Source organism: Moschus berezovskii, chromosome 8 (assembly GCF_049115385.1).
Source record: "Moschus berezovskii isolate FMDL1 chromosome 8, NW_MosBer_1.0, whole genome shotgun sequence".
In the NCBI taxonomy this organism is placed as follows: domain Eukaryota; kingdom Metazoa; phylum Chordata; class Mammalia; order Artiodactyla; family Moschidae; genus Moschus; species Moschus berezovskii.
The window spans coordinates 64,557,086-64,691,123 of record NC_142467.1 but is presented as its reverse complement, the minus strand read 5'-3'; the positions used below and the strand labels follow the sequence as shown (position 1 = coordinate 64,691,123).

The following is a 134,038-nucleotide window of genomic DNA, read 5'->3' as shown; positions in this document are numbered from 1 at the left end:
TCAGTCGTGTCTGACTCTTTGTGACCCAGGCCAAATAATTCTCTAGGCCAGAATACTGGAGTGGGTAGCCATTCCCTTCTCCAGGGAATCTTCATAATGCAGGGATCGAACCCAGGTCTCCCACATTACAGGCAGATTCTTTACCAGCTGAACCACAAGAGAAGGCCATAAGATACACAGTAGGCCATCAAGAAATATAGACTGAGTAGGCCATCAAAGCACAACCCAGTTTCTGAGGCTGCAACATGGCCCCGTGGCTGTCCCTCCGTGGAGCAACGGCAGCCTGACAGCAGGAGAGGAGAGAGAACTCATAACCGTAACCGCTGTGAGGTGGAAAGGCCTTCAGAGAGATCTCACAGTGCAGCCCACCTCGGCCAATGTGCAAATGCGCAAACGTGTCCCAAGTGAGGCACCTTGCGAGTGCGGGAGTGTGGGAAGACCTCGACTCAAAACACACACAGCTTTCAACATGGGAGAATTCACAGTGGTGGGAACCCCTGGGAACCTGAGTAATGTGGAAACACCTTTGAAAAAGTGAAAGTGTTAGTCACTTAGTTGTGTCTGACTCTTCCTGACCCCGTGCACAGTAGCCTGTCAGGATCCTCTGTCCATGGGATTCTCCAGGCAAGAATACTGGAGTGGGTATCCATTCCCTTCTTCAGGGGATCGAACCCAGGTCTCTTGCATTGCAGGAAGATTCTTTATCATCTGAGCCACCAGAGAAGCCCAGAAACACCTTTATTTATGGTTTATAGTATACATTCTTGAGACATTGAACCAGGAGAAATACCCATTATACCCTTTTTAGGAGATTATGGAAATCACACCAGTGGATGATTAAAAACAAAAGCCCTTTGTTATCTTCCTAACAATGTTTAGCTTTAGATCATAGTTTTATATTTAGTTTGTTTTCTAATGTGTCTATTATTGTCTTGTTCACTTTTCAATCTAATTTTAATTTGATTTTCTCTAAGATGGGAATTTCACCTCCAAATTTTTATCTCATTCCCAGGAAGTCAGCAGTTCCTTCCTTCCCTATTATTTTGTTTTGTCTTCTTGGAGACACATCTGATTATTCATATCAGGCTGTGTCTCAACCACGTTTTCTGGTCTTTGATCCACATTAACTTTGTTTGAACCTGGATCTCACCACTTAAATTGGTGTTAATTTAGTCTATTTTAACATCTAATAGAGTCAGGTTTCCTGGCTTTTGAAGTTAACTTTTCCCTTTTGTAAAATTAACACTTTGTTTTTGCCAAAAAGTTCAGAAAATTTAGAGAAGCAGAAAGGATAATTAGAGATGACCTGTAATGCTAACAAAGCTAGTGGAGGTGGTGGAATTCCAGTTGAGCTATTTCAAATCCTGAAAGATGATGCTGTGAAAGTGCTGCACTCAATATGCCAGAAAATTTGGAAAACTCAGCAGTGGCCACAGGACTGGAAAAGGTCAGTCTTCATTCCAATCCCAAAGAAAGGGAATGCCAAAGAATGCTCAAACGACCGCACAACTGCACTCATCTCACATGCTAGTAAAGTCATGCTCAACATTCTCCAAGACAGGCTTCAGCAATATGTGAACCATGAACTTCCAGATGTTCAAGCAGGTTTTAGAAAAGGCAGAGGCACCAGAGATCAAATTGCCAACATCCGCTGGATCATGGAGAAAGCAAGAGAGTTCCAGAAAAACATCTATTTCTGCTTCGTTGACTATGCCAAAGCCTTTGACTGTGTGGATCACAATAAACTGTGGAACATTCTGAAAGAGATAGGAATACCAGACCACCTGACCTGCCTCTTGAGATACCTGTATGCAGGTCAGGAAGCTATAGTTAGAACTGGACATGGAACAACAGACTGGTTCCAAATAGGAAAAGGAGTACGTCAAGGTTGTATATTGTCACCCTGCTTATTTAACTTCTATGCAGAGTACATCATGAGGAACGCTGGGCTGGAAGAAGCATGAGCTGGAATCAAGATTGCCGGGAGAAATATCAATAACCTCAGATATGAAGATGACACCACCCTTATGGCAGAAAGTGAAGAGGAACTCAAAAGCCTCTTGAGGAAAGTGAAAGAGGAGAGTGAAAAAGTTGGCTTGAAGCTCAACATTCAGAAAACTAAGATCATGGCATCTGGCCCCATCACTTCATGGGAAATAGATGGGGAAACAATGGAAACAGTGTCAGACTTTATTTTCTTGGGCTCCAAAATCACTGCGGATGCTGATTGCAACTGCTGCTGCTGCTAAGTCACTTCAGTCGTGTGCGACTCTGTGCAACCCCATAGACAGAAGCCCACCAGGCTCCCCCATCCCTGGGATTCTCCAGGCAAGAACACTGGGTGTGGGTAAAAGACGCTTACTCCTTGGAAGGAAAGTTATGACCAACCTAGATAGTATATTAAAAAGCAGAGACATTACTTTGTCAACCAAGGTCCACCTAGTCAAAGCTATGGTTTTTCCAGTGGTCATGTATGGATGTGAGAGTTGGACTGTGAAGAAAGCTGATCGCCGAAGAATTGATGCTTTTGAAATGTGGTGCTGGAGAAGACTCTTGAGAGTCTCTTGGCCTGCAAGGACGTCCAACCAGTCCATTCTAAAGGAGATCAATCCTGGGTGTTCATTGGAAGGACTGATGGTAAAGCTGAAACTCCAATACTTTGGCCACCTCATGCAACAAGTTGACTCACTGGAAAAGACTCTGATGCTGGTAAGGATTGGGGGCGGGAGGAGAAGGGGACGACAGAGAATGAGATGGCTGGATGGTATCACTGACCCGATGGACATGAGTTTGAGTGAACTCCGGGAGTTGGTGATGGACAGGGAGGCCTGGCGTGCTGTGGTTCATGGGGTCGAAAGAGTTGGTCACAACTGAGTGACTGAACTGACTGTAATGCTAACAACTAGTAACAGTCTCTGTCACATTATTAGAACAGATTCTTCCAGATTTTGTTTTTGAGGAAAATGCAAGCATATGTCACACACTGCAATCCTCCTTTATTATGCCCAAATACATTACTAAAGTAAGTTTCAAAATAAAACAGGCCTTGCGGTAAGCCAAATTGTAAGACAGCCTTCGTGACCTCCTTACTGCCTCCATGGTGAAAAGGAGGCTGGACCCAGGTGGGCCCAATGTCATCACAAGCCCTTCATTGAAAAGCACATGCACACCCAGGGTGGATTCATGTCAATGTATGGCAAAACCAACCAATATAATATTGTAAAGTAATTAGCCTCCAATAAAAAAAATTAAAAAAAGAAAAACAGAGTTTCTCCAGCTGGTGGCAGAAGAGGCAGCCAGAGGTTAGCCATGTGAGGAGCACTCCATGCAGAGATGCCGGTTTGAGGATGGAGGGGGCCGAGTGAGAAGTCACACAGGTGGCTCCTGGAGCAGGGAAGCGCCCCCGCTGCCAGCCAACAGGGAGACGGGCCCTCAGACCTTCAACAGCCCCCACCGAAATGCGCATGACAGCCAGTTCTTCTCCAGAGCCTCCGGGCAAGAGCCTGCCAACACCGCTGTCATTTCAGCACTGAGCCGAGAACTCAGGCAAGTCCACCCCGAAGTCTCATAGAATTGTGAAATATCAATAGCTGGTGCTGTTTTAAGCTGCTAAGTTTGTAATAACTTCTTAGATGGCAATAGAAATTAACATAGGCATTTAAACCAGTGAACCATTGAAAATAAAAACCCTTTGATCAACTTTCTAACTGTATTTTCAATATTAGAAAAATCATATCTGGGGACAAGCCTGTGAGGTTAGTTTCATTTTCTTTACTCACTGTCTGTGGGGACCTCTGAATTGCCCTCGCTCCATGAAAAGCCCGTGTCCTGGCTCCAGATGGGGTCCCTGGGGCTGGGCTTCAGGAGGCCTCACAGGCTCTAGGAGGCCCCACTGGGCAGGTCAAGGCCCTTCCTCTGAAGGAGGTGATCCTCTGCCTCTAAAACTATTCCAGGGCCACACGAGACCTGCTGAGAGCTTGGGGTACAGAACTGCCTTGGGTTGGACACATCCCCTCCTCACATGTGCTTGGGCGTGCCCCCTGGTGGGCTAGCTGGCACCCCAAGGGCACCCAGACACACAGTGGAACTACACTTGACAATCAAATGATGATGCCCATCAGTGGGTTTTCGCAGAGGCTTCTGGGAATACGTATCCACTTTTGCATTAAAAAAAAAAATGGGTGTAGAGAGCTTAGAATTAAAAGGCTGACTTTAAATTGTTTATTTTTGGCTGTGCTGGGTCTTTGTTTCGCACACAAGCTTTCTCTAGCTGTGGCAGCAAGGAGGGGCTACTCTCTAGTTGCGGTGTGCAGGCTTCTCATTTCAGTGGCTGCTGTTGTGTCAGAGCACCGGCTCCAGGCATTTGGGCTTCAGCAGTTGTGGCTCTCGGACTCTAGAGCATGGGTTCAGTAGTTGTGGTTCATGGACTTAGTTGCCCTGGAGCATGTGTAATCTTCCTGGACCAGGGACTGAACCGTTGTCCCCTGCATTGGTAGGCAGATTCTTAACCGCTGAACCATCGGGAAGTTCCCAACTTTGCATTTTAACACTCTTAACAGCCTGCAAGTTTCTATCCTATAGCAGCCCAGGGGAGCTGCAGAGCTGGCTGGTAAAAGGAAAATTGGATCATAAAGGGCCCTGGAGCTCCTCCAATACCATCCTCTGGTGCCAACCACAATAATCTGAATGCTAGGACACATTCTCTTTTATCATCTTATCTTTGCTTTAGTTTACAAAATGAGAAACAGGCTTAGAGAGGTTCTGTAATTTACTCAAGGAGGCGCCGTTAATGGTTGTCAGAATTCTGCCCCATGTCTGACTCTTGGCTCTTCTAACCACTACTTTGGGTAGCCAAGGGGGAGCCCCTACATTCAACAGAGACCCAGGAGCAGTGGGCTCTTGCTGCCTGTTAGAATCCTGAGGGACTTTTGTTTTTTTGAATATCGATTTAGTTAGTTGCACCTGGTCTTTGTTGTGGCATTTGGGATCTTTGTTGCATAATGCGGATCTTTTGGTAGCAGCATATGGGATCTAGCTCCCTGACCAGGGACTGAACCCAAGCCCCTGCAATGGGAACGTGGAATCTTACCCACTGGACCACCAGGAAATTCCCCTCGTGTTGTTGTCGTTCAGTCACTCAGTCATGTCTGACTTTTTGCGACCCCATGGACTGCAGCATGCCAGGTTTCCCTGTCCTTCACTGTCTCCTGAAGTTTGTTCAAATTCTTGTCCATTGAATCAGTGATGCCATCCAGCCATCTCGTCCTCTGTCATCCTCTCTCCTCCTGCTGTCTATCTTTTCTAATGAATGGGCTCTTCGCATTGGGTGCCCAAAGTATTGGAGTTTCAGCATCGGTCCTTCCAATGAATATTCAGGGTTGATTGTCTTTAGGATTGACTGGTTGGATCTCCTTGCAGCCCAAAGGACTCTCAAGAGTCTTCTCCAACACCACAATTTGAAAGCATCAATTCTTTGGCACTCAGCATTTTTCATGGTCCACTCTCACATCTGCGCATGACTGCTGGAAAAACCATAGCTTTGACTATCCAGACTTTTGTTGGCAAAGTGATGTCTCTGCGTTTTAATGACCTATCTAGATTTGTCATAGATTTTCTTCCAAGGAGCAAGAGTTTTTTTAATTTCAAGGCTGCAGTCACTGTCCACAGTAATTTTGGAGCTCAAGAACATAAAGTCTGTCACTGTTTCCATTATTTCCCCATCTATTTGCCCTGAAGTGATGCCATGGACTTGAGGGATAGAGCCAGCAGTTTGAACAAGCCTCCCAGGTGATTCTGATGCATGGGAGAGTTTGAGAACCGCTGTTAAAGAAATAGCCACATTTGCTGGGACAGCAGCTCAGGGCTGGCAGAGAAGTGGTGTCTGGTTCTCTCAGTCTCTGCTTTGGGCTCCCAGGGGGCCAGGTTAGGATGAGCAAGAAGCAGACTAAGATTCTGCTGGCCACATCTGGAACCCAACATGAATCCCCAGTTTCCAGCCCTGTTGGTATCATTATGCAAAATGCAAAAAGCAACATTCTTAATGGGAAGCCATTGACTTTATGATTTTAATGAGATCTGGCTCAGGCTGTTCTCAAGATGTCTATTTATTGGTTCACCAACAGCTGCCAGGGAGATGCAACATAGAGTTTGTTTGTTTTCTCAATTTAATGCATCAGTTTCTGGAGCCTAAGCATCCCCTTCTGGAAAGCAGTGGGATTTCCCTGGCCTGAGGACATTGGGGAAGTTAGTCCCTCCCTGAGAGGAGGGGGTGGGATTATCCTTCTGAACATTCATTCTTTCAATAAATACATACTGGATGCCTGTTGTATGCCAAGCACTATGCTAGGAAACCAGGAGAAATAGCTCTGGTAGGAAGGTGAGGAAATTCTCCTGGATGTACATGAATTTCCCATCAGTTGGGAAGGAGATAGGGAATAATTCTCCTGTCTTTAGTTGCTCAGTTGTGTCTGACTCTTTGCAACACCATGGACTGTAGCCCACCAGGTTCCTCTGCCCATGGGGATTCTCCAGGCAAGAATACTGGAGTAGGTTCCTTTCCCTTCTCCAGGATAATTCTCCTAGAGTTCTTTAAAAAATGCAAATTCCAGGGCAGCACCCAAATGATCCTGACTCAGCTGTCTGAAGCACAGCCCAGGAACCTGAAGCTTTAACCAGATCCTCTTCTGATGACTCTTGGTGGGAAGTCCTCTAAAACAGAGCAGTAAGGGTTTGTCGTCTGTTTTGCTTTAAGTAATTTCTGTTCTTTACATAAAATCAGACAGGAAGGACTGAACAGCCTCCAGTTTAGCACTCCTGGCCCCACAACTTCACCCACCCTCATCCCTGTTGACAGATCAGCTTCCACGTTGGACTTTAGGCAAGTTTCCTTCTCACTCATTTTCTCTCCCTTGCAGGTTCAAAGTCCTCTGGTTGGTTTGGGGAGGCGGATCCTCTTTCTGGGCCAGGACTATTTTCCCTAATAAGGATGTTTGCCTTCAGGCTGTCTGTTGCTCTCAGTCCCCTTTCAGGATCCTGCTGCCTATTAGGTAAGGAGCAGAAGGTGTTTGCGACCCTCCAAAGGCTTTCTCCATTGGCCAGCTTGAGGCACATCAGGGGACCACACAAGGCTTTGTCACCCACCATGCACAGCCCCAGAGGCTCCCTCCTCCTGAGTCAAGGGCTGAAAGGAGGTGCTCTGAACTCCAGGCCTGATCCGGGGCTGCAGGCTGAGCTGTGTGCAGTGAGGAGGGGAGGCAGCGTCCCTGCAAAGACTTGAAAGCAGGATACATCATGGTGTGATCAAAGGTGCATGTGGCTTTTCAGAGCCAAGGCGGGTCAGAGGAAGGCAAGGTCAGCTGGTCGTTGGTCCCCACCACTCAGAGTTGAGAGGAGAGTCAGAAACATAGCCTGAGAGTGCCTCCAGGGGACCCTCTTTGTGGCCCTGAACCCCTCCTCCCTGGGGCCCACTGGGATTTCCTCCCCTGAGAACTAAAGCCCCTCCCCAAACCAACCCCAGCTTTCTGGAAGGAATGTCAGTAGCACTTATCTAAAGCCCTGAAGATAGCAACTCCATCCCGAAGCATTTATTCTGAAGACTACATATGTGTGATGTGTGTGTTTGTGTGCTCACTCTGGCCTACAAAGTGCTAGGTACACTAGTGCTATCCACTAGTAGGGTGGAAGTTCCTACCAACGTGGGCTTATCCCCACATTAAACCAAGCTGCATAAAATGTCTGGAGACCCTAAGAGTGCTAGACAGAAATCAGGTGGAGAGAAGGTAAGCACAGAGACCTTTGGATTGGGAGGCAGGCGACCACTCTACAGGAGTACCACCACGGTTGCTGCAAGGGAGCGTGGCTGAGGCATAAAGAACTGGAGGTCTCAAGGCCTTATTCTGTGGTCCGCAGACCAAAGTGCACACACATAAAAAAGGCGGGAAGGATAAAATAAGTGGCAGTGATTGTATTAAAGTTGCAGTACTTTAATTGTACTTTAATTGCGGTACTCATTGTACTTGAATAAGTATGATATCATAATTTACACCATGACCTGAAGGTCCTGGGGCTCTGACCTTGACTGTGAATCTCTAGTCATGCACTATATATATATATATATATATTTTTTTTTTTTTTTTTACTGGCACCATCCAGCCTTGCAAGAGATGTTGGTCAGTCAGTCATCTAGGACCAGGCTGACTCGAAACCCAGCAATGAGCTGTTCCATACACTCCATCCAGCCATCAAATCTACCCCGATTTGTGTTACCAAAATTAAGTTACAATTAATTCAATTATTGGGCAAAATGAGCAGTGATCGGGGACATATTTGATTTTTTTAAAAATTTATTTATTTTTTTATTGGAGGCTGATTATTTTACAATATTATATTGGTTGGTTTTGCCCTACATTGACATGAATCCGCCCCAGGTGTACATGAGTTCCCCTTTCTGAACCCCCCTCCCACCTCCCTCCTCCCTTTATCCTCCCTCTGGGTCATCCCCGCACACCAGCCCCGAGCATCCTGTAACATGCATCGACCCTGAACTGGCGATTCGTTTCACATATGACAACATACATGTTTCAATGCCATTCTCCCAAATCATCCCACCCTCACCCTCTCCCACATAGTCCCAAAGACTGTTCTATACATCTGTGTCTCTTTTGCTGTCTCGTATACAGGGTTATCATTTGCATCTTTCTAAATTCCATATATATGTGTTAGTATACTGTATTGGTGTTTTTCTTTCTGGCTTACTTCACTCTGTATAATAGGCTCTAGTTTCATCCACCTCATTAGAACTGATTCAAATGAATTCTTTTTAATGGCTGAATAATACTCCATTGGTTCGGAGAGTCGGACACGACTGAGCGACTGAACTGAACTGAACTGAACTGTGTATATGTACCAAAGCTTTCTTATCCATTCGTCTGCAGATGGACATCTAGGTTGCTTCCATGTCCTGGCTATTATAAACAGTGCTGCAGTGAACATTGGAGTCCATGTGTCTTTTTCAATTCTGGTTTCTTCGGTGTGTATGCCCAGGAGTGTGATTGCTGGATCATATGGCAGTTCTATTTCCAGTTTTTTGAGGAATCTCCACACTGTTCTCCATAGTGGCTGTACTAGTTTGCATTTCCACCAACAGTGTAAGAGGGTTCCCTTCTCTCTACACCCTCTCCAGCATTTATTGCATGTAGACTTTTGGATAGCAGCCATTCTGACTGGTGTGAAATGGTATCTCATTGTGGTTTTGATTTGCATTTCTCTGATTATGAGGGATGTTGAGCATTTTTTCATGTGTTTGTTAGCCATCTTTATGTCTTCTTTGGAGAAATGTCTGTTTAGTTCTTTTGCCCGTTTTTTGATTAGGTCCTTTATTTTTCTGGAATTGAGCTGCAGGAGCTGCTTGTATATTTTGGAGATTAATCCTTTATCATTGCTTCATTTGCTATTATTTTCTCCCATTCTGAAGGCTGTCTTTTCACCTTGCTTAAAAGATGGAATTCATTTTCAATTCAGTAGACAAAAGGGTAAGAAAGCACCCACAGGTCTCAAACCTCAATATAGGTATCTGAAGTCCGATGGGTCAGAGTAACCGCTTGCACTAAATCTGACCAGGGTAGTTGGTAGTGATCCTAGCTTCTAAAGGATTAAGGAGTGACATGGAGAGGCGGGGCTACATCTGCTCCACGCCCCCAAGCCATCTGCACCACCTTGTCCTTCCCTGCTCCCAGTTCTATGCCCCAGAACTTATCCGAGTTGTCAGAAGGCCTTTCAGCCCGACCTGTGTCCTGCTGGCAGAACCGCTGAAAGGGATGGGGATTCATGACTGTGGATGGAGGGTGTGGATGAGCATCTGATTTAGGACCGTGGGCCTAAATCAGAGCAGGCAGCGGATAAGTCCTTTCCTTCTAGAAACCCCTCAGTATGTCCCTGAGCAGATAGGGGGAGCTGAAGGCCCTCCATAAAATAGCTCATGAGCAGTTGTGAAGCCTGCCAAGGGCTGAGGCCCAGTCATTCATCTCTGTGTCAGGCCTTGAGCTGGGTCCTGTGTTTAGTCGCTCAGTTGTCCAACTCTTTGTGACCCCAAGGACTAAAGCCTGACAGGCTCCCCTGTCCATGGGAGTTTTCAGGCAACAATACTGGAGTGGGTTGCCATTTCCAGTCCTGGGAACACAGAATTAGTGGTCAGCAAATGTTATTTGCATGGCAAGTTGAATGAATTAATTAGGGTTTTCAAGTCCAGGAGAAGGCTGAGATGGAGCCCACAGGCCCAAGAGTTTAAAGCCCCACAGCTCAGGAGAATATCCCTGCCTAGGATAAAGTAGCGTGAATGGCTCCTGCCTCCCCCACCCCATCCCTTGTCTACCGTTCTTTCCCTCTGGAGAATTCAGAAGCTAGGCGGAGACCTTACACACAAATTGCTAATATAGAGACTGAGACCTCAAGGATCGTACTGTCTCCGTTTATTGAGCACACAGCAGGCACCAAGCTCTGGCTTAAGCATTTTCCTCATTTAATGGCCAGAAACACTCTGTGGGGTTGTTAATGTTAACCCATTTTGCACATGAATAAACTGAGACTCAGAGTTAAAAAACTGACATGTTAGAAAATCTAAAAACAGTACAAAATTATTCAGAGACAGAACCCATATTTGAACTGTCAGGAAAGGGGAAACGTTATCTGTAGAATCTGTCTTTTAAAATATTTCAAATAGTAAGGTCCACTAGACAGAGATCTTCTATTGTGCTCTTCACTGTTTCCATATACCTAGCACAGGGTCTGGTCCACAGTAGAAACTCAGGACACATGTGGTGAGTGAATGAGAACAGAACCCCGTTATGTTGGGTTGGCCAAAAAGTTTGGGTTTTCAGTAAGATGTTACACAAAAACCCGAACAAACTTTTTGGTCAACCCAATATAAACTGTGGTACTGCCAACCTGGGTTGAACCCCAGCTCCCCCTACTTCCTAGCTATGAGACTTCAAGCTCACACTTTGCACTGTTTTTTTATTTTCATGCTGTGTGATACAAAGGGGCTTCCCAGGTGGTGGAGTGGTAAAGAATCTGCCTGCAATGCAGGAGACACAAGACACTCAGGTTTGATCCCTGGGTCAGGAAGATCCCCTGGAGTAGGAAAGGGCAACTTCCTCCAGTATTCTGGCTTGGAAAATTCCACAGACAGAGGATACGTGGGTTACAGGCTACGGGGTTGCAAAGAATCAGACATGACTGAGCACATGTACACGAAACAAAAACCACATGAAAAATTAAAACCGATACAGTCAATGAAAGCCATACTTGACGTAATCCCAGTTTTTAATCCAAACCCCTTCCCAGAGGTAATAGCTATTTTTGAATAGTTAGCTGTGCCTCCTTCTAGTTCTCTTTCTCTAAATTGACATATCGTACTAAATACAAACACATAGCTTTGTTTGGGTTATGGCTCTGTTTTGCTTGATGTGATAGGACTGTACCGCACCAGCTTTGTGGGAACCTCCACTGTATGTCTGAGACATGTTCCCACAACAGCATCTGGAGATCTCTCATTATTTATAATAGCTCCCCAAGAGGACATGAACCATGATTTATTTTGCCATTCTCCTCATAGGACTGAACATTGACGTTGTTTCTGTTTTCTTCACCAGTTTATAGATAGTGTTCCAGTGAACATCTTTGCATAAGCCTCTTCACGAACAGAGACAAATACTTCTTGAGGATAAATTCCCAGAAATGGAATTGCTGGGCTGAGTAACACACAATTTAACATTGTAATTGCCATCCAAAAACGGGCCTCTTAATAGTATGTACCTGATGGAGGCCTGGGAAGTTCTGCTGTAAAGATGTGCTTCATTCAGGCCAGGCACACAGTAGGCTCGGTAAGCACTTACCAAAGCAATTGCCAGCGGATCACTTCTCTCTTCTGCATTCCCAGCCCCTGATCTGAGCACGCCCGGCTTTGGCGCCTAGAGCCAGATTGAGGAATGAGAACTGGCCAGCAGACAGGGGAGGACTCAGCGGCTGTGCTCCAGGTGCTCCCCCTGGCGGGCAAATGTCCCCGGACAGTAAGCCATCCCCCATCTTTGTAAGCCCTAAAGCAGATCACAACCCTTCCTGCCCAGAGCCCTGGAAGCCCTCCTCTTCCTCTGAGACTCCGCCCCAGACTTCATCTGGAGCCTGCCTTTCTTAGAGAACCTCATGCCCCTTCCCTCTTCACTTGTTTTGTTGCCACCACATTCCTTTCTCTGGCTTTCTCAAGCTCGTCCTTTCTAGCTCCTTCATTCTTTCTCAGTGATCTTCCCACCCTCCAAGCTTGTCTTTAATACTAACTCATTCGCTGCCTCTTCAGAAGGCCCTATATTCTGTCTCAAGGGCCACCTCTCTCCTCTCCACTACCTCCCCCCACCCCTTACTCTTTGTCGAATCAGCCTGTGTTTTTCCTCCATAAGCAAGTTCCCACCGAAATAAACCCAGACGTTTCCAAGTGTGGCAGAGTACAGTGTCATGAGAACGGGGACCGTTTCTGTCTTACATGTGATCCCCGTCTCCAGCGCCTGCCAGTAGCACCTGGCAGTGGCAAGCACTCAACATTTGTTGAATGAATGGATGAATGAGGAGCTGAATAATACTAACAGACAGGAACAGAAATGACATTGAGAGCTCATAGGGTCCAAGGCAGAACGTATTTCCCAAGGTTTTGGCTCTGTTTCTCTGCTAGGTGCCCTCCTATGATCGGTAAAAAACAATTTCCTTGGGGTAAGCTTTAGCCAGAAGTATCATCTTGAGTATAACCGGGTAGGGTGAAGGTGACAGAAGGCAGGGGTGGTTTCGACACCTTTTCCTCGCTAACCTCACCTTAGACTGCGAGGTAGGTCATATTTTCTGGATGAGCAAACTGAGACTCAGAGAGGAGAGTAGGGTGTACAGCTGGCATCAGTTCAAAGAATGAGTGTCTGGTAAGAGAAGGGACAGGAAGCCATCGTTTCCTCTATTTCAGAAGGACACATGGTCTACAGGAAGTGTAGCCCACACTTAGGGCATGGAGGCCCTTCTCAGTGGAGAGATCTACACCGGGATTAGGTCGTGGGTTTGTCCATTCAGCACACCCTTAAAATCATCGACTGTGTGCCAGGCAGCTCAACCATGATTAAGAGGTTAATTCAGCTTTCCAAAGCTTCACAGTCAAGAGATAAAACAGACTTTTGTCTGTAGGATATCAAGTGGTATGTTTGGAGCATGGACAAGCAGGGCAGCCATATGGTCAGCTTGTGCATACCTCAGACGCAGGCATTGCCCTTCACAGTGACCACCAGTGAATGATGCTCTCAGAGTTGAATAGCAAACAACCTGAGCAATTGTATGTAGCTCCTCAAGGGGATGAGATGAGTCATCTGGAATGAGATGATTGGTCTCAGAAGAGAGAGCACCAATATGTAGGAGTCTGTGGAAGAAGCAAAAGCCGGAGAGGCAGGAGGAAGAGCAGGCTATGAGAGAAATCAATAGGAGACGAATCGCGATGGAGAGGCAGCTGAGAGCACCGAAGGCTCTGAATAGTCAGACAGAGAAGGGCTCCCAAGTGACTGGCAGCAGGACTTGGTGACCTTGACAGGAGTGCTGACGATGGGAGTCATGTTTGTGAGAGGTGAATGGGAGATGGGGAGAGGGTGAGAGTGTTCAGCTCTTTCTGGAAGTTGGGCTGTGAAAGGAGAGAGGGAGCAAGGGTGGTGAGGGCCTTTGGGAACGAAGGAGAGCTTTGTTTTATGGTTAGTCCTTGAGATGAGAGCCTTGTGCTTGTCTCAAAGCTGTTGGGAAGTTCAGTTCAGTTCAGTTCAGTCGCTCAGTCATGTCCGACTCTCCGCGACCCCATGAATCACAGCACGCCAGGCCTCCCTGTCCATCACCAACTCCCGGAGTTCACTCAGACTCAAGTCCACAGAGTCGGTGATGCTATCCAGCCATCTCATTCTCTGTCGTCCCCTTCTCCTCCCGCCCCCAATCCCTCCCAGTATCAGACTCTTTTCCAATGAGTCAACTCGTCGCATGAGGTGGCCAAAGTATTGGAGTTTCAGCTTTAGCATCAGTCCTTCCAATGAACACCCAGGATTGATCTCCTTTAGAATGGACTGATTGGATCTCCTTGCAGTCCAAGGGACTCTCAAGAGTCTTCTCCAGCACCACAGTTCAAAAGCATCAATTCTTCGGCGATCAGCTTTCTTCACAGTCCAACTCTCATCCATACATGACCACGGGAAAAACCATGGCCTTGACTAGATGGACCTTTGTTGGCAAAGTAATGTCTCTGCTTTTTAATATACCATCTAGGCTGGTCATAACTTTCCTTCCAAGGAGCAAGCATCTTTTAATTTCATGGCTGCAATCAGCATCCGCAGTGATTTTGGAGCCCAAGAAAATAAAGTCTGACACAGTTTCCACTGTTTCCCCATCTATTTCCCATGAAATGATGGGGCCAGATGCCATGATCTTAGTTTTCTGAATGTTGAGCTTCAAGTCAACTTTTTCATTCTCCTCTTTCACTTTCCTCAAGAGGCCTTTGAGTTCCTCTTCACTTTCTGCCATAAGGGTGGTGTCATTTGCATATCTGAGGTTATTGATATTTCTCCCGGCAATCTTGATTCCAGCTTGTGCTTCTTCCAGCCCAGCATTCCTCATAATGTACTCTGCATAGAAGTTAAATAAGCAGGGTGACAATATACAACCTTGACGTACTCCTTTTCCTATTTGGAACCAGTCTGTTGTTCCATGTCCAGTTCTAACTGTTGCTTCCTGACCTGCATACAGACATCTCAAGAGGCAGGTCAGGTGGTCTGGTATTCCCATCTCTTTCAGAATTTTCCACAGTTGATCGTGATCCACACAGTCAAAGGCTTTGGCATAGTCAATGAAGCAGAAATAGATGTTTTTCTGGAACTCTCTTGCTTTCTCCATGATCCAGCGGATGTTGGCAATTTGATCTCTGGTGCCTCTGCCTTTTCTAAAACCTGCTTGAACATCTGGGAGTTCACGATTCACATATTGCTGAAGCCTGGCTTGGAGAATTTTGAGCATGACTTTACTAGCGTGTGAGATGAGTGCAGTTGTGCAGTAGTTTGAGCATTCTTTGGCATTGCCTTTCTTTGGGATTGGGATGAAGACTGACCTTTTCCAGTCCTGTGGCCACTGCTGAGTTTTCCAAATTTTCTGGCATATTGAGTGCAGCACTTTCACAGCATCATCTTTCAGGGTTTGAAATAACTCAACTGGAATTCCATCACCTCCACTAGCTTTGTTTGTAGTGATACTTTCTAAGGCCCACTTGACTTCACATTCTAAGATGTCTGGCTCTAGGTCAGTGATCACACCATCATGAGTATCTTGGTCTTGAAGATCTTTTTTGTACAGTTCTTCTGTGTATTCTTATCACCTCTTCTTAATATCTTCTGCCTCTGTTAGGTCCACCATTTCTGCCCTTTATCAAGCCCATCTTTGCATGAAATATTCCCTTGGTATCTCTAATTTTCTTGAAGAGATCTCTTGTTTTTCCTATTCTGTTTTTTTCTTTGCATTGACCACTGAGGAAGGCTTTCTTATCTCTCCTTGCTATTCTTTGGAACTCTGCATTCAGATGCTTATATCTTTCCTTTTCTGTTGGGAAGGAGGCAGTCAAAAACTTATGAGAGAGTTTCTTTACCAGCATGATTGACAGAGGAAAATGGGAGAGGGGTTAGATTCAAAGTGGGTAAAGCTTCCAGATGATGGCTAGACAGGATTTCAGAAGGCTTCATGGAAGTGGTGGGCCCTGTGTGTGTGTTAGTTGCTCAGTTGTGTCTGATTCTTTGCGACCTGCCATGGACTATAGCCGGTCAGGCTCCTCTGTCCATGGAATTCTCCAGGCAAGAACACTGGCATTCCCTTCTCTAGAGGATCTTCCTTACCTAGATCTCCAGGTCTTCAGCATTGCAGGCAGATTCTTTACTATCTGAGCCACCAGGGAAGCTGCTGCTGCTGCTAAGTTACTTCAGTCGTGTCCGACTCTGTGTGACTCCATAGACGGAAGCCCACCAGGCTCCCCCTTCTCTGGGATTCTCCAGTCAAGAACACTGGAGTGGGTTGCCATTTCCTTCTCCAGTGTGTGAAAGTGAAAAGTGAAAGTGAAGTTGCTCAGTCATGTCCGACCCTTAGCTACCCCATGGACTGCAGCCTACCAGGCTCCTCCATCCATGGGATTTTCCAGGCAAGAGTACTGGAGTGGCTTGCCATTGCCTTCTCTGAGGTAACCCAAATATCCAAATCACCTGCCAGAAAGGCCCTGATAATCTTCCAGGGTCTTTTGGGGCCTTTTTCTCAGGATATCCTCTCAAGAATAGACCACACCTAAGGGGAAGCCGATTTATTTTTATGTTGCTAGCTTCCCTCTAATACCACACCAGAAAAACTCATTATAAGAAAGCAACAGATTAACATAGATGTAAAATGAACATATATGTAAAAATTCTAAACAAAATCTTAGCAAATTGAATCTAACAATCTACAAAAGGAGTAATATATTATGACTAAATAGTGTTTATCCAAGAAATGAAAATTTTGTTTAGCCTTCCTGTATTTGGTTAACTAACATAGTTCACTATATTAAGAAACTAATACACACACACACACAACCCACATACATGGACACATACACATACATATGAAATCATAGCAGGTGATACAGAAAAGGCATTTAAAAATCCGATGTCCATTCCTGCTTTTTTAAAAAGCATACAGCAACCTAGGAAGAGCAGGAAACTTCTTCAGCCTGATAGTGGGCATCTATAAAAGGCCTACCTCCAATATCAAACCCCGATGTCAAAGACTGAATGGATTTCCCCCTCTAAGATGAAGAGCCAAGTTAGGGATGTCCACTCTTATCACTTTTATTGACCATTATACTGAAGGTTATAGTCAATGTAATAAGTAAAAAAAAAAGTTATCTAATTCAGAAAGAAATTAGCCTCTTCTCACTGACTGATGACACAATTGTCTATGTAGAAAATTAATGGAATCTACAAAATCTACTAGACTTAATAAGTGACTTTGACAAGATTACAGGATACAAGATCAGCATACAAAAAGCAATTGTATTTTCATTTATAGCAATAAACAGCTGACATTTTCAAAAATACTATTTACAATAGCCACAAAATTTATGAAATACTTCAGGGTTAATATAATAAAGTATGTGCAAGTTCCATAGACTTAAAACTGTAAAACAATGCTGAGACAAATAAAAGAAAACCTAAATAAATGGGAAAACCTACCTTGTCTATGTGTCAGAGGATCCACTGTTGTCATTCCTCTCCAAACTTTTCTATAGATCCAGTATTCCCCCAGTCAAAATCCCAGCTAGCTTTTTTAGGTTAAAAATTGATAATCTGATTTTAAAATTCATGTAAAAATGAAAGGAACTAGATTAGCCAAAACAACTTGATGAAGAAGAAAACCCAAGCACTCACACTACCTGATTTTAAGAATGCAATTGTCAAACCAGCATGAGATTGGCATGAAGATGGACGAATAGGTCAAGGAGACAGAATAGAGACTCCAAAAGTTAACCCGTGCATATATAGACAACTGATTCTTGATGAAGTTGCAAATGCAATTCAGCGAAGAAGTCTTTCCATAGGATGAGGCTGAAATAACTGATTATTCATATACAAAAAAATTTGAGCCACTCTTCCCACCACATATAAAGCTGAATTTTTTTTTAAATTAACTGATGATGAAGCATAGATCTAAATGTAAAATCTGAAAACCATAAAACTTTTTGGAGAAACTATTTTTGACCTTGAGTTGGGCAAAGGTTTTTTAAATGTGAGATCAAAAAGCATAATTCATAAAAGAAAAAACTGATCAATTGAATTTCATCATGATTTAAAGCTCTGCTCTTTGAAAGATGCTGTTAAAAGATTAAGAAAATAAGCCATGGACTGAAAGAAAAATCTTTGTAAATCATACCCCTGATAAATGGCTTGTATGCAGATTATAAAAGAACCCTTAAAACTCAATGGTAAGAAAATAAGCAGCTCATTTTATTTTAAATGGGCCAAAGATTTGGACAGTTCACCAAAGAAGATATGTGGATGGAAAATAATTGTATGGTAAAATAGTCTTCATATATACTTTTTTTTTTGTATTTACTTATTTTTGGCTGTACTACATCTTTGTTGCTGCTTGAGTTTTCTCTGCAGCTGGCAGGGCCTACTCTCTAGCTGTGGTGTGCAGGTTTCTCATTGCAGTGGCTCCTCTTATTATGGAGCAGGGGCTCTATGGCACATGGGCTTCAGCAGTTGTAGAATATGGGCTCAGTCATTTCAGGTCTCAGACTCTAGAGAGCAGGTTCAGTAATGTGGTGCATGGACTTAATTGTTCCGTGGTCTTCCCATTGTCTATTGTATTGGCAGGTAGATTCTTCACCACTGAATCACTAGGGAAGCCCAAGCATATGGTAAAATATTTTTCACATTATTAATCTTTAGGAAAATGCAAATTAAAACTATGATAGAGTCCCTTGGACAGCAAGACGATCAAGTCAGTCAATCTCAAAGGAAATCAACCCTGAATACTCAATGGAAGGACTGATGCTGAAGATAAAGCTCCAGTACTTTGGCCACTTGATGTACAGAGCCGATTCATTGGCAAAAGCCCTAATGCTGGGGAAGACTGAAGGCAGAAGAAGAGGGTGACAGTGGATGAAATAGTTGGATGGCATCACCGATTCAATGGACATGAGTTTGAGCAAGCACTGGGAGATGGAGAAGACAGGGAAGTCTGGCATGCTGCAGTCCATGGAGTTGCAAAGAGTCAAACATGACTGAGAAACTGAACGACAACTACACGTTTACAGGAATGGCCAGAATGAAAAAGACTGACCATTCCAAGTGCTGGCAAGGAGGAAGGAACTGACACACTCATGTACTGCTGGTAGGAATGTGGAAAGGTGCAACCACTCTGGCTGGAAAAGAGATGGTTTCTTAAAAAAGGGAAACATACACACATCATATGATCCAGGCATTCCGTTACTAGGTATTTATTCAAGAGAAAAGAAAGCATGTTCAGAAACAAAATCTTGTACATGAATATTCCTGAAACTTTCATTTGAAATAGCCCCAAGTAGGAAACAACTCAAATATTCACAAACATGTTAATGAACAGTCTGTCACATCCATACAGTAGAGCGTTGCTCAGCAATAAAAGGAAATGGAATGTTGGTACCCGCATCGACATGGATGAATCTCAAAAATAATTATGCTTAGCTCAGGAAGCCAAACAAAAGAAATACATGCTATATGGTTCTGTTTATGTAAAACTCTTTAAAAAAAAAAAAAAGCAAGTTAGTCTCTTTCAATAGAAAGCAGAACTGTAGTAGCCTGAAGGTGGTGGAAGTAGAGTGGGAGGTATAGGCAGCTGGAACTATAAAGGGGGAGGTCTTTGGGGGAGTATTAGATGTTTTCACGATATAATTATGGTTTCATGGTGCATGCATGTGTCAGAACCTGTCCTGTGGAGTTTGTTGTGCTCACTGTATTTCAGTAAATCTGTTTACTATATAGGCCCACAGTATACAGACCTCCCTTAATACTCTGCATTTTGGCCCATGAATGTTAGGAACGAGGTTAATGATGGCCATCAATAGATAAGAGTGGGACATTTAGAAAGATGAGAAGCACATAGACTTTTCTAGGTGTGTGTGTGTGAGTGTGCTGCGTTTGTGAGTGAGAGAAAGCATAAAGACATTTTTCTCAACTCCTCAAACAGCCAGAGGTTTCAAAAAGTCACCAAATGTAACCTACAGCAAGTACGTTTTTTTCTTATTGAAGTATTGCTGATTTACAATGTTGCGTTAATTTCTGCTGTATAGCAAAGTGACTCAGTTACAGACACACATATATATTCTTTTTCCTATTATTTTCCATTACGGTTTATCACAGGATATTGATGTTAGTTCCCTGTGCTATACAGTAGGACCTTATTGTTTATCCATTCTCTCTGTAATAGCTTGCATCTGCTAATCCCAAACTTCCACTCCATCTTTCCTGTTCCCTTTGGCAACTACCAATCTGACAGCAAGTATTTATTTAGCAACCACCATAATGCCAGCCTTGAGCTGTTCTTGACAAATATATATAGTAATCCTTTTGACCCTCCAAGCATTTACTTTGATGGTTTCGAAAACTGAGGTTCAGATACCTCAAGTCAGCTCTCCAAAATTGCACAGCAAGGAAGCAACACGGCCAGGACCCATGGGGCGCCACATGGCTGGACTGGCTCCCTCGCTGTCTTTCGGGACCCCTCCCAGTTCCCAGTTAGGCGGCTGTGGCTTCTGACTGCACGTGGGCGGGTGTTAAGACAATAGACCAAGCCTGTCCAAGTGCTCAGCCCTCTTCCAAGGTTAGCTATTGTCCGTGGAACTATGTATAGCCAACTGTGGGAAAGAAAGAGAAAACAAGATTTACTTTTTGGAGGCTGAGAGGAGTTAGACAGTTTGAAAGGTCCTGACAGCCTTTGCAGAGCAGGGCTGAAAGGTCACTGGCTAAGCACATTTGGAGTGCGGTTTTTTGGCAAAGGAGGAGATGTCCTGGCCCAGGGAGGTGTGACATGTCTTTCTGCTCAAAATAGAGACCAGCCATTTCCTGAATGAGAGTCAGCTGGGGGTGGGAAGGCAGGCCCAGCCCTAAGACCTCTTATCACTGGAGGGGTTCACAGCCCTGCTGGAGAGTGGGAAATGGGGTGAACATTCAGGGCCCTCGAGGGCCTCGGGCTGGGGTTGTTGTGCTGTGCTTCAGTGGTGTCTGACTCTGTACGACCCCATGGACTGTAGCCTACCAGGCTCTTCTGTCCTTGGGATTCTCCAGGCAAGAATACTGGAGTGGGTTGCAATGCCCTTCTTCAGGGGATCTTCTTGACCCAGCGATGGAACCCATGTTTCTTATGTCTCCTGCACTGGCAGGCTTAGGGGATGGCAGACAAGGGCAGTGAGAAGGCCGCTGTGTTGCGGATGGGCAGCGCAGGGTGGGGTGGGATGGGATGGTAGCCTGGCTCCACCTGGGCCTGGTATGTGGGCCAGTCCCTGCCAAAATGTGATGGTGGAGGTGTTGCTGAGGCTACAGTTCACTGGGCATGGAGGGAGATGACGTTTCCTGTGCAGGTAGTGATCAAAGAGGGTCCAGAGGAGCCAGAGGCTGGCTGATGACCCTAGCAGTGCCACTGAGTATTCAGAGGGGATTTTCTAATGGGCTGAGAATCAGCAGTACCCTTGGGTTAAGATCTTCTGCAAGATCTAACTCAGTACTGGCTCCAGGGCTGACAGCGAGCTGATTTGGCAACCTAGAGGCTAAACGTAGAAATACTTCTGTACTGTTTGGTAACTAACCAGATCCCTAAGATGACCCCCACCCCCAGCATCACAACAGTCCCTCCCCGCCTCCGACCCATGTTAGCCTACTTCTCATCTCCCACGAATCCAACCACCAAAAGGTAAATGCTTAGCCTCCCTCTGTTTGGCTGCTGAATATCATCTTTGCTGGACCTCAAAGAATAACAGTAGTCAATTGCTATTTGCTATGTGCCAGACACCCACCATTCTAGAGGCTTTACCTGCTTTTACAAGAACAGCAATACCAATGGGGTAGCAATAGCTAACTACTATTGGATGCTCCTTAGGTGCCAGGATTATGCTAGGTGCTTTGCTTTGATCATGAAGTTTTAATGCCCACTCATGCCCTGTAACCCTATGTGGCAGGTTCTGATGCTATTCCTGATATTCCTTCCTCCATTTTGGAAGGAAAAAAAAAAACCCAAGGACCACCCAGAGAGGTTAAAGAACATGCTTTGGGTCTCATAGCTATACTGGCGGGGCCTGATTCAAATCTAGGTCTCACTGACTCTAAAGCCCTTGCTCTGGCATTATTCTGTATTTGAGAAATAATTTATAAAAATACTCATAATACGGAAAACCTTGGTTATAATATTAAAAATGCTCCCTTCCTTTCTGATCTGAGAGTCTAATGCCTTCCTTGGGCAGTTCCTCCAACTTTGCTGCTTAAATGTTTCTAATATATCCTCGAAATTTGATGGGTATCTTCTGCTGTTGTGAAAACAAGTTTGTGCAAGGAATTTCCTAGTTAATTTGGCTGAACAGTGGCTCTAAAACACTCTGTAGAGAGGATGTGAGTGAGTCCTGGCCAGTGTCTACAGGACAAATGGGAACACAGAGCCTTCCCCAGGTCCGTGCCGTCCATTTGCTGTCCAGACTCCAGGCTGTTCCTGGAAACCCTCCTTCCTGATTCCTTTTTTATTGTTGGGCTGAAGTCAGTACAAAGGCCATTAATCTATGCAGTGTCTCATTGGCAAGCCTTATAAGAGATGCCCTGTTCCTGAAAATGGGCCTTCTTCTGACTGTGTTCCTGGAACTGTCCAGTGTTTTGATGGCTGGTCATTAGGCTGCAATCATCCATTCACCAACCATCTAGGGAGGGCCAGTCATGGGTCAGGCATTGTTCTAAATTTGGGGAATAGAACCTTGAATGTAATAGACCCTGCCACTGCCCTCATGGGGCTTGTCATCTGAGGAAAGGTAGAGGTATTTGACACAGATGACAGAAATACAGCTAACTGTGTATTTATGCTCTGTGATAAATGCTATGAAAGAAGAGTATAAAAAAGTTGATGTAAGATCTTAGATTGTCTTGGAAGTAGGAAGAAGGAATATTATGAGTAATATTCAAGTTGACACAAGAAGAGTCAACCAAGTGAATGAAGGTGAGGACCTCTGAAGAAAGTAATTTCCAGGCAGGGGGAACAGCACAGATGAAGGCCCTGGGGCCGGGTAAAAGCCTGGCACTTTTGAGATTATGATAGGAAAGAGGACAAAAACACTGTGTTTAGAGTTTAATGAGCAAGGGAAAAAGTGAGTTAGTGAGCAGGGGCTAAAGTGAGAGGGGATGAGGCTGAACAGTGGTCATGGGGACAGATTTTCTATGAACAAGTTTCTTTATTTAGAAAATGCAGATGAGGACTTAGGGCCTAAGGAGGGCAGTGGAACCATCTCAAAACAACACACTTTGGCAGAGCAAAGATAATAGTAAGAGGAGGAGTACCTTCAGATTTTTTTTCAGCTGCTCCATGTGGCATGCAAGATCTCAGTTCCCTGACCAGGGATTGAACCCCTGCATACTACAAGTGGAAGCATGGAATCTTAACCACTGGAGCACTTGGGTTTTTATTCATAAGGAGAATGAGGATGGCAGTTACTTTCATAAAAAAAAAATTATCTTGGGCTAAAATCATATCATACTGGCAAGGGAAAGCATTCTTGATTAAAACAAACCCAGAGAGCTCTTGTTAGTAAAAGTATCCTGAAATTTTAGGGGCTAGGACATTGCCTTAGTCAGGATTCTTTTAGGTAACAGTGACAGAAATCAACTCTAATTAGATGAAGTTTAAAAAAGAAATGGGGCTTCCCTGGTAGTCCAATGGTTGAGAATCCACTCGCCTGTGCAGAGGACACAAGTGGTCCTGGAAGATATCACATGCTGCGGAGCAACTGAGCCCATGCACCACAGCTACTGAGCCTGTTCTCTAGAACTCACGCTCCACAACAAGAGAAGTCACTGCAATGAGAAGCCCACAGACTTCGGTAAAGAGTATCCCCTGCTCGCTGCCACTAGAGAAAGCCCACGTGCAGCAACGAAGACCTAAGCACAGCCAAAAGATAAATTTATAAAAAGAAGTGCATGGATTCAAACCACTGGGAAGTTTAAGTAGTAAACTGGCAGGGTTGAGAGATTCAAACTGGTCACTTCTGTCCCTTGTGGTCTTTGCTCCACCGTTCTCTCTTTCTCTCTCTCTGCCTGCTCTGAAGTGGTTTCATTCTAAAACAAGCAATGGGGACTTCTCTGGAGGTCCAGTGGTTAAGACCTAGTCTTCCAAGGCAGGGGGCGCAGGTTGGATCCCTGGTTGGGGAGCTAAGATTCCTACATGCCTCATGGCCAAAAAAAAAAAAAAGCATAAAGCAGAAACTCTATTGTAACAAATTCAATAAAAACTTTTAAAATGGTCCACATCAAAAAATCTTCAAACAAACAAGCAATGATGATGTCATGCTATATACTTCAGATAAAAAGGCTAGACTGTTACGTACAATCTGGAGTTATAAAACCATATACTCTTAGATTGTATACCCATCCCTGAACCAACTGCCAGGAGGACAGAGCTGTCCAAATTGTCCAGGATCACTTGTGTCTAACACATGGCTCAGGGAGTAGGTATATGGAACTGGAGGAGTTTGTCCCTAAAGGGACCCTGGCAAACCAAAACAGATCCCTAGTACTTAACAGGGTATAAAACTTGTCCTGCCTCCACAGGAAGAATTTAATTGTTCCATTATTTTTAGAAATTAAAAAAAATAAATACTACACATAAACCTACCATTGTTGATAATTTGCTATATATTCTATCATTCATGCACATAGACATATACACATTTCATTGGCTTCATTTTCCTCTTTTTTTTTTTTTGTAGTCGTCCTTGACATAAACTTCAATCAAAAAGTTTACTCCTTTCCATCTTTCCTAACATGTAACGCTGATATCAGAAGCTCCAGTCACATTCTCATCATTTGATTTTAGATGCAACCATAAGGGCTACAATGGTCTCGTTCCCAAATATTTTTGTACCTTTTGTCTCACCATAGCTTGCTTGCTTTATTTTCTGATTCAAATTTGACCTGTTAGAATACTTTCCTTGATCCTTTCTCCCAGAAAACACTAGTGTACTTTCTGAGTCCCTGTGTATGTGAAAAAAAAAATAGTCTTTACACACGAATGATAAGTTGTAGGACTCTTGGAATGCAGTCCTTTACTTCCAAAAGGGTCACTTTTTCACTGTCTTTTAGCTCCCAGTGTTGTAGCTGAGATGAGACGTTTAATACGAGTCTGGTTCATTTTCCTTTGTAAATAAGCTTTCTCTCTGCCTGGAAACATGTTGGGTTTTCTCTTTAACCTCAAATCTGAGAAACTTCAACAGGATATGATTAGTATGGAGTTTTTTTGTTTTTTTTTTGTGCAACCTGAAAGTTGTTAAGCCCTTTAGTCCTGAAACTGCAAGTTTTTCTATATCTGAGAGCTTTGCTTCATTATTTCTTTAATTATAATTTTTCGCATCTATACCTTTTGCCTTAAGGATCTCCTGTTGTTTGCGTACTAGGTCTCCCAGAGCTACCCTTTCTGAACTTTATCTTGTACCCATGATTTGCATGTATGTGGGGGAATTTTGTTCTGTTTTGATCTCTGGGTGTGTGTGCTGCTTCCCTCATCTGGTTTTCCAGAACACAAATTCCATTCTCAGCAGTAAGTCCTTTTCCAGTTCTTTCATTAATTAAAATATATATATATATATTTTGCAATTTTCAGGTTATATTGTCTTTAAAGATTTCAGCGTTAGAGATTTCTTGTCATTCTTCTATTATAACTGCTCCCATACGTGCATCAGTATCTACTGGGGACTTGACTTCTCTCCTTTAAATGGCTGTGAGCTTTCTTTCCTTGAAGCATGGACAGTTTCATTCCACTGTCTGCTGCCATATTGTATTGTTGAGGAATATTCTGATACAAGCCTGATTTTCATTACTTTGTAAGACACCAATTTTCTTTCACTTGAGTGCCTAGAAAGCTGCACTTATGCTGAGGCTGGTGATGGGGTGGCTCCTGTCTTTAGGGAAGGTGATATCTAACAAGCCGTAGACCACACTAAGAGCAGTTAGAAATCCCCCACTATCTTTGTTCTTTCCTACCCATGATTCCATCAATCAACTGTTGGGCTTTAGCCAGGCTTTCACTGATGGGGGTGTCCTCCTGATGTCTAGAACCATTGCCCAGTAGTCTGGTGTCTAATATTCAAGATAATTATTTGTTTTCACGAGATAATTGAATGAGAAGAATAATTATTTCTTCTCATCTTTGTGAGAAGATGGTGGGGAAGGGGTAGAAATGATTCTGGATAGTAGTTAAACTAAACTCTCTCTCAGTTGTATTATTTGAAAATTATTGGCAAGCTCCAAGAATTGAAGGATGCATTAGAGAAGCAGGCTTAGAAATTGGGTAGAAGCCAAAGGATGTAGGGTGATGGGAAGGAGACTGGGAACAGTCTGGCTACCTTCTTTCCCATCTTGCTGCTAGATTCTTAATTAAGCTACTGCCACTGTGAATCATTCCTGACTGCCCCTGGAATCTTCGCACCACTCATGCATTTCAAACACAGCAGGCAGGGTACAAACATTTCCCATCTGGGCTTTTGTGGTGGAAAGGGGGTTCAGCCTCCCTCCAGGAACTGTAGAATAAAGGAATCTCTCCCAAAACGAAGGGGTTTTAGATGTTGCCAACGAAACACGGGTCACATGTCCATCTTAGCGAGCATCAGTAGGTTTCTTATTTCTTCCATTAAGTAGGAGTCTTTAGCTCTGTTTGGGAATTATAATACTTTCTCCGAAATTATAAAGTAGATGCTGTCTTTGCCCTGCCCGTACCCTCTTGGCACTCATCTATCCCCAGCCCCTGATTACTCCGAACATCTGCAACTCTGGGACAGCTACAGGAATGCATTTGACCTCTACCCAGGGCAGGTTGGAAGAGTCACATACTTAATGCCCCTTGATTCACCTCTCAAACAACAACAGGTCATGGCCATAATGGATAAGTACACCAGCTTCCAGTTCCATGGTTGGGGTATCTCTGGGGTGTATTCTATACTCTTTCCTCCTGTTTTCCAGCAGGATTCAACACCAGCTGCCCACAGTGGGACATGGTTTGATAACACACCCTTTACTTCCTGTCTCACTTACCCATTCTTCTACTTGCATTTCCTGATATCCCCTCCCAAATAAACTACTTGCACTTGAATACTTATCTTAGGGTCTACTCTCAGGATTACCCAAACCCAGACAGGTGGTGAAGCCCTGTTTGGAATGGGGTCAAGAGTAAATGGAATGAAGGGACAGGGCTGAGGAGTCCTGATCCCTTTTCCACTTCTCACTTAGAGCTGCTGAGGAAGAATTAAGGCTTTATCCTGAAATCCTACCCTCTATATGCCCTTTGACCCAATGATTTCACTCCTAGCATTTTATCTTATAGAAGGACTCCTACTTGTGTGCAAAGACAACATAAAATGATTGTAGCTCTGACTGTGACATCCTTTCCATGTTTCCATTTTGTTGTCTATCAATTAGGTCAAACAAATTACATTGCCTCCCTACAATGTAACACAAGGCAGCAACAAATAACAATGCTACCAATTTCCAGGAACCAATATGGAAGGAGGCCCAAAATATACCGTGGGGACAAAAAAAATCAGATGCAAAACAGCACTATAGTTTTATTTTGCAAAGAGATAGCTCAATAAATATTTATGAAGTGTCTATGTGACAGGCTTTTATTGTCCTGTTATTTTAAAATTTCAACTGTTTTCTTACTCAATTGTGTTTTTACTTTTAAAAATGGCTTCTCTTCCAAACATGTTCAAAGAAGATAAGAAAAGGGGGATTTGGGGTAACTTTTGGAAGCTGTATAGAGTTAATAGCTTGAACACATATATAATAGAGCATTTTCTGCCATTTATTTAATGAAAGACCTGATTTGAAGATCAACATTATGTATGAATATTTGTACATATATCTGAGTTTCACACAATTGTGAAACCTAAAATTATATGCATATACATATATCCCTTCTGGACTATTTTAAATTTTTACCCCTTCGCACACAAACTCCAGTACTTTGGCCACCTGATGCGAAGAACTGACTCATTGGAAAAGACCATGATGCTGGGAAAGATTGAAGGCAGGAGGAGAAGGGGCTGACAGGGGATGAGATGGCTGGATGGCATCACCGACTCAACGAACATGAGTTTGAGCAAACTCCGGGGGTTGGTGATGGACAGGGAAGCCTGGCGTGCTGCAGTCCATGGGGTCGCAAAGAGTTGGACACGACTGAGTGACTGAACTGAACACACACACACACACACACAGGGTTTTCTAAGTCTCCCTTCCTGGTTAGTGGCTCCCTACTCTTTGGAATTCTTGTCCCTTTTTCACTACCAGACACCTCTTGATCTCCTCTGAACTATCTAACCAATGAGGGCAAAGAGCCATATGTTTTTATTCTTTTTCTTTTGTATTGGAATGTAGCCGATTAACAAATATTGTGATAGTTTCAGGTGGACGGCAAAGGGACTCAGCCATACATATACATGTATCTGTTCTCCCCCAAACTCCCCTCCCCTTCAGGCTGCTGCATAACATGGAGCAGCATTCCCTGTGGCAAAAAGCCATAGCTGACCATCCCGATGGGGCTGCGTTCTTTGTTCTAGCGCCCTAACACTTGCATCTCTTCCAAAGATATTCAAAGGAGATGAGGCAGAATGCAGGGGAGAGCGTTTTAGAAACTGAAGTTCAGAGTTCACAACTTGAATACCTTAAAGCTTTAAGACTATTTTTCTCCATCAAAGACTTAAGTTGAAGAAAAATATACTGTGTCATATTTTCCCTGCGCCCCACCCTGTGCATGACTGGCATAAAGCTTTGCTCATTGTAAAGCAATTGGTTATTATGACTCCTTCCGCAAATTAATTTACCGCAGGAAGCCACGTTCCTCCATAAAGTGGGAGAAACAATGGGGTCTTTTACATTCTCAATAATATGGTGCTCATTAGCTAAATGCTGACTTTGTTGAGCTCTGGAACAGAACAAAATATCCTAAAGCAAGGTCATGGATGTAGCAAACGGGAAAGAAAGGAGACCCTCACACCTGTGTCTGAGTCCTGGGTGGGGAAGGAGTGGGGCTGGGAATCTGGGGGGCAACTTGCTGCCCGGGTGGCCTCTTTCCCAGTTTTTTCCCTGTTTTTTTTCCCCCCTCCGTACTGTTTTGATCACAGCTACCTCTCTTGGTAAAAATGTCTGAGCATATTCTCCCAATATAAATTATGATACACTACTGAGTATCTTACAAATGAAAAGAAGTCAACATTTTATAGGATGAAATGTTCAAATAAATAGAAATTAAGTGTAAATATAAGACTACTTGAGAGAGAGGCCAGGAGCACTCAGCCCTGTGGCCCCCAAATGAATCACGAAATGATCCTTGGAACTTGCAGCTTTAAATATAAGCAGGCGGCCTCCTACAAACCCCTACCCCCAATATACCACCAAAATGTTTGTGAAAGTACAGAAAAGTCAGGGCTGACACTGCTCAAAAGATAGACTTCAATTGAATTCATTAAGAATTTTCACCAAATATAGAGTAGGACAGAGGGGGAAAAAATGGTGACAATTCTTGCCTCATCCATTATATAGAATATCCCATTTCCATAGAAGGAAGGCAGGAAGAATCTTCAGCAACCTTCGTTTTCTACACTTTAAGAGTTCTGTAACAGCCACGTTATCAGATAGGCATTTCAGAACACCAGGAGGCTGTCTCCTGCAGAGCCCTGAGGACCACTCCCCACAACACAATAGGTTCTACATCCATCCAAAGACCACACATCACAGAAAGGAGAGCAGAGAGTTTGGGGGTGGGCGAGAGAGAGAGGAGGGGGTGATACGGGGAATTTTAAAGGGTTAATGTCCCAAGGTCAATGCGTTGACAACAGAAAAGAGCAAAGAAATCTTCACAGCAGCACCTGATGAAGGTGTGTGATTCTCATTTATTCCATCAGTTCAACCCATCAGAGATCAAGGGACTGAGAAGTAAGAGGAAAATCTGCCTTAGGACAAGAAGCATATGATATTGAGATCTCTTATCCCTCACTTAAACCAAGCTTTTATGATATTATAGATTTTTATGTCAGAGTTCCTAGTAAGGCCTTTTCTGGAAAAAAAAAATCTGCTGAAAATCATGACAGATATTCCTCCTGGACACTGGAAATTGGGTCATGAGCTACTGTAGCAATCTACTCTTCTGCTGAATTGATGAGAAGAGGAGCTGGGCAACCACCCACTCACCTGCCCCTATAGTCAGTTCTCTCTTTGTCCAGAACCAAGTAGGGGAGGGGGAGCCTGACAAGGGACAACTGAGACCCTCATGAAGAATCACAGGAACAGAAATAACATCTTAAAAATTCAGAGGAAGAATGTAACAATAAAAATGGCATACAGCAAAACCCAGAAGAAAATTTTGGAAACCTGTTTGGCACCTTCCACAAGCAAAGCTTTTATGACACAGAAGTAGAAATCCATAAGAAGAAAACAATGTGAGGGATAGAAGGGGGGCAAGGAAACTGTGGCATTGATGGTAAGATTAAAATCATCTGAATTAGAGGCAATAAACTAAATGCCCAGAAAATTAAATCATTGACATGAAGGACATGACATGAATTCTAGCAGTCTACAAAATACAGAGGAAATGGGGAAAGGCAATAAAGATTATGAGAAAGGAAACAATCTACTTGGAAATAAATAATAGAGACTAATTCCAAGAACTGTAGGCTATCCTAAGTAAGAATCAAAATAAGTGGGTGGAGAACCAATAAAACATAACTGAAACATTACAGAGATTTTTTAAACTGTAAGGATGTGAATCAAAAGCAAACCATAAAAGAAGAAAATGCAGGTGAAGATCCATTTGAAGCTAGGAGGGTTAACAACTCTCTAAATGGACAAATAGCATTAATAATAGCATATACATTTATCAAGATCAATGAATTTAGATATATAATTTTTTAAGTTTAAAGAGCATCACAAAATTGAGGTGAATTATAAACTTTGAAAAAAATGTGATAACTATGATAGAGGATTACTATATTTAATATATAAAGAACTTTTAAATATAAATAAAAATATAGATACCCTGAAAATCTTGGGCAAAGATCATAAATAAAATAAAGACAAATATCTGATAAATATCTGATGACATATTTAACTTATTTATTGAACATATTCAAATATAAAATAATACTGACATATAAATGTTTGCTTTTTATGCTTGTAGTTTTTATTTAAAGCTGCAATACTTAAGTGCTCAAGGCAATTCTAGTATAGTTGGTTTTTGAAGAGTACAATCGGATTAGTAGTGACCCTCATTTGAAGAATTCTTATCCTTTAGGCTTCAGTTTTATAGTCACTTCCTCCAAATTTTGTCTGACCACCCAGGCCTGGTTATGCTATCCTTTTATAATTTTTCATTGCACTTTACACTTTGTGGCATTTATCTCAACCATATTGTGTGATTTATTTATTCAATATCTAGCACCTCACAGAGATAGTAAAGTCTATACTGAGAATTCGCTTTGTCCTAGGCAATATTTAAGTGCTTTTTATGTGTTTTGTCTCATTTACTCATCCCAATAACCTTATACATTTATATATATGTGTATATATATATAGTCACCTTATTTATTTAATTTATATGCAGAGTACATCATGCAAAATGCCAGACTGGATGAAGTACAAGCTGGAATCAAGATTGCAGGGAGAAATATCATTAACCTCAGATACACAAATGATATCACCCTTATGGCAGAAAGCAAAGATGAAAGTGAAAGAGGAAAGTCAAAAAACTGGCTTAAGACTCAACATACAAAAAATGAAGATCATGGCATCCAGTCCCATTACTTCATGGCAAATAGATGGGAAAAAAAATGGAAACAGTGACAGATTTTATTTTCTTGGGCTCCAAAATCACTGCAGGTGGTGACTGAAGCCATGAAATTAAAAGATACTTGCTCCTTGGAAGAAAAGCTATGACAAACCTAGACAGCATATTAAAAAGCAGAGACATTACTTTACCAAGAAAGGTCCATCTAGTTAAAGTTATGGTTTTTCCAGTAGTCATGTATGGATATGAGAGTTGGACCGTAAGGAAAACTGAGCACTGAAGAATTGATGCTTTTGAACTGTGGTGTTGGAGAAGACTCTTGAGAGTCCCTTGAACTGCAAGGAGGTCAAACCAGTCAGTTGTAAAGGAAATCAGTCCTTAATTGGAAGGACAGATGGTGGAGCTGAAGTTCCTATACTTTGGCCACCTGATTCAAAGAACTGACTCATTGGGAAAGACCCTGATGCTGGAAAGGATTGAAGACAGGAGGAGAAGGGGATGACAGAGGATGAGATGGCATCACTGACTTGATGGACATGAGTTTGAGCAAGCTATGGGAGTTGGTGATAGACAGGGAAGCCTAGCACACTGCAGTCCATGGGGTCACCAAGAGTCAGACATGAGTGAGGGATTGAAGTGAACTGAACCTTGTGATGCAGAGGTTTTAATTGTGCTTGTTTCATAGAGGATGAAACTGATTAAACTTAGAAAGGTTCATTATCAGGTCCCGGGTAATGGGCTTGGTGCCTGTCTCCACAGGCTACAATCCACAGCTCCTTGTGTGAGAACTGCAGGCATCTTTTCTAAACCTTTTTCCATTGAGACACACTGAACAGAAGCAAAGCTCCCTCCCTCCAGGGAGTGACTGGATCTTTCATCTTCTGAACCTCAGGCGGCACTAAAACACTGTCTGGGGGCTCCACCAGTCAATCAAAGTTGCATCTCAAAGATATAAAGCAAGTTAGCTTGATTAGACAAGACTCAAAATTTGCCCTCGTGTTCTCATTTTAGTGAGCAAACCTTTTCCCCATAACAACCACCTCCATATTTTAAGACACCACATTCTACCATAAAGATAGAAAATAAAGCTGGGGCCACGGAAGAATTCACAACTCAAATGGGATCTGAAGGAAAATATCTTGCAGCTCTCACATGGTGAGATAAGCAACATGTTTTGAGGATACAGGACACAATGGAATTATTGAAAGTTTAATCAAGTAAAGTTAAGTTATCACCTCTTATTCATCAGCAATAGCCAAGAGTTTCCGAGAGGGGTGAGCTGGTCCAAGAGACTTCCAGTTTAGGAGAGGGAGGGGAGGAGGCACCTGGTAGAGAAAGAGGGCTTTCTAATTAGAAACTGGCAGAGCGCGGGGAAAGAATTGTTGAAGGTGTGCTGTTTTGTACAACCAGTATGAACTTCTAATCTGTCACAATCCCCTTAATATAGGATTCACATACCAAAAAAAAAAAAAAACCAATGCAGCTCAGGGCACTGAGAACCTGAGCTTTGACATTAGGCAGACCTGGGTTTGAATCTGAACTCTATGGGTGCCTGTGTGCCAGTTTCTTAACCTATAGGGCCCAACTGTCCCATACATTTGTGATAATAAAAGGGACTGTTTCATAGTGTTGTCATGAGTGGTACATGAGATAAATAAGCAAAATACTTAGCACTGAACCTGGTGTGTCACAGGCTTTCTGTACATGTTAATCATTATTTCATAATGGCAACTTGATCTCCCAGTGAAAATAATCCATTCCTTTTAACATTCATTATGTTTTTATACCTTAATTATATTTTATGGAAACATGCTAAACCAAAGTGCATTATTTTCCAGGCCTTTTCAGCAGAATGTATGAAATATAGTGAAGGTTTTTTTATTCTATTGGGCTTTTGTTGGGCATAATATACTTCATTGTTCAAACATCAGCAATATAGGAGTCTATAAGTCGAAACAGGATGTCTGCTGGGTCTGCTCCTGTTCTCTAGGTAAAGACTCAGAGTTTGTGGCATGCCCTTTCTGATTTCGAACTTTCTTGAAAGTTCCATCAAATGCTGTCACGTAGAGCTGTTCTAATCTATAGCTGTGACAGTGTGTAGCACAGTGTGCCCTTACATGGTGCCAGCCTGCCAAGCTCTCTAAGCTCCAGACTTAATGATTCTCCATCTTTCTGGTTCTCCTGTGAGCTTATGGCCTCCTGTTCCTTTCCATACTAGGTATACTTTCTAACCCCATTTGTTTAGAAAACAAAAAGTCAAACCCATTATAAGAGTAGGCAATCAGGATAGTCATTTCAGCTATTTCAGATGTATAATATGTTTCATATTATTTCTGAGTTTGTGGTTATACCATAAAAATAAGGGTAGCATCCCAGGAAAAATCCTAAATGAGACTTCTGAAGGTCTGATTTTTAGTCCTGGCCCTGCTCTTTAACTCTTGCATGAACTTGGAAAAGTCACTGAACCTTACCAAGCCTCTGTTGCCCCATCTATAAAATGGGATTCATTCATTAATTCATCAAAACTGTAGTTAATTATTGCTTTCTATGTGCTTAGGCACATTTCTAGGTATTGTACATGCAGCAGTGAAAAAAAAAACAGAATTATTAGGCCTTCTAATAAGTTTCATCAAGGATTTTTCTTAACAGACTATAGTCCATGATATAAAATATAATTTAACTCTTAGAAAACAAGAAAGTACTCATATATTGGTAATACCAACCACCCAAGATTCTGTGATTCTGTAAAGTGTGAGAGAGGGGAGGGGTATCCAGAAGGCACACAGTTGAGAAACGCTGCTTTACAGTTGATAAAATGCTCTGTCCCTTGCTTGTTCCATCCCTTATGTTTTCAAAATGTCTCCCAAATATGGTGGCAGGGAGTGATATGAGGAAAGGAAGAACTTTTTCCCTACATACAAAAATCAACCTTGTTTATTATGTGAGCTGGACTGCTGCCATTAGCACCAGGATGCTCAACAACAAATTGGAAAGCGAACCTAGACTGAAGCTCTGCAGTTTCCTTTAGCAGTCCCACTTCTCAAGTGTTTGTTTCAGTTCAGTTCAGTCGCTCAGTCGTGTCCGACTCTCCGTGACCCCATGAATCACAGCACGCCAGGCCTCCCTGTCCATCACCAACTCCCAGAGCACACTCAAACTCATGTCCACAGAGTCAGTGATGCCATCCAGCCATCTCATTCTCGGTCGTCCCCTTCTTCTCCCGCCCCCAACCTTTCCCAGCATCAGAGTCTTTTCCAGTGAGTCAACTCGTCGCATGAGGTGGCCAAAGTATTGCAGTTTCAGCTTCAGCATCAGTCCCTCCAATGAATACCCAGGATCAAGTGTTTGTTTACAGATGGTTTAATACATCAGCGACAGGAGGAACCCAAAGCAAATGGCTCCAGCCACCACTGATGGAGACCAGCAAGACATTACAATGGAACACATCTGGTAACATGATAGAGGCAGATTTGCACACCTTGGGTTAGGATTTCCATTCATTAGGCTGGAACCGGATCATTCTCTCAAATATCCAGTGATGTTGGTTTGTAGTTGTTTATTTTCTAAGTCCTGTCATACCCTTTTGCGACCCCGTGGACTGTAGCCCTCCAGGCTCCTCTGTTCATGGGATGTCCCAGACAAGAGTACTGGAATGGGTTGCCATTTCCTTCTCCAGGGGATCTTCCCAACCCAGGGATCAAACCCAGGTTTCCTGCACTGGCAGGCGGATTCTTCACCATGGAGCCACCAGGGAAGCTTAGTGATGTTGGTATCACTCTCCAGCTTCATAGATGACAAAGCTGATGTTCGCAGTGGAAGCCTCTTCCAGACTGTTTGCTGAGTATGCTTCTTGGTTTTGCAGCCCCCTTAGGAGTCTCCCAGGAGCTCAGGCCTCTCTGTTTGTCTCTGGGTCCTAGGCTCCCGACAGTATTGCCTGTCTCCAAATCTTTGTTCCTCATACCTTCTCTTCCTGGCCCTCTTCCCCATCTTGACTACAAATCCTCCTATTAATTTTTCTCTACCATAGCACTTTTCTTCTAGGCACTTACAAAGAGATATCATTACATTTTCAAATGTGTTAATTTGTGCACTTTCAGTCTTCATCATGATGTCAGAGTTCATGCCCGTTGGGTTCACTACTGTATTTCCAGCACCAGGTACATTGCTCAATAAATATATGTTGAATGATGAGTGGAAGAAGGGAAGAAAGTCAGGCCAGGCCAACTCATCACTTTTATTTGAAAATTCAAACATAAAATAAAAATGAGATTTCCCCTGATATCATATTATGAAAATACTCAAATGCATAGAAAGTTGAAAAAATTGTGTAGCAGTGATTCATCCATTGTTAGCATAAAGGAACCACTATCAACTGCAGTTCTTTCAGGGAAAATGGAATTTCAAGTTGGGTGAGTTGGTTGTGACACAAATAGGCACCAGACCAGCATCACTAGCAAATGCTTTGGGGGCTTTCATTTTCTAAGAATTGGTTCCACACCTTGTGGCCCAGAAACAGCACCTTGGGCAGAAAGCTCCATGTGCCCACACGTGGGACTCAGGCCTCTCTACAGTTCCTTTACTCGCCTGGTGTCTTACAAGGTCAGGCGTTGGGGGAACAAGGACAAGTCTGGGCCTGGAAGCCTAATTAAGGCTGAATTACTTTTCTGAGTCTCTTTCTTCTTCTGTGAACTGGGGATTCATATCCCAGGCCTGACCACTTCATCTTCCCCCACCAAGATGGGATGATGGGAATTAGATGTAGGACATTGTCCTTTGTAAGCAAAGTGCTGTTGTGATTAAGGGATTATTACAGTTGGGGGTATACATAAAGCATCTGGGTATCTGTTTATTTTCCTTCTTGCTAATTTGCACTGTTAATGAAGAATTCCGGGTTGACTCCCAGCATCTGTTATCGGGCAGGACTTTGGATCGGAGCTGTATGGCTCCTCCTGCAAACATGAAATTGAGCCAAGGGCAGGCAGACCTGTGAGGGCCTCTCAGATACCGCTCACTCCCCGAAAGCCAGATTCCTTTGAATGTTTTGCCAAGTCTCTATCCCACTCTTGGAAGAAGATTTGAGCTCAAAGAATACAGGAACAGTTGTTTTTGTCCACCCTTTCCCCCCGCCCTTGGCTGTGGGATTTCTGTCTCACATCTCCGCTCCTACTCTCTTCTCCTGTCTCCCAGACTCAAGCTTGTAGGGGACCTTTTGCCCTGAATTTCAGCAGGAAACACAACTAGCAACCAGATGTCTGACTTTTTCACCCCATTGGCAAGGATTGGCCATCTTCCCTGTGAACTTCCGGCCTTTCCCCCCCTCCCCGTTAGATCTTTTAGCTTCTTCACGCCCCATCTCCTTTGGCTTATAAACACGAACACCCTCCAGAGGAGAAACAGAAGGTAGCCTGCAAAGTCGTGCAAATGTGCTGAGTATTTATATACCCAATTCAGGAAGTGAGTCTTGCTGGATGTCAGAGGAGGTGGGTGTAGGAAGGGTAGCTGGTCAGTTCCTGGATTCATTTGGTCCATCATTAAATTCAGATCCAATGAGGAATAGGTGGACTTGATCAAAGGTGGAAGTAATTAAGTGAATTTACAACTTAAAATATCACACAAGTGAAGATCAATGCAAATTCTGTTACCATCAAAGTTTGGGTGTGAAAAAATAATAGGTAAGGCAGCTTTCTCAGCTTCCAGAATAATGAGAGCCCTGGAACTTCTTTGACACAAACCAGAGGACTTTGGTGGAGAAGGAAATGGCAACCCACTCCAGTGCTCCTGCCTGGAAAATTCCATGGATTGAGGAGCCTGGTAGGCTACAGTCCATGGGGGCTCAAAAAGTTGGACACGACTGAGCGACTTCATTTTCTTTCTTTCTATAGTTCCTTTTGGAGAAGGAAATGGCAACCCACTCCAGTGTTTTTGCCTGGAGAATCCCATGGACAGAGGGGCCTGGTGGGCTATAGCCTATGGGGTTGTAAAGAGTCGGACACAACTAAGCAACTAACACACATACACAGAGGAGTTTGGAACTAGGAAAGACCTTAGGGAACAGCCCAGCCTGTTCCTTCTGTTTGCAGGTAGATAATCTGCCTGGTTAGAAAGGATTTGCCCCAGGTGCCTGGGTTGTTGGCGGCTCTAGGCTCTACTTATACCTTCCCTTGAGATGTTTCTGGGTTTCCCTGGTGGCTCAGATGGTAAAGAATCTGCCTGCAATGCAGGAGACCCGGGTTTGATCCTTGGGTGGGGAATGAGATGTTTCTGGTAAAGCAGAGTGGCAGTCAAAGGGCTGTGCTTTGCCTGCCTGTTGCCTGCTGCCTCCTGTCCTCCTGCCCTTGCGTCTCCTTCTCAGGGGTCACCCTGAGCTACAACCTCTGCCACATAGCAGCAACACCTGTGAGGGAGCCACCAGTCACCCAATAAACACCTTAAGGGGGAGGAGAAGCACAAGCCTTTATTTGTTTAAACATAAGAGAAAATAAGCCCAGAAAATACTCAGGTTTTCAAGTCAGAACGCTTGGAGTACCGACAGGCCACAAGGATCAAGTGTTTCCCAAAGACACCAAGGGAAAGCAAGTGGGTTATCACAGGAAGCCTTTCAAATGGGATTTTGAGGAATTTCACTCGGTTGTACACAGTGCTGTGCCCTGACTCCTTCCCCATGGACATCTGTGTTTCCCGGTGCCATCCTCATTCCTCCCGCCCCAAGTGTGGACTCTGGTCAGGCCTGGACTCTGTGTACCTTAGTTTCCTCTCCTAGAAAAATGGAATGAAAGCAATTAAAAAAATTTTTTTATTGGGATATAGTTGCTTTAAAACATTGTGTTACTTTCTGCTGTTCAGCAAAGTGAATCAACTCAACATACACACATATCCCCTCTTGTCTGGATTTCCTTCCTATTTAGGTCACCACAAAGCGCTGAGTAGAGTTCCCTGTGCAATACAACAGGTTCTCATTCGTTTTCCGTTTTATGCATGGGGGTGTATATATGTCAGTTCCAATCCCCCAGTTCATCTCACCTCCCCCTTGGTATCCATACAGCGTTCTCCACGTCTGTGTCTCTACTTCTGCTTTGCAAATAAGATCATACACACCATTTTTTCAGACCCCACATATATGTGTTAATATTCAACACTTGTTTTCCTCTCTCTGACTTATTTCACTCTGTACAACAGTCTCCAGGTCCATCCACATCAGAATGATAGTTCTCATTCGATACAGTTGCATGGAGATTATGTGAAATGAGGGTGATCACACTTAGCATGTGGCAAGCCACTCCAGTACTCTTGCCTAGAAAATCCCATGGACGGAGGAGCCTGGTGGGCTGCAGTCCATGGGGTCGCTACGAGTCAGACATGACTGAGTGACTTCACTTTCACTTTTCACTTTCACACATTGGAGAAGGAAATGGCAACCCACTCCAGTGTTCTTGCCTGGAGAATCCCAGGGATGGGGGAGCCTGGTGGGCTTCCATCTATGGGGTCACACAGAGTCGGACACGACTGAAGTGCCTTAGCAGCAGCAGTAGCAGTAGCAGCAGATATTTAATACACGTTAGTTCTCTTCCAGGCCTCTTCCTTCCATAAGGGAGGACTGTAAACATGGCCCTGAGGCTGTGTTCCCCCAGGACAGCAGATGCTTCTTCAGCAAGCACCATAGCATTCTGTCTCCTCACTCACCTGCATCTTTGTCCTGCAGCCCTGGCTGCCTTCAACACAGACTGATCTGGGCCCTGAATGATGTGTTTACCTTGTTTAGGTGACTAAGGCACCTCATCCTGACAGCATCACTGTGAGAAACCTGTATCCCTTCTCTCTTGGGCCCATAACCAGGGACTCTATCCTGGTGTTTCTAATTGTTCACTTCATAAAACCTGAAATTTTCTTCTAAAAAAAGAAACCAAGGCCTCAACATTAATGAAAATGAATCCCACGGGGTGCCTGTTAGCTTTGGGCCCAGAACAATGAGCTAATTGGAAGTGGTGAAGAGAAAAAGCAGCTGACACTCATAAACCTATGCAGCAATAGGCAGTTCAGTTCCTGGGCAGTGGGTGACAGCCAGCCTTTCTAGCCAACCAAGATGTCAATGGCTTCTGAAAATGATTGCCCAAGGAATACCAGGCTGCCAGCAAGGACAAGGCTTATCTATAGATCCTATCACTGGGCTGGGAGCCACCTGTGATGGCTGAGTGCCCAGGGATTCAAGTTCTGAGAATACCCTGTGCATTGAGGAAATATGTGAGACCTAAAGACAGTCAACTGGAGTGTCATATGAGAAGCCCCAAAGTCAGGGGACTTGCTTCATGGATTTCTTTGGGTGCATCTTCAGGCTTCAGCCTTCCAGCTATCAAATAAGCACATTAATACCTGTCCTCCCAGACTCCCAGCACTGCTTTTCTGGACATCGAATGAGATGATATATCATCTCATTTGCAACTCAACTTAGAACACTATAAAGTGAGAGATGTGATGTGCGAACAGAAGAGTTTGGCAGGGTGAGCTGAAGTATCAGACTGCCTATTTTACTCAGTTTAGGCTCAAAAACTAATTCATAACACCTAATAGATAGCATATTAAAAAGCAGAGACATTACTTTGCCAACCAAGGTCTGTCTAGTCAAGGCTATGGTGTTTCCAGTGGTCATGTATGGATGTGAGAGTTGGACTGTGAAGAAAGCTGATCGCCGAAGCATTGATGCTTTTGAACTGTGGTGTTGCAGAAGACTCTTGAGAGTCCCTTGGACTGCAAGGGGTCCAACCAGTCCATTCTAAAGGAGATCAGTCCTGGGTGTTCATTGGAAGAACTGATGCTAAAGCTGAAACTCCAATACTTTGGCTACCTCATGCGAAGAGTTGACTCACTGGAAAAGACTCTGATTCTGGGAGGGATTGGGGGCAGGAGGAGAGGGGACGACAGAGAATGAGATGGCTGGATGGCATCACTGACTCGATGGACTTGAGTTTGAGTGAACTCCGGGAGTTGGTGATGGACAGGGAGGCCTGGAGTGCTGTGATTCATGGGGTCGCAAAGAGTTGGACACGACTGAGTGACTGAACTGAATTGAACTGAACTGAAGACTGATGAGAGAATTGAGGTGTATATATATAATATAAATACAATATAAAACATATTAAATGTATTTGGAATGGTACTGAATTAAATAGCTTTTATATATGATGGGTTACTGTTTTCAGGGCTACTTTGTCTTGTAGTGACTGATCTGAGCTCATTGCCAGAGATCCAGTTTGGGCTTGTACTTTGCTTCTTTTTCTAATCATTTCTGGTCATGTGGATTAAATGCCCATTCTTCCCATAGCAGTCCTGCATTACACAAAGAGGGGTGGTAGGCTGAGTAGACAAAGCAGTGGAGGATTCTAAAGATACAGTAGTTCACAATGTGTGAGAGATCTAACCAGTCAAGGTGCCATTTCTTTCCAGAACGTGGCAATCACACTGCATTGCAGACTCAGTACACACTTGTCCACCTGCAGGGCCAAGCAGGGATGTAACATCATCTTCAGTGACCCTTGGACTGTTTAGCTAGATAACTGATGGAGTCCAAGACACAGAAAATTGGGAAGTGTGTGTGTGTGTGTGTGTGTGTTTCCTGCACAGGGAATGCAAAACATCCAACATGAAAAAATGGTAAGTTCCTTGGATTAAAGAGAGGGTACAGAAGGTCTCCCCAACTGTCTCTCTGTACACCTCCATCCTGCCTGTGTCTCTCTCAGGGTTTCCTTGGACCTTCTCATTACTCATGTGCAGTCTCAAGTGGGAATTTCTGGCAGGTGCTGAGTGATGTCTCCCACACTGTGCTGAGCATAAATCCCATGGTAAGTCCAGGAACAGGGTCCATGTGGCTGCGTCTGAGCACATCCCTCAGTAAAGCACAACTGAGTAATTCACACACTGCCAGTAGGAGTGAAAACTGGCACAGCCTTCTGAGAACACGATTTGGCAGTCTTTCAAAACTAAAGAGGCACCTACCATTTAACCCAGCTTTTACTTTGAGAAATCGGTCTTCCTGAGAAACAAGTACATACATGCATAGAGGAAGAGGCATAAACCTGCTGATTGCTGCAGATCAGTAAAAGTAAGGAAGCAGAAACAGCCCAAGTGCCCATCCCAATGCACAAAAATGGGAGCACACTCACTATGATATGTTTGGAATTGCAGAAAAGGGAGATCATGCAAAATCCATTTATAGAAGCTGTTTAAGATATTGAGGTAATTTAGTATACAGACCAGAGTGGCACAGAAAGCTTCCAATTACACATTGAGTAGAAAACGTAGACTGCCAAATATTAAATGTAGTGAAGTCCCTTTCATTAGCATATGCATGGAGATAAGGTCTTGATGAATAGATGTGGAACCATTAATGACTCTTACCTTGATGGGAGAAGGGGGTGGAGAATACAGGTGATCTATGCTTTCTATTTATTTCTATAGTGCTTGACTTCTTCACGATGAAGAAATATTAATTTTGAATGTTAAAAAACCCAGTCAATATGATTAAGAAAATGCACATCAACTATCCTGAGGGTAAATAAATCTGAGGGGTTGAGGCTGCCTGTCCACCCTTGGGGCATTCAGAAGGGTTGGAGTTGCAGTGTCAAGGATCCAGTGAGGTGGTTCAATTCAGGCACTTCTGTGGGATCTTTGGTAGGAAGTGATCATGTTTTGCTGGACTTGGATGGAGCACAGGCAGCTCAAGGAGAGTGTTGCCATTGCCTTCTCCAGGGGATCTTCCCAACCCAGGGATTGAATGAGTCTCCCTCATTGCAGGCAGATTCTTTACTGTCTGAGACACCAGGGAAGCCCCTTCTCATTGAGGGCACCAAACGCCAATCAGTTTCAGAGCAGAGGAGCAGTTGGCCCGGTAAGGATGCAGGGACAGCCCCTACCATTCTCCTCCCGCAGAGCTGGCATGAAGCGAGGCTACGTCAGAGCTGGCTCTTCCTCAGGAGCAGTTCTGGGTCTGAGCCAGCTGGGAAGGAAGGGTTTCCTTAGGACCAACCCATCTCACAGGCTGGGGACTCAGCACATCCCCTCTTTCCCTCTTCCTTTCCTCCCAGAGGCCTCAGAAAAACTTTTTTGATCCCCTTTATGAGTCTCTAACTCTTAAAAATGTGGTTGCGGGTGAGCTGGACTAGAAAACTCTGACGGTACACTGGGGAGCATCGGTTCTGGGAAATGACCTTCAGTCAGCATCCTGAGTGTACAGTAATCACCATCCTGAGTATATAATGCTCTGAAAGATAAAACTGGCTCTATGGGAACTTAGAAGGAAGGAATCCCTCTAGTCTGGGGTTGAGAAAGGCTCTCTTAAGGAAGTGGGGCTGAGCTCTCAGAGGTAAGTAGGAATGGACAAGGGTGGGAGGCTTGGGAGGGAACACTGTGGTAGACACTCCAGGCAGAGCAGATGGTGTTGTGAGCTAGGGGGACAGCAGTGAAGGTGGAGAGAGGTGAAGCAAGGGGAGAAGGGGGGCAGTGAGAGAGAAAAGAAATGATTTGTATGGAGATACATGTGACTACCAGCATCACTAGCCCCTTCACACACATACCACCTCTGAATGTCTTATTGGAAACAGATGGAGGGTGAACTGGTCAACCCCAAAGGATTTCTCACAGGGTTAGATCCCTCTTTTTACTAATTATTTAATCCTTTACTGAAGAGAAACTAAGAGTTGAATTAACTCAGGTGCCTGCTAATTAAGAAACAATGAGAAATTAAGATAAGAGGATCTGAACTGAGTATGGTAGAAATACACACTTGACAGTTTAGGTTTTATCTCTGTCCTTTGTACTGGACAGGAATCCGAAATGCCAGACGGTCTGGTTCAAGGCCATGCACTCCTTGTCCGGACTCCTGGGCCTTCTTCCTTCCTCAGGAAACGCAGGCCGTTGCCTGTGGACTCAGACGCCCAGAACTTTTCCCTCTTAAACCCAAAGAGTTCCCCACTGCAAGCCTCAGGGATTTCACTCTGCCAGCCTTCCTCTCACCCTCGTAGACCCAGGCTCCTTTCTCTGGGTGACTCTGCACAGCCCCTTCCTGATACTGCAGCACCGGACCTCCACCCACCTCCGAGCCACACAGAGTCCTCACACGCACCTCCTGAGCCCCAAACCTCCCCTCCCCTCACATGCTGCTCCTTCCTGGCCTTCACTTTTCTCTACCATTTTATTTCCTTTGTCCCAGGCCGAACTCACAGGCACCTCTGACCAGATCCCTCCAGACTACCAGTAATGGGAGGGGGACAGCAGTAATGAAGGGGGAATAGGCAGGACTCCCTCTGGACCCCTGGACCTCCCCAGCCACCCGCGCCCTGCCCCTTTCTCACCACCTCTTCCTCAACTGCCAGCCTCCCATTAGATACAGAGCACCACCTTGGCATGCCAGGGTGCTGGGGATATCTGAAGACCCCTTCTTAGAACTGGAACCTTGGAGCTGTCTGGTCTGAGGAGTGGCGTAGGTGGGAGGCCTGGCCAGCGGGTGGAGAGCACCTCTCTGTGAGTTCTGCCTCACAGGAGCAGGTATTCCCCAGAGAAAACACCTTCTAGTCCCACAGGACTTCATGTGGGGCTCGTTGCCTTCATTCACAGATTCGGTGGGCCACCGTGGGCCTGTTCTCCTTATGGAGAGACGGTCTGAGACTGTTAGACTGAAATGAGGCCACGATCAGGTGGGTTTCTGGAAAATGAACTAAGATGCAAAGAACCTCGTTTATAAAGATAAGAGGTTCTTAGGCTCTTAGTGACCACAAACACTTAGAATGGGGGTAAAGGGCCCAGAAAGATGTCCATGTGCAAAAGTGCCCCAAACTCTGCACACAGCACGGGCTCCATCCTGCAGAGGGCCAGGGAGAGTGAGGCTGGCCCCCGGAGTTCCCACCCCCAGGCCAGAGTGGGCGAGGGCAGCCGAGCTTCTCCTGGGTCCAGTCCCCAGGTCCTGGCTGCAGAGAGAGAATGAATGAGCAAGCACCTTTCTTGTTTCTTTAGGGATAGCAGCATCTCACAGAGGCTCTGCCTCTCTGCTGTCACTGCAGCTGCAGCAGAAATTGTCCTCCAGGTCCAGAGGCGAGCAAAGTGCTATTCCCAATGCTTTCATTAGTGAAAAGTCTACAGAATTTGCCCTGCAGCCTTGAACCAATCTGTTGAATCCTGACCAGCCAGCTGAACCTAGGGCCTTCCTAGGTCTCTAGAGAGGAGAGACGCTCCTAAACACAAACACACACACACTCGCACACACATGCACACACGTGCACACACACGCGCGCACATACACGCGCACACACATGGGTCAAGAGACCAGTCTCTATGGTAGGAATTTATCTGGGCTCCAAACTTTGCTGGAATGTTGACCAGGGCAAAATAAATGAGGTTTCTACAATTCCAATAAATAAGCAAGCAAACAAACAAAAATCAATATCTCATAAAGGAATGAGAGCAAAGTCTGAAGGAAACCTGGCTTAGTCTAAGACTTCTCTATCCCTTAAAAAATTTTTAAAAAATGTATTGATTTACAATGTTGTGTTAACTTCTGTTCAGCAAAGTGACTCACGTATAAATGTATATACATATATATATTCTTTTTCATGATCTTTTTCATTATGGTTTATCAAAGGATATTGAATATAGTTCCCTGTGTTGTGAAGTTTATGCATCCTATATATGATAGTTTGCATCTGCTAATCCCAAGCTCCCAGTTCTTCACTCCCTTACCCCTTTCCCCCTTGGCAACATGAATCTGTTCTTTATATCTGTGATTCTGCTTCTGTTTCATAGATATGCTGATTTGTGTTGTATTTTCAATTCCATATATAATTGACATCATATGGTATTGTCTTTGTCTTTCTGATTTACTTCTCTTGCTATGATAATCTCTTAGGTTCATCCATGTTGTTGCATACCCATTTAAATTTGTAATGAACTCACCTTGCCCCAATCCAGAGGACAAGAAATGAAATTGTTTTCCTTGTCAATTTGGGGTGTTCCTCCTAGATTTTCCTTCAAGATAATAAGAGAAAAATTGCCTTTTGTTTATTTTGCTTTAGGATTCAATCAACAAACATTTACTATGAGTCTTCAATGCACCACTATACATAGAACCACAACAAAGAATTGGACAGGTGCACCCCTCCCTCTTCCCTACACCACAGAAATAAGTCCGGGTGCAGTAAGTCTTCCTGCAGTCTCCCTGGATGTCTTGTCATCTGGGAGTCATGCAGGAGTCCCTGCACTTCAGGGGATGTGACATTAAATGCCTCCTAGAAGGATGAAAGCAGCACACGGGGCTGGGTCTTCCATGGGGCCTGTTTGCCCCAGACATACTTTCCCAGCTCTTCAGTGTCCATCTCACTCCCACCCTTCCCAGCAGCAGGCGTGCCGGCGGGTGAGACACGGTCTGCACAGTTACAGGGCCACCACAGGAAAGCGGTCCAACGCCCCAGGAGTGCTGGCTGTGGTGGGCCTGGGCTGGCCCCGCATAGAAGCCACAGGTGAGAGAGAAGTCACCATCCTGAAACATTGGTGGAGAGCTTGTCCTCTGAGCAGCCCCATCTTCCTCCTTCCCCTTGGTAGCCCTGTCTCGTCTCTGAGGCCCCCAGCCTTCCACTTCCCTGGGAAGGCAGCCTCCTGGGGCCCAGTTGTGATGAGTGGTGCCTGTGAGGATAACACCAAACTCCAGCCATGGCCTACCAAGCCCTGGGGTGTCTTGCTCATCTCTCCAGGTGCAGCCCCACTGCTTTCTCTGTCCAGTGTTGGTCTTCCCTCAGTTTCTCATTGTTACCTCCTGTCCCTGGGGTCCTCACACACACTGTTCCCTCCTCTGCCTGAGGGTTTTCCCCTGACTCCCTCTCCTTACCGGCCTTCACCCTCACTAAATTGCCTCTTGTTCATCCTTCAGATCTCAGCTCAAGCATCTCTGTGTCAGAGCAGCCTTCCCTGCCCCCTGGTTCTGTCTGCTCATCGGTCCTAGTTCCTTTCTATGCAGCGTGGTTATTTGATCAATACCTATCTTCCCTACTAGGTCATACAATCTGTGTGGGCAGGGACTGGCCTGTTTTTGCTCACTGTGTCTGACATCTGTCACAAAGCTTGTGATTGCCTACAGAGTAGGCAATCAGTAAAAGCCTGATGAACACTTGGATGGATAAATGGATCAATGAATGCCTTGTATGAAGAAAGCTGTCCATACCAAGCAGATCCCCTGGCATTCACTTTGTGTGCCGGACTGGCAGCAGTGGAGTCTAAGGAGCTCAGGGTGTCTGCCAGGCCCACAGCAAAATTGCCAGGAAAGTGGCCCAAGCTAATCCATTTCTAGAGAGGTCACTGTGACTTGTGCCCTGTGGTTTGAATGGAAGCAACCTTATAGCTCTGGCCATCGTTTCCCAGATGAGGTCTGACGCCCCTGCCAAACTGCAAATGAGCTGGATGTGGAGAAGCCAATACTTCTCTGAGGAGGACTGGCATGAAATTCTATCCAGGATAATTCATTTTGGGTGATCGCAGATATAGTAGTTTCTCTTAAGAAGCCTAACTACCAGGAATTCTGGAAAAGGGAGAAAAGAAAAGGAGGGTCAGTCACTCTGGGGCTGGCTCGGTCTGCAGGCACGCCCTGAGCTATTGTTCTAGGAGACTGCTGGACAACCCAGCCTCGGTAGCTCGGAGACCACAGTGACTTTATGGTTGAGGAAACCACATCCCTGTCATACCACATGCCACATAGCCTTGTAGTATGCCTCTTTTTTATCACTGGTGACTCATGTCCATCCCTTCCTTTCAGTTTGAAGGAGAAGGAACAGATCTAGAGACCATGAGGATGAGGAATACTTTTCTCTGTATGTGTTCATCCTCATAGTGCGGTGAGTAGAAGAAAAAAATCTCTGGTTCCTTGTTAAGCTTGTTAGGAGTCTCCAGAGGCAGAAGCTAGGAACCACTCAGCACAGAAACCTGTGTCTAGTGTCTTTTTCTCATGATACGCTCAGAAAGCTGTGGCACATTAGCCTGCTGCTTGAGTTGTGCATGGCATCCTAGTAGCTCCAGAACTGCCAGGGTCCTTAAGGTGACAGAGCATAGACCCTGAAGACATGGCCTGTTTGTGAGTCAATACTAATCACCAGCACCCCAGGTGCTGAACCTCTCAGGAGTCAATGCAGATACAGATTCCTGGGGATCTGGGTGCCTCTTGTTACTCCAGTTTGTTTGTGGTTATTTCAGTGTTTCGCTTTGGCTCCATCCCTTCATTCTTTCTGGAGTTATTTCTCCACTAAATCAAATCCCTTATGATTATACAGTGGAAGTAAGAAATAGATTTAAGGGTCTAGATCTGATAGATAGAGTGCCTGATGAACTCTGGACGGAGGTTCGTGACATTGTACAGGAGACAGGGACCAAGACCATCCCCATGGAAAAGAAATGAAAAAAAGCAAAATGGCTGTCTGAGGAGGTCTTACAAATAGCTGTGAAAAGAAGAGAAGCGAAAAGCAAAGGAGAAAAGGAAAGATATAAGCATCTGAATGCAGAGTTTCGAAGAATAGCAAGGAGAGATAAGAAAGCCTTCCTCAGCAATCAATGCAGAGGAAAACAACAGAATAGGAAAAACAAGAGATCTTTTCAAGAAAATCAGAGATATCAAGGGAACATTTCATGCAATGATGGGCTCAATAAAGGACAGAAATGGTATGGACCTAACAGAGGCAGAAGATATTAAGAAGAGGTGGCAAGAATACACAGAAGAACTGTACAAAAAAGAGTTCACGACGAAGATAATCACAATGGCATGATCACTCACCTGGAATGTGAAGTCAAGTGGGCCTTAGAGAGCATCACTGTGAACAAAGCTAGTGGAGGTGATGGAATTCCAATTGAGCTATTTCAAATCCTGAAAGATGATGCTGTGAAAGTGCTGCATTCAATATGCCAGCAAATTTGGAAAACTCAGCAATGGCCACAGGACTGGAAAAGGTCAGTCTTCATTCCAATCCCAAAGAAAGGCAATGCCAAAGAATGCTCAAACTACCGCACAATTGCACTCATCTCACACGCTAGTAAAGTCATGCTCAAAATTCTCCAAGCCAGGCTTCAGCAATATGTGAATCGTGAACTCCCAGATGTTCAAGCAGGTTTTAGAAAAGGCAGAGGCACCAGAGATCAAATTGCCAACATCCGCTGGATCATGGAGAAAGCAAGAGAGTGCCAGAAAAACATCTATTTCTGCTTCATTGACTATGCCAAAGCCTTTGACTGTGTGGATCACAATAAACTGTGGAAAATTCTGAGAGATGGGAATCCCAGACCACCTGACCTGCCTCTTGAGAAACCTGTATGCAGGTCAGGAAGCAACAGTTAGAACTGGACATGGAACAACAGACTGGTTCCAAATAGGAAAAGGAGAACATCAAGGTTGTATATTGTCACCCTGCTTATTTAACTTCTATGCAGAGTACATCATGAGGAACACTGGGCTGGAAGAAGCACAAGCTGGAATCAAGATTGCTGGGAGAAAGATCAATAACCTCAGATATGCAGATGACACCACCTTATGGCAGAAAGTGAAGAGGAACTCAAAGGCCTCTTGATGAAAGTGAAAGAGGAGAGTGAAAAGGTTGGCTTGAAACTCAACATTCAGAAAACGAAGATCATGGCATCTGGTCCCATCACTTCATGGGAAATAGATGGAAAAACAGTGGAAACAGTGTCAGACTTTATTTTCTTGGGCTCCAAAATCACTGCGAATGCTGATTGCAGCCATGAAATTAAAAGACGCTTACTCCTTGGAAGGAAAGTTATGACCAGCCTGGATAGCATATTAAAAAGCAGAGACATTACTTTGCCAACCAAGGTCCGTCTAGTTAAGGCTATGGTTTTTCCAGTGGTCATGTATGGATGTGAGAGTTGGACTGTGAAGAAAGCTGATCGCCGAAGAATTGATGCTTTTGAACTGTGGTGCTGGAGAAGACTCTTGAGAGTCCCTTGGACTGCAAGGAGATCCAACCAGTCCATTCTAAAGGAGATCAATCCTGGGTGTTCATTGGAAGGACTGATGCTAAAACTGAAACTCCAATACTTTGGCCACCTCATGCAACGAGTTGACTCACTGGAAAAGAGTCTGATGCTGGAAGGGATTGGGGGTGGGAGGAGACGGGGACAACAGAGAATGAGATGGCTGGATGGCATCACCGACTCGATGGACATGAGTCTGAGTGAACTCCGGGAGTTGGTGATGAACAGGGAGGCCTGGCGTGCTGTGGTTCATGGGGTCGCGGAGAGGCGGACACGACTGAGTGACTGAACTGAACTGAACTGATGTCAGTGTTGCAAAAACAAAAAAAGCAAGCAAAGTGAGAGTGTATCTACGTCCATGAGATTGCTCATAGACCTCTACAATGAATTCCAGCTGTGTGATGGGATATGTAAAGGGAGAGAAAGAAAAAAAAAAGTTTAAAAGTTTAGTTCAGGCAATGCTGATCAGAATAAAAGGGTGCTTTGGGTCCACCTTATGTAAGTGGATTGGAGAGGGAGCCATGTAAGCCTGTCTCCCTGGCTTGACTGCAGTCCATGTGAGCAGGGGCCCTGCCTGGTTTTGCACTGTAAGTCATTCTCCATGTCTGGCCCAAGGCCTGGCACATAACAAGCCCTTCACAAATGTTTGTTGAGTGAATAAATGAATGAGAAAGAAGGTTTCAGTCATGAAGTCAGAGATCAAAATAGACAACTGACTGAAGGAAGAAATATGGAGGGAAGGTCAAGGAGAGAGGCGAATATTCTTTTCCACTGATATCTTTATCTCCGAACATCCTTATTTTTCATGAAAAAAATAGAGGAACATTTAGGACCATTCCCTTACCATTATAGTGCCTGGCATATACTATTCATAGAGACTCATCCAGTAATCATAAGAAAATAAGATAAATATTTTTACCCATATGATAAATAGACTTCTTTCCCATGGTCCTGGAAACCAGAAGCGTTCCCAGATGGCTTTTGCTCAGACCCCAGAGACATCAGAGCCAGGACCACATGGGAGCTCAGACATCTCATTTTTGGCAGAATGATCTGGCAGGGGGGCTCCCACTACCCCATCCATGATACGTTGAGTGCAGGCGAACTGGTTGACTTCTTCCCTCATTTTTTAAATCGTTTGAACTCTGATTTTAACACACAGTGCGATAGCATTCTTACCAAAACAGGTTTGTGGGAGCAACACAGATGAGATCAACCCCCTTGGACTGCTTAGCACAGCTCCTCTCTGCAATGGAAACATTACACGCCGTGATTCGGGTGGCCAGAGTTGACTTAAAGGAGCTTAACTGATTTGATTCATCAGTTCAAATCACCTTTAATGTGGCACATTAGTAATGCCACCATATTGTAAATGATACATCCACAGAGGCATTAGTCACTACACAAATAGAATTAATAGGTTTCACTACACTTCAAGATAAACATGTTGGAACAGTAACTCCATTCACTTCGGACCTTTTGAGCTTGTTCAGGGCCCTTACCTGACTGTTAGAATAAACACAGAGTTTTATGGCCTACTTGCTCTGTGTGACTTCACCATCACCAAGTGACACACATCCAGTTTAGAAATTACAACTGTGTCTGTCCACACATTTATTCATTTATGTGTTTGTTAATTCATTCATCATTCATTCACTCTTTTATTTAGTCACTGAGATTGTTTTCCAGCTCAGGTCAGAAAGTATTGTGATTCCTTGACTGTTATCGTAAGATTCACAAAAACCATTTTGGGGTGAGTCAAGAGAGCAGGCAGCGTGCATAATGGTTAGAGCAGGAGTTTGGGTGTTGGATGCACCTGGATTTGAATTCTAGTTTCATTACGAACAATCTGTATGAACCCAGACATTGACTTCACTTCTCTGAGATTCCGTTTCTTTATTGTAAAGTGGCTGTGAAATCCCTCACCTCCCACCTTCTCTACGTTGCTTATCTTCCTTCCTATGCAACTCTCACTGGGCCAAGAATCACATAAAGATTTGTGAGGGCCAAGCAGACCTCCTGAAGAAGGCATTTAACTTGGCCTGGGGAGCAAGGACAGGACAGGTTGTGGGAAGGACCATTCCTTACAGAGGTTACTGTGAAAGCAGAGTTAAGTTGATGGGAATGTTATGGCGGGTTAGGAGTAGTGGGTCAGCTGACACCAGCTTAGTGATGGGAAAGGTGGTGGTACAGGGGCGTGGAGGGAGGAGTTAGAAGGGCCAGGGTTGTGGAAAGCAGAGAATGCAAGATATTCAAGAGATTACAAAACTCGAGGAGTAACAAATGGGGCCTAGGTACAAAATATTTCAGCCAAATTCTATTATACTTTTCAGTGATCCACAAAGCATTTTGCAAACATCAGTGCTTAAAACACACCCTCCAAGGTGGAGTCAGAAACATATCTGGGAGTTGCAACCCCAAGCGGGCTGTAGAAATATGTCTATTCACAATGACTAATTCGTTAATGGCTTGTGCCTTAGTTTCTTCATTTAGAAAAAGGAATTTGATGACATTAGTAATAGGAATTACATTGTCAGTTTTCTATGACATTTAGTAAAATATAGAAAGCACACTGCCCTGTACTTAGTATAAAGTCTGTATTTGATCAATATTAGCTATTCTTATTGGGCTTCCCTGGTGGTTTGGTGGTAGAGAATTAGCCTACCAATGCAGGAGATGCAGGTTTGATCCCTGGGTCAGGAAGATCCCCTGGAGAAGGAAATGGCAACCCACTCCAGTAGTCTTGCCTGGAAAATCCTACGGACAGAGGAGCCTGGCAGGCTATAGTCCATGGGGTTGCAAAAGAGTCAGATATGACTTAGTGACTAAACAGCAACAACGTTATTATTATTATTGCATGAAGTGATGTCTGGAAAGATGTTCCATCAACTTATTGACCATGGTTATTTCTACACATGTGGTTTCAAGTAACTTATACTCTTTTATTCCTTTTCTGTATAATTTGAAATTTTCTAGTAAACATGCAATATTTAAAAAAATATAAAGCTCTTTTTCAAAAAAATTCATATGAAATACTTCAGGATATGTAGTCTAGAGGGATGCAACTCTGCCTGTAACAACTTTTCAAATGATCAAAATGCATAGTTTAACCCTTAGCACTAAAAACTCCATTTCAGAAAAGGTCTTTGTTTTTCATTTTCACACGTGAATGGTCTATAACATGCAGCAGTTTGCTTTTTTTAATGAAGCAAGAGATCCTCAAAGGTATGAAAAATCTCTTCCATTGTAAATGCTTGGGCTTATAGCTTTGAAATGACAGATTTTATTTTCTGGCTTCCGATTTTCCAACAAATGTTCAAGGAAATTAAAGACAGAAGACCAACAGACATTCCCCCTGGCGACTGAGCTTCACCAGGACAGAGAAAATACCACTCCACCTTTGCATTCTGAGTTCTTGGCCCAGTGCCGGAGGCACAGTAGGTACTACAGCAATATTTAAGCTGAATGAATAAGTGAATGAGTGAATCCTAAATCCTGGGGCTGAGTTTTCGCTTGGGAAGTGGGGGAGTGACACCTGTTACATATTAAAATTGGATTAGGAAATTTTAAAAAATTAAGTGCAAACAAAGTGATTTGACTAGGATCAAACCTAAAGCTGAACTTGAAGCAGAAAATCCAGTGACTATTTATTGAGGGTTTAGGGCACTCCGGGCCTGATGTAAGTGTTGTGAAGAGGAGCTTAATTCCAGTGGAGAACATAAACTTTGATCAAGTCATGACATGTGAGAAGAGAGACCCATGAGGGAAAGAGCTGGATGCTCTGGAAGTGTATGTACACTGGGATGGAGGGGCAGGTGGCGTGGAGTGGCAGAGAAAGTTTTTGAAAGGAAGGGACCTTTAAGCTGAGACTCAGATTGGTGAGAAGGAGTGAGACAGATGAGGAGTGGTGGGCAGGGCATTTCAGAAGCCACCAAGGTGGAAGGTGAGCACAGGTAGAAGACGGCACAGCCATGAAGCTCTAAGTTGGAGAGTAGCTTGTGGCATGTCAAGAACAGAAAGAAGGTTCTGTGTGGGCAAGGTCTGTGTGAGTGTGTTGGCGATGGCAGGGACCTTATCACCTGGGGCGGGGCCATGGTAGAGGGTCTGCAGTTTATCCTAAAAGCAATGGGATGGCCTTGGAGAGCTTTACTTTGAGAGTTGCCATAACCTCAACATTTACATTTTCAGCATGTAGTATCTGTTGGATACTACTACATCAAGGGATTGGAGCAAGGCTGAGTAGAAGCAGCCAATAGTCCAAGTGAATAATGATAGTGACCTGGACTGGGATTAAACCTGACGATCAGTGGCTGGAAGATGTGGAGAGAAGTGGATAGATTTAAAGTACGGTTTGAAGGTAGAACTGATGAGTCTTGATGCTAGCTTGTGGAAGGATGACTTGATTTAACTCCGACTACTCCATCCAAACAGGGGGCTTCCTTGGTAGCTCAGTGCTAAAGAATCTACCTGCCAATTCAGAAAGACATGAGTTTTATCCTCGGGTTGGAAGATCCCCTGGAGAGGGAAATGGCAACCCACTCCAGCATTCTTGCCGGGGAAATCCCATGGACAGAGGAACCTGGTGGGCTGCAGTCCATGAGGTTGCAAAAGGGTCAGACACGACTCACTGACTAAACAATAAAAACAACATGTGCCAGGCACTACCCTAAGAGCCTGACAAATATCTATTCATTTAATCCAAATAATAATAACTCTATAAGTTGATATTACTGTTATCTGCATTTTACAGATGCTGAGACTCAGGTACAGACTGGCTAAGAAACTTGTGCAAGGTCACACTCATAGTAAGTAAGACAGTCTATGTTCAAACCAGGAACATAGGGTTCGCTTCAGAATTGTCACCTCTATGATTTTGCCCAGTTCAAGGGCATTTGGGAGAAGGAGAAGTTTCTGTCTCCTTCCCCTCTCCCCAGTTCCATAACACTTCCAGATTTTCACCTGCTGCTCTGGATTTGTGGCCGGGTGCACATGTGGTTTGGCTCATCTGAGACTGTGTCTCAGGACGAAAACTGAGACTGTAGAACCAGGGAGGTCAGTTGAGTTAACTCAGAGGGCCTTTGCCGTCAAGAGGAACAGATGCTGTTTAAGTCAGGAAGAAATGAGCGTTCACTCCAAGCCTCACTTTAGAAAGCCTCTTTGTTTTATGACTCTGAGTGCAGGCAACCCTTTTAATTTTGTGTTTTGGATTCCAGCCATAGGAGGCCTTCTTTAATGTAGCAGATGGCTGGAGACAGGCAAGCCTGGTTTCTACTCTCTGCATGAAGCAGCCTTCCCTAGAGAGGAATCTCCCAATTATGTTGCTCTGAAAAAAGAGAAGAAGAAAAGATAACTTAAAATGGACACATTAAATTTACACCACACATAAAAATAACCACTGCTTTAGGCATCTGCAAACATTTGGAGATCAGGAAACCTTCTGAGAATCTGATGAAAGCTACAGACCTTTTTGCTGCAGAAGATTTGGATATAGCTATCTACACAGAAACATGCATTTTCATTCCACGGGCTCATGGAGTCTCTGATATCCATTCCTGAAGCTTAAACGTCTCTGGCAGCAAGATTCCTGTGCTTCCAGCAGAGGCAGCTATTATTCTTTAACTTTCCTTTTCCTTTCTTCAATACATTTTGTATTGATTTTCAGTTTTGTGTTGTGCTAATAAAGGGTCTGTGGAATATTAAGGGCTCATTTCACACAAGAACACTCAAATTTTCCTGGAAAAAAATCCTTTCAAATATTGGGTAAAGTCACTTTAGTGTATTCTCTGGTTGGCACAGAACCTTGGCTTGCTCTGTTGAACACTAATGTGAAGTTTCTTTTGAAAACTGTAACATGATGTTTTTTTCTCTGTGGGATCTTGGGGTATGTCTTTGCACAACATTTCTTTAGAACTTCACTCTTCTCAGCACTTTCCTTAGTTTAGCTCTGCCTTCTGCATTGTTTCCAATATTAAGGATGGAGGGTAGGGCTAATTTGTCCATTGAAGAGCATACAATTTTCAGAACTTGGAAAGACAGGTTTATTGTTTCCCAGACACTGTCAAGAGGGGTCACATAAACTTAGACATTTCTTCCTTTGATGTCCACTTGCCATGGCTGTGTGAGGAAGTGAGATGTCTCTGAGGTGGCTACCAGATCCCTGTATGGATTTCTGTGATGTCATTCATTGATCCCTCTACACTGGGCAACTCCTTGGAACGTCACCACATTCTTCCAATTCTACTGGAGGTCCACTGGTCATTTAGGGAGACTCTTCTGAGCTATAGCAAAGGGTCAAATTGAGATATATATTAAATGAATTGAAACCAAACCCAATTTGCCTCAATTACCGTATATTTAAAAATAAAAGTTTAAAAATATGGAAAGACTGACTTAAGTATTCCAGTTCTTCTTGTTCCATATATGCTCTCACATTTCCTAAAAATTACCTCTTTATAAAATTCAGGGTGTGAGTATGTCACTGACCAAATATTTAAGATGGTTCTTGACATCAAATGAATAATTAACAAGTTATTGGAAAAGTTCAAAGAAAGGGCTCATTTTCTCCCTAAGCATCACAGAGCTAGAAGGAAACTGTTTGGGGCTTAAATAAGGGTTGTGAACTTCAGCATGATTGATATTTGGGGCTAGATGATTCTTTCTTTCTTCCTTTCTTTCCTCCTGGCTGCTCTGAGTCTTGTGTTGCTGTGTGTGTTTCTTTGTCTGATTGTGGTGGGCTGAGGCTACTCTCTGCTGCGGTGCTCGGGCTTCTCACTGCTGTGGCTTCTCTCGTTGTGGAGCACAAGATTCAGTAGTTGTGGTACGTGGGTCAGTAGTTGGGGCCCGGGGACTCCAGCGCGCTGGCTCTGTCGCCGTGTCCCATGGGCTTAGTTGCTCTGCGGCATGTGGGATCTTAGTTTGGGCACCAGGGATTGAACCCGTGGCCCCTGCATTGGCAGGTGGATTTTAACCACTGGACCATCAGGGAAGTCCTGGGCCAGATAAGTCTTGGTAGAAGAAAACTGTCCCGTGTATCATAGAATGTTTAGATCCCTGGCCACTACAGAGTAGATGTCACCAGCACCACCTTCCTAGATGTGACAATCAAGATGATTTTCAAATATTGTCAAATGTTCCCTTGGGGCCTTCAGCACCCCTGCTTGAGAAGCACTGGTGTGAGTTTTCCAGTATTAAGCTTCTCTATAAGTAATGCAAAATTGAATATTGAAGCTGCTTCAGTTTGACCTTTCTGGTCAGGTGAACGCTAAACTGAAAAGGCAGTTTGTCTCTTTTGATGCCCCACCAACTATTCTGTCTGTTCAGGTTGTCCTGTTCTACATTTGCTTTTAGTCCCTGTCCCCAAAACAGGGACTTCCTTATTCCTTTCCTATGGCTCTGACAGGCCTGTTCATTTGCCATCTGATAGTCTTTTTGACTATATAGATCTTTAATGGTCTGATTTTTTTATACCCTTTGAATGCTGGGTACTGTCTTGTCCTTTAGGAGGAGTTTCTCTTCCTGTATTCTATGTTATCATCTCTTTCTATTTAAGACCTAAGCTGAGCCTACACAGCAATTTGGAGAAGTTTGAGTCTCTGGTTGATTTGATCAGTATTTGGACACACAGATCAGGAAGCAAAACTGTTGGCTTTGAGATTAACCTGAGATTGTGAAAGGAATCCTGTAATCACAAATTGTTCTTTACATACGTGCAGTGACTACAAGACAGCAAACAGTTTGTTTTGGGAAGGATTTTACTGCCTGTTTGAAGGGAGGAGTGGTTGAAGTGTACAAAATATTTAAACCACATTTTTATGTCTTATAATGTTCAACAAACCTCTCTGCAAACATCAGTTCTGGGGAAATTAAAAAAAAAAGGGATCCTCCAAGGCAGAGTTATGGGCACTTTTGGGAGTTGTAAAGCCATGCAGGCCCCAGAAATATGTGCTTTCCAAAGGCTGGAAACTTCTGAATTAACAGCAAATAATCAGTGAGTGTGACAAAGAGTTAAAGTACACAGACTTTACTTTCACAAACTTTATGATGTAGTAAAGAGTTTTAAGACATAGACCTGAGATTGCAAGCTGATGGCCAGCAGGCTAAATCAGGACCATGGATTTGTTTTACTTGGCTTGTACAGGGTTGGCCTCCTGAATGTCTAAGAAAGAAAAAAGAAAGAATGAAAAAAAAGTTGCTACATACATAAAACTGAGACTTTGCATTGAAGTCCAGATTTCCAGCTGTTTTTCAAAAATCAGAAGATCTCCCAAAACTGGGTCCTTATTTCCACATTTCCCCAACGTGACAGTTGGCTAGAGTGAAATAGCAGCTGCCCTCTTTGAACAGAGGAGGCTCTCCCTGGTTCTGTACCCAGGCCCACTGCATTCCCTCACCAGGCCTCTGTCAACATTTGAGATGACTATCCTTAAAGCAGAGACTTGGACAACATTCACCATGCCTCTTCCCTGTGGAAAAGATGACTGAAGCCTGGAGCAAAACAGCTGCTTCCCATTTAAATTCAGGTGAGATGACTCTGGCTCAGGACACCACTGCTGGCCATAGAGGCAGTGAGCAGTGGTCAGATTTGGGATGTGTTTTGAAGGTAGTGTTAGTAAGATTTCATGATGGTTTGGTTTAGAGAATGAGAGAGAGGATTTGAAAATGACTCCAATTTTGATTTTCATTTAGGTTGATTTATTTTTAAAAGTAAACCTATAGCAGAATATTGGAAAGTCAGCATTGAACTTTTAAAATAAAAACAAAATTATGTAAAAGTTTTTCTTCACTGCTGCTGCTGCTAAGTCGCTTCAGTCGTGTCCGACTCTGTGCGACCCCATAGACGGCAGCCCGCCAGGCTCCCCTGTCCCTGGGATTCTCCAGGCAAAAACACTGGAGAATTTGGTAGGTTGCTATTTCGATTGCATGCCCTAGATGGTTCTACTATCATTTTCTGGGAAATGCCAACACTCTGGGGAATTGGGAAGCAGGCGAACATTGAGAAGAGCCCCAGTAACTAAGAAAAGAATTTTAGGCTCCTGCCCCCTAGATGGAACATAGGGACCTCAGTCTATGGATTGCCACTGTGCACCTCCATGTCCCCATGAGTCCAGGATGGTGTATCTTAAACTACAGGGGTGTCAGTCCATGGGCAGCCCTACTTCAGGAGCTACAAGGTCTGTCACTGCCAGACATAGTAGTCTCCAGGAGCTCCACATGGGAGGGGTTTTAGGGCTGCATCCGATAAGAAGATATTCAGAAGCTTGCTTTGAGGCTACTTTTTCACAGAAAGAGGACTCTCTTCTCTCAGATTTGTATTACAAATCAGTAAGAGTAGCAAAGTTATATCCGACGATGTTTTTATTTACACTTTATACAGGACTGGGAAAATCGCCAACTGTCCATGTCGAAAACAATTGTTTTATTTTATTATAATGTGGGTTGATTTGGTTAGTGGAGACTACCAGAGGCTATCGTGGCGGTGGGAACTAGTCGACTTTGTCAGTCCTGGGCCTTGCCATGGACGCGAGATGCCTCTGGCAGATCGGAAGCTGGAGTTTGCGGGCGCCAAGCCAAGCGCGGAGGCTTCCTCCCGCCGCGGGAGCCGGCCGGCCCTTCCCTCGGTCTGTCCGGCAGCGGTCACTCGGCCGCTTGCGCGCATGCGCCGACCCCGCGGCGTCCTCCCCGGCTCCTTCCCTCCTTCATCCGGGTCCTGGGCGAGCGGGCGCCGTGCGCGTGTCCCGCTGCCGAGCTGCTAATAAAGTTGCGTGAGGAGAAGCGCAGCGACGGCGCCGGGAGAGCGCGCGCCGCCGGCCCGTGAGTGAATGTGGGGCCCGGGGCGGGCGGGCCGGCCAGTGAGTGGGACCGTGGGCTGCAGGCTTTGCCCGGACGCGGCTCTGCCCCAGCGGCCGGACTCGGGCCGAGGCGGGGGCGGGCGGAGCGGAAATCACCCGGGCCTGCGGGGCGGGAGGTAGGCCGAGACCCGGCCTGCCGGGGTCCAGGCGGGCGGCGATGGTGCGGCCCGTCCGGCTGCGGAGGCCTTGCCTGCCCCGGGGGCGTCCAGAGGCGGGGCCAAGGCTGGCCCTCGTCCGGGCTCCACCGTTACCACCCGGACTGTGGCGGGAGGCGGTCAGGACGCCCTCGCAGGGATCCCCGGCCCCACGTCTGTCTGGGGGAGCGGTTTGCCCTCCCTTATGCGAACGCCACCCTCAACACACACCCCCGGTGGGACTGCGGAGCTCGGCCGAGCAGCTTGGTCGGCTGCATTGCAAAACCGTCCAGTGGCTTGATGAATCCGTGCCGCCGCCGTCGCTTTGTGTTTCAGAGATAAGGATCCACTCTTATCGGTGGGAATTACACCCCGGGCAGTTGTGTCCTGCTGCTGCACTCAGCTGGTAGTTAGACCCGGTTTCTGCCAGCCAGTTTCCATCATTGCAAAGATTTCTTCTACTTTGTGTAAACTTTTGCTGCAAGGAAAACGACAAGCAGTGTCTGTTTGCCTTCATCATATTCAGCCCCTGCTGGGGTCTTTCCGTCTAGTGTCAGGGCTCAGATTCAGATTCGGTCTGCCCCCTCCCCATGCCCTCCCTCTTTCCTCTCTTCCCCTTTCAGCTGCTGTTATTACGTGGAGTTTGGAGCCTAAGCTTTGAAAACTCCCATGTGGCGCCTGTCTTAAGTCGGAGCATGCTCAGTAGCCAAAATAGATTTTGGTTGCAAAAAAGAACTAGGGCGAGGATAGTCGGGTATTTGGACGTTTGCCCACTTCCTAACAAAATGTTCCAATTCTGGTTTGGATGGCATTGGCGAGTGGAGCTGTAGGCCAGCCCAGAGGTGAGGAATGCCTGAACACCCTGGGCCAGATCTCTATCTTGATTGTAGAGACATTGTTTCCTGACCAGCTGGAGGTCTAGAGAGAGACAGGGGGAAGAGCATTCCTGGCTCCCCGTGCATTTATATGGGTGTGGTACTAAGTGTATCTTGTTTACCTTATCTTTCTGTGGAAAAAGTTTTGAAGTTTGGTCGGGTTTGTCACATCATGCCCGTTGCCTAGTACCCCCCCCCCAAAGTGTTCTTATTTAGCAAAAAGACTGGATAGGTGGGAGGTTGTGGCTTGGCCTCACAGAAGTTGATAGGAAGGGATACTGAAGTTACTGTTTTCAAATTCTTTGAAAATTCTGTTTCTAAACTTTGGGTAGTTAAATTTCCTTAAATTAGAGTACCCATATTGCCCGCAGTGAATTAGTTTTTAAACTTTAATTTGAAAGCTAAATGGTTGAAAACCTTAGTCCCAATAAATAACTTTCCAAGCAGTTTAAAATTGTTCCTAGGTGCCACTGTTGTGGAAGACAAAACCTAGACACAATGTGAACATTATTGATCTGAGTATTTTTATGAATGTGTTCCAAATAAGGAATTTTTTTTTTTGTAGTTCTAAGGGCTTCCCCGGTGGCTCAGATGGTAAAGAATCTGCCTGCAATGTGGGAGACCCGGGTTCGATCCCTGGGTCAGGAAGATCTCCTGGTGAAGGGAATGGCTACCTACTCCAGTATTCTTGACTGGAGAATTCCATGGACAGAGGAGCCTGGTGGGCTACAGTCCATGGGGTTGCGAAGAGTTGGACATGACTGTATGTTCGACTAACACACACGTATAGATGTAAACAAATTATTTTATATTCTTCCTCTTATTGGTACTTTGATAACTTTTACCCTCCTCTAAGATGAATCCAAGATTACAGAAATACAAAACAGTTAAGAAACAAGTTTAAAGTGTAACTTTCGTGAGAATTGTGTTTATTTAGATTTTTTCAGTTTAACTTTTGCATGATTGTCTCCATAGCATCCTCCTTTCTTCCCTCTCTACCTTGCTGCTCCCTCAGTGTGCCTTTCCTTTCACATAGCTGCTTTTATCACATAAACTGTACCTATTTATTTTTGTTAATAAAATCCATCTGTCATTTATGCCTCCATTTTTCAGATCACAGTTGAAATAGACAATAAAAGTTAGATGAACCTTCCCAATTGACTTTCTTCTTAGATTTTACATGCATCCAATGATATAGTTTAGTTAAGAGAAGAGAACAGTGAACTGGAAAAGAAAATAATAAAATCTTTTTGTAGGTTCTGGGCAGATCTGGTGGAATTATCTACGTGTCTGGTTCACAGGGTTAGGCGCCACAAAAATGGGTAGATTGGTATGTGCTACATTTCTTTTCCCTCTGGCAAAGTCAGTTTTAATTTCAGTGGGAGACAGTGGCAGAATGTTGTTACTAATGAGGTTTGAATCAGACTGTTTACCGGTTATGTAACATGTTGCTGGGAGTATTATTAAAAGTTGCCTTCAGTATCAAGGTAGAGGCAAGTAAATTCTGCTTACCCTCTTCACTGGGTTTTAATTCTTGGCTGAACCTGAAGCACATTAGACTACAACCATAATTATACCCGGGTAGCCTGTCTGTTTCCTGTTTTCATCATGAACCCAAACATTATGATTTGCAGTGATGATCTTTTTTGTGCCTTGCGTTAAACGAGGCAGTATGTTTTCTCTTACTTCTGAAAAGAGATTTGTAACTTGGTCAAATCAAAGGTACTAGCTTCTTGTCTTTTGAAGGCTAGGTATTAAAATATAAAACTTCTAAAACTTTCTTGGTAACTTGAAATACTATTTAAAAAAATCTATTTAATACATATTGTTTGAGTGTTTTTATGTAAATTTTAATGTTACCAGTAGTATGTAGAGTCTGAATAAGAAAGCCCTTTTTGTTTATGACTTATCAGTGTTTATTATTACCAGATGTATATGTTGATTTAGCTGACTTGAGAGCTCTTTAGGATATAGCTGCCTTTTTTCCCCTGATTATCGGTTTTCCCTGTTCTCTTTATTTCTAGAGTGACTCTATTCCTAGTCTGTTCGTGTGCTTCATACTAGCACGAAGAAGAAACTGAAATAGTTTATTTCTTCAAACGTTACAGCTCCCTTAGATCCTTTGGGTTTGCCGGTATACTAATAAGGTCAAAGACAATAGAGAAGATTTCCTTTTATAAGGGATAGTCTTATTAAAGCCTGAAGGATGATTCTTATTTCTACCAGTCTGGATATTTTGGAGAAAAGATTATTTGGGGGTAGGACCCAAGAAGACTGCACAGAGGTAGAATGTTTTCCCCACCAAAGATGATGATGAATGTCCTCATAAAGCCTGTCCATGTCTTTTTACACTTTTTCTGCTTCCAAAGTTAATAGAACAATAGTAATTGAAACTCTCAGTGCTGGCTTATCCAGTTCATTGCCATTACCTAGAACTCTGAATCTGAGAGGTACATTTACTACTTGGAAGGTTAAGATATACAATTCTTTTTGAAAAATTATTAAAAGCTAGATTGTTGTTAGGACCAGCTAGTTTTTCAGTCTCATATTCTAACATCTTTCAGTGTTTGACAACTTTGAAAAGATGGGGTAATTACACAGTTGCTATCTTTTCATAAATAATCAGCTAGTTCTTCACTCTCCAGTTTTTTTGCCCTGTGCACCTAGGTGGGGAGATATTTGGCCTCTATTAGAGAAGTGGTATCAGTGACTTTTCTTTCTGCTTTTATTGTATTCCTAACTTGGTTGTGACAATATTTTAGAAGAAAGTATTCTTTGTTAGATGGTTCCATGTGTGCAATACTGTAATTGTAATTCATTTTTGGAAGTCAGTTGTTAAAGTCCCTTTTGTAAATAGGATTTGCTTTTGAATTCTTTGGTACACTAGTCTCTACTTATAATGTGTGTGTGTATTAATTTGAAAATGGCCTAATCTGTTGTGAGGTTTAACTGGATTTTTCCTTTTTGATGTCCATATATGTTGTTTTGTTATTATTGAAAATAATAGAAAAAGACTGGTGTCACCTTCCTACTTTTCTTTGAAAATAGCAGCTGGAGTCCTGTAAACAGTCTTAAACTTTTTTAAATTTAACTATGATCTCAGGATATGGCTGGTACTTCTTCAAGGCAAGCTTTGTTTGATCCCTTCTGTTTTGACGATATGTTAGGATCTGCCTAGCATCCTATCTGGTAGACTATAACTTGAGATCTAGTTATTCTGGTTTGTGTGTTTCTAGGAAAAGAGGGGCACTGCAGAACTTTTTCAAAGCTAGTCTTTCACTTTCTTTACCTTCTTCACATCTTTCTGCCCACTCAAGTGAGTCAATGAGCTTATCTGGAAAATGTCTTCATAAAGATTTGAAATACATGTTGTGTATACCAGCTAGCACTTTGTACTCCAGAGAGACATTTTGTAACATGCTGATTTGGTATCTGCTCTTGGTGATTTTATAATTTAAAGGAAAGCGCTATAAAGATTGACCAGCTCTGTGTCTATTCCTGTGCCTACAAGCCTGTGCAGGTATTCTCAGACACATCTGGTAGCAATGTCAGAAATCTTGCAGGCTCTGTGGGGGTGAGTGATACATCTAGATCAGGCCCTGCTTAATTAGAGGACTTAGAGAAGCAGGTGAGGCTTAAAGAGTGATTAAAAACTGGGAAACAAAAGTCTGGATGTGGGAGATATAAAAAGACTTGTATGGGCACAAAGAGAGCCTAGGTGAGAGTGTTGTGCTGTGAGAAGGGTCAGCTGCCATGTGCTCAGCTCCTGAAGGGCTTTGAAATCACTATGAGAACTTTGGATATCTTTGGAAATTTGGGAACCATAATTGGGAAAAGTGATGATTTAAGTGTTTCTCTAGGAAAATGATTTTGTATTTTCTCTTCTTTCTAGATGATCTAATAAAGAATAGGTTTCTGAGTCTAGGAGAGCTGTGGGGCCAGCTTGTTCTTGGTTTCTTTCTCTTATCTGCTTGCAGTCATGGATGTGGCTTATGCATTTTATAGTGGTTATATACCTAGGTCTAGGATTGGTTTGATAGTGGTGACAGGAGTTTACTTTTGCTAATAATACTTGGTGACTAAAGATGTTAGAACCACAGGGGTAAGACATTTTTAAAGCTATACCCCTACCAGCCACAAAAAAGTTACCTCTGAATGTGTATAGGCAAGTGACTTTCTCCCATTGCAGATGGTCCTAAGGGCCTTGGTTCTCAAACCTACTGCAGAACCTGGAAGGTAGGGCCTTACTGTCAGTGAATCTGAATTTTGTGGAATGGTTACGAAGGATTTGTTTCTTTAAAACCCCCATCTGTAATTCTTCTGTATAGGTTTGGTTGAAGTGCTGGTGGCTTTGACCCATATGCATATTTATTTACAAGCGTTGTTGTGGTCAGGAAATTTCCATTTGACTAACAGTGTTGGGTGAGATTTTTGGATTGGTTTGTTTGCCTTTTATTTTGGATTGAAGCAATTAGACGTTGGAGCAGAAAGTGAAGGAGCTGTTTCTTTGAATTTTCCTTTGAATCTGGGCCTGAGCAGTGTGTGTCTATATGTCTGTCTGTCTGGGGGAGACTATTGAGGGAGGTTTGTGTGTATGTGTTTATGTCAGATCAGGAGGTTCTACTTAGGTAACTTGAAGTAAGAACAGACCTGGTTTCTTGACATTAATAGCAATTCATTTGAATGGAAACCTGGTTAAATCATCCTTTAGCTTCCCTATCAGCCTCCCCTAAATCAATCCCGTTCTGGTAGCCCAGGTTGACACCTTGGAGTCATTTTTGACTCCTCCGTTTTCACATTCCCCTTATCTCTTCCACCAGGAAACCTTTTGTCTCCCAAAACATGTGAAATAGTCTCCTTCTCACCACCATGCTGCTATCATCCTGGTCTGAGCCACCATCATCTCTTACTTAAATTGCTGCAACACTGAACTGATCTTGGTCTCCCTGCTTTCTACACTTGCTGCTTCCATCCCCACCCCCTCCCCATTCTGAACATGTGGGCTAGAGTGATTTTTTTTAATAATATAAGTCTGAAAATGTCATATCTTTACTCAGAGCTCTCAAATGGGTCTACATTTCACTTACAGTAAAGGCCTAAAGTCCTTATATTACTGCATGGCTCTCTTACCTGTTTGACTCTATTCCTTGTTTTCCCCTTCTTGTTCACTTATTATCAGGCTTCATGGTCTTGTGGTTACTTGAATGTGCTAGACATGCTCCTACTTTGGGGTTTTCACGTTGCCTGTTGCCTTTGTTTGTACTAGTTTTCCTTACCTGGCTCACTCTTTGGTGCCTTCTCAGTGAGGCTCAGCCCAGAATTACACCTCTTTCATAGCTCTCCTGATCCACCTTCCTCTGTTTTATTTTTCTTCATAGCATATTTCACCTAACAGCTATCCTGTATCACTCATTTATTGTACTTTGTCTGTCTCCCTCCACTGGAATGCAAGCTTTATGAGGACAAGGATTTTGGTCCCCTCTTATTCACTTCTGTATTCTCAGCGCCTATACTGCTCAGTTCAGTCACTCAGTTGTGTCTGACTCTTTGTGACCCCATAAACTGCAGCACGCTAGGCTTCCCTGTCCATTACCAACTCCGGGAGCTTACTGAAACTTGTGTCCATTGAGTCAGTGATGCCATCCAATCATTTCATCCTCTGTCGTCCCCTTCTCCTCCTGCCATCAGTCTTTCCCAACATCAGGGTCTTTTCCAGTGAGTCAGTTCTTCCCATCAGGTGGCCAAAGTATTGGAGCTTCAGCATCAGTCCTTCCAATGAATATTCAGGACTGATTTCCTTTAGGATGGACTGGTTGGATCTCCTTGCAGTCCAAGGGACTCTCAAGAGTCTTCTCAAAACACCACAGTTCAAAAGCATCAATTCTTTGGCGCTCAGCCTTCTTTATGGTCCAACTGTCACATCCATATATGACTACTGGAAAAACCATAACTTTGACTAGATAGACCTTTGTTGGCAAAGTAATGCCTCTACTTTGGTCATAGCTTTTCTTCCAGGGAGCAAGTGTCTTCTAATTTCATGGCTGCAGTCACCATCTGCAGTGATTTTGGAGCCCAAGAAAATAAAGTCACTGTTTCCATGGTTTCCCCATCTATTTGCATTAAGTGATGGGACCAGATGCCATGATCTTAGTTTTCTGAAACTAAGTTTGGGTTTTAAGCCAACTTTTTCATTTTCCTCTTTCACTTTCATCAAGAAGGTCTTTAGTTCTTCACTTTCTATCATAAGGGTGGTGTCATCTGCATATCTGAGGTTATTGATATTTCTCCCAGCAGTCTTTATTTCAGCTTGTGCTTCATCCAGCCCAGCATTTCACATGATGTACTCTGCATATAAGTTAAATAAGCAGGGTGACAATATACAGCCTTGACATACTCCTTTCCCGATTTGGAACCAGTCTGTTGTTCCATGTCCAGTTCTGACTGTTGCTTCTTGACCTGCATACAGATTTCTCAGGAGACAGGTCAGGTGGTCTGGTATTCCCATTTCTTTCAGAATTTTCCACAATTTGTTGTGATCCACACAGTAAAAGGCTTTGGCTTAGTCAATAAAGCAGAAGTAGATGTTTTTCTGGAACGCTCTTGCTTTTTTGATGATCCAGCGGATATTGGCAATTTGATCTCTGGTTTCTCTGCCATTTTTAAATCCAGCTTGAACATCTGGAAGTTCACAGTTCACGTACTGTTGAAGCCTGGCTTGGAGTATTTTGAGCATTACTTTGCTAGCATGTGAGATGAGTTCCTTGGAAATGAACAGAGATAATTCTGTCGTTTTTGAGATTGCATCCAAGTACTGCATTTTGGACTCTTTTGTTGACCATGATGGCTACTCCATTTCTTCTAAGGGATTCCTGCCCACAGTAGTAGATGTAATGGTCATCTGAGATAAATTCACCTGTTCCAGTCCATCTTAGTTCGCTGATTTCTAGAATGTCGATGTTCACTCTTGCCATCTCCTGTTTGACCACTTCCAATTTGCCTTAGTTCATGGACCTAACATTCCAGGTTCCTATGCAATATTGCTCTTTACAGCATCAGACCTTGCTTCTATCACCAGTCACATTCACAGCTGGGTGTTGTTTTTGCTTTGGCTCCATCCCTTCATTCTTTGTGGAGTTATTTCTCCACTGATGTGATCACTATAAACTGGAAAATTCTGAAAGAGATGGAAATACCAGACCACCTGACCTGTCTCTTGAGAAACCTGTTTTCAGGTCAGGAAGCAACAGTTAGAACTGGACATGGAACAACAGACTGGTTCCAAATAGGAAAAGGAGTACGTCAAGGCTGTATATTGTCACCCTGCTTATTTAACTTATATGCAGAGAACATCATGAGAAATGCTGGGCTGGAAGAAGCACAAGCTGGAATCAAATTGCTGGGAGAAATATCAATAACCTCAGATATGCAAATGATACCACCCTTATGACAGAAAGCGAAGAGGAACTAAAAAGCCTCTTGATGAAAGTGAAAGAGGAGAGTGAAAAAGTTGGCTTAAAGTGCAACATTCAGAAAACTAAGATCACGGCATTTGGTCCCATCACTTCATGGCAAATAGATGGGGAAACAGTGGAAACAGTGTCAGACTTTATTTTTGGGGGCTCCAAAATCACTGCAAATGCTGATTGCAGCCATGAAATTAAAAGACGCTTACTCCTTGGAAGGAAAGTTATGACCAGCCTAGATAGCATATTAAAAAGCAGACGTTACTTTGCCAACAAAGGTCCATCTAGTCAAGGCTATGGTTTTTCCAGTGGTCATGTATGGATGTGAGAGTTGGACTGTGAAGAAAGCTGATCGCCGAAGAATTGATGCTTTTGAACTGTGGTGTTGGAGAAGACTCTTGAGAGTCCCTTGAACTGCAAGGAGATCCAACCAGTTCATCCTAAAGGAGATCGGTCCTGGGTGTTCATTGGAAGGACTGATGTTGAAGCTGAAACTCCAATACTTTGGCCACCTGATGCAAAGAGTTGACTCATTGGAGGAGACCCGGATGCTGGGAGGGATTGGGGGCAGAAGGAGAAGGGGACGACAGAGGATGAGATGGCTGGATGGCATCACTGACTCGATGGACATAAGTTTGGGTGAACTCCGGGAGTTGGTGATGTACAGGGAGGCCTGGTGTCCTTCAGTTCATGGTATCAAGGAGTCAGACACGACGGAGCGACTGAACTGAATTGAGATGAGTGCAATTGTGTGGTAGTTTGAGCATTCTTTGGCATTGCCTTTCTTTGGGATTGGAAGGAAAACTGACCTTTTCCAGTTCTGTGGCCACTGCTGAGTTTTCCAAATTTGCTGGCGTGTTGAGTACAGCACTCTTACAGCATCATCTTTTAGGATTTGAAATACTTCAACTGGAATTCCATTACCTCCACTAACTTTGTTCATAGTGATGCTTCCTAAGGCCCACTTGACTTCACACTCGAGAGTGTCTGTCTCTAGGTGAATGATCACACCATTGTGATTATCTGGGTCATGAAGGTCTTTTTTATATAGTTCTTCTGTGTATTCTGGCCACCTCTTCTTAATATCTTCTGCTCCTATTAGGTCTATACCATTTCTATCCTTTATTGTTCCCATCTTTGCATGAAATGTTCTTAAAATGCACCTCAATAGTTTTGGTCAAATAACTTGAATGAATTTAACAAGTTCTCTGAATATACTTAGTACTGTTTTTTAAAGATTGCAACCTAGATGTCCATCTGCAGATGAATGGATAAGAAAGCTTTGGTACATATACACAATGGAGTATTTCTCAGCCATCAAAAAGAATGCATTTGAATCAGTTCTAATGAGGTGGATGAAATTGGAGCCTATTATACAGAGTGAAGTAAGCCAGAAAGAAGAACATCAATACAGTATACTAACACATATATATGGAATTTAGAAAGATGATAACCTTAACCCTGTATACTAGACTGCAAAAGAGACATAGGCATATAGAACAGTCCTTGGGACTCTGTGGGAAAGGGTGAAGGTGGGATGATTTGGGAGAATGGCATTGTAGCATGTATATTATCATATGTGAAATGAATCACCAGTCCAGGTTCGACACATGATACAGGATGCTTGGGGCTGGTGCACGGGGATGACCTGGAGGGAGGATATGGGGAAGAGGGAGGTGGGAGGGGGGTTCAAGAAAGGGAACACATGTACACCCAGGGCGGATTCATGTCAATGTATGGCAAAACCAACCAGTATATTAATGTAAGGTAATTTGCCTCCAATAAAATAAAAAAATAATTAAAAAAACAAAAAAAAACGTAAAAAAGATTACATTCTAGTGGGAGAGTCCAAAATCAAGAAAACCAACAAATACATACAGTTTGGTAGTACAGTGAAGGAAATGAACATAGTTTTAGATTAGAGATTGGGGAAAACCTACTTTATATAGAGTTAATGGGTTGATCAGGGAAGGTATCGGGGATGATAGCTCAAGCTGAAACCTTGGAGAGCTAGACATAGTGGTTGGAGCTTGAAGAAAATGGTCCAGACAAAGAATAGCAATTGTAAAATCTGTGAGGTACAGATAATATTCTAGTACAGGAAGGTAAATGCTTTTCAAAAATGAATTCTTACTATTATTTACTGTAACCGAAAAGTATTTGGCCCTATCTGATTGATTTTTCTTAAATTTCAGCCTCCAAATTTGTATAACTTTAAAATTACTGGAGAGAATGCTTTTGAAATAAAAATGAGTCTTATAAATCCTCTTTAGTAAGAATTTTAATATGGTTGAGGTACATCTGTACTTCCATTTTAAAGTTGGTTTTCCCTGGTAACTATACAAGAAATTCATGTTTATTTTAAGATGTGCAGAATTGCATGAAGCAGAAAGTAAAAAGCACCCTGAATCCCTCCCCACCCCATGGCTAATTCCTTTCAAAAGCTTTGTATTCACATTCTCTTTCATTCACTAGACAGATACTTATTGAGCACATGTATCACTTGGCTTACAGTGATGAGCAGAAACAGATATGGCTCCTCTCATTTACATTCTTGCCAGGTTGGACTGGTAAATGTAAAAATACAGATATGTGAAGTGCTGCACAATAGAGATACAGTAATAGTGGCACAGTAAGTGTGTATAATAGGGGAATTTCCCCTCGGCAAGGCAGTCTGGGAAGGCTTCCCTGCTGCTGCTGCTAAGTCACTTCAGTCGTGTCTGGCTCTGTGTGACCCCATAGACGGAAGCCCACCAGGCTCCCCCGTCCCTGGGATTCTCCAGGCAAGAACAGTGGAGTGGGTTGCCATTTCCTTCTCCAATGCATGAAAGTGAAAAGTGAAAGTGAAGTCGCTCAGTCGTCTCCGACCCTTAGCGACCCCATGGACTGCAGCCTACCAGGCTCCTCCATCCATGGAGAAGGGATATTTGAGCTAAAATAGAAGTATGATGTGTGTGTGTGTTTTGTAATGTGATAGATTCTTTTGTAATGCTTGATATCTCTTAATTTTATTGCTGAGGTGCTGCTGTATTCTTTGGATTTCCAAGGTACTGCTCTGCATTGTTTTTGTCTGGTTGATAGTTGGAGTTTTTCAGGAGAATTTCAGGAACCTGACATTCACAAAGATTTCTCAAGCTCATAATTAAATGAGCTGTCTTTCTAGCTGTCTGAAATGACAATACCCATCAACGAAAGAATCAGCTATTTAGGTTGGTGCAAATGTAATTGCGGTTTCAGACCGTGAATTTTAAATCATTATAACTAGGCTCAAACACATCTTTATTAGTGAAACTAGGAGCCATTATAATTAGTGCATTTTTGCCAGTGAGAAATGTTTATTCCTTTAGCATAAAAATTCATGCCTCAAGATTCGACGAACTCTTGGAAAGCATTTTCTGCATCCCGCTGGTTGTGGACGTGTTTTCCCTCCAGAAAGTTGTTGAGATGCTTGAAGAAGTGGTAGTTGGTTGGCAAGAGGTCAGGTTAATATGGCAGATGAGGCAAAATTCCATTGCCTGTTTCTTTCAATTTTTGAAGCGATGGTTGTGCGACATGCAGTTGGATGTTGTTGTGGAGACAAATTGGGCCCTTTCTGTTGGCCAGTGCTGGCTGTAGGTGTTGCAGTTTTTGGTGCATCTCATTGATTTACTTCTCAGATGTAATGGTTTCACTGAGATTCAGAAAGCTATAGTGGATCAGATGGGCAGCAAACCACCCAACAGTGATCATGACCTTTTATTGGTGCAAGTTTGGCTTTGGGAAGTGCTTTGGAGCCCCTTCTCAGTCCAGCCACTGAGCTGGCCGTCACCAGTTATATAAAATCCACTTTTCACATGTCACAATCCAATCGAGAAATGGTTCATTGTTGTTGCATAAGATAGAGATGACACTTCAAAGCAGTGATTTTTAATTTTTTTTAATTTTCATTCAGTTCACGAGGTACCTACTTATCAAATCTTTTCACCTTTCCCGTTTACTTCAAATGCTGAACTACCATAGAATGATTGACATTGAGTTCTTTGGGAACTTCTTGTTTAACTGTAAGAGGATCAAGCTTTTCAGGTGGCACTAGTGGTAAAGAACCTGCCTGCCAATGCAAGAGACATAAGAGATGTGGGTTCAGTCCCTGGGTTGGGAAGATCCCCTGGAGGTGGGCATGGCAACCCCCTCCAGGGTTCTCCCTGGAGAATCCCATGGACAGAGGAGCTTGGCAAACTAGAGTGTATAGGGTTGCAAAGAGTCAGACATGACGGAAGAGACTGAGAACGCACACAGCAGCTTCAGTGATGCTCTCAGTTGGTCATTATCAACTTCTAGTGACTGGCCACTATGCTTCTCATCGTCAAGGCTCTTGTCTTCTTTGCAAAACTTCTTCAACCACCACTGCACTGTACATTCTTAGCAGTTCCTGGGCCAGATGCAATGTTGAAGTTGCGAGTTGTCACCACTGCTTTATGACTCATTTTGAACTCAAATAAGAAGATCACTCAAATTTGTTTTTTGTCTACCATCATTTCCATCAGTTCAGTTCAGTCACTCAGTTGTGTCTGATTCTTTGCGACCCCATGGACTGTCCATCACCAATTCCCAGAGCCTACTCAAACTCATGTCCATCCAGTCAGTGATGCCATCCAACCGTCTCATCTTCTGTCGTCCCCTTCTCCTCCAGGCTTCAATCTTTCCCAGCATCAGGGTCTTTTCCAGTCAGTCAGTTCTTTACATCAGGTAGTGAAATTATTGCAGTTTCTGCTTCAGCATCAGTCCTTCCAATGAATACTCAGGACTCATTTCCTTTAGGATTGACTGGTTGGATCTCCTTGCAGTCCAAGGGACTCTCAAGAGTCTTCTCCAACACCGCAGTTCAAAAGCATCAATTCTTTGGTGTTCAGCTTTCTTTGTCATCCAACTCTCACATCCATGCATGACTACTGGAGAAACCATAACTTTGACTGGATGGATCTTTGGTGGCAAAGTAATGTCTCTGCTTTATAATATGCTGTCTAGGTTGGTCATAGCTTTTGTTCTAAGGAGCAAGTGTCTTTTAATTTCATAGCTGCAGATCACCATCTGTAGTGATTTTGGAGCCCAAGAAAATAAAGTTTCCACTGTTTCCATGGTTTCCCCATCTATTTGCTATGAAGTGATGGGACCAGATGCCACAATCTTAGTTTTTGGAATGTTGAGTTTTAAGCCAACTTTTTCACTCTTTTTTCACTTTCATCAAGAGGCTCTTTAGTTCTTCTTCACTTTCTCCCATAAGGGTGATGTCATCTGCATATCTGAGGTTATTGATATTTCTCCCGGCAATCTTGATTCCAACTTATGCTTCATCCAGCCTAGCATTTCTCATGCTGTACTCTGCATATAAGTTAAATAAGTAGGGTGACAATATACAGCCTTGACATACTCCTTTTTGTAGTCTAAAATAAATATAAGAGACAAGCAAGTAATAAGTCATTAGCAAAAAACCATTAAAATGATGTATAACATAAACACATTTATTTAAGAATATATTCCAATATCAAATGGCAAAGTTCAACAGTGCAAAACCGCAATTACTTTTGCACCAACTTAATAGGTCTTTGTAAACCAGAGGTAAACTATAAAAAGCCAAAGTAATAGCAGATAATGCCTTCACAGTTATTAAGTCCCTCCAGGTTGTAAGAAGTAGTACACATTCCTGTCTACTCAGTTACTGGCCTTCTGTACCTGCTGTATGTATTTACTCTGTTTTAATACTGCATCTCTGTTGACTTATCCTATGAAAATCCAGAGTAAAGCTAAGTGATATGGGGCTTCCTTGATGGTTCAGTGGTTGAGTCCGCCTTGCAATGCAAGGGACACAGATTTGATCCCTTGTCCGGGAGGATCCCATAAGCTGCAGGGCAGCAGAGCCTGTGCACCACAGCTGCTGAGCTCCCAAGCTCTGGAGCTTGCGAGCCACAACTACTGAGTCCATGCACCACATGTGCTGAAGCCTGCGTGTCCTAGAGCCTGTGCTCCACAACAAGAGAAGCCATTGCGGTGAGGATCCTGCATGCTGCAGAGGGTAGTCCACGTTCACTGCAACTGGAGAAACCTTGTGCAGTAACAAGAGACCCAACATAGCCAAAAACAAGTAAATACATCAAAAAAACAAACAAACCACTAAGTGATGTGCTAAACAGCGCATGAAGCTCTTCATAGAATCTTCTCTTTTTTCTGGTTTCTCTTTATACTCTTTGAGATTACAGATACTGTCTTTTAAGACTTAGTTCCTAGTACAGAGTATTCCTGGCTTGTTCAGTTCAGTTCAGTTCAATTTCTCAGTCATGTCCAACTCTCTGCGACCCCATGAATCACAGCACGCCAGGCCTCCCTGTCAATTAGGTACCCAATAAATTTGTATGAATCAAATTCAAATCTTATTCATGTTTGTATCATCCTGCAAATTTGTATATTTATTCCTTCTCTCTTAAGCTCTAATTACGCATCTGCTTGGACCAGTACTTGCTTCCTTATACCCCTCCCCCATCACCTTTTTACCTTGTCTTGGCTATAACTAGAATCCCCTTTTGGGGTGCTACTGCTGCTGCTAAGTCGCTTCAGTTGTGTCCGACTCTGTGTGACCCCATAGACGGCAGCCCACCAGGCTCCCCCGTCCCAGGGATTCTCCAGGCAAGAACACTGGAGTGGGTTGCCATTTCCTTCTCCAATGCATGAAAGTGAAAAGTGAAAGTGAAGTTGCTCAGTCGTGTCCGACTCTTCGCGACCCCATGGACTGCAGCTTACCAGGCTCCTCCTGCCATGGGATTCTCCAGACAAGAGTACTGGAGTGGGTTGCCACTGCCTTCTCCCCTTTTGGGGTGAGTGATGTCTAATTCTTTCATCTTTTAAACCTTTACCTCTCTTAGATTGCCCTGTTTCTCTTCTTGGTGGTCAGCAAGTCCTGTGGGTTGTTTGTAATGTCCCTCACATCTGTTCCACCGTTACTGCCTAGTCTGGGTACCACCATCCTGGTGTGTCTTCCTCTCATAGTTGATTACTAGCATGTTTTCAGTTTACGCTCTCTGCCCCTCCTGGTTCAGCCTTTACTTGTCTATGTGCTGTTGCCATTTTTGTCTTCCTGAAATGCCTCTTTGAACGTATCTTTCTGCTTAGATAGAACTGTACCCTGCACACAGGATTACTTCTAGCAGCCTGACCCTTTTGCTTTTGTATTCAGTCTTTCTTTGTGTGGCTTTCATTCTGTGGTGCTGTCTTTCCCTTTAGCTTCACAGCCTAGCTGATTGTCTCCTCCCAGGCTCTTCTGCCTCATTTGGTTTAATGATACATGGGTTCTCCTTATTCCTGTCCTTTATTACCAACTGGGTTATGAGTTATAGACTGTCATATTCCTTTTTGAATCTTATGATAGACGTTCCTAAAATTTGTGCTGATATCATGAACTGTTATCCACACCTCATCTTTAAAACTTTCTTTTTTCACTTAGGTGCTGTGTGTGTGTGTTTAGGTGGGGGAAACGGAGCCTGTCAGAGAAAGGTTACCACTTTTTTCTGTCACTTGCCATTTGCAACACAGTTAATTCCTTCTTTAGGTGGGGGAAACAGGAAGCGTGTCAGAGATAGGTTACTCTCATAGCTCAGTTGGTAAAGAATCCGCCACAATACAGGAGACCCCAGTTGATTTCTGGGTTGGGAAGATCCGCTGGAGAAGGGATAGGCTACCCACTCCAGTATTCTTGGGCCTCCCTTCTGGCTCAGCTGGTAAATAATCCACTTGCAATGCAGGAGACCTGGGTTCAATCCCTGGGTTGGGAAGATCCCCTGGAGAAGGGAAAGGCTACCCACTTCAGTATTCTAGCCTGGAGAATTCCATGGACTATCCATGGGGTCACAAAGAGTCAGACATGACTGAGCGATTTTCATTTCACTAATTCCTTCTTAAACAATCTTATTCATAAGTGTGTAATCTTTCCACTTTTTCCTCCCCAGTTTCCACTTGCATTGGCATAATTCTGCTTCCTTTCTGTTCCTTTTAAGTTTCCCCTGAATAGAAGTTTGGAAGTGTTTGATCACTAGATTTCATTATATTCACTCAAACTGCAATATTGATGAGATTTGATTCCTGGATTGAGAAGATCCCCTGGAGGAGGGCATGGCACCCACTCCAGTATTTGTGCCTGGAGAGTCCCATGGACAGAGGAGCCTTGCAGGCTATACTTCATAAGGTCACAAAGAATTGGACATGACTGAAGTGACTTAGCACACACGCAAGATTTACCTTACACAGATTATCCTATGTATTTCCTAATGGAATGTTAGATTTGGGGGGATTCTGTGGGTTTTAAGGTAGAACTAGGTGTCAGACTTCATTTTTTTGGGCTCCAAAATCACTGCAGATGCTGATTGCAGCCATGAAATTAAAAGACGCTTGCTCCTTGGAAGGAAAGTTATGACCAACCTTGATAGTATATTAAAAAGCAGAGACGTTACTTTGCCAACCAAGGTCCGTCTAGTCAAGGCTATGGTTTTTCCCGTGGTCATGTATGGATGTGAGATTTGGACTGTGAAGAAGGCTGATCGCCGAAGAATCGATGCTTTTGAACTGTGGTGTTGGAGAAGACTCTTGAGAGTCCCTTGTACCGCAAGGAGATCCAACCAGTCCATTCTAAGGGAGATCGATCCTGGGTGTTCATTGGAAGGACTGATGCTAAAGCTGAAACTCCAATACTTTGGCCACCTCATGCAACGAGTTGACTCACTGGAAAAGACTCTGATGCTGGGAAGGGTTGGGGGCGGGAGGAGAAGGGGATGACGGAGAATGAGATGGCTGGATGGCATCACCGACTCTGTGGACATGAGTTTGAATGAACTGCGGGAGTTGGTGAGGGACAGGGAGGCCTGGCGTGCTGTGATTCATGGGGTCGCGGAGAGTCGGACACGACTGAGCGACTGAACTGAACTGAGAAGTTCCCTGAAAGATATCTTAGGCATTATTCAATTTTTTGTTCGAAGGTAGAACTAGAAGTTCCCTGAAAGATATCTTAGGCATTATTCAGTTTTTTGTTGGGACAGTTTATTTGTTTTATTAACTTCTTTTAGTCTACCATCTATTATTGTAAGAAGACTTGGCTTTTCAGGAGAAGGCTCAGTTTGATATTTAACATTCAGAAAGGCTGGGTTAGTGTGAATTTAGAAGAGCATTAAAGAGAAAACAGAATTTGTCTTCTATCCCTGCTTATGCTATTGAAGTGTGACTTTAACATTTATTAATAATAACTGTTTTGAAAGAGCTTCTCTTGGAGGTTTTTTGCAAAAGAAAGTAATTCCATGATTTAAGTTCAATGATTTTGGTTTTCATAGGAACTAATTAAATCACATTTAAGGAGTGATAATAGATATGTTATTCCCAATGGTGTACCTTGCTGCTGCTAAGTCACTTCAGTCGTGTCCGACTCTGTGTGACCCCATAGACGGAAGCCCACCAGGCTCTCCCGTCCCTGGGATTCTCCAGGCAAGAACACTGGGATGGGTTGCCATTTCCTTCTCCAATGTGTGAAAGTGGAAAGTGAAAAGTGAAAGTGAAGTCGCTCAGTCGTGTCCGACTCCTAGCGACCCCACGGGCTGCAGCCTACCAGGCTCCTCCATCCATGGGATTTTCTAGGCAATAGTACTGGAGTGGCTTGCCATTGCCTTCTCCGATGGTGTACCTTAGGGTAGCTTTAATGTGTTAGGTGGCCCAGCATGACAGAGGCACACAGGATTTGTTCAGAAGCCAGTTTTCATGTGAGACATTGTCTTACGTATCTGGGCTATCAAATACGTATGTCTTCTCTTCTCCTTAGAAGAAAACTCGGAGGTGAGCACGCCCTGGGGCACATGAATATACCAAAGATATAAAATACGGACTTCATGCTGAGTAAGTCCTTTGGGCAAGAACTCCTTTGGGAGTTAGAAGACTTAGATAGTTTATGCATCACTGGGCAGTAGCCAGGCTTCTCCAGAATCATCTGAGGCATGTGAGAAGCTGTGAGGACTGTCGAAAGCAGCAGCAGGAAGGGAGAGTGAGCACAGGAGAGAAGGCAGATGCTGGTGGGAAGTGATGGGGGAGCGTCCCAGAGTGCTTTGGGAAAGGGGGGAAGAAAGGGCTGCCTTGTTTCTTCTAAGATGTGCATTATTTTCACCTCATAACATCTCTGAAACTGGGATCCGTTTAATAACTGTTGGCATCTGAATATTGCTTTTCACTAGGTGGCAGTTTTGATGTTGTTGTCATTGCACGTGCACAAAATCTGCCTTTGCTGTTTTATTGCTGTCATTTCTCTCATTTACACCCTCTGGGAAGATCAAGCAAGGACTAGTATCAAAAGTTGCAGGATGGGTGTCAGTGGTTTGAACTATAATCCAGGAGTATAGATGGAATATTCTTCAAACCTGCAGTATTGATGGCAGAAAGATGATATTATGAAGAAAAAACTTAAGTGATGAGAAAACATGGTGTGACAGTTTAATTTACAACTTTCTGTTCCTTCAAGGTTCATAAAATAATGGTAGATTGACTTTGTATATTTCATGAAATTAAGTAGCCCAGCTGTGTATTTAAAAATCCTGATCCTGATGTAAAAAAATTTCATGATTATTACAACAGTAATGACTACAGTTTCCCTTTGCTGAATATGTACTATGCCAGGCACTAAGTGTTTATCTCATTTAATTCTCAGGACTGATATTCATTATACAAAATAGAAATAAATAGAGGTTTAGGTATGTTAGATCCAGAATTTGAACCCTAGTTGATAAGACCTCAGATCTAGTGTTTTTGTGTGTTACAATACATATATTAATATTCCTGTGTTCAGTTCAGTTCAATTCAGTCGCTCAGTTGTGTCTGACTGTCCGCTACCCCATGAATCACAGCACGCCAGGCCTCCCTGCCCATCACCAACTCCCGGAGTTCACTCAAACTCATGTCCACAGAATCAGTGATGCCATCCAGCCATCTCATTCTCGGTCCTCCCCGTCTCCTCCCGGCCCCAACCTTTCCTAGCATCAGAGTCTTTTCCAGTGAGTCAACTCGTCGCATGAGGTGGCCAAAGTATTGCAGTAGTTTAGCCTTATTGTATATTTCTAGCCAGTTTTCTTGTTCTGCCACCTGTGTTCCAGCAAACTGAGCTGTAATATTTCCCCGTCCTGGTAGATAAAGTCTCTGATTTTACGTCTTTATGGGAATAGCATTTATGCCTAAGATACAGCTACTTCATGCCTTTTGTCTTCCTCCATTCCCTTCCCCCAAAGGCCATCCCCTGAATTTCTTTAACATGCTGTTCACCCTAAGGGTATCTGCCATTCTCCATGGTGTAGTGCACAGAGGGATGGGCACTTTTAGTTGATTATTAACTTGTAAATCTTTACAGTTAAGGTCTGGGCCTGATTTATCTTTTAGCCATTTAGCATCTAGTTTGTGGCTTGCCCTTTTTAGGTATACTTAGTAGGCTGCAGTCCATGGGGTCGCTAAGGGTCGGACATGACTGAGCGACTTCACTTTCACTTTTCACTTTCACACATTGGAGAAGGAAATGGCAACCCACTCCAGTGTTCTTGCCTGGAGAATCCCAGGGATGGGGGAGCCTGGTGGGCTTCCGTCTATGGGGTCACACAGAGTCGGACATGACTGAAGTGACTTAGCAGCAGCAGCAGTAAACATGTCGGAGAAGGCAATGGCAAGCCACTCCAGTACTATTGCCTAGAAAATCCCATGGATGGAGGAGCCTGGTAGGCTGCAGTCCGTGGGGTCGCTAAGGGTCGGACACGACTGAGCGACTTCACTTTCACTTTTCACTTTCCACTTTCACACATTGGAGAAGGAAATGGCAACCCATCCCAGTGTTCTTGCCTGGAGAATCCCAGGGACGGGGGAGCCTGGTGGGCTTCCGTCTATGGGGTCACACAGAGTCGGACATGACTGAAGTGACTTAGCAGCAGCAGCAGTAAACATGTCGGAGAAGGCAATGGCAAGCCACTCCAGTACTATTGCCTAGAAAATCCCATGGATGGAGGAGCCTGGTAGGCTGCAGTCCGTGGGGTCGCTAAGGGTCGGACACGACTGAGCGACTTCACTTTCACTTTTCACTTTCCACTTTCACACATTGGAGAAGGAAATGGCAACCCATCCCAGTGTTCTTGCCTGGAGAATCCCAGGGACGGGGGAGCCTGGTGGGCTTCCGTCTATGGGGTCACACAGAGTCGGACACGACTGAAGTGACTTAGCAGCAGCAGCAGCAGCAGTAAACATGTGTTGGATAAGTAAGAGTATAAATCTGAGGTTAAGTGTAGCACGTTATTTGTGCCTTAGTTGACCTGGAAAGCATTGTAGAAAGGGAGCACAGAGGACCAGATTTAACTACCCCGCTATCTGTAACCTCTAGAGACTTAAGTTACTGAATGTAGCCTTTTTGAATTTTTCTCTATTTGATAAGTTTAGCAATAGTATTAAGGAGTGTTGTAGATGACTGTGAACACGATCAGCTGATTGAATTGAGGATGGGTATTCTCAGTGTTTCTAAATTTATTTTATTTAGTGAAAGATGAAGGGAGTGTGGAAAATTGAATTAACTTTTTGAAGAGAGATTTAAAATTAAATCTTTTGGGTACTAGAAAACCTAATCATACTCTAATTTTCAAAGGTATTATAAGTTCACTTGGGGCTCATATTGCATATGCTAGCATATACAAATCAAAAATTGTTATTTTAATTTATTTTTATATACTAATGAAAAAATTATTTCATAATGGAGTACTTTTGTGAGGATAGAGAATAAATCTGTTGCTGTATCACAAGCACTCTGATACTTTTATTTCAGTTTATGAGCCAATATGTTACTTTTAAATACTTATTTTACAGAAAAGATGACAAGAGAAAATTGCTCTGTTACATGGATATCAGAAACAGTTTCACCCACAGTATAATAATTTTCACTTAGAAATATAAATGCTAAGTATTAAGAAAGTGAATATGTGAAATACAGTTGGGCATATTCTTAGAGTTTTAAATGGAGAGTGCAGAATACCAAGCAGTGCTGTGTTAAACCTCAGTCATGGCCAGAAGCTGGGGAGACTATATATATGCAGAGAAAAAAAATTTAAGGAAGTATACCAAATGTTCATGCAGTGATGTGGGTAAATTTTATAATTAGAACATTTGTATTTAGAAAAAAATTGTTTTAAAAGTAGTACTTTATTCCATCATTTCTAAGATAATTATGTTCTTGTGATAAATGTGGCAAAAATGTCCTAATGATAATTTAAAAGGCTTTGGATTAAGTCTGCTATAATAAATGTAAATTTTATACAATAGTAGCAAACACTTAGATAGTCCTTTCATACCTCAAGAGTGACTGAGCTCAACAGAGAGAAGAGTGAGTTGAAGTAGATTAAGAAGCTTAAGAAGCATGGGAATTTGCTGTGTGACTCAGGGAACTAAAACAGATGCTCTGTGACAGTCTAGAAGGGTGGGATGGGGAGGGAGATGGGAGGGAGATTCCAGAGAGAGGGGACATGGGTGTACCTATGGCTGAGTCTTGCTGATGTTTGACAGAAACTTCAAAATTCTGTAAAGCAGTTATTCTTCAATTAAAAAATAAAGTGGCAAAAAAGAAAAGTTGAAAGAAAATCACCAGGCCCTACACTAATGTATTTGCATGGGTGTATTAAAATGCACCGTTATGTGAATGCAAAAAAAAAATAAGTTGATGAGCTATGTTCAGTTCAGTTTAGTCGCTCAGTCGTGTCCGACTCTTCGCGACCCCATGAATCACAGCACGCCAGGCCTCCCTGTCCATCGCCAACTCCCGGAGTTCACTCAAACTCATGTCCATGAGTCGGTGATGCCATCCAGCCATCTCATTCTCTGTCGTCCCCGTCTCCTCCTGCCCCCAACCTTTCCCAGCATCAGAGTCTTTTCCAGTGAGTCAACTCGTCACATGAGGTGGCCATAGTATTGGAGTTTCAGCTTTAGCATCAGTCCTTCCAATTAACACCCAGGACTGATCTCCTTTAGAATGGACTGGTTGGATCTCCTTGCAGTCCAAGGGACTCTCAAGAGTCTTCTCCAGCACCACAGTTCAAAAGCATCAATTCTTCGGCAATCAGCTTTCTTCACAGTCCAACTCTCACATCCATACATGACCACAGGAAAAATGAGCTATGTTAAGTGGTATAAAAAAGTCAGTTTGAAAATGAACACGTTGGATTATCCTTGGTTTCTGAAACTGTGTGGTCTTATTTTTGATAACATGTAATGATTCAAATGTTTTGGAGAAGTCTCGGAGATATGAAAGGTATTAATAGTAGATCTTGAAGGGGAGAGCATTTCTTTGCTTAGTGGGCAGTGTGCACAGTCCTTAGGAACATAGGTTCTGGAGCTGGGCTGTTAGGGTTTAGTTCCTGACTTTGCTTTTTCCTATCTTTGTATATAAACATCTAATTTATGTAAATTACATCTAATTTCCTTTCACCTATTCTCTTATCTGTTAAATGAGAATTATGGAATTTACCTTATAAGCCTGTTTTGAGATTTGAATGATTTTCAGTTTATAGGTGCTCGATAGTGCTTGGCATATTGAAGTGTCAATAAATGTTAATGGTATTATTCTTCTTATCAGAGAAATATTATTATCTGCTTTAGCAATCGCTTTTGTAGAAAGGAAACCATTCACATTCTTAAAATAGCTGTATTCTTTCAAGAAAGTTATATGTCTAAAAGTCTACCTCTGTGGGGAACTTTTTAAGATCACTCATGCACTTTTGTCTTTTCATCAGTAGCAGGGCAGCCCACAGTCTGTACTTCCTATAGAGGGTTTTTAGCATGACACAGTAACAGAGGTTCATAATAATAACTAAGTCATTAAGAAAAGCTTATGCTATACTTAGGTCTTCATGAACCAGTGATACTTGGTTCAGGAACGCACTCATTCAAAATGAAACCACTTTAAATGCAGACCAGTATTTCATATTGGGACTTTATCTTAAAAAAACTAAAAATTTGGAAAATCACTAGGTTATAATTGTAAACATGTATTAAGTCTTATAATAAAGACTGAATTGAATGTAGGCCTAATTTTTCTCATAAAATAATTTAGTCACATAATATGACATCCTTCATGCTTGACATTTGTGATACTATTATTAAGAGCATTTTTATTGTTGTGAAAATACTCTTAAAAATGTGTATCCATTTCCCCAGGGACTTCTGTTAATCTGTTGATAGCGAAGTTATTGTTTCTGTACAGAGAATAGACTTGCTTAGTGATCACTGTAAAAATGGTGGACTTCCCAGGCTCACTGTTCCTCACCAGTGCAACCCCCTGGAGTACTAGTAAAGTTGTTATGGACATGTACTTGCCTTTTGGTTGACATAGCACTTGTTTCAGTTGGATACGAACCTAGGAATGGAATTGCTGGATCATAGGGATCCATGTTTAGCATTAGTAGATGTTGTCAAACAGTTCTCCCAAAGTGGTTGGGCTAATTTATGTTTCTCTTGGGCTAACAGAATATGTAAGAGTTGTTTTGATTATCATGAACATCTCCTTTTTTTTTTTTTTTTTTTTACTAGCCATTCTGGTGGATGTAGAGTGATACTTCACTGTTTTGTTTTTTTTAATTTTTTATTAGAAAACTGAAATTTACAATGTGTTTATATCACTCACTGAGTACATGGCATTTAAAAACAACATCATTAAAGAAAGATAACAAAAATACAAAGTCTTAAAACCTACGGGATACGGAAAACGTTATCCACTGAGGCCTTAAATGTAGTAGACTTTACATAAAAAGGAAAAGCCATGAGTATACAAGTATAAAGCCAGTTTAAGAAGTTAGCAAGATAAGCAGAATAATCATAAATAAAGGTATTAATGTAATAAAAATAAAATTGAGAGGCTCAATAGTCAAAGCTGCCTTAAAAAGCTTCTCTAAAGGAAGACATCAGGTAACAGTAATCAACAAGAAAAATATTGCAAATAAACAATATTCAAAATGGGAATTATTCATAGAAGCATCAAGAATATAAATAATAGAAACAACTTTATGCCTATACATTGATAACTAATGCTGTTGAACCCATTTTATCATCTAATGGCCGTTTTGATACCTTTTGTGAAAGTTCCTGATTAGGCCTTTTATTCACTAGTGAATTTCTATGATCAATTTTGCTCTTTTTTGTAACTTCGTAAGTTGAAACTTATAAAACAAGTACTTGGATTACTTGTGGCACCCACCAGCTATCCAGTTTGGAAAGTTACAAAACATTTTTGAAAAGAATTCTGTTAAATTTTTAAAGTTTTTAATCATTCCACATTTAAAGAGGTGAGTGCAAAGTTTGTCCTTTCCCCTTTCCCAGTAGTAGAAATTCATGTGTGAATAGCATATTTCAGTTTATAAAACATCTATTACATGTATATTTAAGTGTGTTTTTAGTACTTTGCTGCTGCTAAGTCGCTTCAGTTGTGTCCGACTCTGTGTGACCCCATAGACGGCAGCCCACCAGGCTCCCCCGTCCCTGGGATTCTCCAGGCAAGAACACTGGAGTGGGTTGCCATCTCCTTCTCCAGTGCATGAAAGTGAAAAGTGAAAGTGAAGTCGCTCAGTCGTGTCCAACTCTTCGCGACCCCATGGACTGCAGCCTACCAGACTCCTGTCCATATGATTTTCCAGGCAAGAGTACTGGAGTGGGTTGCCATTGCCTTCTCCTTTTAGTACTTTAGGCACACGTTATTTTATAACTTCAATATTTTAATGACTTAGGAACCATCATCCCTATTTTATAGAAAAATCAATGGAGTTAGAAAGAGTGATACCTCATCATGGTCATATACCTAGTAAAGGATAGAATCTGATTCTCTTCTGTTTTCATTATGATACTTAAAAAATTAAAATAGTGCATTTTTGAGTTATAAAATATTTATACACATAGAAAAATAGAGAAAATAATATCGATGATCTGTCAGATTTTCTTGTAATGTAGTTTTAAAAGAAACACAGCTGAAGCTTTTCCATTCTTTCTTCAGCCTTCTTTCCCTGAAAGTAATCGATATTCAGTATCCTGAGATTGGTATATGTTATTTTCATGCATACTTTTATTCTCATCTGTGCGTCTCTGTAAAGAACTATCTTTTTTGTTTTAAATTTTATGCTGTTGCTCTTATAAAGGTATTTTATGTTTTTATGAATTGCTTTTTTAAAACTCTCTACTCATTCATTTAATAAACAAGCACTGTCCTTAGGTTCAGGGTTATATGATGATGGATAAGAAAGACAAGGCTACCTGCCTACTAACATTTTTGTGAGGAAGACTTAGTTAATAAGTAAAATCAATATCATTATTATGAATGCCGTGAGACAAAATTGAGCAGTATCAAGGGATAGAGAATGATGTGGGAATTGGATGTAAGCTATTTTAGATAAAATAGCCAGGGACCTCCTTTTTAGGAGGTGACAACTGAGCAGCTAAATTAATTGAGAGAAAGCCATGTTTAAAATCTGGGAGAGGAGAATTCCATAGGAGGGAACATCGGGTGCAAAGGCCTTGAGGTAGAAATGACTTTGGAGCATTTGAGAAATGAAAAACCTTCAGGTGTGGTAAGTACAAAGTTAGCCAAGAGAAGGCTAAGAAATGAGATTGGAGGAGAAGCCAAAGGCTTAACTGTGTAGGTCCCATAAAGCAATGTTAAAGAATTTGGATATTGAGTGTAATGGGAAACAGCTGGATGATTTTTGAGCTGAAAGATGACATGGTTTGATATAGTGTTTTTAGCTTTTTTTTTGGCTGTGCCTTTGCAGCATGTGGAATCTTAGTTCCTTGACCAGGGATCGAATTCATACCCACTACATTGGAAGCCCGGAGTCTTAACCACTAGATTGCCAGGGAAGTACGGTTTGATACACTTTTAAGATTACTGTTTAAGATTCCAGATTACTGGAATTCTGTGTATTAGAAAACAATATGAAAGCTCTGTAGAATGGAAAGATCTTGATGATAACATTGTTTATACATTTTTCTGTGCCTTTTTTCAATATACTACTATTTATGTAAAAAAGGTTATGATTATTTATATATCTGTATTTGTGTAAAATTTCTCTGGAAAGACATAAAAGACAAAGAAAAGAGGGATTCCCTGTGAGAAGGGGAACTGAAGGTGGGAGAAAAATAGGAAGGAAGCTGACCACTGTATACTTAACATGACAGGAAAATACTTAAAATTGTAACAGTATTCAGTCAGCCAAATTTTCACAAAGTGAAACTAAAAATCGCATAAAATCACTCAGAGGGAAATGAAGAGCTTTGCCAGGATGGCAGAAACCCTCAAGTTTCCTTTAGTCAGTGCCTGCAGCCTTCCTTTTAAAGGGTAACCATCATCCTGAGTTCTCATAGCATGCAATAGTTTCACCTGTTTGTTTTGTACTGGCACTTTCAACTCCATTCTGTTCTATAGTAGATAATAGGTTATCAACTGTTTCTATTTTAGCTTTATGCCTCTGTTAACGCATTATTGACCTCAGGGATTTTTGTGGAAACTAATACCTGTAGCCAGCGATTTGTTATGTAAGTGAATATTGAAATATTCTGGTCAATAATGTTCAGGTAACAAAAGAAGTATTAATATGTTTCTGGTCTATAAGTTGTTAAAAGGTTAAAACAATACAGAAGCATATGGAACAAATCATGCAGGACCCTCTTTCTATTGCTTATCTCCCATTCCATGCTTCTCCCTAGGGTAATTTAGTGTGTAGCCTTTTAGTCCTTGTTCTGGATTTATATACACAAATAACTTTCCCCCCTTTTTTCTTGTTAGTAAATATTATGGTTAGTATGTAATAGTAGTAGAGATGATAGATTAGTAGTTAACATTTATTAACTATGTTTCTAGTGGTTAACTACTAGTCTAGTATCAGGTCTTCAAGCTCCTCTGCTTTTGTCTCCCTCTTCTTCAACATATCATTGCTTCATACATGCTGTCTCTCATATAAGTGCACTACTCTAGATTGCCAGGAGAAATATCAGTAATATGGAGATGACACCACCCTTATTGCATAAAGTGAAGAGGGACTAAAGAGCCTCTTGATGAAGGTGAAAGAGGAGAGTGAAAAAACTGGTTTAAAACTCAATATGCAAAAAACTAAGATCATGGTATCTGGTCCAATCAGTTCAGTTCAGTTCAGTCACTCAGTTGTGTCCGACTCTTTGCGACCCCATGGACTGCAGCACACCATGCTTCCCTGTTCATCACCAACTCCCAGAGCTTCTCAAACTCATATCCATCGAGTTGGTGATGCCATCCAACCATCTCGTCCCCTGTCATCCCCTTCTGATCCCATCACATCATGGCAAATAGATGGGGGAACAATGGAAACAGTGACAGACTGTTTTCCTGGGCTCCCAAATCACTGTGGATGGTGACTGCAGCCATGAAATTAAAAGACGGCTTCCTCCTTGGAAGAAAAGCAATGACAAACCTAGACAGTGTATTAAAAAGCCAAGACATTTCTTTGCCTACAAAGACCCGTATAGTCAAAGCTATCGTTTTTCCAGTAGTCATGTATGGATGTGAAAGTTGGACCATAAAGAAGGCTGAGCCCCGAAGAATTGATGCTTCGTTTTGGAGAAGACTCTTGAGAGTCCCTTGGACTGCGGGGAGATCAAACCAGTCAATCCAAAGGAAATCAACCTTGAATAGTCATTGGAAGAACTGATGCTGAAACTGAAGCTCCAATACTTTGGCCACCTAATGCAAGAGCCGACTCATTGGAAAAGACCCTGATGCTGGGAAAGATTGAGGGCAAGAGGAGAGGGGATGGCAGAGGATGAGATGGTTGGATGGCATCACCAACTCAATGGACGTGAGTTTGAACAAACTCCAGGAGATCGTGAAGGACAGGGAAGCCTTGCATGCTGCAGTCCATGAGGTCACAAAGAGTCAGATACTGCTGAGTGACTGAACAACAACACTCTGTCTAGCCTCTGTTATATTCTAGTATTATGGAATTAAGGTCTTAGTCAGCCGGGACTGTCTGCTCTTTATCCTGAGAAATGCCCTATTCGTACCTGCCCATGTATTTTTTTATGTTCCTCTTTCCATTGACATTTCCCTTCTCATCTCAGACAACCAAATCATGCCTGTACTTTCTGATCCAGATGGCTTTTATCCTATATCCTTAATGCTGCTACAACTGAAGTAAGACTTTTTATACGGTTTATTTAACTCATAACACTTTACAGTCTGTGACCTGTTCCTGAAACGTGCTTTTGTTTTCCTGTTATATTTCCCTGGTTCAATGTAGGCAGTTTTGTTTTCCTGGTGAAAATTATCCTATGAAGCGTTGGGAAAGACATTCTGCCTAGGCTTGGGCATATCCATTCATACGTAAGGAGTACACCTTCACTTCACTGCACCCTTCCTCATATGGTTCCAGCTCGCGGTCTGTATAGCCACTGCTGAGCATGTCTCTCACTTCCCAGTGACAGCAAATTACTTGGTGGAATTTGAATTTAGTGAAATGAGGTGTGAGTTTTTCTCTTCAGTCTGTGTGGTCTGGCCTTGCAAGTAGGGAGGAGTCAACATAATTGAAGATTGTGCAGTTCCTAGTGACCGGTGCCAAGAGGTTATGATACACATTGCTTGGGTGTGGTGTACAGTGAATAAATGCTTGCAGCTCTTGGCCCTTTTTTTGATCAGTGAAGCACTTTTTAATTAATATTTTTATTTCTAGAGGAAGAACTGTAGTTTTCCATAGCTGTACAACCCTTTTCTCCTAAAGAAGAGTCAGTGATCCTTTTTTTCTTCTTTTCTGGATCGGCACCTAGAACACAGGCTTCTTAGCAGGCATATGTTGAAAGAATAAATCAGTTGGCTTTTAAGATGAAACTATTTGATACTGTTTTCAGTGAAGAAAACTCCTTCAGAATCTTGGGGGCTTCTGATGGAAGTAAATAAAGGTGTCGGAGCTGTTTTTCATGGGGTGATAACGTGTAGAAAGTAGAGCACCCTGCTTTGCTTTTGGTTATCATTTGACATTGCCAGTGAGATTCATATTATGAAGAAGGGAGTGAGTGGTCACAGGACTTAAGAGAAAATTTTTCTATCTAGACTTAGGTTTTTTGTTTTACTTGGTAAGGCTTTTCTGCTCTTATTTGAAAGTAACATACTTTTCAAATTATACTGATTTAAATGTATGTGAATTGTATTTATTTAAACTAGGGATCTTATCCTTTTCACCTTTTCTCTTTCAGGGCTTGAACCAATGAAAGAAGCTTATGGCACTTATGAAGATAAATGTCACTCCTTCCTTTTAACTTGCAACTTTTGCTTTGGGCCTGTATATGACTTTCCACCTGTGATCTGTATGTTCAGTAGACACTGACTTTGAGTTGCAGAAAGGTTTCTGAAGATTTAAATCAAATGACGTCAATGGCCAGCTTGTTTTCTTTTACTAGTCCAGCAGTAAAACGATTGTTGGGCTGGAAGCAAGGTGATGAAGAGGAGAAATGGGCAGAAAAGGCAGTCGATGCTTTGGTGAAAAAACTAAAAAAGAAAAAAGGTGCCATGGAGGAGCTAGAAAAAGCCTTGAGCAGTCCAGGACAGCCAAGCAAATGTGTCACTATCCCCAGATCTTTAGATGGACGCCTGCAGGTTTCTCACAGAAAAGGCTTACCCCATGTTATATACTGTCGTGTTTGGCGCTGGCCTGATCTGCAGAGTCATCATGAGCTAAAGCCATTGGATATTTGTGAATTTCCTTTTGGATCTAAGCAAAAAGAAGTTTGTATCAACCCATACCACTATAAGAGAGTGGAGAGTCCAGGTAGGTTTTAATTCCCCTGGGAAGAATTATAAAACTTCTACCTTCCTGATTTGCATTTGACTGAATTTAGTAATTAATAGGTTACTTTAGCTTTATGCTTCCTTAAAGATTTTAATCTTGGGAGGAATACTGGACTTTGTATTTAGCTTAATATTCAGGTGATATAGCTCTCAAGTGGCTTATTCTAATTCACTCTTCTCTGTAAGCAGCCAGTTGTATGTACACACTGCCATTCCTCTATTTTATTTAAAGTCTAAGTTCCATATGTGTACTGCATCCCACTCCTTTTTGTTTATTCAAAACTTTGTTTCCACAATTATTACCCGCTTCACAGCATTTTATTTTCCTTCTCTGCTAGACTTTTTCTGAAAGCATCAAGCATGCTGTTATACTGCCCAACCTCAAATAAAGGTTAAAAAAGAATTTCTGTCCTGACCTCAGCCATGTGACCCCACCTCCAACGTACCTTGTATAGGAGTCTCCATCTGTGTTATCTCTGTATTACCATTGTTCCTGTTCTTGTTGACACCCACTCTTGTTAGTCTTTCTTTCCTACCTTTTGACTTGTCAGATTCACTAATGACTGACTTCTTACAAACAGAGGGATCAATCATTCTCAGTCCTCATCTTATTTGCCCTGTCAGCATTGTTTGATACAGTTGCCCTCCTTTCCTCCCACTCAAAACTTTTTCATACTGGCTTCTGAAGCACAGCACTCTTATAATTCTCCTACCTCACTACCTGTTTTTGCTTAGTCTCTTTGTTGGCTATTTTCCTGTTTTCATAGGACTCAGTCCCTTGACTTTTTCTCCATCTATATTTTTCCTGTGGGTACTCTCATGTCATCACATGTCTTAAAACCGTCTATAAATTCATGCTCACATTTTGAACTCCAGAGTCAGCTTCTCCTGACTATCCAGTTGCCTACATAACACCTCCACCTGAATGTCTAATAAACATACCAGATTTAATGTCAAAATAGGACTTTGGATTTGTTTTTCCCACTAAATCATTTTTTCCTCCAGCTTTCCCTGTTGAAGTCAGTGGCGGTAGCATTCGCATAATTGCTCCCTGCTGCTGCTGCTAAGTCACTTCAGTCGTGTCCGACTCTGTGTGACCCCATAGATGGAAGCCCACCAGGCTCCCCCATCCCTGGGATTCTCCAGGCAAGAACACTGGAGTGGGTTGCCATTTCCTTCTCCAATGTGTGAAAGTGAAAAGTGAAAGTGAAGTTGCTCAGTCGTATCCGACCCCCAGCGACCCCACGGACTGCAGCCTACCAGGCTCCTCCATCCATGGGATTTTCTAGGCAAGAGTACTGGAGTGGCTTGCCATTGCCTTCTCCGAATTGCTCCCTAGAAGTCATCTTTTATTTCTCTCTGAAGTTCTGCACTTAAGCTACGAGGAAATGCTGTTTGCTATACCTTCAAAATGTACTTTGATCATATCATCTCTCACCATCTCTAACACCACTACTGTAGTACAGACCATCATCATCTTTTACCTTAAGTAGTCTCCTAATTGGTCTCTGCCTCTTCTCTTTCCCCCAGCCCATTCTGTTTTCTCTTATAGCAGCCAGAGTGAGTGTTAGGAAGTATATTTATTAAATCATGTCAGTCCCTGCCCAGAACACTTAAAGGCTTTCTGTCACACTTAGAACAGATTTCTACAGGGGTCTCCGTGACCTATCCTCAGGCTTCCTCTGTTCCCTGGACCTGCTGTACTCCTGCATCCAGGCTTTTTTTTCATGTTCTTTCCTCTACTTAGAGTACTCTCCCCCCAGCATCTTTTCGTGTCACATTTTCTCATTTCGTTCTGTCCTTGCTTAAATGCCTCATCACTACTTGACTGTTAGTGATGTTAGTTACTCATTTTGTCTATTGACTGATGTGGGAAGGACCTTCCTCTGTCTCATTCTGTACTGCATTCCCAGTGCCTGGAGTAGTTATATTACCTGGAACTTAGGAGTGAGTGCTCAGTAAATATTTTTTTGTACTGAATGAATTATATAAGCTGAGATACTAGTTAGGTACATTACTTACCTATTGCTACATAACAAAGTACCGCAAGCTAAGGGGCTAACACACATTAATTATCTCACAGTTTCTGTCAGTCAGGAGTCCAGGTATGGCTTTACTTGGATCCTTTGCAAGGCTGTAAACTAGGTATTGTTCAGGCTTGGGTCTACATTGGAGGCTCAACTGAAAAAGGTTCTGCTTCCCAGCTCATGTGATTATTATCAGGATTCGATTCCTTGCAGGCTGTTGGATTCTGGCTGGTTGTTGACTCCTTCATTTGTTTACCATGTGACCATCTCTATAGGTAGCTCACGTTCCTGGCTGCTTTTTTCTTCAAAGCCAGTAAGAAAGGGTTTTCTTGCTAGAAGAGCATTGTGTTCTGGTGGAATGTTAGTATATACATTCTGTTACTTTTGCCCTATTCTGTTGCTTAGGAGCCAGTCACGGAAAATATACTCAGATGGAAGGGATTACACAGGGTAAACACCCAGAGGCAGGAATCATGATAGCCACCTTAATCTGCTGGCCACACTAGATTTCACATGAAGATAGTATATGCCGATATGGTTTAAAAAAAACAAAACTGTAGCAATGACATTAGATGTGGAGACTAGCAAAAAAAAAAAAGAGTAATGGTTCTGTCAGGGAAAGTTTATTTTAAGGGCTTTAGAGCTGCCATTTGGTATTTGAGGTGATTCTCAATTTCTTATTGAATCCAAGGAGAGCTGTAGCCAGAGGAATTGATGAGGAAGGGAAGATATGAGGATTTAAAAGAGAAGTATGGTCTGAAAATCCCAGGCTTGATATTTGTTAGAAATTGTTGGCAAGAAAGGGAATTTAGTATATTCCCTCACAACCAGGGTGTGTCTGATAGTCAATAGATATGTCTTATTTTTGTTATCTGATTTCCTCAGCTGTGATTCATTCTGTAGAAAAGATTGGGGCTTAGGCCTGGTATGCTTAAGCAAGTTAAACAGCTGTGACATGGGATCGATCACTTCATAGTACCAGTATTAATAAAGTCATAGTAATTAACATCATTGAGCACTTAAGGACTAGATACCCTTCATGAATCACTGCCTTGTCATGGCTAAGGGGCTTGCATAACTCAATGACGCTATGAACCGTGCTGTGCAGGGCCACCCAAAACAGATTATAGTGAAGAGTTCTGACAAAACGTGGTCCACTGGAGGAGGAAATGGCAACCCACTCCAGTATTCTTGCTGTGAGAACTCCATGAACAGTATGAAAATGCAAAAAGATATGATACAGAAAGATGAGCCCTCTTCATCAGAAGGTATGCAGTATGCTACTAGGAAAATGTTAGTGTTAGTTGCTCACTTGTGTCCAGCTCTTTGCGACCCCGTGGATTGTAGCGCATCAGACGTCTCCGTCCATGGACTTCTCCAGGCAGGGGAACTGGAGTGGATAGGCATTCCCTTCTCCAGGGAATCTTCCCAACCCAAGGATCAAACCTGGGTCTCCTGCATTGCAGGCAGATTCTTTACCATCTAAACCACTAGGGAGGCAAAAATGCTGCTGGGAAAGTAGTGGTAGTGATTTAGTCGCTAAATTGTATCCAACTCTTGCAATCCCTTGGTCTTTAGCCTGCCAGGCTCCTCTGTCCATGGGATTTCCCAGGCAAGAATACTGGAATAGGTTGCCATTTCCTTCTCCAGGGGATCTTCCTGACCCAGGGGTCGAACCCATGTCTCCTGCATGGCAGGCGGATTCTTTACCACTGAGCCACCAGAGTCACAGTGGGAAATTACTAATATCTCCAGAAAGAAGGAAACAGCTGGGCCAAAGCAGAAATAATGCTCAGTTATGGATGTATCTGGTGGTGAAAGTAAAGTCTGATGCTGCAAAGAATAGTATTCCATAGGAACCTGGAATGTTAGGTCCATGAATCAAGGTAAATCGGATGTGGTCAAGCAGGAGATGGCAAGAGTGAAGATCATTGACATCATAGGAATCAATGAACTAAAATGGATGGAAATGGGAATATTTAATTCAGATGACCATATCTCTACTACTGTGGGCAAGAATCCCTTAGAAGAAATGGAATAGGCTTCACAGTCCTCAAAAGAGTCTGATATACAGTACTTGGGTGCAGCCTCAAAAATGATAGAATGATCTTGATTCGTTTCCAAGGCAAACCGTTCAGCATCACAGTAATCCAGGTCTGTGCCCCAAACACTGATGCTGAAGAAGCTGAAGTTGACTGGTGCTATGAAGACCTATAGCACCTTCTAGAACTAACCAAAAAAGATGTCCTTTTCATCACAGGAGATTGGAATGCAGAAGGAGGAAGTCAAGAGATACCTGAAATAACAGGCAAGTTTAACCTTAGAGTACAAAATGAAGCAGGGCAAAGGCTAACAGTTTTGTCAACAGAACATGCTGGTCATAGCAAACGCCCTTTTCCAGCAACCCAAGAGACGACTCTACACATGGACATTACCAGATGGTCAATACTGAAATCAGATTGATTATAGTCTTTGCAGTCAAAGATGAAGAAACTCTATACAGTCAGCTAAAATAAGGCCTAAAACTGATGGTGGCTCAGATCATGAACTTCTTATTGAAAAATTTAGGCTTAAATTGAAGAAAATAGAGAAAACCACTATGCTATTCAGGTATGACCTAGATCAAATCCCTCATGATTATTCAGTGAAAGTGACGAATAGATGTAAGGGATTAGATCTGATAGACAGAGTGCCTGCAGAACTATGGATGGAAGTTTGTAACATTGTACAGGAGGCAGTGACCAAAACCACTCCAAAGAAAAAATGCAAAAGACAGAGTGGTTTTCTGAGGAGGCTTTACAAATAACTGAGTAAAGAAGAAAAGCGAAAGGCAAGGGAGAAAGGGAAAGATATACCTAACTGAATGCAGAGTTCCAGAGAATAGCAAAGAGAGATAGAAGACCTTCTTAAATGAACAATGCCAAGAAATAGAGGAAGACGGTAGAATGGGAAAGGCTAGAGATCTCTTCAAGAAAATTTGAACTATCAAGGGAACATTTTGTGCAAGGATGTGCATGATAAAGGACAGAAATGGTAAGGACCTAACAGAAGTAGACGAGATTAAGAAGAGGTGGTAAAAATACACGAAGAACCATACAAAAAAGGTCTTAATGACCTGGACAACCACAGTGGTGAGATCATTCACTTAGAGCCAGACATCCTGGAGTGTGAAGCTGAGTGGGCATTAGGAACCATGAACTATGAACAAAACTATCGGAGGTGATGGAGTTCCAGCTGAGCTATTTAGATTCCTGAAAGATGATGCTGGTGAAGTGCTGCACTCAGTGTGTCAGCACATTTGAAAAACTCAGCAGTGGGACAGGACTGGAAAAGGTCAGTTTTCATTCCAATCCCAAAGACACTGCCAAAGAATGTTCCATCTACTAGACTATTTTGCTCATTTCACATGCTAGTAAGGTTATGCTCAAAATCCATCAAGTTAGGCTTCAGTAGTATGTGGACACGACTGAAGTGACTTAGCAGCAGCAGCAGCAGTATGTGAACAGAGAACTTCCGGATGTACAAGCTGGGTTTCAAAGAGGCAGAGGAACCAGAGAGCAAATTGCCAGCATTTGTTGAATCATGGAGAAAGCAAGGGAATTCCAAAAAAACATCTATTTCGGCTTCATTCACTATGCTAAAGCCTTTGACTATGTGGATCACAACAAACTGGAAAATTTTAAAGAGATGGGAGTACCAGAACACCTTACCTGTCTCCTTAAAAACCTATATGCAGGTCAAGAACAGTTAGAACCAGACACGCAACAATGAACTGGTTCCAAATTGGGAAAGGAGTATGACAAGGCTGTATATTATTACCTTGCTTATTTAACTTCTTCATCATGTGAAATGCCGGCTGAATGAATCACAAGCTAGAATCAAGATTGCTGGGAGAAATATCAACACTTCAGATATGTGGATAATATCATTCTAATGGCAGAAAGCAAGGAGGAACTAATGAGCCTGTTGATGGGGGTGAAAGAGTAGAGTAAAAAGCTGGCTTAAAACTCAACATTAAAAAAAACTAAGATCATGGCATCTGGTCCCATCACTTCATGGCCAGTAGAAGGGGAAAAAATGGAAACAGTGACAAATTTTATTTTCTTGGGTTCCATAATCACCACAAATGATGACTGTAGCCATGAAATTAAAAGATCCTCCTTGGGAGGAAAGCTAAGAGCAACCTAGACAGCATATTAAAAAGCAGAGGCATCACTTTGCCTGCAAAGGTCCGTATAGTCAAAACTGTGGTTTTTCCAGTAGTCATGTATAGATGTGAGAGTTGGACCATAAAGAAGGCTGAGTGCCAAAGAACTGATGTTTTGGAACTGTGGTGCTGGAGAAGACCCTTGAGAGTCCCTTGGACTGCAAGGAGATCAAACTAGCCAATCCTAAAGGAAATCAACCCTGAATATTCATTGAAAGGACTGAAGCTGAAGCTCCAGTACTTTGGCCCCTTGCTGCAGAGAGCTGACAAATTTGAAAAGCCCCTGATGCTGGGAAAGATTGAAGGCAAAAGGAGAAGAGGGTAGCAGAAGATGAGATGGTTAGATAGCATCACCAGCTCAATGGACTTGAATTTGAGCAAATTCCGGGAGATAGTGGAGGGCAGAGGAGCCTGGCGTACTGAGGTCCATAGTGTCACAAAACTTTGGAGATGACTTAGCGACTGAACAGTGACAAGGGCTAGACACTTTCCTAATCCTGTGAAGTTATTCCTTCAGGGGGTTTGAAAATGGTACAAACATTTTATGGTACTCTTAAGTTTACCAGTAAGCTACAGATAACGAAACCAAAAATTAATAGAAAGGTAACTTATAAAAGGGGCTTCCCTGATGGCTCGGTGGTAAAGAATCTGCCTGCCAATTCAGGAAACATAAGATCAATCCCTGGGTTGGGAAGATCCCCTGGAGAGGGAAATGGCAACCCACTTAAGTATTTTTGCCTAGAAAATTCCATCAACAGAGGAGCCTGACAGGCTATATAGTCCATGGGGTCGCAGAAAGAGTCAGACACAATGTAGTGACTAAAAAACAACAACTTATAAAAGATCATGTAGTTAATATGTAGTGGAGCCAGAAAGTATTGCAAAGTTGGAAAAAAAGAGTAGAGAATAGTTGGAAAGTGATAAAAGAAAAATAGAGAGCCAGACTAGGTGACTCAATATTTAATAGTGTTGTCCACTTTCTTGAACCAGATTCTCTGGATTTGGATACTGACTTCACCAGTACTATCAAAATGACCACAGACAAATTAATTAACCTGTGTGTGACTTTGTTTCCTCGTCTGTAAAATGGGAATGATAATACTTACCTCAGGTTAATTATGAGAATTAGATGAGTTAATGTATGAAAAGTGCTTAGATAAAACATTAACCGGCTCAGAATAAGTTTCAAATTAAATATTCCTATAAAATAATACATTCTTGAAGCATTGCAGATAATGGGAAAGAGAAAATTATGAAAGAAATACTATCAGAACACTTCCCAGAACTGAAAATTGAATGGGCCCAATGACTGAGTAACCAGAAAAAGAGACAGAAAAAAGACCCATACGTGAAATTTTAGCATATCCTGGATAAGATTTTGAGAGTCCCCAGAGTAAAAAAGATAGGGCACATAGAAAATACTGGAAATGAGAATACTGGATTTTTCAGTGCAATTTTGGATTCTAGAAAAAAAATAAAGCAGTGCCCTGTACATTCAGAGAGAAAAAGGTTATTCTGGAATTTGTAGATAAACATAAGACAGGTTACTTTCATATAAGCAAGGATTCAAAATTTATCTTCCTTACATCCTTCCTTAGTAAACTAATAGAGAATGAGGTCCAGGAAATGGGATTCAACTGGAGAGAAAAGAAGAGGAAGTCTAAAGACCTCGAGTTTGTAGGGGACTTAAATAGCAAATAATGGAGGATCCAGGGGAGAAAATTGAATCAATAGATTCTTTATTTGTGGCACCTGGAAAATAGTATTGGTGGGCATTTATTAGATCTGTTGGACCTCGGGAAATTAGTGGTACAAACTTGAGATTAAGCAAATGAAGGACCAAGGCAATAATTTAAAAAAAAAAAAAAACATTGTTCAAGAAAAAACATAATACAAATTTGGCTCAGCAATGAATTGTATTTATGTAATTTATATAATACATAAACTATCATAAGCACAGGATATTGAGTTAACCAAATTTTTATGTGACTTTATTAGGAAGAGAATGGGGAATAGAAAGATGTAAGAAATCTACTTCATTTGCCATAAAAGTAAGTCTACAGATAATGTCTTGACAAAACAGTAACAGCAGTGTAAGCATTATTATTTAGTAGGGCACAAAGTGAATGTTAGAGGAAATGGATAAGAGTTTAAATTTGTTGTTTCTGGAAGCAGTTTGGGAGGAGGCTTAGAAATTGTTCTTTTTGTTTATAATCTCTTGTAGCATCTGTCTTTTTAAACTATCAATGTATTATTATTAATTTTGAATGAAAATAATTTCTTTAAAAAAGTATGTGTATAGATAATATACAAGTTAAAGAGAAATTAGTGATTTTAGTTCTGTCTCAAAAAAATCCTTACTGGATTGAATTCCTAAATAGTTATTTCACTAAATCTTTCAGATTGCTAGAGAGCTGAACATAGACATTCTCAGTGTCTCATGTGCTTTTGTCCAGTGGCAGCTGCCCATCATTTTGTAAGGGAAACAGCAGTTAGTATTACATAGAAAAAAGCAGTCATAATCAGATATAACTACATAGTCACAATACTAGTTCAGTAAAATGAAAAGAGATAAAAAAGAATACAAATTACAGAGCTTCTGATTGCTTAGGTTCATCCCTACTTCAGGGAGGAGAGATACAACCTAGTTAATTTTAAAACAGTTTAATTTTGTCACTCCTGACTTGGGAAGATCCCCTGGAGAAGGGAAAGGCTACCCACTCCAGTATTCTGGCTTGGAGAATTCCATGGACTGTATAGCGTCTCAAAGAGTCGGACATGACTGAGTGACTTTCACTAAACAGTTTTAGTGAAACTAAATGTTTCACTAAACATTTCACTGTTTCACTCTGATTAGATGTTAGAGTCAAAGGGAAATTTTTGAAAGTGAAATTACACTGACAAATACAAAAGAATTATGAAAAAGATGAGTTAGTACCTTAAGAGTTTAGAAAAATCAGATTTTTCAATTTCCTCTTGGGAAACATGATCAGATGTTATTGATCACTTGAGTTTTTAGAGAAATTGAACGTTTGAATAAAGTGGATCTGTTAAAAAGTGGGTCTTTAAAACTGTTTAGCGAGAGTCTCTCAGTTGTGTCCAACTCTTTGTGACCCATGGACTATACAGTCCATGGAATTCTCTAGGCCGGAATACTGGAGTGGGTAGCTTTTCCCTCCTCCAGGGGATCTTCCCAGGCCAGGGATTGAACCCAGGTCTCCCGCATTGCAGGTGGATTCTTTACCAGCAGAGCCACAGGGGAAACCCAGTTTAAAACTGTTTATGCTTGTGTATATTTTTGTTGCGGTTGTGTTTAGAAAAAATCATTTTGAGTGGAAGACTTCTATCTAGGGATTGTTACTGTTTTCAGTTGGGGAAACTTTACTGAAGAACATAAAATATAAGATCTCTCAAAGAAAGAAAGAAGAAATGTTGAAAATTGGAAACATGGAGGCTTTCAGGACCTATGCATAGCTGATTCAACTTTATTCTCTGGTCTTACCTCCTAGTTTAGTGCTTAGCCCTCTGACTGTCCTTTTTATATCTTTCCAGCTCCTCTTCTACACTCCTGACACTCTCCACCCCTAGCACTTCCATGTGAAATGCTTCCTGTTCTTCAAGGCCCAATCAGATGCTGTCTTTTCCACAGTATTTTGTTTGACTCCTTGCTTGCTGGGAATACTTAGCTCTGTTGAACTCTCGGTGCATTAAATTCTCTGTGCTATGGTTGTTTTCATCGGGCTTCCCTGGTGGCTCAGAGGTTAAAGCCTCTGCCTGCAATGCGGGAGACCCGGCTTCAATCCCTGGGTCGGGAAGATCCCCTGGAGACGGAAATGGCAACCCACTCCAGTATTCTTGCCTGGAGAATCCCATGGACTGAGGAGCCTGGTAGACTACAGTCCACAGGGTCGCACAGAGTCGGACATGACTGAGCGACTTCACTTTCATCTATTTTTTAATTAAAATTATAAAGTTATATTAGCCCACTATTTTATTTCAGATTCATATGAGCACCGTATGAAAATTACAGTCTTGGATGATAAAGAGCAAACATGCAGAGAAGTAGTACTGTCATGGAAACAGCTATCTGGACTGCAAACTGAGGGATGATGCTTTGGCCCATATGGTTTAGGATGGGTTCCCTGTTTCATATAGATAAAACAAGACCAACAGCAGTAACATCTAAGGAGATGATGACATATTTACCTTTTTTTTTCTTTTTTTGGTATCATTGACATATAATATTGTTTCAGGTGTACAACATGGTGATTCATAGCTTTTAAAGGGTTAGGATTATACACTAATTATAGTTTAAAAAAAATTTTTTTTATAATAAATTTTATACAAAGCACAATGCCAAAAACATTAACAGTTAAAATTTCACCAAATGAAAAAAATACTATAGAATACACAGTTGTAAAAAGCTACATTAAGTTATTTTACAACTGCCTCAAGCTGCAAAAGGAAAAAAACCCAATGCCATACCTAGGTTATCCCTCTCTCAAAATAATGCCATTTATGTTATAAACCACGAACTCCCCATCAAAAGACAGGAACTGCTTTTGTTAATTCATATATATATATATATATATATATATGACTATATCACTTTGCTATACACCTGAAACAAACAGAACACTGTAAATAAAATATAGTACAATATAAAATAAAAATAATTAACAGACCTTTGGGGCTTTACACCGAGTTAGAGTTCCTATCAGAGGGATAACAGCACCACAGCCGTACTGAATCCTCATGAAGGAGGTACACGAATGACTGGATTACAAGAGTTATAGGAATGAGAGCTGCTCACTTCCCAGAAACTACAGCTCACAGAAAACCAACACGAGATACAGACCATTTACTTATGAATGTGTAAAACTCAAGAAAGTCCACATTATTCCTACAACATGTTGAAAGTGCTTCAGAATTCACACAATACTAATTTTCTTATGGTTCTGATTATATATACCAGTTTATAACAAATGGTAAAATCTGTAACTCTGTTAAAACATTGGCTTTATTCCCTTTGTTGTAATTGCGGTTGTTCTTAAATATGCTTCTTAGAGAATAAGAGTGATATCTTCTCTGCTTGGGTATTCTGTCTTCTAGAGTATTTTATATTGGCTGAATGCTTAGAGAATTTTTGGTTTAATTATTATGTAAATACAGATTCAGGGTTCTATACAGCAGCCCTTCCTGAAAGTAAATTGTTTTAATAGGTTTACAATCTTCCCTCAATCCTATCTTATCTGTCCCTTCATGTGTAGAGTTGTTTTAGTCATTGTTGACAGATAACTTTTGATTTTTGTCTTTCAGTCTTACCTCCAGTATTAGTGCCTCGTCATAATGAATTCAATCCACAACACAGCCTTCTGGTTCAGTTTAGAAACTTAAGCCACAATGAACCGCACATGCCACAAAATGCAACGTTTCCTGATTCTTTCCATCAGCCCAACAACACTCCTTTTCCCTTATCTCCAAATAGTCCCTACCCTCCTTCCCCTGCTAGCAGCACATATCCCAACTCCCCAGCAAGTTCTGGACCAGGAAGTCCATTTCAGCTCCCAGGTAAGAATTTATTTTATTGATAGAAAAAATAACTCCTAAGAATTAGCATTTGTTCTAATACTGCTGATACTCTGGGTCAACTGTTACTATGTCAAGAACTAACTATTTTTGACTATTCTTTGGTAATTGTTTGATTTCCAGCAGAGTTTTGAATTTTATTTTGCCAAGTGCTGTATGTTTAAAAATGCAAGTAGATATATTTTTCACAAAATATAATAGTCCTAAAATGTGTATGGAACCATGAAAGACCCAGAATAGCCGAAGCAGTTTTCAGAAAGAAGGACAAAGCTGAAGGCATCATACTTCCTGATTTCAAACTGTATTACAAAGCTGTAATAATAAAAATAATATAATATTGGCATACAAACAAACACATAGATCATGGAACAGAGTGTCAATAAATAAACTCATGCAAAAATTGTCAATTAATTTACCACAGAGGAGCCATGAATGTACAAGGGGGAAGGACAGTGTCTTCCATAAATATGTTGGTAAAACTGAACAGACACATGCACAAGGAAGAAATTGGACCATTGTCTACACCACACACAAAAATTAACTCAAAATAGATAGAGTTTAATATAAGACCTCAAATCGTAAAACTCCTAGAAGAAAATATGTGTAGTAAGCTCCTTAACCTAGGTCTTGCTGATGATCTTTTTTAATCTGACACTAAAAGCAAAAGCAACAAAAGCAAAAAAAGCCAAAAAAACAGCAGACTAAAGTGTTTCTGCACAGCAGGGGAAACCAGCAATAAAATAAAAGGGCAGCCTACTGAATGAAAGAAAATTTTTGCAAATTATGTATCTGATAAGGGGCTAATATCCAGAATTTATAGGAAGAACTCAGACAACACAGTGGCAAAAAAAAAATATTTAAAAAGTGGGTGGAAGATCTGAATAGATACTTATCCAAAGAAGACATACTGTTGGCTAATAGATACAAGAAAAGATGCTCTACATCACTAATTGTCAGGGAAATGCAGGTTAAAACCATAGTGAGATATTACCTTACCCTTATTACAATGACTGTTTATCAGAAAGGTGGAAATAACAAGTGTCGGTAAGGATTTGGAGGAAAGGGAATTCTTGTGCACTATTGGAATGAAAATTAGTGTCGTCAGTTTTGAAAACAATATAGAATTTCCTCAAAAAATAAAAAACAACTGCCATATGCTTCTGCAATTCTACTTTTGGATATTTATCCAGAGAAAACAAAAGCACTAACTCAGGAAGGTATCACCCCTCTCATGTTTATTGTGACTTTATTTATAGTTGCCATGATTTGGAAGCAATCTAAGTGTTCATTTATGGATAAAGAAGATACGATAAATATACACACACACACACAAATATTATCCAGCCATAAAAAAGAATGAGATCTTGCCATCTGTGACAACATGGATGAATCTTGACAGCTTTATGCTAAGTGAAATAAGACTGAGAAAGACAAATACTGTTATGATCTCTCTTATATGTGGACTTAAAAAAAAAACAACTAGGCTCATAGATACAGAGGACAGCCTCCTCTGGTGGTTGCCAGAGGTGGTGAAATTGCAGTTGAGGGAAATGGGTGAACTGTTTTTTTTTTTTTTTTTTTTAGTTTACATAAATGGAAGTTTTTAAAAAGGCAAACACAATTTGGGGGAGATTGGCGATTACCCTTTAAGAACAGTGACAGTAAGGTAGATAAAATTTTAAAAAGTTGCACTCACTCCTCCAACCCACCTTCCCTATCTCATTGCTTGATCTTTCTCTATGGCATGTATTACAATCCGGTGTAGTATATTTTGCCTTTTCTTATAATCTGCTTCTTGCCCCTCCCATCTTGTCTGTAAACTCCATGAAAAAAGGGATTTCATAGCATCTTTTGTTTATTGCTACATCTCCAGTACCTCCAGCATATTAGAGTCTAATATGCAGTAGATCCTCCAGTAAATATTTGTTAAATAAATAGCTGAAATTACAGCAACATATAAATACATTTACTGCTAACTATGTAGATATACCTATATGTTAAGTGGTTGCCAGTGCGGATTGAGAGTTTGAAACCAAATGGTGTTAACTTGAATGATTTCATAGAGAGGAGTCCTATATACAGTGAAAGCAGAATATAGTAAAAACTTATCAAGAACAGAAAGACAGAAAATGACTCTGTCTGATGAATGTGAAGGAAAGTAGATAATATGGAAACAGTGTTGTTAGATATCAGTTGGCCGTATATTGGACCAAATGTATGCCACTAGGCATTACAGTTCAGTTCAGTTCAGTTCAGTCACTCAGTCGTGTCCGACTCTCTGCGACCCAGTGAATCACAGCACGCCAGGCCTCCCTGTCCATCACCAACTCCCGGAGTTCACTGAAACCCATGTCCACAGAGTAGGTGATGCCATCCAGCCATCTCATTCTCTGTCGGCCCCTTCTCCTCCCGCCCCCAACCTTTCCCAGCATCAGAGTCTTTTCCAGTGTTGCATTACCATTAAGTTCTATCAAAGCAACAAAGGAAGTAGCTATATTTGACGTAAGTTAAATATTTTCATGAAGTTTTTACTACCAAATACCATTTATCAAGTGCCTTTTAAAAAACGAATACTGTGATGAAAAATATCACATTAAATTTGATCTTCAGAACAGCCATGTGAGATAGATATTATTCTTATTTTACAGATGAAAAATGAAACTTGTATTAACCCCACTTGAGGTCACATAGCTAATAAGTGGGGGTTCAGGCCCAGGTTTCTCTGACTCTAAAGTCTGTGCTTTTTTAACTTTGCTGCGTTGCTTGTCATATCATTTTATACTTTGGTAGGTTAAAATGCTGGGAGAAATATCAATAACCTCAGATATGCAGATGACACTACCCTTATGGCAGAAAGTGAAGAGGAACTCAAAAGCCTCTTGATGAAAGTGAAAGAGGAGAGTGAAAAGGTTGGCTTGAAGCTCAGCATTCAGAAAACAAAGATCATGGCATCTGGTCCCATCACTTCATGGGAAATAGATGGGGAAACAGTGGAAACAGTGTCAGACTTTATTTTTTGGGGCTCCAAAATCACTGCAGATGCTGATTGCAGCCATGAAATTAAAAGACGCTTGCTCCTTGGAAGGAAAGTTATGACCAACCTTGATAGTATATTAAAAAGCAGAGACATTACTTTGCCAACCAAGGTCCGTCTAGTCAAGGCAATGGTTTTTCCCGTGGTCATGTATGGATGTGAGAGTTGGACTGTGAAGAAGGCTGATCGCCGAAGAATCGATGCTTTTGAACTGTGGTGTTGGAGAAGACTCTTGAGAGTCCCTTATACTGCAAGGAGATCCAACCAGTCCATTCTAAAGGAGATCAATCCTGGGTGTTCATTGGAGGGACTGATGCTAAAGCTGAAGCTGCAATACTTTGGCCACCTCATGCGACGAGTTGACTCACTGGAAAAGACTCTGATGCTGGGAAAGGTTGGGGGCAGGAGGAGAAGGGGACGACGGAGAATGAGATGGCTGGATGGCATCACCGACTCTGTGGACATGAGTTTGAGTGTACTCTGGGAGTTGGTGATGGACAGGGAGGCCTGGCGTGCTGTGATTCATGGGGTCGCGGAGAGTCGGACACGACTGAGCGACTGAACTGAACTGAAGGTTAAAATGAACTCCAGTTATCTTTAATTAGATAACTGATGCACTGATTTGCCTGGAGAAGGATCATAAGCAGATTTTTAAAGTGGCTAAATTTTATTAATGGCATGCATGGTCTTGTATGGTTAAATCATTAGAAATACTGGAATGCCTACTATTGCAGGCAGTCATATGTAAATATGTACTTAGTGGTTTCTCTATTGCAATGAAATACCAATTGATGAAGTTTTGTTTTTTGAAAAGGATTTAAGTTCCAACTGTTTAACTTGCTGTTCTGTTCCGTTCCGTTCTGTTCAGTCGCTCCGTCATGTCCGACTCTTTGCGACCCCGTGGACTGTAGCCTACCAGGCTTCTCCGTCCATGGGATTCTCCAGGCAAGAATACTGGAGTGGGTTACCATTTCCTTCTCCAGGGGATCTTCCCGTTAGGTGTCTTCAAAAACTAATTTTCATCCTTTGTACTATAGTCAGTGCTAATTGGTAGCTCTTTCTCAAAATACATCTTGTACAAACCTTGAGGTAAAAGACAAGTTATATATTCAGATATATGTTCAGTATTTATAGTTACTGAGACGAAGTATAGCTGTAGCTTTTGTAAAGGTTTGCAGCTGGAAATGTTTTAACTCAAAAGATTTTGTAGTTCACTTTGTTTCCTTAGAGCCATTTTTTGTTTCCTTAGAGCCACAGGACATAATGCCATTGTTCAGGTCAGTTCAGTCGCTCAGTCATGTCCGACTCTTTGCGACCCCATGAATCACAGCACGCCAGGCCTCCCTGTCCATCACCAACTCCCGGAGTTCACTCAAACTCATGTCCATTCGGTCGGTGATGCCATCCAGCCATCTCATTCTCTGTCGTCCCCTTCTCCTCCCGCCCCCAATCCCTCCCAGCATCAGAGTCTTTTCCAGTGAGTCAACTCGTCGCATGAGGTGGCCAAAGTATTGCAGTTTCAGCTTTAGCATCAGTCCTTCCAATGAACACCCAGGATTGATCTCCTTTCGAATGGACTGGTTGGATCTCCTTGCAGTCCAAGGGACTCTCAAGAGTCTTCTCCAGCACCACAGTTCAAAAGCATCAATTTTTCGGCGATCAGCTTTCTTCACAGTCCAACTCTCACATCCATACATGACCACGGGAAAAACCATAGCCTTGACTAGACGGACCTTTGTTGTAAGACATCGCAAAAGAATTAGATAGCTGCTGTTAGTGTTGTTGGCAAATTTTGAAAGAGCATGGTTTTATTTTCCAGTTTTAAATAACAATACAGTGTGTGATGATCTTGATAATTTAAGAATGTCTCTGTAGGTATCTGAACAAAGATAATCTATGGCCTTCAGATTGACTTGCAGTAGTTGCAGTTTCTCTAAGCATATGATTCTAAGCAAATGAAGGCAAAATTCTTGACCTTAAATTCTGTTGTGGTGAATTTTAGCAGTGATATTACTATGCTGGATTGGACCAAATTCATGTGGACTTGTAGTAGGTTTCTGGTGGCTAAGGGATATGCTGTCTTTTCTCCTTTTGCCTTGCTCTAAGGTAGCATCCTGCATTTTTGTGTGTTTGTGATGTTCGGTGATGAATCCTGCTGGCAATCTTTAAGAATTTTCTGATGCATTTAGATTTAACTTTGCGCAAGATGAAAATTTTAACTATTCTTTGGGGACTCTAACTTGTCTTATTTTCTTCCTGTTAGCTGATACTCCTCCTCCTGCCTATATGCCACCAGATGATCAGATGGGTCAAGATAATTCCCAGCCCATGGATACAAGCAATAATATGATTCCTCAGATTATGCCCAGTATATCCAGCAGAGGTAAGAATTACAATGCTTATTTTGTTGTTTTTGCTCTTTTTTTTTAAAAAAGAAAAAAAAAAAAAAACCTTCTCAGCCACTTTTAGAAGCCAGCTTTATTGAGTTATAGTTTATATACCATGAATTTGTCCATTTTAAGCATATGATTCAATGATTTTTTTTAAATGTATACAATTTACACTGTTACCATGATCTAGTTTTAGAACAGTTTTACAACTGTTTTAAAAATATCCCATATGCCTGTTTGCAATCTATCCTCTCATACCCCCAGCTCCAGAAACCTTCTAATCTGTTTTCTGTATCTGTAAATTTGCCTTCTCTCATTTCATATAAATAGAATCACAGAATGTGTAGTCTTCAAGATTCATCAATTTTGTACCATGTATCAATTATTTATTTTTCATTGCCGAATAGTATTTCATTGTATGGATACACCACATTTGGTTTACCCATTTATCAGTTGATAAACATTTGAATTGTTTGTAGTTTTTTGCTAGCATGAACAATGCTGTTAGGAATGTTTGCAAATACTAAGTCTTTGTTTTTATTTTTCTGAGTCATATAGTAAATTTAAGTATTTAAGACAAACTGCCAAACAGCTATAAATGGTAGTACCATTTTTACCAGTACCATATGAGTGTGCTAGTTTCTCCATACCCTTCTGACACTTGTTATTGTGTATCTTTTTGATTGTAGTTATTCTATTGGGTATAAAGTGGTGTCTCCTTTGTTTTAATTTGCATTTCCCTACTGAGGAATGATTTTGAACATTTTTAATGTACCTAGCCATTCATACATCTTCTTTGGTTTATTTAAATCTTTTGCCTCTTTTTTAAATTGAGTTCTTTGTCTTATTATTGAGTTGTAAGAGTTCCGTATATATTTTGGACAGAAGTCTTTTATCAGACATATGGTTTGCAAATATTTTCTCTTTGTGGATTGCCTTTTCATTTTATTAATTGGGTCTGAAGCACAAAAGTTTCTCATTTTGATGGAATTATCAGGTTTTTTTTCCCTGGATTATGCTTTTGGTGTTGCATCTAAAAAAGCTTTGTCTTTCCCAAGGTCATAAAAATTATTCTCCTGTGTTTTCTCCTAGCAGTTCTTTAGCTCTTATGTTTAGGTCTGTGATTCATTTTGAGTTTTTTGTATAGTCATCTTTGTTCAAGTAGATACCGAGTTGGTTCTAGCACTATTTGTTGATAAGAGTATCATGTTGGCTTCTCTTTTAGGAATCAGTTGACTATAAATATAAGGATTTATTTCAGGATGCTGAATTTTGTTTATTGATCTGTATATCTTTTCCTTACAGTCTTGATTACTAAAGTTTTATAGTAAATTTTGAAAACAAGAAGTGTTATTCCTCCAGTTTGGTTCTTTTTGAAAATTGTTTAGCAATTCTGCATTCTTTGCCTGTTTCCATATCATTTTAGTATCAGTTTTTCAATGTCTGTCCTCCTTGGATTTTGATAGAGGTCACTTTGAATCTTTAAATCAATTTGGGGAGATATGCCATCATCTTCTAGTACACGGACATGGATTGTACTCTGTATTCTCCATTTGTTTAGACCTTCAACTTCAGTATAAGTCTTTTACTTATTTTCTTTTTAAATTTAGTCCTCAGTGAGTAGAACTTTTTAAAATTTTGTGTTTTGATTCTACATTGATAGATAGAAATAAAATTGACTGGATGAAGGCTGTCAAAAGGCACAAACTTCCAGCTATAAGATAAATAAGTACGAGGGACATAATGTACAACATGATAAATGTAATTAACATTTCTGTGTGTTATATATGAAGTTGTAAAGAGAGTAAATCCTAAGAGGTCTCATCACAAGGAAAATTTTTTTTTCCTGCTTCTTTAATTTTGTGTCTATGTGAGTTGATGGAGGATCTCCCAGGTGGCTCAGTGGTAAAGAATCTTCCTGCCAGTGCAAGAGACGCAGGAGACCACAGGTTTGATCCCTGGGTCAGAAAGATTCCCTGGAAAGGGAAATGTCAACCCACTCCAGTATTTTTGCCTGGGAAATCCCATGGACAGGGTAGCCTGGCAGGCTACAGTCTATGTGGTCGCAGAGAGTCAGACAAGACTGAGCACACATGCATGAGTTGATGGATGTTCATTAAACTTATTGTGATAATCATTTCATGATGTATATACAGCAAATCATTATGCTGTGTACCTTAAACTTACATAGTGCTGATGTCATTTGTATCTCAATAAACTGATAAAAATGACTTAAATTTTTTTTTTAATTAAAAACTACAATTGCCTGCATTGACAGGCAGGTTCTTTACCACTGAGCCACCTGTCTTCTGAATTTGCTTATTCCAGCCACTGCATCTAAGTGGAATCATATAATGTTTGTCCCTTTGTGTCTAGCTTATTTCACTTAGCATAATGTTTTTAAGGTTTATCCAGGTTGTAGCATGTATTAGAATTTCATGCCTTTTTAAGGCTGAGAAGTATTCTGTTGTAAGCATATACCACTTTGTTTTTCAGTTCTTGGCCATTTGGTTTGTTTACACCTTTTGGCTATTCTGAACAATACTGCTAAAAACATTGGTATACAGGCGTCTGTTTGAGTCTCTGTTTTTTAATTCACTTGGTATTATATACCTTGGAGTAGAATTGCTAGATTTTACGGTAATTCTGTTTAGCTATTTTGAGGAACTGCCAAACTGTTTTCCACAGTGGCTGCACCATTACCTTTTCACCAGCAATGCAGTGGATTTCCAATTTCTCCATATTTTTGCCAACATTTGTTATTTTCTTTTTTCTTTTGATAATGGTCCTAAAGGGGATGAAGTGGTAACTTAATTGTGGTTTTTAAAGTCATTTTGTTTTGAGACCTTAAACTTCTTAATTTGTCACAAGTTTACATGAAGTAAGGTACTGCCACTTTAGTTTCCTGAAAGAATGGTTCCCTTGTTGTATTTTATAGTGTTTGTGATGTTATGGGATGACTGTATTCCTAAGAATAAATTTCAGGCCCCCTAATAATCTTGTTAATGTTTAAATAGTACTTGGGCTTTTTCAAGATTAGAATTTATCTAGGAATTTTGTCATACTAATTTGTTTAATATTCATAGTATCTCCTTCATTTAGAACAAACTGTCTGAGAACATGAATTTCTGGATTTAAATTCCTGCAACTCTACTTATTTGCTTTGCAGCTTAGGGTGGCTTTTAAAATATATCTAAGCCTAAATTTCTCCATTTGTAAAATAAAGAGATAAATACATAGGAGTTATTAGTATGTTGATTGACTTTGACTGTATTTATAATGATCTTAGTATACAGCATCAGGTAATTCCCAAAAAATGGTATTATCATCCTCTTTCTAAAAATTTGGAGTACGTTTACACCATCTGTCATTTTCCTTCTTTCTTTTGATTCTCCAGAGATCAAAGAGTGCAGTTTAGTGATGATGTATATTAAATATTTCTTGAATTATAGTTTCTTAGCCAAACAACTGAGTCCCTTTAGAAGAACCTGGGACTCAAGTCCTCTCACCCTCCTGGATGTCTTTTTTCACCAGAGTTTCTTCTCACTTGGGAAATTAGAGTTAAATTGCAATGCTGTGAATCACCAGTTAATAAGATGTCCTTTGCCTTGAGCAGAGTCGCAGAGCTTTTGATTTCTTCTTTTCATTCTAACCAAAATTGTCTTTTTTGTTTTGCTTTATCTCGGCTCTAGTCTTTCATGACACTGTTATAACTTCCTGTTACTCAATCTATATATGTATTTGATTATGAGTCCCTCCTTGTTCCATATTTTATATAAACTTCTTTAAAATCTGAGCTCTTACAACTTTGCTTTATAGGTCCTCACTGTGCTGTTTTTTTTTCCCCCCCGTACCTCCTCATCTCAATTCTTTGCAGTTGAATAATTAAAACTGAGTTTTAAAAGTCAACCAACTCTTTTGTGGTGTCTACATAGTCAGTGTGACTTCCTCTTAATTCTTGGACATTTTAAAAAATTTCTGCCTTTCTTGAAAGAAAACTGACAATTCATCACTTCTCTTTCTGATTTCAGCTCCCAGACAGACACTCTGCTAGTGCTGGATGAAGAACTTCCATGTATCTCTTCCATCCATGTGTCCATTAGGAACTGTTGACTTTTTAACACTGATAAGAATTTGGCCAATGTTTTATATTTTATACAAACCTTTTTCCATAGGCTATTCTGGCACTTAAAACTTCAAATGTATACCACCTTTTACCCAAAGAACACTCATTTGGTTGTGTTTTTTCCTTTCTTTCTTTTTTTTTTTTAAACAAACTATTTTTTAGATTCACAGCAAATTTGAGTGAAAAGTACAGAGTTCCCACATAACCTCTCCCCCTACACATTTACAGCTTCCCTCACTACCTGCACCAGAGTGATACATTTATTACAATCTATGAACCCACATTGATACATCTTTATCACCCCAAATGTGTAATTTACATTAGGATTCATTCCTGGTATTATACATTCCTTGAGTTGTAACAAATGAATAATGACATGTAGCTATCATTTATAGTATCATATAGAATAATTTCACTGCTTTAAAAATCCTCTGTGCTCTGCCTGTTCATTCTCCCTCTTTCCTAACCCCTGGCAACCACTGATCTTTTTATTGTCTCTATAGTTTTGCCTTTTCCAGAATGTCTTGTAATTGAAATCTTATAGTATGTAGCCTTTTCAGATTAGCTTCTTCACTTAGTAATATGCACCCACATCCCTCCCCTCCGTGTCTTTTCATGGCTTGATAGTGCATTTCTTTTTTGTACTGAATAATATTTGGTTGTCTGGTATACTACAGTTTATTTATCCATTCACATGTTGAAGGATATCTTGGTTGCTTCCAAGTTGTGGCCATTATGAATAAAGCTTCTGTAAACATCTCTCTGCAGTTTTTGTGTGGACCTAAGTTTTTGACTCCTTCAGGCAAACAGTGAGGAACACATTTGCTGGATTGTATGGTAAGAGTTTGTTACTTTGTAAGAGGTCAGCAAATTCTCCTCCAGAGTGGCTGTACCATTTTACATTCTCACCAGCAGTGAATGAGAGTTTCTATTGCTCCATATCTTTACCAGCATTTGGGATTGTCATTGTTTTGGATTTGGCAATTCTAATGGTTTTGGTAATTAATGCAGTAGTATCTCCTTGTTACTTTGATTTGCATTTCCCTGGTGACATACAGTGTGGAGCATCTTTTTATGTGCTTATTTGCTTTTGTGTATATCTTCTTCAGTGAGGTCTCTGTTCCTATCTTTGACCAGTTTTTCTCATTGGCTTATTCATTTTCTTACTGAGTTTTAAGAGTTCTTTGTATTTGTGTAACTGTCCTTTACTAGACGTGTCTTTTGCAAATATATTCTCCCATTCTGTGGCTTGTCTTCTGATTCTCTTGACAGTGTCTTGAGGAGTAGAAGTTTTTAATTTTTAATGAAATCTAGCTTATCAAGTATTTCTTCAATGATCATGCCTTGGTATTGTATCTAAAAAGTCATTACCATATTCAAGGTCATCAGTATTTTCTCCTCTGTTTTCTTGAGTTTTATAGTTTTATATCGTATCTCTGTGATCTGTTTTTGAGATGATTTTCATAAAGTGTCTACTATAGTTTTATAGCCAGTTTTTAAGTTGGATAGTGTTAGTCTTCTTGGTTTGGTTTTCAGTATTGTGTTGGCTATTCTGGGTCTTTGCCTTTCCATGTAAACTTCAGGATCAGTTTACAAGATGATTTGCTGAAGTTTTTATTGGGATTTCATTCACTCTTAGAAGAACTGAGGCTTCCTGTACATGATCATAGACTGTATCTCTACTTAGTTCCTTCTTTGAATTCTTTATTTAGAATTTCAGTTTCAACATATATATCTTACCTGTTTTGTTTGTTTTTTACCTAAATATTTCATTGTTTGATTGCTGCTATGAATGATAATGAATTTTATTTCAAATACTACTTGCTCATTGCTGGTATAGGAAAGTGATTGACTTTTGTATATTAACCTTATATCCTACAACTTTCCTATAATTGCTTATCAGTTCTAGGAGGTTTTCTGTCAATCATTTCAGATTTTTTGCATAGGTAATCTTGTCATTTGTGAACAAAGACAGTTTTATGTCTTCCTTCTCAATCCATATAAATTTTCTTTTCATTTCTCTTACTGCATTAGCTGGGATTTCCAGTGTGCTGTTGAAAGGGAGTGGTGAGCACATCCTTGCCTTGTTACTGATCTTAGCAGAAAAACTTCTAGTTTTTCACCCTTAAGTGTGACATTAGCTGGAAGTTTTTTGCAAGTGTTCTTTATGTCAAGTTGGAGAAGTCACCCTCTATCCTAGTTTGCTAATAGTCTGAATTTTTTAGTCCAGATTTCTGTTTAAAGTAATGTTACAGATGCTGGTATAGTTGTCTTTCAGTTTGTTGAAGCAAAGCTTTTGTCATCTCAAATTTAGACCTGGATTCGATTCTGCTAGAAAAGCAACTTAAAATGTGATGTTGCCCATCCTTGTATATATATAATTAAAAAAAAAAAAAACTTTTACGATCAAAGCATTTCTGGGGAATTCCCTGGCAGTCCACTGGTTAAGATTTCACCTTCCAGTGCAGGGAGTGTGGGTTTGATCCCTGATCAGGGAGCTAAGACCCCATACCTCCTGGCCAAAAAACAAAGTATAAAAGCAACAGAAGCAACAAATTCAATAAAAATTTCATTGTAAAAAATGCAATAAAGACTTTTAAAATGGTCCATATCAAAAAAGTCTTTAAAAAAAGAAAAAAGCACTTCTGATGTTTATTTTTTTGATACAGACCGAAAGCCAGAAAGGCAATGAGACGTCAGTGAAATATCTGAAAATTTTCTTTTTTCATATAAGGCTTGAGTTGGGTTAAAGGAAACACCAAAATAGTTTTGAGTTTCTGATAATCATTAAACATTGTTTTTTTGTCTGGTTTGTTCGCAGATGTTCAGCCTGTCGCCTATGAAGAGCCCAAACATTGGTGTTCAATTGTCTACTATGAATTAAACAATCGTGTTGGGGAAGCTTTTCATGCATCTTCTACTAGTGTGTTAGTAGATGGATTCACAGACCCTTCAAATAACAAAAGTAGATTCTGCTTGGGATTGTTGTCAAATGTTAATCGTAATTCAACAATTGAAAACACTAGGCGACATATTGGAAAAGGTAATTTTGTCATTTTCCTACATTCAGTTGAAGTCAGTTGCTTGTTGTGCTTGCTCCGTACCCTGCATTATGTAAGGGCATACAGAGAAGCTTAAAGCATGGTCCTGCCCTCAGGTTGCAGATACAGAAGAATGTGTTAAGTAGAGATGTACTCAGACTTCTTTTCTTTATCCTGCCTATTTTTTCTTCATAGTACTTAGGATCTGAAATCATACTATTCTGTGTTTTTTCATTTTCAGTCTTCTTAACTGAAATGCAAGCTATACAGAAATTTGCATTGTTCATAACAATATCTTTAGCGATTAGAACAATGCCTGGCTCATAGTACATATACAAGAAATATTTGTAAGATATATGAATGCTAGTGAAGAATTTAAATTTTTGAATTATGATCTTTGTGAAATATTTTGGGTTGAGATGACTTGTGAGAATTTTCATTATGATAGAGGAGCAGGGTTACTGGTAGGAACAGTTTGAATGACTTAAGTCTTCAGTGGCTTCACTACCACTCTTCCTACCTTTAAATTCAGGTAACAGGGTTCTATTTATAATTCATCCTCCAAGACAGTTGCCACAACAAACAAGGAACTTTTCACATTGCAGTGAAATTGTCTCATGTGTTAGGTGGTCAGAGAGGAAACCTATCCCAGGTAGGGCTGTTTGCCTATCTTTGAAGTTTTGTTTTTACTCCTTTCCACTTTTTGCTTTTGACTTGAGAAGGTCTTAGGAACAAAAGCTAAATAACTTTAATTGTAACGTGATTTCTTATAGAAGAGACTCAGAAAAATACTGTGTCCACAAACAAATTGGAAAGAAAGTTTCTGTTCTTTTTTGACTGAACTATTAACTTGCTGTCATTTTTTAGGTAAAAATGCCCCACTTCTATGCATTGATTTTTCATTCTACAGTAGGATAATTTAAGAGAAATCTGCTTGGTGAATTCTTAAATACTAGACTCATTTTACCCTTTTTTCCCCAGTATATAGTTCTAGTATCCTTTCTTCCAGGGGAAGTATTTGCTCAGAAACAGAACATACTTTTTAATGTCTTAGACTGATACCAGTCTGTGAATCACACATATATACTACGATGGTCTTTTTAGTACTACATGCAGTAGTGAAAAGTTGGGAACAACTTGAACTTTAGCTATACAGTTTGAAGTTTTAAATAGTGAACATTCATATATTATTTCAGTGAAGGCAGTGGCAACCCACTCCGATACTGTTGCCTGGAAAATCCCATGGATGAAGGAGCCTGGTAGGCTGCAGTTCATGGGTCATGGGGTTGCTAAGTGTCTGACACGACTGAGCGACTTCACTTTCACTTTTCACTTTCATGCATTGGAGAAGGAAATGGCAACCTACTCCAGTGTTCTTGTCTGGAGAATCCCAGGGACGGGGGAGCCTGGTGGGCTGCCGTCTATGGGGTCTCACAGTGTCGGACATGACTGAAGCGACTTAGCAGCAGTAGCAGCATATATTATTTATATATTTTTTAAAAATACCAAAAACGTTTTTTAAAGGAAAGTAAAATAAATCTGCCATTTAAAGACTCTTCCTATCACCTGAAATTACATTATATGACTTAGCTTGTTTTTTTTTTTTTCAATGGTGCAAACCTTTCCATTAACAAAGAGTGCAAAACCCTTTTGCCAACCAACTATTCATGATAGTTGATAGCACCAAACATTTCTTTGAATGGACTCATCATAAGGTGCCTTCTTGGGGGATCTCTTTGGCCATTGTTTTCTTATAGAGATAATAAAAGATTGTTGGAAAAGAGGGAAAAAAAAACAACTCTGAGAACTGATAACCTAATATGCTGCCAACTTGAGGCTTAAGTCTTAGTTACTTGAGGATCATTTTAGATTTAGGCAGACATTCAGTTCAGTTCAGTCGCTTAGTCATGTCTGAATCTTTGTGACCCCATGGACTGCACCAAGCCTGGCTTCCCTGTCTATTACCAACTCCTGGAGCCTGCTCAGACTCATGTCCATCAAGTTGGTGATGCCAGCCAGCCATCTTATCCCGTCATCTCCTTCTCCTCCTGCCTTCAGTCTTTCCCAACATCAAGGTCTTTTACAGTGAGTCAGATCTTCACATCAGGTGGCCAAATTATTGGAATTTCAGCTTCAGCATCAGTCCTTCCATGAATATTCAGGCAGACATTAGCCTCGACTATCTTCAGCAACATAAGGCCATCTAGTGGTAGTTTCTGTTTGAAGATTTGCTCTGTAGTAGTTCCTTTGTCTGTGCCTCATGCAACCTCTTCATGCAACCTCTTCAGTTTTATTAAACTGCTTTGTTAAGTTGACTCTTGTAATTCCTGTCTCTTTAAGGTGTTCATCTGTACTATGTTGGTGGAGAGGTATATGCAGAGTGCCTCAGTGACAGCAGCATATTTGTTCAGAGTAGGAACTGCAACTTTCATCATGGCTTTCATCCTACCACTGTCTGTAAGATTCCCAGCAGCTGCAGCCTCAAAATTTTTAACAATCAGGAGTTTGCTCAGCTTCTCGCTCAGTCTGTCAACCATGGATTTGAGGCAGTATATGAGCTCACCAAAATGTGTACCATTCGAATGAGTTTTGTCAAGGTGAGTGGGTTGAGACCTGCAGCTTAATTTGAGTCACTGTAACGTATAACATGTGTATTATATGTCTGTAGCTTATAATTTTTAAAAGTCTATGTTAAATGAAAGGTAGTAGTTACTTCTGACCTGATTTAACAGGTTTCTAAAGAAAATTCCTAACTTTATAACTTAAACCACATGATTGATCTGTGATTTAATTTTATAATTCAGACATTATAATAAAATGCTTGATATTGTTATTGAATAGGGGCTGAGTTTATAAAGAATTTCAGTTAAATTTTAGCTAAATTGCTAAGAAGCATTTAATATTAAAACTGCTTTTTAAGTTCTTTTAGTTTCAGCAATTTCAATTATTACTATATCCCTTAGGTTGACTTAAAGAATTAATCACCATAATAAAATTATTTTTCCTTGTTTTAACCTCTGTTATTAAGGATTTGCAAAATTGAAAGAACTATTTGAATTTATCATTTGCTCTTGGCCTGATTTTATTGGCATTGCAAATGATGATTCATGAGCAAAATTGAGAAAGAATTTTAGTGATCTCTTTTAGCAACCTGTGCTGTATCTACTTGTTCCTTAAGGATTTAGCCAAAGAAGAGTAATTATCAAATGCTCTGTGTAGGATGTTTTCTTTCTGGCCCACAGTCCCACAGCCCAGTGTTTCCTTGCTACTTGTTATAGGCCTTTTTGTGCAGCATTTTATCAGTAGCCCTGAAGACATTTCCCTTCCCTGTTATAGAAACATGGCTCTCATGTTTAATCCAGTTTCCCACTCCACCCTTATCACACCCCACTTGATTTTCCTAGGCAAGGACTACTGTAAGCAGTAAAGCAGAGAACTTGATACATCCAGCAAATAAAAGTGAAAAATTCTGTTTTATTCTTTGGAGTTTTTGGCTAAAATCGTGCTGCTCAGTTCATCCCAGTAGTTTCCCATCTTAAAGGATAATGATATATCATTTCCACTTTAACTATATTTGCATGCATTGATCAGTTTTACAGTGCCTTATCTGATGTTTAAAAAAACCTAAAAATTAAAAATTTATTGTTAAGAAAATCTGATGTGAACTTACATGAGGCTATATATGGGTTTTATTTATCCATTAAAGAGAGACTATAGCTCATTGCAGAATTATTAATGTTTTAATTATGCACCATTACTAACTTTCTAAAAATTAAAAAAAAAAAAGAATTCTGGAATGTATCTTGCCTCAAGAATTTCTATTAAGGGATTATATGTTGTAATATATGTAATATATGTTACATATATGTTATAATTCCATGGTGAATGCTAAGGTTGGTTTTGAGAGTTTTTCTTTTAGGTTACATTCTGTATATCTCTAATGTTAAAGTTTATTTTTTGTTAGTGTGTGGAAATTGGTTTAGACTGGTTAATGATTTAAAAAATATCTTGTTGTTTTATCTGTTCATTTTCATAGGGCTGGGGAGCAGAGTATCACCGGCAAGATGTTACCAGCACCCCATGTTGGATTGAGATTCATCTTCATGGGCCTCTTCAGTGGCTAGATAAAGTCCTCACTCAGATGGGCTCCCCGCTAAACCCCATTTCTTCTGTTTCATAGTGCAGAAGTATTCTTTCTCATATTATTAGTGGACTTGTTTTAATTTTAGGGAAACTTCCAGTACAGATACTGTGAGTTTACATGGAAAACAGATTTTACAGCTTTTTTTTTTTTCTACATAATTGTGACCAATACATTTGTTTTTGTGATGAATCAGCATTTGTTTGTATTCATGTTCATATGATTAATTCTCAAAAGTGTTGTGAAAGATGCAGAGTAAGTATTGTGCCCCGGTTCAGAAGTTTGGCATTGATCTTAAACTGGAACATACTTTTGCCTTATTGTCCCAACAGTTTTTTATTTGTGAAATTTTTTTTGGAAAAGTAATGCATCACATGATAAAGAATTTTAACAGTATAAGAGGGTGTTCAATGAAAATCTTCCATTCTAGTCTTGATTCTGCAGAACTGTGCTTTTACCAGTTTCTTAGTCCCACCAACTTTAAAAAAGTATATATCATTGTTTTATAAAAGCATATGGTAGGGACTTAAACTATAAAAAATCTTTTATTTGAAGGAACACTATGCACTGCTCTAACAAGTAGTGTTCAATAAAAGCCAAGTGATAATTTTCTAAATGACATCATGAAATTTACATTTAATACAGCTAAATGTCGTCAGTGTATTGTGACTCCACTCAGTATATCTTTTGTAAAACTTTTCCTTTTTTAAAAAAAGTTACTGCGAACAGCAGATCTCCATTATATGTCATTTACTCACATCTGTCATGAGTACTACTTAATAGCTAGTGACAGTGCGTGCGTGGCCTTGTTCAGCTGTTTGCTGCTTTTGGCCAATATTGCAGGAACTCTAATTTTGACATGCATTAATCTTTTATTTTGCACTTTGATGGGTGACAGATTTTAGTGTAACCTTCGTGAAACACACTCTAGTGACTTGGACTTAAGCGCTCATCCTTGCTTCCTTGGTACCCCTTTTGTATTAAACACTGCAATTTATACAGTTATAGAAAGTTATGCTTTTTCTAGCTTTTGTTGTATTTTCAACCTAGATTATTAGACTGTTATCCTGTAGCTCCAATTTAAGGTTTCTTTTTAATTCCCTGCAGTTTTATGGATGATATTAATGTTGGAAAATCTGCTTAATCCCATTGCTGTTAACTTACATCAGTGTCCTTTGCAGGGACCTGTGTCTTACAGCCATAGGAGCCTCTTCAGTCTGGCCCCAACGATGACAAGGCCACCTATCTGATGTATGAATCAGTCAGCAGTGGTTGTTGAGCTAGCTGGTTTGAAAACATTCACATATCAAAGAATACAGACTGTTCTCTCAGTTACCATGCATGCTCTTCCATTTTTTTAAGCACCTATGTGGATGCTAGTCTCAACAATCCTTAGGAAAGACACAAAAACTCTAAAATATTCTTTTAATCAGTCATACGTAAGGGCTTTGAGTGAAGGACTCGTAACCTCTTTTCCTAAGAAACAGGACAGTGGACACTTAGTTATGGCATGAAGAACAAAGATGTTACATTGTGGGGGGGGGGAAATCACCTAATTTACCTATTAAGAGAAGCTTATTTTCCAGTGTCTTTTGAAAATACATGGAGCCATGTCAATCTTCTTTTTAAAATGTTAGTTTCATTAGACTTTCTTCTTTGCCCTTTCTGCTTTTGTGAGGGAAAAAAATGCATTTTTGAGGAAAGGAGAATGCAGTTTTTTGTTTTCCGTAACATTATTTACTGCTTTTATAAAGTGCAGCCAATGGATGGTTTTAGTTTTCTCAGATGCAGTGCCATTCATGTTTTAGCTCTCAGTCCTTTGCTAAGTGAAAAATGCTGACAGTAACCTGAGCCTTAAACATCAGTTTTATACGACATGCATTCTCAGTCTTCCAGAATTGTTTCAGCCACACAAAAGAGGATTATTTGTTTAGTGATAGAACTTAGCTATTTACATCATTGTACACTTTGCCAGGTAAATGGCACAATCTTTGAAACACATTTGTAGAAAAACCACCTAGGGTGACTGGCATATGCATGTAATCAACATCAGTGGGCCTGACCTGATGGAAACTATTTTTTTTGATGCTTTCAACTGAGTTAATTAAAAATTGTTTTTATTCATGTAGCAACCTTTAGAGTTAGCAAGATTTTATGTGATTGGCTTTTTCTGTGTTTTCTCTAAGGAGTTGTGTCTCATGAATGACCATACTGAAGCTATTAACTGGTAAGAGTTTCACGGAAAAGTATAATCCTGTTATATTTCCTAATAGCTGTTAACTCCACACCCCTGGGTTTTACATGATAACTTGATTCAATCCAGCTGATACTGTAATTCTTGAGGATGCGCAGTACAGGAATGGATGGGAAATAAAAATTAGCCAGTGAGATTAAAAAAACTAAAATTTTACCAAGGAGAAAAGTACCCCTGAAAGAAACCGTTTCATAAAGTTATAGTTTTAAGTTTTTATTTAATCTCCAGAATGGTTTATAGTCAAATTTATGAAAGCATCGTCACACCCAGAATAATCTTATATAGCATTACAACATATAAATATATGCCAACTGAAAAGACAGAGTCTTGGAATAATAAAACTACACCCAGTTTGGTAAATGCCAAAAAGAGGAATAAAATCAAAATTGATCGCAGTAATGTATTAAAGCAACAAAAATATACCGACTGAAAAAAAAACAACAGAATTTAAGAGGTGCATTTGACTCTGATCTCCACACAATTACCTGGCTTAAGTTACGGAATATAAACTAGCAGGCCTGTTATTGATCTACTGAAGTGAACTTTTTTCCTTTAGAGAAAATTTAAAGAAAACATCGATCTAAATGTCAAAGGTGTACAACAGAGTGTAAATCATTTTTTCCATTCTCTTGTTATGTAAGTAAACTATGAGAATAGAATTGACTGGGTTTCTGAGGTGAAATCCACAATAAGATTACTAGATAGTTCAGTAAGTTATACCTAACAGTATGAAAAGAGGGTATAGCTATTTTATACTTTTCATAACATTTGAGAGTAAGACAGTCTTTTAGGATGGATAATGATCAGTAAGTGTTTAGATCTGAAGTCTATTGTCAAGATAAGGACTGGGGCTCACATTATATAACCTTCAGTATTATCTTAGAGTACCTGGAAGAAAACAGTTCCCCTGTCATAGTGTTCTTTTAAAGGAGAAAGTTTAGCAAAAATGAAATCATGCCAGTAACAGGGAAACTCTAAATTCAAGTTTGATAGTACCTGTTTAAGTGTTGTACTTCCGCTGCAGAGAGCATCTAATATCCCAGTTTAGGTCCGTTTCTTTATACTTTTTCTAGTTGCTTGCTTAATGTTGCTTTAGGTCATTATAACTCTCCCACTTAAAATATATTAATATCTTTTATATTTTCTGAAAAAACAAAACATCTTTTTATAATTTAACTTCTAATGATGGTTAAAATTTTGGACCTACTAACTTTGAAGAGGCTCAGAGCTTTTCCTTATCTTATTATAAGAGATTCTTACTTAAATCTCTCTGGTAGGAATTATGAATGTGTCCTCATTATACCCATCAGCTAGATAAGAAAGAATCTTTTAAGATAGTAGATAGCCTGGTGGTTTTAGAAGTCTTTGGTGATTTTTATTGGTGGGAGTTTTCCTAAGTATTGGTTTATGGACATCTCAGATACTAGCACAGCATTTCTTGGGTGGTAATCTTGGGTTTGATGGCTTTCTCCCTCAGAGAATAGCATTTTCCTCACTAACACGGGTGGGACTCTGAGGAGGTTTTCTTTTCATAGAAGATGCATGTGTGGAGAGAGAATCTGAGGCATTTCTTCTGCATAAACAGTTCTACCTTCTAAACAGAAAGGTGGACAGTTCTTTGCAATTCACTGGATTACAGTTTAGCATGTCCTAATTACAAGAGGTAAGAGTATTTATCAAGCCTTTGTTATATTGGATTTTTCCTAATAGAAACTTCTCTTTTAAAATGAATTATTATAATCGAAGTGTTACCTTAAAATTGGATGATTTACAGAAACCAATGAGAAAATTTTATGTATCAATTTTTTTTTTAAATAAGAGCTTATGCTGTAATATTTGCTGGTAGCAATTGCTATAAAACAAGTGATGAGTTGTTTTGTTGAAAAGATCCAGCCTCAGAGTGGGATTCTTCTGTTATTTATGGCAGAGTGAAAAGGTTTGTTTAGTTCTCATCCAAATAATTCAGTTCTTAAAATTCTTAAAATTTGAAATTGTTGTAAACCATTGTCCTTTAAGGATTTATTTGAGGATACTGTTTTTTAAAAGTTTGAATTTTTGTGTAGAGATAGATTTTTTTTTTTTTTTTACCCTATCAATAGATAGTGCCTTCTTAATACTAGCTGGTGTTAGCTATAACAAAACTCCAGTGAGGCCAAACAATCCCAAATAAAGAAGAAATATTTTATTAGAGTCAGAAATCTTTTATAATAGTCTGATACCATTGGAGATGATATTGCTTTGATTTATTCATAAAATATTTTAACTGTAGGGACACTTGAAGATAATAGTTGGGCAAGTGCTTTTCTTTTCAACATGGTTGGTTAAAGTTGCATTTTGAAAATCACTTATATTAAAATTGAGTAGGATTTTAATCATGAAAACTGGGTATATATGTGTAATCCTGCCAGTGTTCTCTTTAAAAGATACTTCATATGAGGATGATAAAGACCAAACCAATGGCTGCACTATAGATCTGCTTCTTACTTGTACTTGTTCTCCTGTTTATGTTGTAGAAAATGAAATTCTAGCAACATGCTTCAATTCTGTTATCATTTTGATACTTATAAATATGTATTAGGTTTTACTATATTGCGCTTTTCAAAGCCATAACTCTTTTAAGAACTTTGTTTTTGCATATTGTTTGCTAATACTTTATTTTAATAAATCTCAAAATCTACTTAATGTGTGTTTTTGTTTGTTTGTGGGGCTCTTCTCTTCTGATTTAACATGTTTTGTTGAGTGGAGTCTTAAAAACAATGAGATTATCAGTTTCTGTGACCAACTGTGTTATCTGTGTTTGTGCACTAGTGATAGAAAATGAATATACAAACCTTTCCAGCCAGCTTGAGGTTTGCTCAGAGTAATCAGTATGTTTTATTCTGTTTATAAGCAAGTGAATGTGTTTTTGTTAGTTTAGTTTTGTTTTGTTTTGAAAAGGGATTTGAATCTAGAGTCTGGGGTTTTTTAGTTTAACCACTAATTTCCCTTCTCTAGCCCTATCTAAAATTAAAGGTCTTGACCAGATGATTGAGAGAAAGAATAGCTTTTAGCTTTGGGGTCTGCCTGCCTGCGTTTGCCCCTGGGCCTCAGCGTGTTTTTAACTCTGTGCACTTAGGCAAGCTGCTTAACCACTCTGTGCCTCAGTCTCCTGATCTGTAAGGTAAATGTCTGTAGGATTTGGAGGAAGATTAAGTACAATAACACAAGTAAAGTACTTAAAACAGTGCCTGCCACATAAGTACATTTTTATTGTTATCATCATCATCATCATCATCTCTTAAATTTCTGCTACTTCTTTGAATCAGAAGAATTTATTTCTGATGCTACTTGACCTTAGTATTGGACATGCCAAAAAATTCATTTGGTTTTATTCTGTCAGATGTCTCTAGTAGTGCCTCTCTTTAACGTCATTCAAAACAGTTTTGTTAGATTGTATTGTGAAAATTGTCATATCAGCATGCATTTTAAAAAACATACCAAAATTGGTAAGACTTTGTGAGAAGTGAAAGTCACTCAGTCATGTCTGACTCTTCGGGACCCCATGACTATACACAGTCCATGGAATTCTTCAGGCCAGAATAATACTGGAGTGGGTAGCCTTTCCCTTCTCCAGGTGATCTTCCCAACCCAGAGATCAAACCCAGGTCTCCCACATTGCAGGCGGATTCTTTACCAGCTGAGCTACCAGGGATGCCGAAGTTTTTGTGTAGCTATTTTAATATTGAAAATAAAGGGAAAAGCAATGTTTTCGGTGTATTATGCTTTATTGCTTCAAGAAAGGTAACTTGAAAATGCAACTGAAACGCAAAAAAAAAAATGATTTGTGCAGTGTATGGAAAAGGTACTGTGACTGATTGCACTTCTCAAACGTGGTTTGTGAAGTTTTGTGCTAGAGATTTCTTGCTGGATGATGTTCCATAGTTGAGTAGACCAGTTGGAGTTGATAGAGATCAAATTGAGACATTAGTTGAGAACAGTCAATGTTATACCACCTGGGAAATAGCCAACATACTCAAAATATCCCAGTCAAGCATTGAAAGTCATTTGTACCAGCTTGGCTATGTTAATCACTTTGCTGTTTAGGTTCCACATAAACGAAAAAAAAAAATCTTGAGTTCATTTCTGCATGGCAATTCTCTACTTAAATGTAAGGAAAATGTTTCATTTTTAAAACAATTTGTGATGGGCCATGAAAAGTGGATACTGTACAGTAATGTGAAATGGAAGAGATTGTGGGGCAAGTGAAATGAACCACCACCAACCACACCAAAGGATGGTCTTCATCTATAGAAGGTGATGTTGTGTGTATGTGGGATTGGAAGGGCGTCCTCTACTATGAACTTCTTCCAGAAAACCAAATGATTCATTCCAACAAATACTGCTCCCAATTAGACCAATTGAAAGCAGCACTCATGAAAAGCATCCAGATTAAGTAAAAAGAAAACACATAATCTTCCATGAGGATAACACAAGACCACATGTTTCTAGGCAAAAACTGTATAGCTTGGTCAGTAAGTTCTGATCCATCTGCCATATTCACCAGACATTGAACCTTCAGATTTCCATTATTTTAGTCTTTACAAAATGTTCTCAATGGAAAAAATTTCCATTTCTTAGAAGACTGTAAAAGGCACCTGGAACAGTTCTTTGCTCAAAAAGATTAGTTTTGGGAAGATGGAATTACAAAGTTGCCTGAAAAATGGCAGAATATAGTGGAACAAAACTGAATATGTTGTTCAATAAAGTTCTTGGTGAAAATGAAAAATATGTCTTTCTTTTTTACTTGAAGAAGTGTTTTGGCCAGCCTAACAGATTCATCCTGATTTCCCACTTTGTGAATTAGCCTTTTCTTTTTCCTCAATTTCCTCCTTTGAAAAGAAATTCAGAATCACAGATTAGTTTTGTCATCCCCACCAAGCGCCTACTTTTCAGCCACCTTCTGTGTTGTGTGTACACAAAATAGAAATTCATTCTAATTAGAAAGGGACAGTGAAAATCCGTGTGTCCCCACTAGAAAAGCCCAAACTAAATATTTTAATCCAAAGGAATAAACCTCTTATTATTCTCTTTAGAGAAAGTTCAGTTCAGTTCAGTTCAGTTGCTCAGTCGTGTCCGACTCTCCGCGACCCCATGAATCACAGCACGCCAGGCCTCCCTGTCCATCACCAACTCCCGGAGTTCACTCAAACTCATGTCCATCGAGACGGTGATGCCATCCAGCCACCTCATTCTCTGTCATCCCTGTCTCCTCCCACCCCCAATCGCTCCCAGCATCAGAGTCTTTTCCAGTGAGTCAACTCGTCACATGAGGTGGCCAAAGTATTGGAGTTTCAGCTTTAGCATAAGTCCTTCCAATGAACACCCAGGATTGATCTCCTCTAGAATGGACTGGTTGGATCTCCTTGCAGTCCAAGGGACTCAAGAGTTTTCTCCAGCACCACAGTTCAAAAGCATCAATTCTTTGGCGATCAGCTTTCTTCACAGTCCAACTCTCACATCCATACGTGACCACGGGAAAAACCATAGCCTTGACTATAGACTATAGACGGACCTTGGTTGGCAAAGTAATGTCTCTGCTTTTTAATATACTATCTAGGCTGGTCATAACTTTCCTTCCAAGGAGTAAGCGTCTTTTAATTTCATGGCTGTAATCAGAAAAGGCTTCATCAAAATAATCCATATCTGTAAATCAATTTCTTCTTTTTTAAAATTTTAAGTGTAAGGCATTAGTAAGGTATTTATTAGCAACTTCAGTGGCTGTTTTAGAAGCATATTTTGAAAACACTTGTTATGACAAAAAATAGAGGTGCTGGCATCTCTCAGATTTAAGATAATTAGTTTTCAAATTTCCATAGCTAAAACAGTTCAGGTGACAGGGGGATCAGTTGTGACATCTACTTCAACTTTCTTTTAGACACTAGACTCAAGGACTAATGCCATTCTATATTACAGCAGTTTTGATGCAATTCATATTTTATAAATATTTATAAGAAGGCGATCAGTGGGCTTTAAGAAAGTAACTTCCCACCATTTAACATTTTAAATATTACTTTTTTGTTGTTAAACTTGTAAGCCTATCTTTATTAAACTGACTTGTTAAAAATTGTGTTTTTTTAATCTAAATCACTTTTTTTGGTTGTGTTTTAAAGGGTATGGGGCTATAGGGAAAATGAAGAGTTTTTAGCAACTGGCTTAACCATCTCCATCTTAAAATTGCATGGGAGTGGACAGAGGATTTAGGTTGGTGGTTAAGATTGTTATCCTTATTGTTCCAAATGGATGTGTGTATACTTCCCATGAGAGGTGTTTTCTGAGGCAGTTTTTTGATTTTGGGATGGATTTTGAATGCCTTTTTACACTTTTTCTTAATCTCTTACCCTTTTCCTATCACCTGCTATTTCATTTAAATAATACTTTTGTCTGAGATAAATGCTGAGGATTTCAACAGTACAGAAAAGTATGAACCAAAAATCCTAAACCAGTAGTGAACCACTAAACATTTATTTGTGTATCCTTGCAACCTATTCAGGTAGTCATTCTACATCAATCCTTTCCTTTTCTTTGACAGAAGTTTAGTTGATTGTGGGTGACACTCTAGCTCCTTTTTGGAAAGAGTTCTCAGAGAAACTGATTTGGCTCCAAAGTTTTTCTTGCATTCTGTATCCCCAAGAGCGCACTGTCCTCTGAGCTATCTCTTATTTTGTTGAATGGTAGAGCTTTCCAAAACGTATTACATCAAGCTTAACTCTCCAGATATTTTAATGAGACTGCTGAAGTGACAGAAAAAGCCAATTGGGATTAATCTGGGAATGCTTTCAAGAAGGAAAATAAGACTTTATAAGATAACGAGAAAGACTTTTTTCTTTCTCCATTGCATTTATCACCATCTAACATCCTACATGTTTTATTTTCTTACCCTGTTTATAGACTGTGTCATCTCATGGGAATGTAAGCTGTGGCCAGACATGTGTTCCCACTGCTAGGACAGTTTTTTATATAAGCACTCGAATAGTTTTTGAATGATAGTACTGAAACCAGATGTGATTTTTTTTTTAACACTAGAATTTAGCTTTAAGTTATATAATAAGACAACACTTAATTAAATGGACTGGAGCTCAGCACTTCATTAGATCTCTTTATTACACACCTCATAGGAGAAGAAAGGGGGAAGCTCAACTAAGAACACTCATATCTGTTCTTTCTCTTTGAGCTTTTGGACCTTTGCCCCAAAGTTATCAGGTTCCTGGACTGTTGCTTAGAGAACCTACAAAATTAACAGTCAAGTTGGGGCTTTAACATGTTGACATTTAGTATTTTCCCAGAGAATCGAAAGGGCACAATTTCCTTGATGTATTTGACAAGAGAAAACAACAAGAAAAGTATACTTTTTAGTTCATAATTTTATAGGGTGGCAGTGTTAAGAACTCTGTAGTTTGATTTTAGTGCCCTGGTTTAGAGTCTATAATATCACCCCTAACTGTTGTACCTGAAGGTCAGGCCTGTAATTGTTTTCAGGTGGGGCACCCTAAGCAGTGCCTTTGAGAGACAACATAGTGATCTGTGTTTGTACTTCAGAATAAAAGATTAATTTTGCTGAGGAGAGTGCATGTGTGATTCTGAGGGGCGGGGGGGAAGCAGAGGAGGGTTTGAAGCACTATGCAAATATTAGTTAAGACTAATAGTAAATGTTCCTTGATTGTCTTCTCTTTACATAACATTCTGTGAATTTTACAGAATTTGTTTAGGCCAAATTAATGATAGCAGTAAAGGTGAAGGTAATAAATGCAAACACAAACTCGTTACGTATAAGCACAAGCCTGCGAAGGGAATCTTCCCATGAAAAGAAAGGTGCTTTCCTTTCCCTGTCCGTTTAATAAACTGCTAGAAGTTTGCCATACCCATTTTCTCTCTCCTTAATCATTGAACACCTCTGTCCAGCCGCTTACCATGTTCCCCAGCTTCCTTTCAGCTGTAGATGGTCATGCAGCTAAGTTCTGACCATTAGGATATGAGCAGAAATCATACATGTCATATTGGCATAATATTGCACAGAGGAACACTCTTGCCCTTTCCCCCTTCCCTGTGGCTAGAATGTAGATAGGATGGTAAGAACTAGAGGAGCCATATCAAAGTGGACACAGGAGCCAAGGGGTGAGAGTGACAGATCTGTGCTACTCTTGGAAGGTTATGTGAAAAAGACATTGGATGGATATGGGGAGTATTCTTTGTTGTAACAGTGCAGGCTGTAACCTGGTTAATCTTTACTTTCTCCTTCTTTACTTTACTTTCTCCTACTTTACTTTCTCACCAGACCTTTATTTTGTGCTCACTGCAAGTCAGGCTTGGTGCTAAGCAGCAGAGTTGTTACAAGGAGTCATTCCTGTTCTCACGGAAAGCAAAACTATAACATAGTTTAGTGGTTTCAGTCTCTATCTGGTTAGGGTTGTTTGATCAGTTTTAGAGGGTGCAGGAGGGGCAGAAATGGAGAATCAAGAACTTTAGACTCTGCTTTTGTGTTTCTGAATACCTGGATTTTCTCTGGTCCTGAGAAGTATCAAGATTGTTCATTTGCTCAGCTAATATTTGAGGGTCTATTAGATGTCAGGCTAAGAACAACTAAATAAAACAAAAATACATTCTCTCAAGCATCTTCATTGTGGCTGATACAGACACACAATGAGATAAATATAGGATAGTGGTAAGTTCTAAGGAGAAAAAGTAGGAAAGGAAGATAAGAAATGTCAGGGGTGGGAGGAGGAAGGTAGCTGATAGTTTTGATCCAGAAACCAGAGAAGATCTCATTAAGAAGAAAATCTTTGATCAAAGTCCAAGAAGAGGTGAGGGAGTCAGGGGTAGTGACTTAGTTGTGATTTAGTTGGTGCTTAGCCAAGGCAATTCAGAAAGCACATGAATGATATGGTAAAGATCTCAGATTCCCTGCAGGAGAAGGAGTAATTCACGCAGAAATAGCTAAAGGTACAAATTTTTAAATTGCATGTTCTTTAGTCTCTGCAGGAGCTACAATAATAACTGAGGTGTTACACAGATGGAGACAAGAAATGTCAGTTGCTAACAACTTTGTGGATTACCACCTCCAGGAAATGGGCCACTTGGAGGACCGATCAATAAGGAGAGTTCAACTCAATATTTCATCTAATACAAGTTTAATTTATGGCAGAAAATCAAAGGTGAAGTGTTCGGATGAAGAACCTACAGGCAAATTTATCTTAATGTCTAGCTCTGTCTTTCCATTATATTCCAGTCAACAAATACTTATTCAGTGTCTATTTTGTGCTTAACACTGTGCTGGGCATTGGGAAAGCAGCCATGAGCAGGCAGATGTCCCTGACATACAGCTTATATGTTAGTAGGGGGAGAGAATTTAGGCCATGAATTAAACAGTTATAGCTCTGATAAGGGAGCTGATCAGGGGCTGTGAATGAATATAGCTGACAGCTGATCTTCTCTGAGAACTCAGGCAAATCCATTTTAAGGAAGAGGTATTGAGACCTGAAGAATAGGAAGGCATTAGTTGGACAAGGGAAGGGAGTCAAACACCTTAGGCAGAGAGGCCCTAAGGATCGAAAGGCCACTATGTCTCAAGCATGGAGTAAAAGAGAAGTGTGAAGAATTGAGGCTGGAGAGGTTGATGGGGGCCGAGGAGGCTGCGTCTTGGAAGCCAACATTAGATTTCTTTTTAAATCCTGAGAACAGGGAGAAACGAGGTGGAAGCTGGGGCTGGAGGCAGATACTGGGATCAGATGTGTGCATTGATTGGAGAGGCAAGTGAAGCCTGGACTTTTAATTCAGGTGATATTGGTGGAGATGGCTGGGGAGTAGATGGAGTAGAGTGGTGTCTAGGAGGTGCTGGATTGAATATGGGAAGATGAAGAAGAGTTTGGGGTTAGGAATGCCCGCCGGTGTGCATTTTACTTTAGGCAACCAGATGATGGCTCAGTTTACTGAGATGGAGAAAACTGGAGTAAGATGTAACTTATCTGGAAAGGTAAAGAGTCATGAGGGAAAGCAGTTTCTATTTTTGCTGTTACAAACACTTCTGAAATGGTCATCCCGGTTAATAATAACGATAGCTCACATTAAGACCACTTACTACATATTAAACATGAGCTGAACACTTTAGCTACAGTGTCTCCCACAATGTTGAAAATCCCATGAGCCAGGTACTACTGTCATCTCCATTTTACAGATGAAGAAGCAGGTTTTCAGCAGTCCAGAAGCATGATCGTGGCATAGAGCGGATGGCCAAGGTCAGGTTACTTGGCTCCAGGATTCTTACATTTATGCTGCTTCACCCTAGCTCCTGACATCTGCAACCACTTTCCCTAATTTCCGTCATACCTACCCTCTTTCCCCCCATCAGACATGTATTCTCAACCCTCTTGCCCACTCCCAGTGATTGGTTATGGCAGAGCTGCCCAAACACCTGTGTCATGAATCTCATTCCTCTTTTCACCCCGCCAGGCCCAGTTCTCCAAAGGTAGTTCCAAGGCATCATGGGCTTGGTAGAAGAACAAAGGGCAGGAGGATGTGTGTGTGTGTAGACCGGCCTTCCTGATACCATCTACATGTTCAATTACCACATTGTAATCCACTGACCTTGCATATCAGTGGCGGACAGACATGAACTCAGCCACATCCTTTCCAGGGGAGAATCTAGGGTTAGGTTCCCCATGTCAAAGGACCCATTACTGCCCAACTAGTCAAACACTAGCCTAAAGATAGGTATGCAATTATTTAGGGTCCCAGTGCTGGCAAAAAGCAGAACTGACGTCCAATTCCTCTTACCGATCCTGCTTGATTTCTAGATTCCAGCTCTATGTAGGTACAACTATTTAGGAATTTCTTCTGGAAGGATCTATTCAACCCTGTAGATACATCAGAAAGATAGCTTCCAAATTGTCTCCATCTTAGCATTTTTCAGCTTTAACTTCTTGATGCCTTGGGACAGTATTTTATTAAGGCATCCCAATAGCCTCCTGGATCACTCTGGCTTCAACTGATTCTGGTCCAGGAACTTCAGGTGACCTCTGAGCCAGCTGATAGTGCCCCTAACCCTGGCATTTTTTGTGGGTCAGCTTCTCCCTTAGGCAGTGCTGCCTCAAGCCTGAGGCTCATTTACAATACAGCTAACACTTGAGTGCTAACACGTTAACACTGGTTATGTCATTTGACATTCAACCCCGTAGAGCTAGGTGATATAATCCCATTTCACAGTTGAGGAAACAGACCAGTACAGATTAAGTAATTTGCAGTGTCACACACAGCCAGTGAGCAGTAGAACTGGGATTTAAAGCCAGACAGTCTCCAGAGCTGATCACTCTGTGCACTGCCTTGAGATCTATCCATGGGGAGATGTAGAGGAGGAATATACTATTCTGCATCTGTATTAGTCTCCTATCCCCTCAGCCCCCAGATTAAATCTGAAGGGTCCCCATATCAGCACTGTGTGATTCCATTTTGCCAGTCAGGGCTCTCATACCCTCCTTAACATTTATACCATTTAGTCTTCTCCATAGCCAAGGGTCACACAGATTAGCTGAGTTACCATTACTGTAGGTTAGAAAGGTTTGGCTGCATTTCCAAAAACCAAACCGTTGTATGAGGTTATTGTAGAATTAGCTCCATTAGGGCTTGATTGGTGTTAGCTCTCTAAGATATGAAAGTCAAGCCGAAGATGAACTGTCAGATGCTCATCTCTGCTGCTTCATGGGATAGGAGCAGGAAGAATCTTGGGCACTTCAAAGGATCCTTCCTTGGGAGTGATGAAGGAGGAGAAGTGGTGGTCGGGATCTCTGGCCTAAGCCTGGAGCTCTAGTAAGTCTTTTCTAAGCCTCAGCTTAGATCATTACATAAGTTTCAGTGTCCAACAACCCTCACAAAAAGTTTGTAGAATTGTGTGCCTGTATGCATTTGCCAGACAAGCATCCTTAGCGTTCTTCAGAGTCTCAAAATCTGAGTGACTCCTACATGGCTTAGAACTACTTGATTAATCTACCAAATATCCTTTTAGTCAAACGTTCTGTAAGCTCTAGTGCCCTAATGAGCTAGGTGACTTCTGAAACTATTTTAAGCTGCCACAGGGCCTCCCTAGAATTAGATTAACTTTGAAAATGGTCAAGGTTATTACAATTCTTTCTATTCCCTCCCAGGTTCTTTGAAATAAGCTCCTCCAAGCTGGGATTATTCATCCATTCCTTTCCTGCCGTGTTCTCCAGAGTTGGCGTCCTGTCTACTTTGGGAAGAAGTACTGAACAGCTGCCCCCATAACCTGACCCTCAGGCCCCTGCTTCACAAGGTGGTTCTGGTCCAGAAATGACTCCTGGAAGGGCTTAGGCCCAGAGAACCTCTGAGAGCCACAGAGTGGACGCCTGGTGGGAAGAACTGCCCCACAGGGAAGGTCTCCATGGAGCCCTGTTACAGGGAATTTTTTTTTTTTCCCAGCAGATGAGGCAGCGATTCTTCTCTGAGGTCGACTCTGAAAACGCTTGCCAGAGCAAGCAACTGATTGACCCTGGGGAAAGGTGAAGCTGGAGAGGAGCAAATGTCTGTCAAAACTGACTTGGGCCACTTGGAGGTGGGAGATGGGCTGTGCTTAGGTCAGCCTGCTCAGGATCCCCTTTTATATGCCCCTTTCCCAAGTGGCGTAACCAATGACCAGAGCATTCTCAGCACTGGGTCTAATTCGGTGAGGTTTTATTGTAGAAATGCGGCCCCTGTTGACCCAGGACACGCTAAGCCAGAGTGCTGCAGATGGAACCCCGTGCCTCTAGACCAGCTTCCCCTTCCCCTGTGCGGGCAAAGCAAACTGGGTCCTCGGACCCGGGCGGGACCCATTTAAACTCTGCGTCCCCTCACTTCCCACCCCAGGGACGAAGCCTCCGAGAGCCGTCATTCCTAAGTCCAGCTGAGTTCCCACTCGGATCCTAGTGGGACTCTCCAGTGCCAAAGAGTGGGAGAGGCGGTAGTGGCCTCAAGAAGACAGCCACAGAGCCAAGGAGTCCGGACAGGCAGCTCGAACCTAGCTGCGCGCTTGGCTAGCTGCTCCTTGGGCAAAGTAGGGAAGTCAGCTGGCGGCGAGGAAGGCTCCCTGGTCCCGACCGATGCGCTGTCTTCAGGAAGGCACCCCACCAGAGGCTGGTCCCTCTGCTCACAGAAGAAAGCCTCCACCAGGGGAGCAGCACAGTTCCCGCGACCAGGAGGATGGGGACCCTCTGCAGCCTCCTAACACCTCCAACTCCCTTGATGCACACGGTGCTGCTCGAGGGCGGGAAAGGTGTGGGGGGTCAAAGTGCAGTGTTCCCAGCGGCATCAGGTGCACCCTGCCCAGCTCATACCTACTGCTGGTGGTGAGACCGGGACCCGGGGCGGCTACACCGGCCGCATCTTCCAGGGCGCGCGCGCGTCCCGCA

General features: G+C 41.4%; 2 protein-coding genes across 3 annotated transcripts in view; one reads left to right on the top strand and one right to left on the bottom strand.

Moving 5' to 3' along the window:
• The first annotated feature begins 59,140 nt into the window (after positions 1 to 59,140).
• On the top strand, positions 59,141 to 123,290 carry SMAD5 (SMAD family member 5). Of its 2 annotated transcripts, XM_055429321.2 has the most exons (7): positions 59,145 to 59,430; positions 89,208 to 89,779; positions 101,353 to 101,604; positions 106,920 to 107,039; positions 113,994 to 114,215; positions 116,554 to 116,810; positions 118,250 to 123,290. In XM_055429321.2, the coding sequence occupies exons 2-7, from the start codon at positions 89,377 to 89,379 to the stop codon at positions 118,391 to 118,393; spliced, it is 1,398 nt and encodes a 465-aa protein (XP_055285296.1). In that variant the 5' UTR covers positions 59,145 to 59,430; positions 89,208 to 89,376; the 3' UTR covers positions 118,394 to 123,290. The 2 variants fall into 2 exon arrangements, with proteins under 2 accessions (XP_088694776.1, XP_055285296.1); XM_088838650.1 differs by lacking the exon at positions 89,208 to 89,779 and having other exon boundaries at positions 59,141 to 59,430.
• Positions 123,291 to 133,310: 10,020 nt separating this feature from the next.
• The window catches only part of SMIM32 (small integral membrane protein 32), a 1,118-nt gene continuing 390 nt past the window's right edge, over positions 133,311 to 134,038 (bottom strand). The window contains exon 1 of the mRNA XM_055430605.2: positions 133,311 to 134,038. This exon is cut by the window's right edge and continues 390 nt beyond it. Within this exon, the coding sequence (XP_055286580.1) occupies positions 133,998 to 134,038 (41 nt within the window). The 3' untranslated portion in view covers positions 133,311 to 133,997.

Bases quoted from the DNA above. Each gene is read 5' to 3' on its own strand.
- SMAD5 (XM_055429321.2), top strand. From the start codon at position 89,377: ATGACGTCAATGGCCAGCTTGTTTTCTTTTACTAGTCCAGCAGTAAAA. The intron at 114,216-116,553 runs GTAATTTTGTCA...TGTCTCTTTAAG, and splicing joins TAGGCGACATATTGGAAAAG to GTGTTCATCTGTACTATGTT. The intron at 116,811-118,249 runs GTGAGTGGGTTG...TCATTTTCATAG, and splicing joins TTCGAATGAGTTTTGTCAAG to GGCTGGGGAGCAGAGTATCA.